At 46.5% G+C, this 143,342-nt stretch overlaps 1 protein-coding gene across 2 annotated transcripts; it reads left to right on the forward strand.

Annotated features, from left to right (window-relative positions):
* Positions 1-8,847: 8,847 nt before the first annotated feature.
* UBE3C (ubiquitin protein ligase E3C) lies at positions 8,848-118,830 on the forward strand. Of its 2 annotated transcripts, XM_069461294.1 has the most exons (23): positions 8,848-9,166; positions 17,756-17,809; positions 20,738-20,812; positions 21,268-21,414; positions 24,395-24,510; positions 30,784-30,941; positions 34,740-34,893; positions 35,327-35,547; positions 36,775-36,926; positions 41,080-41,267; positions 50,530-50,616; positions 57,147-57,304; positions 57,428-57,660; positions 66,800-66,904; positions 69,459-69,546; positions 74,624-74,721; positions 75,805-75,937; positions 82,058-82,305; positions 99,705-99,917; positions 105,923-106,111; positions 106,222-106,288; positions 110,949-111,079; positions 117,770-118,830. In XM_069461294.1, exons 1-23 carry the CDS (start codon positions 9,101-9,103, stop codon positions 117,938-117,940), a joined length of 3,252 nt encoding a protein of 1,083 aa, XP_069317395.1. In that variant the 5' UTR covers positions 8,848-9,100; the 3' UTR covers positions 117,941-118,830. The 2 variants fall into 2 exon arrangements, with proteins under 2 accessions (XP_069317395.1, XP_069317396.1); XM_069461295.1 differs by lacking the exons at positions 8,848-9,166; positions 17,756-17,809; positions 20,738-20,812; ... (2 more) ...; positions 30,784-30,941; positions 34,740-34,893 and having other exon boundaries at positions 35,423-35,476.
* The last annotated feature ends 24,512 nt before the right edge of the window (positions 118,831-143,342 follow it).

The raw sequence follows: 143,342 nt of genomic DNA on the forward strand, positions 1-143,342 counted from the left end.
TTTTTGAGGGGGTTCAGAAACTTTTTTAAAATACTTAAATTGAAATTATAGATATTTAAGGTGTATAGCATGATTTTTTAATATACAGTGAACTGATTATTAGAGTCAAGCTGATTAATAATAGCACATCTATCTCTTCACATAGTTATTAATACTTTTTTGTATGCATGTGGCGAGGACACTTAAGGTCTATACTCTCTTGGCAAATTTCATGCATACAATACAGGATTATTAGTGATAATTTTCATGCCGTACAACAGGTCTGCAGAACCTACTCATCCTGCATAACTGAAACTTTGTACCCTGTGACCGACACCTCCCCATTCCCCGCCCCACCTCCCAGCCCCTGGCAACCACCATCTACTCTCTGCTCTTACGAGTTCAACATTTTTAGATTCCACATTTGACTAAGATCGTGCAGTATTTGTCTTCTGTGTCTGGCTTATTTCACTGAGCATAATGTCCTCCAGGTTTCTCTAGTTTATGTTGTCACCAGTGACAAGATTTCTTTCTTTGTAAAGGCCGAATAGTATTCCAGTGTGTGCCACAATTTCTTCCTTCCTTCATCCAGCAGTAGACACTTAGGTTGCTTCCACAACTGGACTATCGTGAACAGAGCTGTGACCAGAGCCACAGTGAGCGTGGGAGTGCAGAGATAGCTCCAGCATACTGATTTCATTGCCTTGGGGTATCCACCCTGAACTGGGACTGGCATTTCTATTTTTACTTTTTTGAGGGACCTCCACACTGTTTTCCATAATAGCTGTACTAATTTACAATCCCACCAACAGCGTACAAAGTTTCTTTTCTCCCTATCCTTGTCAACGCTTGTCGTCTTCTGTCTTTTTGATAGTAGCCATTCCAGCAGGAGTGAGGGGGTGTCTCACTGTGGTTTTGATTTGCATTTCCCTGATGACTTGCAACTTTTCATATACTGACTGAGCCATGTCATCCTACAAAAATAACTCCTACCTGTGTGCAAGAATGTTCTTGCAGCAGAAATTATAATAGGAAAAAAAGACATCAGCCTCAATGTCAAACAATAGGGAAATGGGAAAATAATAAATTATGGTGTTATCCATACAATAAGATTCTAAAATTACTACAGTAAATCTCCAAGTACTGTTATGGAAGGATACCTATGCTATATTTTGTTACCAAAAAGGAACAATTTGGGGGGGAAAGGGGGAATATAATCTCATTTAAAAACAGAAAACTTCTGGATGGATAGCATGGCACACAGAACAATGCCCCCCAAGTACGCCCACATCCCAATCCCCGGATGCCGGGACCACGCCACCTCACGTGGCAAAAGGGCCTTGCAGATGTGATTATATTAAGAACCTTGAGGCGGGAGGTGACTCTGGATTTTCCAGTGGACCTGATGTCATCACAGAGGCAGGAGAGCGCATCAGAGAAGGGGGCGTGAGGATGGAAGCAGAGGTCAGGGTGATGTGATTCCGGAAGGGGCCACAAGCCAGGGGGTGCCGGAGTGTCCAGGAGCTGGGAAGGGCCCGGAAACAGCTTCTCCTCTGGCGCCCCCAGAAGGACCCCGCCCAGCCGATACCTTCATCCAGTTCTGCCTGTGACTACATCTTACGTAATCACAGCACAATATCCAAACCAGGACATTGATGTTGGCACAGTGCGTGTTCATAGTTCTAGGTCGTTTTTTACAACAGCTTTATTGAGGTATAACTGACACACAAAGGACTGGACATATTTACTGTGTACAATTTGATGAGTTTGTTCCTTTGAAAACACCCCTGACACCATCATTGCAATGGAGGTAATAGACACACCACCACCTCCCAAAGCAGTCCTGTGTCATTTTGTCACATGCTCATTTCCCTGGAGCCACTACAAGCAAGATGCACAGTGACCCCTCCCCCCCACCGTGGCCCCTTCATGGTCCTCCTCCTCCTCCCCATCCCTAACGCCTCACAGCGCTAATCTATCCTCCACCTCTATGACTTTGTCACTTTGTCATGTAAGTGGAGCCGTGCAGCATGATGTGACCTGATAGATCGGCTTTCCCAGTCAACAGCACGTCCTTGAGAGCCATCCAAGGTGTGTGTGTCAATGGTTTGCTCTCGTTAAAGTTTGTGGAATAGTATTCCACGTGTGGATGTACCACAGTTTAAGGGTCATTCTTTGAAGGGCATTTGGGTTGTCTCCAAATTTGGGCTGTTACAAATGTAGCTGCTGCAGACATTTGTGTACAAACCTATGGACACAAGTTTCCATTACTCTGGGATAAACATACGGGAGTGCAGTTGCCCGGTCCTATGGTAAGTGTATCTTAAGTGTATCTGTAAGTTTTTTATTAAAGAAACTGTCAAACTATTTTCCGGACTGGTTGCACCATTTTACATATCCACAGTCACACACGAGAGGTGGTTTCGCTGCCTCCACCTATTTTTATATCAGCCAGGATTGTTCAAACTGCAAGCTGAGACCAGGTTGTGAAATGCAGTCAGTGGTGTGCAACTAGCTTTAAAAAACAGAAGGCTGGGCGTGGTGACTCACATGTGTAATCCCAGCACTTTGAGAGGCTGAGGTGGGAATGCTTGAGGCCAGAAGTTCGAGACTAGCTGGGGCAACACACCAAGACCCCCTATCTCTACAAAAAAACAGAAAAATTAGTGCAGCGTGGTGGTTCGAGCTTGTAGTCCTAGCTTCTCAGGAGGTTGAGGCGGGAGAAGCGCTTGAGGCCAGGTGCTTGAGGCTGCACTCACACCACTGCTCTCCAGCCTGCGCACCAGAGGGAAGTCCTGTCTCTTAAAAAAAAAGAAGACAATAAAAGAAATCAGTGCATCCCACATGGTAATGATAAATATTAGCTTTAACATTTTGGATTCCCTGATTAAAACATGGGCAAAGGGCCTGAATTTTTCCAAAAAGTCATACAAATAAATGGCCAACAGTATATGAAAAGGTGCTCAGCCCACTGCTCACTGAGCAAATGCACATCAGAACCACAATGAGGCACCACTCGCACCTGTTAAGATGGTTGTTACCTAAAAGGTGAGCAATAGCAAGTGTCGGTGAGGGTGGAGAAAAGGGAAGCTTTGTACACTGTTGGTGGGAATGTAAATTGGTAGTCATCATGGAAAGCAACATGGAGTTTCCTCAAAAATGTAAAAATAGAACTACTGTGTGACTCAGCAGTTCCTCTACTGGTTATGTACGTAAAGGAAATAACAGCAGCTTCTCCCGTGTTTGTTGTAACATTGTTCACAATAGCCAAGATACAGAAACAACTTGTGTCCAGTGGTGAACAAATGGATAAAGAAATTGCGGTGTATGCACACAGTAGTGTATCATCAGCCTTGAAAAAGAAAATTCTTTCATTTGCTACAACATATGGATGAGCCTAGAGGACACTAGGCTAAGGGCAATGAGCCAGACAGAGAAGCACAAGGCTGCCTGGCCTCACTTACATGTGGAATCTAATAAAAGGGAAATCCCACCTGGAGAGAGCGGGCAGAGTGGTGGTTTCCAGAGGCTGGGGTGGCTCAGTGGGGGGCCGCTCGCCAGTGGCACAAACTCGCAGCTGTGTGGGACAAGCCGGCCTGGAGATCTGCCGCTCAGCAGCTCTGCAGTTAGTAATATCGTGTCGGACGCTGAAATTTTGCCAGGAGAGATTGTAGGTGCTCTTACCACACACACAAAAAGAAGAGAATCATGTCACAAGATATACGTGTGTCAAAACATCATGTTGTACACGTTAAAAACGCACAATCCAAACTGATTTATTTATTTTTTCCTAAATTAAAAAGAGACAGGGTCTTGCTCTTGCTCAGGTGAGTCTTGAACTCCTGAGCTCAAGTGATGCTCCCGCCTTGGCCTCCCAGAGTGCTGGGATTACAGGCGTGAGCCACCTTGCCGGCCTCAAAACTGAATTTTTAAAAGTGGTTTCAATTGTGTGTATGACATATATGTATATGCATGTGTGTGAGATACACTTATATATGTATGTGTGGATATGAGCCACACATTTATGTGCAGATGGCCCCTAACTTACGATGACTTAATTCGGGATGTTTGACTTTACCATGGGCTCACTGGACGCTAAGTGCACGTGGACTTGCAGATGGGCTCACTGGGAGTTAAGTGCACGTGGACTTGCAGATGGGCTCACTGGGCGCTAAGTGCACGTGGACTTGCAGATGGGCTCACTGGGAGTTAAGTGCACGTGGACTTGCAGATGGACTCACTGGGAGTTAAGTGCACGTGGACTTGCAGATGGGCTCACTGGGTTAAGTGCACGTGGACTTGCAGATGGGCTCACTGGGAGTTAAGTGCACGTGGACTTGCAGATGGGCTCACTGGGAGTTAAGTGCAGGTGGACTTGCAGATGGGCTCACTGGGAGTTAAGTGCACGTGGACTTGCAGATGGGCTCACTGGGTTAAGTGCACGTGGACTTGCAGATGGGCTCACTGGGAGTTAAGTGCACGTGGACTTGCAGATGGGCTCACTGGGAGTTAAGTGCACGTGGACTTGCAGATGGACTCACTGGGCGCTAAGTGCACGTGGACTTGCAGATGGGCTCACTGGGAGTTAAGTGCACGTGGACTTGCAGATGGGTTCACTGGGAGTTAAGTGCAGGTGGACTTGCAGATGGGCTCACTGGGAGTTAAGTGCACGTGGACTTGCAGATGGGCTCACTGGGAGTTAAGTGCAGGTGGACTTGCAGATGGGCTCACTGGGAGTTAAGTGCACGTGGACTTGCAGATGGGCTCACTGGGAGTTAAGTGCACGTGGACTTGCAGATGGGCTCACTGGGAGTTAAGTGCACGTGGACTTGCAGATGGGCTCACTGGGCGCTAAGTGCACGTGGACTTGCAGATGGGCTCACTGGGAGTTAAGTGCATGTGGACTTGCAGATGGGCTCACTGGGCGCTAAGTGCACGTGGACTTGCAGATGGGCTCACTGGGAGTTAAGTGCATGTGGACTTGCACATGGACTCACTCGGCGCTAAGTGCACGTGGACTTGCAGATGGGCTCACTGGACGCTAAGTGCACGTGGACTTGCAGATGGGCTCACTGGACGCTAAGTGCACGTGGACTTGCAGATGGGCTCACTGGGAGTTAAGTGCACGTGGACTTGCAGATGGGCTCACTGGGCTAAGTGCACGTGGACTTGCAGATGGGCTCACTAGGCGCTAAGTGCACGTGGACTTGCAGATGGGCTCACTGGGAGTTAAGTGCAGGTGGACTTGCAGATGGGCTCACTGGGCGCTAAGTGCACGTGCACTTGCAGGTGGGCTCACTGGGCGCTAAGTGCACGTGGACTTGCAGATGGGCTCACTGGGAGTTAAGTGCACGTGGACTTGCAGATGGGCTCACTGGGAGTTAAGTGCACGTGGACTTGCAGATGGGCTCACTGGGAGTTAAGTGCACGTGGACTTGCAGATGGACTCACTGGGAGTTAAGTGCACGTGGACTTGCAGATGGGCTCACTGGGAGTTAAGTGCACGTGGACTTGCAGATGGGCTCACTGGGAGTTAAGTGCACGTGGACTTGCAGATGGGCTCACTGGGTTAAGTGCACGTGGACTTGCAGATGGACTCACTGGGAGCTAAGTGCACGTGGACTTGCAGATGGGCTCACTGGGAGTTAAGTGCACGTGGACTTGCAGATGGGCTCACTGGGAGTTAAGTGCACGTGGACTTGCAGATGGGCTCACTGGGAGTTAAGTGCACGTGGACTTGCAGATGGGCTCACTGGGAGTTAAGTGCAGGTGGACTTGCAGATGGGCTCACTGGGAGTTAAGTGCACGTGGACTTGCAGATGGGCTCACTGGGTTAAGTGCACGTGGACTTGCAGATGGGCTCACTGGGAGTTAAGTGCACGTGGACTTGCAGATGGGCTCACTGGGAGTTAAGTGCACGTGGACTTGCAGATGGACTCACTGGGAGTTAAGTGCACGTGGACTTGCAGATGGGCTCACTGGGTTAAGTGCACGTGGACTTGCAGATGGGCTCACTGGGAGTTAAGTGCACGTGGACTTGCAGATGGGCTCACTGGGTTAAGTGCACGTGGACTTGCAGATGGGCTCACTGGGTTAAGTGCACGTGGACTTGCAGATGGACTCACTGGGCGCTAAGTGCACGTGGACTTGCAGATGGACTCACTGGGAGTTAAGTGCACGTGGACTTGCAGATGGACTCACTGGGAGTTAAGTGCACGTGGACTTGCAGATGGGCTCACTGGGTTAAGTGCACGTGGACTTGCAGATGGGCTCACTGGGAGTTAAGTGCACGTGGACTTGCAGATGGGCTCACTGGGAGTTAAGTGCACGTGGACTTGCAGATGGGCTCACTGGGTTAAGTGCACGTGGACTTGCAGATGGGCTCACTGGGAGTTAAGTGCACGTGGACTTGCAGATGGGCTCACTGGGAGTTAAGTGCACGTGGACTTGCAGATGGGCTCACTGGGAGTTAAGTGCACGTGGACTTGCAGATGGGCTCACTGGGCGCTAAGTGCACGTGGACTTGCAGATGGACTCACTGGGAGTTAAGTGCACGTGGACTTGCAGATGGACTCACTGGGAGTTAAGTGCACGTGGACTTGCAGATGGGCTCACTGGGAGTTAAGTGCACGTGGACTTGCAGATGGGCTCACTGGGAGTTAAGTGCACGTGGACTTGCAGATGGGCTCACTGGGTTAAGTGCACGTGGACTTGCAGATGGGCTCACTGGGAGTTAAGTGCACGTGGACTTGCAGATGGGCTCACTGGGTTAAGTGCACGTGGACTTGCAGATGGGCTCACTGGGTTAAGTGCACGTGGACTTGCAGATGGACTCACTGGGCGCTAAGTGCACGTGGACTTGCAGATGGACTCACTGGGAGTTAAGTGCACGTGGACTTGCAGATGGACTCACTGGGAGTTAAGTGCACGTGGACTTGCAGATGGGCTCACTGGGTTAAGTGCACGTGGACTTGCAGATGGGCTCACTGGGAGTTAAGTGCACGTGGACTTGCAGATGGGCTCACTGGGAGTTAAGTGCACGTGGACTTGCAGATGGACTCACTCGGCGCTAAGTGCACGTGGACTTGCAGATGGGCTCACTGGGAGTTAAGTGCACGTGGACTTGCAGATGGGCTCACTGGGCGCTAAGTGCACGTGGACTTGCAGATGGGCTCACTGGGAGTTAAGTGCACGTGGACTTGCAGATGGGCTCACTGGGAGTTAAGTGCACGTGGACTTGCAGATGGACTCACTCGGCGCTAAGTGCACGTGGACTTGCAGATGGGCTCACTGGGAGTTAAGTGCACGTGGACTTGCAGATGGGCTCACTGGGCGCTAAGTGCACGTGGACTTGCAGATGGACTCACTGGGAGTTAAGTGCACGTGGACTTGCAGATGGACTCACTCGGCGCTAAGTGCACGTGGACTTGCAGATGGGCTCACTGGGAGTTAAGTGCACGTGGACTTGCAGATGGGCTCACTGGGCGCTAAGTGCACGTGGACTTGCAGATGGACTCACTGGGAGTTAAGTGCACGTGGACTTGCAGATGGACTCACTGGACGCTAAGTGCACGTGGACTTGCAGATGGGCTCACTGGGAGTTAAGTGCACGTGGACTTGCAGATGGACTCACTGGGAGTTAAGTGCACGTGGACTTGCAGATGGACTCACTGGACGCTAAGTGCACGTGGACTTGCAGATGGGCTCACTGGGCGCTAAGTGCACGTGGACTTGCAGATGGGCTCACTGGGAGTTAAGTGCACGTGGACTTGCAGATGGACTCACTGGGCGCTAAGTGCACGTGGACTTGCAGATGGACTCACTGGGAGTTAAGTGCACGTGGACTTGCAGATGGACTCACTGGACGCTAAGTGCACGTGGACTTGCAGATGGGCTCACTGGGCGCTAAGTGCACGTGGACTTGCAGATGGGCTCACTGGGAGTTAAGTGCACGTGGACTTGCAGATGGGCTCACTGGGCGCTAAGTGCACGTGGACTTGCAGGTGGGCTCACTGGGCGCTAAGTGCACGTGGACTTGCAGGTGGGCTCACTGGGCTAAGTGCACGTGGACTTGCAGCACTTTCATCTTACAGCGGGTTTATCAGGACCGGCCCCACCGGCGGTCAAGGGGCATTTGTATATAGCACACATATGTGTATCTGCATGTATGTGCGCAGCTGGTGTGCATGTGTATGTACGCTGTGTGCGTGTGCCGTGCGTGTATGAGGCATTTGTGTATCAGATACACAAATGGGTTGTGTGTGCGGGCCATATATTTACGAATATGTATGATGTGCATAAGATAAACATGTGCATGTATCTGTGCTACGGTAAACATTTACATCTGTGTGACGCGACACATGTAATATGCAGGCTGTACACTCACCGGCGACGCCAGGCCGGTCCTTCCTGGCCGCGGTCCCCGCGGGCGCCTGCGGGAGAAGCGCCGCCACGCCCTGAGCCCTGCCGGCCCCGCCCCCGTCGGTCGCGCCCGGCCCTGGCTCCTCCCCTGGCTCCGGCCCCGCCCCAGGCCTCGCCCCGCCCCGCCCCGCGCCAGCCCTGGCCCCTCCCCAGGCATCGGCCCCGCCCCCGCCCGACCCCTCCCTGGTATCGGCCCCGCCCCCTAGTGGCCCCGCCCGCCTCCTCCGCCCCGCCCCCAGGGGCAGGGGCCCCGGCTCGGCCCCGGCTCGTCCCCTGGCTCCTGCGCGGTTCGCGGGGCCGCGCACGTTGGCGGGGGTGCCGGGAGGAGCGCAGCGCCGTCGCCGGCGGGGGCGCGCCCGCTCGCGGGGCCGCGCACGGCAGCTGCGTCTGGCCGCCATCTTCCTTCCCGAGGCGGCTGCTCCCGGAGCGGGCGTGGGGTTCGCGGCCCGCCGGGCTCTCCTGGCCGCGGCCGCAGCGGTGGGAGGCGTGGATGAGGGGCGGCGAGGCAGGGCCGCCCCTCCGGTGTCGCCGCCCCTTCGCCCCGGGCAGGGCCGGGCGGGCAGAGCGCGGCGCGGCGCGGGCTCGGTCGCCTCCGGCCACCGCCTGGTCGCGCTGCCCCGGGCAGGGCGGGCGCCGAGACGCGAGACCGAGACCGCTCGGCTGGTCGGCCGCGCGCTCCCCGATGGGATAAGCTGTAAAGATGTTCAGCTTTGAAGGGGATTTCAAGACGCGGCCCAAGGTGTCCCTCGGCGGCGCGAGTCGGAAGGTGAGCGCCGCCCGTGCGCTCGGGGCCTCCCGAAGTCGGGGTCGGGGGTCAGAGGTCGGGGCCCAGAGGGTCGGTCAGGGGCGCGGGCGGCTGTTTGGGAACAGCTCTGGAGGGCTCGTGGGAAAGGCCTGGGTGCACTGGCGTCCCCAGTCACAGCGTCTCGCCGCGATTCAGAAGCTGCGGGCGCGCCGCAGGGGAGTGCCTCTCCGGTGTGGGCGGCGCGCCGCTCCGCGGTTTGCACGTTTCGTGCTGCGAACCGCGGACGGCCAGGGTCGGAGCTGCAGGGCTGACTCCAGTGCAGGCAGTGCGCAGCTCCGCACGTTTTCGTGCTGTGAACGGCGCAGGCACCCTTTCTGTGCAGAAGGGGCAAAGGGCAGGGTTTCTTTTCAGAAATGCACTTTCCTTACTTGGTCCCGCATGGCATCAGATAGTGATTCCTTTTAGAATGCTACCTAAAGGGTCGTTTCTGCTACAGAAAGTAAACAGGACGTACTTGTGGATGTCAGTAATCTCTGAAATGGAGGCAGAACGCCTCGTAATTAGTCACGTGTTGGAATCCAAGACCACGAGAATTATTCTTTGCCAGCCTTCCGGAAACGCTGCGGAGACACTCTGGGACTTTGTCTATTATGATCAGTCATGTCATTATTCATATGGTAATAGTTTAGAATAAGGGTGAACAAACTGATGACTCTGTTGTCCCCAGTTCTAGAATATCCAGCTCTCTGTCCCTGATGACTGGCATCTGTTGGTTCAGGGGAATTGCTGATAGATAAGTCATTGAACATCAGTGTGGCGTTGTTCCAGTCCCTCGATTTCCACCCCTTTTCCACTGCTCTGGTCCTGGATCAGATTGGAAATAAAAGTGTGATCCCCACGCTTGGAATCTTTGGAAGTTTAATTGAATTTAATTAGCTGCCTGTTTACTAATAGTTTCTGAAATGTTCTTTAATATGCTTAGCCAAGTCTTTCTTGCTTCTAATTAGTATATTTTGTATATTACACATAACCACTGGGTTGGACATAACCCTGAATGGAGGCTGATGCTCAAGTAGGAGCATACTTTTAAAATTGTGCCACAGGGGTGTATGTGTGGTGGTTTCCGAGGGCAGAGGAAGGGAACCTGGGTAGGGAGTTGAGAGAAGCATGGTGAGAATTTCCAAGCTTTGAAGTTTATGTGATGGTGATTGGTTGTAGGTAGCTTGTGCTGCAGAACTAGGTATTGTGCAGACAGGTCAGGGTTGGCATGGTAGCATTCAGGGGCTTGCGTGTTAATGAAAATTGCTTATGAGATCAAAGGATTTCTACATTTGGAAGGGACTTTAGAGAACCTCAGGGCCAAATCTCCTAGTTTCCAAGTTTGGAAGGTGAGATGCAGAGCTGTTGAGTGCACATTCACCCAGCAAGCTAGTGGCAGGTCACCACGTCAGAAATCCTGTCATTCGTTTCTGTAGGGCTTTCTGGCTTCTGTTGCAGCAGTGTCTGGCAGGCCTGCCATGGTCCTTTTTCACCTGGTGACACATCTCTGCCCTGAGGAAGTGGTTATCTCTCAGAATCTAAAGAGGAGATCACAGCTTTTTAGCTGTGCAAAACAATGCCCCCTTAAAAAAAAAAAAAACACACACAACTTTTTATTGAGGTATAAACTTGTCATACAGTTTCACAAACATTGTGTTCTGTTTTGGGTCCTGTCTCCCAGAAGAGCCTTAGGAGGATGATCCTGGGGCAGGTGAAACTGGGGAGGAGGGGAGTGAGGGAAGCTGGCTAGGGGAGGGAAAAGGGGTCTTCTCAGCTGGAGTCTAGCTTTAGCCCAGTCCCACTGGGAGCATATCAGGGTTGTCCTTAATTAAGGCAAGGGGGCTGCCGGCTGCCCGTGGCTGAGGATAGGAATGGGCAGTGCTAGCCTCTCAGCTGAGGGCCGTTCTCTAGAGGTAGCAGTAAGGAGCCATTAGTAGCTGACTTGCAGCAGCTGGGGAATGGATGGCCTGGCCTGGTGAAGGAATCTGGGTGGGGAACCAACAGTAAGTTCAGCTTGAAGGATTTTCACGTATGGACATACTCATATGTAGATGGAACAGCACTTGTAGCAAAGAAAGAACTTTCCCAGCATTCCAAAGGCTCCCTCTCGTTCTGCCCATTTGGTACAGTCCTGTGTGGCTTAATGACTGGACACCTTGTTGTTAGGTGATGTGAATATCAGAGTACTTCCATAAATCTAGGTGGAATAACCTACTACGCGCCTGGGCTGTGTGGATGGCCTGTTGCTCTTAGTTACAGACATGTTACTCTACTGAGTGCTGTGGGCAGTTATAGCACAGCATTTGCCTAATTAAACATGGAAAAGGTACAGTAAAAAACATGGTGTTATAATCTATGGGATCGTGGGACTGAAAGTTCGGTTCTGGGTGCATGACTCCTCCCCAGAAGTGACTGCTCTTCTGACTCCTATTACCATAGATTAGTTTTACCTGTTACTGAACTTTATGTAAATGGAGTCTTTGTGCCTAGCTTTGCTCAACCTTCTGTCTCAGAGATAGAGTCCTTCCACTTTGTGTAGCATTGGCCCATTGTGTAAGCGCTACACAGTTTGTTTGGTTTTTTTTTTGTGGGTGTTTTATGTGTCTTTTGGTGGACGTAATACTCTCATGTGCTGAGTCATATGTTGTATGTATGTTCAGCTCTGTGTGCACTGCCAAGCACACACTTTCCCGCTTGGCGTGCCAGCTGACACTCCAGCCAGCAGTGTCTGAGGGTGCCCGTGGCTCCACATCCTTGCCAACACTTGGTATTGTTAGTCCTTTTAATTTTGACATTTCTGGTGGGAATGTAGATTCCTTGTGGTTTCAATTTTGTGTGCTGAGAACTAATTGTGTTGAGCACCTACATATGTTTATTTTCCTTAATTCTCTTTGGCTGCCACGTAAATTCTTTCCCTCGTTGAAAAAATAAGTTGTAATGATCTTTTTCTCATGACTTAAATTATTATTTTAAATCTTTCCTTCTTCCTTGAGCTTAGTGGAAAACTGAGTAGTCACTACTTTTTGAATAAATACATCTTTTTCTTTTTTGACTTAAATGAATATATTTGGGTTGTATTATTTGTAAAGACTCTGTAGGAACCATCCATACTTTGAAGGAGTTTAAAATCTTGTTGGGGAGTTAAGACTTAAACAATTAAAAGTTAAATAACAGCAGACAGTGATTACCAAATTCTAGATTTCCCTTGGGCCTGAATCAGGAAGAGTAGAGTTGGTGGCACGTGGTCCCGAAGGATGGGTGTAACTGGGATAGGTGGGAACGGCAAGATGTTCCAGGTGGGCGGCAAGATGTTCCAGGTGGGCGGCAGGGTCTGTGTACACGGAGTGGTATGTGCTGGGTTACACTGATTCTCGCTTTTTAATGTTTCTGAAATCACGATACTTCTTGATGGCATGGTATAGCTTAATTGGCAGCCTGTTTTTCTTTCTTGGTAGTACATAGATTATCTTAAGGATCATTTGGTTGTAAGTACAGAAATTCACTGATACTGGTTTAGTAGGCAAGACAAAATGGAACACAAACAGGTTTCTGAGAGGATATGGGGAAGGTAAAGGTGGGAACAACCATACACCAAGTTAGCCCTCCCAGGATGGTCACTCTCAGTCTTCCTTGAGCCGTGTGGTCACCGCTTCTCTGTCGCCGTCCTTCTCCGCTCTGCAGACTGGCTTCTCCGTTTCACTGGCACTTAATCTCAGCTGTATTTGATTTCCCAGTTTAAGTGTCCAGAGGACTCGATCTCAGTTCTAAATTCTCAGGAGAGAAAATCTGATTGGCCTGGGTCAGGTTTCCACCTTGGGAGCTGAGTCCGAGGAGGGGGTTGGAGTCTTTTGGTACAGATGGAGCAGTCTGGATGTGAGTGGTGGGGAGTGGATTCTCCAAGAGGGGGACGTGTTGGTAGAATGGATGTCCGGGTTCCTGTGGGACTGAGGCAGGATGTCTGACAGGTGGTGGATTGTACACGTGTGAAACTCGGGGAAGGGTCTGGGCTAGAGATGCAGATTTGGGGTTATCGGCAGACAGGTGGCCTAGAACTGAGGGTGCAGTCACCTGACGGAGGGCTTGGAGTTGCTGACAGGGAGGGATTCGTGAGGTACTGCAATACTTAACAGGTGTGTGTGGGGGGAAGTTATGAAAGAACCACACCTTGGGGCAGGAGGAGAGCGGTGTCCAGGGAGTTTCGAGGAGGGTGGAGTGGCCAGCACTGCCAAAGGCGGCAGAGAGGCAGGTGCTGTACGAACAGTCCATTGAATTTGGAACTAGGAAGAATTTGATGACTCGAGAGAGCGCGTAGTCTGCAGGGTGGTTGGAGTTGGGAGTTAAGAGTGTAGCACATTGATGAGTGAAAGGGAGTCAGAGAATAGAACTTTTTTGGAAAGGACCAGAAGATTGGGTGACAACTAATACTGTTAACATTGATGTCACTGGTTGAAGGAACAGCATGGGCAAAGGTGTCTAACCACGGAGAGGTGCTGATCAGCCACAGGTTGTGCCGATTGTGGCTGGGGTGTGCATAGGGGTGGAGATGGTAGCCGAGAAGGCTGGAGAATTCTGGGCTGTCAGAAGCCAGAGCTGGAGGCCGCACCAGGTCATGCTTAGGGAGCTCCGGAGAGCCATTGGAGGATTTTGAGCAGTGAAGTAACGTTGAGCAAACTTAGGTTTTAGAGAGATGAGTGTGGGGCAGTGTGGTGTTGGAGTCCAGATAGGTAAGCCTGGAGGCCGGGAAACCAAGGGAGAGACAGCGAGGGCCTAGAGGAAGGAGCTAGGAAGCCAAATGGAGGGGGTGGGTTCAGGAGATGTTGAGGAGGCTGCACTAACAAGATGCCCTGGTGGTGGGACTGGGCGTGAGGGAGAATATGAAGGGCATGCCATCTGGGGTGCCTGCAGGGGTGTGAGTCATGCCCGGGTTTGGGGGGGCCCAGGGAGTGTGCAGTGGCAGTTGGGAGTGCTGGGTGGAGCTTGGGAATGCATCAGCCTGTCAATAGTTGGCAGTTGGGCTTGTGGAATGAGATGAAATCATCAAGGGGAAGTTTCTGCCTTTGCAAGATGTGTGGGCTCAGGACAAAGCTCGGAGGGACACCAGCATTTACAGAGAAAGCAGAGAATGAGGGACATGTCAAAGACTGTGATGTCACGTGGTGAGTGGAAAGCCAGGCGTGTTCATCACCAGACAGTATTGACTGAGGGGAACGAGCAGGGGCGGAGTGTGAAAAGCGGGGCGTTAGAGGAGCAGCCACACCTACTGCTGAGTTTAAGGTTTCAGTTGCTGTGGCCGTGACTCCTGTGGGATTGACCACAAGGCATTTGTGCTCTAGGTTATCTCAAAGTTGGCGGCTAACTTGTTCTGTTTTCTAACATTAAAATTTTGTTTTATTTTAAAAAGCTGTTATACATGTTCATGGTGTGAACTTTGTGTGATGTGTACATGTTCATCCTTTATTTTTGGACACGTAGGTTCTATTGTGAACAATGTGACAGCCAACAATTTATAACCATTTTTTAGAATATATTGCAGAAGCTGAATTGCTTGGTTAAAGTATGCACATTGTGTCAAGGCTTTTGATACGCTTTGTTCTCTGGAAAAATGTATCCATTCCCTAGTCTAAGCAGTTAAGGGCTATCTTTGCATCTTTGTCTCATTGCCGGGGTTAAGTTGCAGTGAGCTTCAGAGGACACTTTGCTTCAAGGATGTCTGTTTCTCTCCTTGTTTGTCACAGTTAGATATGCTCTGTACTCGGTATTTGTTCTCCTGTAGGGTGTGTTACTTGTGCCTTCAGTTAATCCTGACTTCTCTGAGGCAGAGGTGTTAGTGTTCCCTGGAGGAAGAGGTCCCGAGTCTAAATAATTTAGCAAAACCCATAAAGCTGAAGTGTATGAACTCTGTTCCGTTTATCCTGATCGCATGCTGCCTCTCCAGTGTGTCTGGGGATGTCTGCACATCTCGTGTCTGTCTCCTGCTGTACCTCTGTGTTCCTGTAGCTGCTTGGGAAGTTGAAGCTCTCATCCTGCAGGCACTGAGAAGGTGACTCTAATAGTCCCACGTCTTTTTGGACGAGTTTTCCTTATAATGCAGTTTTAACACTGTAATTTTTTAAAGAAATGTTAGTAAACTCTAGTGTGTATCTTTCTACTGTGAAACCCGTTTACTGCAAAAGATGAAATTGTCAGAAGTATAGTGGGAACTTGAAAAAATGTTGAACCAACTGTGACTTAGTTGTTCATGTTTTCTGGGCTTTGTCACATCTTGTAATGTGAAAGTCATAATTCTTGGTAATGAGAAAGTCATAAAACATAAAATGGTCTAATACGGTCTCATCTTCGTCTTAAACTAAGCAGTATAGCACCTCGTATTCCTTTATTGTGATTGTAAGCAGTTCCTTTTGCTTTGAGGACCCCAGTTTCAGATGGGGCTTTTCACAAGTAAAATTATAAGATTTTTATACAGTTCAGTATTTATTTTTAATTGAAATGTAATGTTCGTTTTTGCTGTGTTTTTTAGAGATACCGTCTATTTATGACAAGTGATACTGTGTTTCCATTTAGTGTAGTGGTAGAAGGTTTCCCCTTGAAGTAAATATATTAAGTAAAAAGGAGCTTTTTGGCAAGACTAATGCAGTAGTTATATTGTATCCTGTGCATTTTATCTAGTAGTTCATGATTTCCTTATGTTTTATTACCGGAGATGCTCACCTGATCATTTGGTTAGTGTCTTCAGGGTTTTTCCACTGTAAATTTACTGCCTTTATCTTGGTAGTGGATAAGTATTTTGAGGAAGATGTTTTGAGACCAGGCAAATCCTGTTTCTCCTCAAACTTGCCCACTAGTTTTAGCACGCGTCAGGAGCTCTTGTCCACGGCATTTATTACCATAGTGCTTGGTGATTGTGTTTTCCATTTTCCTTCTGCCTTTTTTAACTAGATTCTGTAAGGAAGAGATTTTTCCTTTCCCTTGTTCATTTATTTATTCGATTATTTATATAGACATGGAGTCATGGATGTGTGTATTATCCTATGGATTAGAGTTTTTTTAATACTGTCTTCATTGCATAACCCTACTCTAATTATGAGCGAATATTGGGAAAACCCAAGTTGAGGGACAGTGTCCAAGACATGAAAGACACAGACAGAGCAACTGGTATAGATCAGAGAAGATTAAGAAGAAATAGTAACTAAGTGCAGTGTGGGGTCCTGGATAAGATTCTAGAACAGATATAGATTGTGAGTGGGAAAATTGGTGAACTTCTAATTAAGCCTGTAGTTCAGTTAATAATATGTGGTACCAGTGTTAATTTCCTGTTGATAATCATATGTACCTATTTATATAGAGGAAGAGTGGGTAAGACATAAGGGATAAGAGAACTCATACCATTTCTGGCAGCTTTTCTTTACCTAAAATTGGTTTAAAATTGAATGTTTAAGAAGTTAATTTAAAGGATAGTATTAAGTAAATAATGGTGAATCCTTTTATTAATTAAATTCAAAACAACATTTTTCTGCCTTTGGACATGTAGATAAAGGCTTTTTGTTTGAAATTTTCTATAATGGAAAATATTTGGAGGATTTATTTCTTTGGGTTTACATTTTGATGGTGAGAAACCTGATTCTGCGGATTGTGTGTTCACATATCAGTGTATAATTTTAAATTGGTTTACTCTCTGACACTGTTCTGGTGGAGTGTATCTGTTGGGAGATTTAAATTTATTAGTTTTTCTAGTGATTCATGTGCAATGTCTTGGACCTTTTATTTTGGATTAAATTTTAAAAAACAAAATGTTCACACGTTAAAGACTGGAAAAGTTTGGGAATTTTCTTAGCAATCGGATCTCTCTCTTGCTCAGGCTGGTCTCGAACTCCTGGCCTCAAGTGATCCTCCTGCCTCAGCCTCCCAAAGTACTGGGATTACAGGTGTGAGCCACCACATGAGGCCAAGACTGGAATAATTTTGAGGAGAGGAGTCTTTAAGTATTTTTTATTTATTTGAAATTTTCAACTTTCCCTTTTATTCTTTTAATTTCTACAAAGCAAGTAATTTTGTTCAAAATTTAGTTTTACTTACGATGAAAGATTTTTTTTTCATCAAGGAAATTGGTTTTCATTGAAGTTTCTATTGAGATAATTGTGTGCTGGCATGCATCTGTTAGGAATAAAACAGAGAGGTCCCTTGTTCACATTGCCCGGTTTCCCCTGTGAGTAGTAAGTATTTTATGGAATTGGAGTGTGACATCACAACCAGAACATTGACATTAGTACAGTGCACCAGTCTTATTCAGATTTCCCCACTTCTGTTTGTACTCATTTGTGTATGTGAAGGAATCGGATTTTATTCTTAGAAAACTACTGAAATACTAACTTTAATTAGATCTGTGACCTTGGAGTGAGGGACCATTTAACCTGCGCCTCTGGTTTCTCATCTGACTAAGATAGTTTGATTGGATGATCTTTAGAATCATTTAGGGTAAGAACATTCTGTAACTGTTGTATGATAGTGTTTTAAAATTGAAATTATAACCTTTTTTTTTTTTTTTTTACCTCTTTTTTCTCTTTTTGGATTTAGGAAGAAAAGGCTTCTCTTTTACATCGTACTCAGGAAGAAAGAAGAAAGAGAGAGGTAAAAACAGTTTTGTAAAATTCTATAGATAAGCACTGGTTTTAGTTTTTTTATATATGTATATATATTATGTATGACATTGTGTGTGTGTGTGTGTGTGTGTGTATTTAGCTTTAGAAACATTTTTGGATTTTTTAAATTTTGCAGTAAGTCTTTTACTCTGGAACCAGTAGAGAAAAAGATAAACTAAAAAGGCAATTTCCGCAGTGGAGATGGAATATAGGCTTTTGGTTGTCTTACTTGCTTATGATACGGTTTCCAGAAAATCTAGAAAGCCTTAGTGTATAATGTAGATATTTCACCAGGCAAAAGGAGAAAACTCACTGATAAGGCATGTATCTTAACTATTTGTGAAGAAGATAAAAGCAAGGAGCTAATGAAATTCCTTGTTTTATTCTTTATCTTACATCTTTCTGGTGATGATTTCTTAAAATAGTTTTACTTTGTTGATTAGTCAGCAATTGTAGTATCTTACATCCTGCTTTTCTAGAGAGTTTTTATGTTTGCCATGTTAAGGATTCATGCATGCCTTTATCGCACATTTGTGGAGCACTGGTTATGTCCCAGGCACTGTTCTGCTTGCTGGACGTACAGACAGAGCACGTGATGGACGAGCGTCCTGTTCAGTGGCAGAACAGCAGTACTGACCAAGACACTGGGACGGTGATGAGAGCTGCAAAGGCAGTAGGGCGGCATGATAGAAACCGGGAAGGGCTCTCTGAGGAGGTTAGAGTGGAACTAATTCCAGAAGGATGAAAAAGGAGCTGCCTTGTGCAGAAGCTGGAAGAAGAACATTCTTGGTTAAAGGAAGAGCAAATGAAAAGACTTGTAGGCAGGATTTCCCAACCGTGGCACTGTTGACATTTTTGACCAGAGCGTTGTTTGCTGTGGGGGGCTGTCCTGTACAGTGGAGGATGTTTGGCAGCAGCCATGGCCCCCGCCCATAGATGCCAGCATCACTCCCCGCTCTGGTTGCGGCAACCAAAAGTGTCTCCAGAAATTACAAAATGTCCACTGGGTGGTAAACTTTCCTCAATTGAATTACTATTCCACCAAGAAAGGAATTTGTTGGTTGGTGCTTTTTATCTTTTTTTTCTTTTTTCCTTGAGAAAATTCTTAGCTGTTGTCTCTTCCAATAGTGCTTTTACTCCTTTCTCCTCCTCTCCTTGAACTCAAATTGCAAATATATTTGACCTTGGCCTTGTATCCCACATGTCCATATGCGCTTTTCTGGATATTTATCCTTTCAAATATCTGTGCATTAGTTTGCATATTTTTTTCTGGCCTAACTTCTAGTTTACAAACTATCTCTTTAGCATTATCTAATTGTTAAATATATCCATTGAGGGGTTTTTTTTGTTTGTTTGTTTGTTTGTTTTTTGGTTTTTCTTTTTTTTTCCTTTTTTCTTTTTTTCTTTTAAAGAGACAGGGAGGGTCTCCCTGTGTTGCCCAGGCTGGAGTGCAGTGGCACAGTCATAGCTCTCTGCAGCCTCCAACTCCTGCACTCAAGCCATCCTCCCGCCTCGGCCTCCTGCATAGCTAGGACGATAGGCGTGCCCCACCATGCCTGGCTAATTTTTTTATTTTTTGTAGAGATGGGGTCTTACTGTTGCCTAAGCTATGAGCTTTTGATTAAGTGCTCTTAGAATCATTACTTTAGTGAGTAGATTCCAAAACTAGATTAAAGCTCACAGGTTTTCTTGTTGTAACCATTCCAAGCTCAGAAAGTACACTTCCATGACCTGATGGTGTTCTCAAACCCCAGGACTGTGTGGGTGAGTATATGTGTGTCTCGGGTAGTAGACGGCATTCACAGAAGACGGGAAACGATGTAATGTGGTGCGGCAGAGTACAGATTTTAGTGTCACACCTGAGTTGGAATTCTAATTCAAGTACGTCTTTGGGTATTACTTAATCTTTACAGCAATAGCAGTTTCAGCATCTTTAAATCAGAAGTAATGCTCACCTGTAAGATTGTTGTGCAGTTGAATATGAAGTGCCTCTCAGGGCTGGCACATAGTAGGCCTCAAACAGTGGTAGCTGCAGTGTTTAAAATGATGATGATGAAGAAACATATTTTTGCCAGGTCACTGAAAATGTTAAAGAGAATCTCAAGTCAATGGAAATTGGAGTTTTCTTTTAAAACAAGAAAATGATCTTTAAAATGCATGTTTGTGTTGTTTGTATTCTTTTAATATTTAAAACTCTAAGTTTAAAGAAAAGTCACTATGCTGGTAGGATTGTAAAATGGTGTTACCATACCATTTTGGAAAACTGGCAGTTCCTTAAAATGTTAATTCCACTCATAGGTATGTACCCAAGAGAAATGAAAACCTGTGTTCACAAACTTGTATGTGAGTGTTCTTAGCAGCCGTATTCATAACTGCTAAAAGTGGAAACAGCCCAAATGTCCATCAGCAGATGAATGGATAAATATGATGTGATCCATCCATACAATCGAGTATTATTCTCAGCCATAAAAAGGAATGAAGTTCTGACATGTGCTGTAACACGGATGGATCTTGAAAAAAAACACACTAAGTGAAAAAAGCCCAATACAAAAGGCTGCATGTTATATGATTCCATTATGTGGATTGTTGAGAACAGGCAAATCCATAGAGACACAAAGTGGATTAGTGGTTGCTGGGGGCAGGGGGTGAGAGCAGGGAATGCAGGGTGATTGCTAGTGGGTGTAGGGTTTCTGTTTGGGGCTAATGAACTCGTTCTAAAATTAGATAACGGTCATGGTTGTATAACTCTGAATATTCTAAAAATATATTCAGTGGATGGTATACTTTAAAGAATAAATTTTATGGTATATGAATTATATAGCTTTTTTTTTTTTTTTAATAGAAAGTCTTTACTAGCAAAATGTCATTTTCACGGATACTGACCAATTGCTCCCTCTCTCCTCCCTTCATTATTCAGGAAGAAAGGCGAAGATTGAAAAATGCAGTAATTATCCAGTCATTTATTCGAGGCTATAGAGATAGAAAACAGCAAGTAAGTAAGTTTGTTTGTTTTTAAAATGAGAAAGCAGTAGATGGGGCATGCAAGAGTTTACTTTAAATCTGGCCTTGTTACTGTCAGCATACATTTTGTGTGTATTTTTATGTACCTTTTAAGTGAAAGTTAATGTTGATAATAGTATTTTTCATAATAAATAATTTAATACACTAAGATTTATAAATAAGTGAAATTTTAGGTAATTTTTAAATAACAAAATACAGACACGGCCCAAACGACAACCGAAGGTCAGAGCGGAAGGAGGTGGCAGGAGCCTGTCAGTGGGCACCTGGGTCTCTCGTTCTGTGCCAGACTTTCTTTTAAACCTGTTGCCAGTAACTCCAGCAACAGCATGTTCATTGTCAGTTTCCACCGCTCCTAGGGGGACATTCAGCATATATTTAGATGTGAGAATTATGTATCTAAATAACATATTTTTGTTTTGCTTTCAGTATTCCGTCCAAAGAAGTGCATTTGATCGCTGTGCTAGCCTGTCCCAGTCCGGTGGCACTTTTCCCATTGCTAACGGTCCCAACCTTACCCTTTTGGTAAGGCAGCTTCTGTTTTTTTACAGACAGAATGAAGACTCAAAACGTTTGGTGAGTATTAACTACATTTTCACTTGTCCTTGTTTATATATTTTCCAAATTCTTTATTTTTTTTAAGTGGAAATGGTACGTATCTGATGAAGAAATCAGGTAACCCCTCCACTGTGTCTAAGCCTTTGTGAACTACTCCTCAGCCAGTGGTAATAGGTCACCTTTGTGTAATGTGCTTTGCCTGTTAAAACTCAATATACATTTTCAATAGGCTTTTTCATTTTTTATTATGGGAAATTTCACATATAAAAAACAGTGGACTGTGTTGACCGACTTACTGTGTACCCCTGAGCCAGCCTCAGCAGCCACCACATTTGTGTCAGCGTGAAGCATCGGAAATACACATCATCGTGTTCGTCTGCAGTCTGTAAAACATAGGGTCTCTCTTTTTTTTTTTTTTTTTTTTTTGAGACAGAGTCTCACTCTGTTGCCCAGGCTAGAGTGAGTGCTGTGGCGTCAGCCTAGCTCACAGCAACCTCAAACTCCTGAGCTCAAGCGATCCTCCTGTCTCAGCCTCCCGAGTAGCTGGGACTACAGGCATGCGCCACCATGCCCGGCTAATTTTTTCTATATATATTTTTAGCTGTCCATATAATTTCTTTCTATTTTTAGTAGAGGTGGGGTCTCGCTCTTGCTCAGGCTGGTCTCGAACTCCTGAGCTCAAACGATCCGCCCACCTCGGCCTCCCAGAGTGCTAGGATTACAGGCGTGAGCCACCGCGCCCGGCCTCTCATTTTTAAATACCACAAATTTTATAGGCTTTTGCTGTTACCAGTGATGAGGAATAGTGTATGTTAATGGTGGAAAATAAATATAGATGCATAGATGAATAATTTGTTTTAATATAATTTGTTACTACCCATTTTCCCAGGAAATATGAAGAAATTCATACATAATTTTTAGATTAAATATATATCTATTCTTAGAAACTTTTGTTTACCTGTATTTAAAATCGCAAATTGTCTTGCAGTGAAAAGCAAGTCTTGTGTGGCACAGACCACACATAAGAGAAAGATCCTCACGTGAACTAAGTACAGAGGACAGAGGAATGCCTTATTGCTTACCAAATCTGTGACCTTAAAACCCAGCATTTTTGCCTGAGCTGAGCTAGGCTGAAACATGGGGAAAACTTTCTATTAATTAGTTAATGAGGCAGTAAAAGCAGTTTGTTTATTTTAGAGATGGAGTCTCCCTCCATCACCCAGGCTGGAGTGCAGAGGCCTAACCATAGCTCATTGCACCCTCGAACTCCTGGGCTCAAGCAATCTTCCCGCCTCAGCCTCCTGAGTAGCTGAGCTACGGGTGCACACCACCATGCCTGGCTAATTTTTAAAAGTTTTTGTATTGACAGCGTCTGGCTATGTTGTCCAGGCTGGTCTTGAATTCCTGACCTCATGTGCTCCTCCTGCCTTGGCCTCCCAAAGTGCTGGGATTGCAGGTGTGAGCCATCGTGCCTGGCAGCAGTAACAGCAGTTTAATGTGCGCATTCTGCACTTGCCTTGAATGCGGGTGCTTTCCAGGCTTTCCATTTGAAGTTTATGAGAAAAAAAAATTAGAAACGTACAACGGCACATAATCTGGCTTTCTTTCTGGAACAGGCTGTTCCCATCCTCGCATATTCTAATCTTGTAGATCAAAAGGTCACCAAGGAGCACAGACATGCAGGGGCTGCGGGGTGTCAATTGGCATGTCTCTCCAAAGCTCCCATTGCCTTTCGTGTGTGAGGTCGAACCGGTGACCGTTCTGTGTGGTGCGGTTGCACGAGCCTGCTTCAGAAGCCATCAGCGAAAGGCTTGGCGGTGAATGGACACATTTGCCTCTAGGCCTCAAACAGATACAACGCAAATTGGTCATTGCAGCTTCTGAAACCGTAAATAGTATTAAATGTCATCAAACCTGGTTAATATAAAAAGCAAATTTGAGTGTCTATTAAATTTGCAAACAAAGATGTGAGAGCAATAAATTAATCACATAGGGGAAAGTGTCTTCTGCCCCAGGCTTCAAGTTCCCGAATTCCCACTGTGGGAGCATATATGATGCCACTTTTGATAGTTTTTCTAAGGTACTCTCTGTGAAAATAAGCATATACAGCAATTTCTTCCTCACCTCCCTTTTTTTATTTTAAATAAGGTACTCTGCTAAGTCAAATAGTATACTAGGATTATATTTTCTTTCATGTACAATTTGTCTGTAATTATTCTGGAGTTAATAATTGCTTCACTTTTTAGTTGCTTAATTTTCTTGGAATCTTTTTTTTTTTTTTTTGAGACAGGGTCTCACTTTGTTGCCCAGGCTGAACTGCAGTGGCGTCACCACAGCTCACTGCAACTTCAAACTCCTGAATTCATTTGATCCTCCTGCCTCAGCCTCCTGAGTAGCTGGGACTACAGGCATACACCACCATGCCCGGCTAGTTTTGTTTTTTTTTTTTTTCTTTCGTTTCGTTTTTTTTTTTGTTTCTTTTTTTCTTTCGTCTTTTTTTTCTTTCGTTTCGTTTTTTTTTTTTGTTTCGTTTTTTCTTTCCTTTCGTTTTTTTTCCTTTCGTTTTTTTCTTTCGTTTCGTTTTTTTTTTTCTTTCGTTTCGTTTTTTTTTTTTTTTTTTCTTTCTTTCGGTTTTTTTTTTTTTTCTTTCGGGTTTTTTTTTTTTTTTCCTTTCTTTTTTTTTTTAAGAGATGGGGTCTCAGTATGTTGCCCAGGCTGGTCTCAAACTCCTGGCCTCAAGCAATCCTCCTGCCTTGGCCTCTCAAAATGCTAGGATTATAAGCATGAGCCACCACACCCAGACCTGATGTATTATTATTAAGATGGGAAATGCAAATATTGCTAAGTAAAACCTGACTTCAAAGATTTACTTCTTATTGGATTTTGATTAGGTTTGATTAAGTGTGTATTACCACTTAAGGAAATTTGGAATATTGTATAAATTAGCAAACAATTAAATTTTAATGGATTGAGAGTTTTGTGTGTTTTGCTGTTGCAGATATGGCTGTATCAGAACTTAATTAAACACAATGCACTGTTTGTCAAGCAGTTGGATGGATCAGAGAGACTTACGTGCTTATTTCAAATCAAGAGGTTGATGAGCCTGTGTTGCAGGTAAATTCTGTCCTAGTCAGCATCTTATGTATATAATACTCACCAATTTGAATGTCTAGGAGAACACCTTTTGTTTTCATTTTCTGAGACAGTGGCTTTTCCACAAATTTCTTTTAAGACCTTGAAATATTCTGTGTATGACTATTTTCACTCTAGGTGATTCTCGCCAGTGTGACTTAGAAATTAAAACATAGATATAACTATCTTCCAGATGACACTTTCTTTCAAGGATGTCCTGGAATTGTCTTTTGAAATGTGGAATCTCCTGGTTCCTAGTGAATCGAAGGTCATTCATTCTTAGGGTTTCTACCAAAATGCAGTTTGAAAGCCACTTCTTTGGCATATACCTTTCATCAGGCGTTCTTACGTATGAACTCAAAATAAATTACTTCCATAACCTTCTTGGATTCAGTCTACAAAAAAACACACTTAAGTGATGTGAGCTATATTACCTGAATATAACAAACCAAGATAATATCTTTACCAGTTTCTAATAAATTGCTTATGTCTGCACAATAGTAAAATTTTCACGTGATTCTGAGCCTTCAGTACAATTGCAGTTAATTTCCCGGGAGCTGCCTATGATAAAGCATATTTGAGACTGCTGTCGGAACTAGGCCTTACTGACTGAGTGCTCCAAAATACTTACCTGGAGTAAAGATAGAAAAAGAGAACCTGTGAGAGAGAAACAGAATGATCACAAATCTCAAGAATTCATACTTTCCTAAGCTCTTTTATTTCATAGAAAAACTTTTAGTTTTGAAAACACAGTGTATACATTCATTGTATAAAGCCAGGAGTTTGCAAACATGTTTTGTAGACGGCTAAGTAGCAAGTATTTTTAGGGTTTGCGGGCCGCATGTGATCTCTGTTAAATATTCTTGCATTTTTCTTACAACCCTTTAAAATCAATAAATCACTTTTTCACTCAACAGCTATATAAAAACAGACTGAGGGCTGGTTTGGCCCATGGGTTGCAGTTTGTGAACACTTTCTCTAAGGTAACTTTTGAAGGTAGTCACATAGGCAAGTAATTTGAACAGATGATATATCCGAATGGAATTTCTCATTTCTTTTCCAGTTTTTAATTTTGAAAAATTTCAAATACTAGGAAAGTTGAAAAAATACCTTTGGATAGATTCAGAAGTTACCATTTTGCCACATACGCTTTCTTTCTCTACACGTACTGTTTTTCTGAAGCATTGGAAAGTAAGTCGCAGACGTCAGGACACTCACCCGGTTCACCACATGTCGAGGAACAGCACATTCTTACATGACCGCAGGGCTAGTTCCACCCCTGAGAAAATGAGGATTTCTCTAATATCATGTAATATGCACTCCCTATTCGGATATCCTTGTTTGTCTCAAAAATCTGTTTTTGGTTTTAATCATCTTAAGAACCGTTCATTTCATGTATTCCTCTGTGTTCTGCATCTCTGAAATACTGGGAGTTGGGTTTAGGGGAGGGTTTCTCAGCCTCGTCCTGTTGACAGCTTGGAAGAGCTCTGTCTTGGGGCCACCCTGCACGGCAGCAGGCTGATGAGCGCCTCTCACCTGTACCCCTCAGGTGCTGGCCTCGCCCCACTCCCAGCCAGACTCTCCGAACACTGCCAGATGTCACCCCAGAAGCAAAATTGTCCTCAGTTGAGGGCCACTGATACAGAGGCTTGCTTCAATTTAATTTAAACATTTTTAATAAGATTGCTTCCTAGGAGGTAATGCAAAAGTCACGTCATAGCACATCAAGAGACACCTACTGAGGTATATCCCATTGTGAGTGATGCTGAGTTTGGTTATTTGGTTAGGATAGAACCAACTATAGCTCTCTATTATAAAAGTACATTTCTTCTTCGTCTACGGGGTGATACTTGCATATGTGGGTACAGCCTGTCACCAGGGGTTTTAGCATCTGTAGATGATCTGTGCCTGAATCAGTCGTGACATCAGCTGTGGTTTGTGGAATGGTGATTCTCCTAATTCTCCTGCTGCTCCAGTGTTTATTATCTGGCATTCTTTTGTGGAGAAGACCCCTCCGCCCTTTTCCCTTAGTCTCAATAAGGCCTTATGTAGTTTTTAAAACAGAGTGTGTGATAAAGTATTCTTTTTGGTGGTCGTGTTAGGAGAGAGAGCCCTGTAAGTAGCCTCTCTGGGCCAGAAACAGTGTCTCCCGCCTGCAGTCCCTGCCCTGTGTCGTCGTCATTTAACACTAATGTTTGTAAAGGTAAACAGATACTTACCTATTTAAGTAAATTTATTTTGAAAATAAAGATAATTTTGAGAAAGCTCACCAGTATTTACATGACTTGGATTGCTTCTTTCGTGAGCGTCCATTAGGAACATAAGTGTTGGCTCATCAGCTCCTCTGTTTGTTAGAAAGAGCTTGTGGCGTCCCACGAAGTGCTGGGTGTGGTTCTCAGCACTGGAGTGTGGCTGCGAGGAGTCAGGAGGTTCTTGCTCTCCTGAGCTTGTATCCTGTCTGGGAGACCAAGAATAAACGTAAAGAAGTATGAATGTTTTTACACAAAAAAGTAAATGTTAAGTGTTGAGATGAAAAAAAGGAAATTCCTTTTGTGGATTCGGTGGGGGAGTGGCTCTTCTGTGATCGTCTGGTCAGAAAGGCCTTGCGGCCACTTGGAACAAGGGGGGACCTAGGCCAAGCGGTTATCAGCCGGGGCCAGAGTTGGCCTGGCATGGTGGCCGCTGAGAAGGCGCAGATACTCAAGGTCTCATGGGGACGTTCCCTAACGACTTGAGCTGTATGCTGAGCGGGCAGGAAAGCCAAAGGAAAGTTTTGAGCAAAGAGTGACATGACCTGACTTTTTTTCCTTCTCTGTCTCTTTTAAAGTTTCCATTAGGTAAAATTTCAAACATGGAACAGTAGAAAAATGGCATACTAAATGCTCTTTGCTGCCACATGGAGTCAAGAATTTTTAACATTGTTGACCATTGCTAGTATTTTGCTGAATCGTTGCAAAGTAACGTAGTGACACTGCAGTCCCCAAATACTTCCACATCTCTCTCTGAAGAGGAAGGCACTCTCCTACAAACTGTAATACCATTATCACACCCATGCCGTTGCTTAAGAATACATTAGCTGGTACGAGGTGTAAGGCTGGTGGCGGGCACCCCTCCCCTCTCTGATGGAAAAAGAAGCCCACGAGACCTGCCAAGGACAATGCCTGCAGGGCCCAGCTAGGTTAAAGGACGGCCACACCTGGATGGTTACCCTGATAAGAGTCTCGGTTCCTGTAGTCCACACATACCACTGGCCCTTCCTGTTTCTTAATACCTGCCCTAAAACTGCAACAGAAAATTCCTTGCTCTATAAATCTTCCCGCCAAAGAAACCCCTACCCCCAGCCCTAAAAACATATATAAACCCACTCAGACTTCTGGGCGATGCAACTTCTCGGGTGTCTGTCTCTCTGTCTCCCTCCCTCCCTCTCTCCCTCCCCTGGGACCCGAGAACCTCGCCCGGGCCCCTCTCTTGGGACCCATTACCCTCACCCAGGAGCGCCCCAATAAAGCCTCTTTACTTATCCCTTTCAACTCTGCTCGTCTTTCTCTGGCGCCGGCCTATCCAAAACCCTTACACCAAGGGACCAGCAGTCTGCTTTGACGGTCCCAGTACCAGCACCCTTTTCACTCAGAAATGGCTCAGTTTAGTCACTTTGTCTAATACCCAGTTTATTTTCAGATTTTCCCTGTTGTCTTCACGATGTGTTTTGTAGCTGTTTTTCTTTAGTCTTTTTTTTTTTTTTTTTAAGAGTCTGTTTTGACCCCATGTTACCTTTGATGTCTCCTAAATCTTCCATCTAGAAAGCCCCTCCATCCCACACCTCCACTTTGTTTTTACAGCTCCACCGTGGCTGGCGTGTTGACAAGGGCCTGCAGGGAGGGAGGGCAGGGACAGGGATCAGCAAGGGATGGGTAATCCAGCCGGAAGCGGTGGTGGCCGGCACCACGCTAATGGCGGAGGGTGACACAGTTGGTAGCTTCTGGAGAGTGGGCAGGATTTGCTGACACACTGGCTGTGGGGCTTCAGATAAGGAAGAGTTGAGGATGGACACAAGCTGGGTGTGAGCAAGGGGAAGGATGAAGTAGTTTTGAGACTGGGGTGTGCAACACCGGAGGGGGTTGGGTGGATTGTGCGGGAGAGCAAAAGCGGGATCGCTGAAGGAGCTCCGCACAGTAGGAGGCCGTGGGGCGAGGAGGGACCAAGGAGGCAGGAGGAGGACGGGGTCCGAGGTCCTGGAAGGAGAGAGGGGACGTGGCTGGCGTAGATGCTGCCAGCTGGGCGGCCGGTGGGATCAGAGCACTGAGGATGAAATCGGAGAGTTGGTGATATTAGACACTACTTTTCCAAAAGGTAAAATCAGACTCTCAAGTAAACATGTATCAAAGGTTTTTTATTAATTGTTAATTAATGAGGGACCCAGTTAGACATGCAGCTAATTTACATGAGGATCCCCCTTGCCGAGCCTTACATTCTCTCTTTGACAAAAGCCTTTTGCGTTGCCAGGAATAGGAATAGTTTGCATAGCTCAGGATGGGAAACATTTGTATGACTTACGGGTTTTCTACAAGTTAACTTGTGTCTCTACAGAGCTGCAGGGTAGCCTGGTGGGCACAGGGTGGTGTAACCCCGTGGGTGGGCTGGGCGGGACCCTCAGTAACCCCTCTCGATTTTTGCCTCAGTAACGCCGTTGCTGGCCCAAGAGAGCAGTGTTGGGTTTCGAGCATGGGAGGAGGGGGTCATCGGTCACGTGCTGCTGTGCTGCAGAGGGGAGCGGGGAGGTAGAGTCTCTGTAACTTGGAAACACTAGTAGCATGTTTGCTGATGACACGGTGCGAGAGAGAATCTTGATGCTGAAGAGAACAAACGTTGCTTCCAAGAGAGGACAGGCTGTAGCTCCAGGGCTATAGGGTAGGGCCTCAGATGGGGTGAGGGCAGTTTGTGCATATTGTCCAGAGACTGACAACCTGGTTAAAAACTTGGATAAAAGACTGGAGCAGACACGCTTGAAAAGGAGACATCTGAATAGCCAGTAGCCCTTGAAAAGTGCTGGTCGTCATTAGTGATCAGGGGAGTACAAATTCAGACCGCAGTGGACACGCCCACACGGCTAGGTCCTACAGGCTGTCCGTTCCAAGTGTGGAGCAGACGGGGCTCTCACGTACTGCTGTTGTGAGTTTGGTAGTGTCTTACAAAGTTAAAACACGCTGCCACGTGACCCAGCGATTCCACACCCGGGAATTACGCAAGAGAAAGGAGGCCCAGTCCATGCAGAGGCTGGCCCTGAATGCCCGTAACAGCTTCGTTTGTAATGGCAAAAGACTGGCAACGACCCACACACCTGTCACCACGTGCATGTATGACCCAAAGGTGGTGTTTCCGTGCATGGAACACTGCTCAGCAGTACAGAGGACCGGGCTTTGGACACGTGTGGATGGATCTCAGATGCCGAGTGAAAGCGTCTGGGCGCTGGGCCCAGACCATGTAATAACTTCTTACGTGTAAAAAGAGCAGAAAGTGCACCCTGCTCTATACTGACAGCAAACAGGGCTGGGGACGACCGCACAGGTGCACGAGGGGAGTGGCTCGGGAGGGAGTGGGCGGGGACGGCCGGGGAGAGCGGCAGCCATGCTCTGCGTCCTGGTCGTGCTGCCCAGGCTAAGTGGGTGCAGATCAGTGTGCGCAAATGTGTCCCTCTAAAGTTGATTGTAACAAAACACATGTCGGTCTGTAAATAAGACTTTAATTTTGTGACAGCTAAGCCTTCCCTTCTGCCTATAATTCCTGTCATAGGCAGAAGGGAGGCTTTAGTCACAATGACAGATGACTTAGAACCAGACATCTGTCCCTGTCTGTCCTGTGTGGAGGATGCCGTAGGCATGGAGAGGCCTGAAGTCATCTTTGAAGGAGGTGATGTTCACTTAAGAAATTTCTCCCTCAGTTGAATTAGATGTAGTTTCTCTTGGTACCGTCATGGATTATACTTCTCACACTGTTTGTACTCTGATTCTTTGTGTCCGTTTCTCATGTCTGTAAGCCTAGCACCAGCACGGCACGTCATAAGGATCTTGCAGACTGGCTGACGGAACGTTTGATCACTGCCCTGTCTTTGAGATATGCCTATTTTCAGAGATGGTCTAGTACTAGATCAGAGTGGGGTACTTACCATTGTGCCTGAGACTAATTTGGGGAAATTTGGTAACCTTTGCCACATAGTAATTGAGGGAATGCTTTTTTTTTTTTTTTCCATTTTTACAGGTTGCTGCAAAACTGTAATGATGACAGTTTGAATGTTGCACTTCCGATGAGAATGCTTGAGGTATTTTCATCTGAGAATACTTATATGCCTGTTTTACAAGATGCCAGTTACGTGGTGTCAGTAATTGAACAAATTTTGCACTACATGATTCAAAATGGTAAGTAGCAGGTGGGGTAAGAACTGTGGCGTAGCCTTATTACGTGAAGTATGTACAAGCCAGCACGCTTTTTAGAGCTTACCCAGCATCACAACACGTAACAGAAGCACTGTGCACAAGTGCAGGGCGCCCGAGAGAGTCACGGATTCCAGCATCTGTCCTTGGCTCTGCCGACGTCGAAAATTTGGAAACGTACTATTTTCTTTTGCTTGGAAGTGAAGAAAATCAATGTATGCTTTTAGAAATTGTCTCGAGTACAATACTTTAATCCAAGATTTGCATCTGCAGTGAAGCCATCCGTAACAGTAGGAAGGGGTCTTATAACCTCACCATCACCCTGAGTGGATAGGAAAGATAATACCACAAATGCCTGTCTTATTACTCACCGGGTGTGGTGGCTCATGCCTGTTAACCCCAGCACTTTGGGAGGCTGAGGCAGGAAGATCCCTTGAGGTCAAGAGTTCGAGACCCGGGCAACAGATTCTGTCTTAACAAAAAGTAAGAAAATTATCTGGGCATGGTGGGGAGCACCTGTAGTCCCAGATACTTGGGAGGCTGAGGCAGGAGGATCACCTGAGCCCAGGCATTCGAGGCTGCAGTGAGTTATGATTGGGCCACTGCACTCCAGCCTGGTCAGCAGAGTGAGAACCCGCCTCAAAAAAACAGAAAAAGTAAATCTTATTAAATTATTCTTATTAAAAGAATGGTAAATTCTCACATAGGTCAGTAGAGTGGGATATTTAGTTTACTTGAATTTTCTTTTTATAACTCCGTGTTAAAGCTTTTATGCGTTGATACTGTCCTTACAGTGTCTGCGTTCCGTGAGGCCGTGGTCCCCAGCACCAGGGACCGGGTTTCACGGAAGACAGTTTTGGCGGGAGGGCGAGGGTCAGAGCTCTGCGGCCCAGTCCCTGACAGGCCACAGACATAGTAAATTTGAAATTCTACCGAGGACGTTAGTGACACTGTTTGGAGAAAAACTGTGAAATAAATTTTTAAAAAACTTTTGTGATGAAGTGAGTAGTATAAAATCTAAAATAAAAAACTCTCAATCCCAGTATCCTCTCGCAAGTGAAAAGGCAAATACTTCAGGGCTCTGGGACTTCAGAAATATTAGTTAGCATTAAAATATATATATGTGATCAGTCGTAAAGGATCTAAGATGGTTTGGGAAGGGCATACTAACTGATGAAAGTATAAATGGGCTTTTGTTTTTTTTAAATGATTAATAATATAGGTTAAATCTAACTGATTCAGTCTTGTGAATTAAAACTATAAAAGTTAAATTTTTATCCATTCCAACCTGTTCACTTTTTTTAACTACTTTGTTGAAAACTTAGGAAAACTGCTGCATTAATTAAAGGTAAATTGAAATTTGTGGGATTTAATTTTTTAAAAAACAAACTAATGATAATTAGAAGTAATCCGGCCAGGCGCAGCGGCTCAGGCCTGTAATCCTAGCACTCTGGGAGGCTGAGGTGGGAGGATCATTTGAGCTCAGGAGTTTGAGACCAGCCTGAGCAAGAGCGAGACCCCGTCTCTACTAAAAAAAAAAAAAAAAAAGAAAGAAATTAGCTGGACAACTAAAAATATATAGAAAAAATTAGCCGGGCATGGTGGCGCATGCCTGTAATCCCAGTTACCCGAGAGGCTGAGGCAGGAGGATCGCTTGAGCCCAGGAGTTTGAGGTTGCTGTGAGCTAGGCTGACGCCACAGCACTCTAGCCTGGGCAACAGAGTGAGACTCTGTCTCAAAAAAAAAAAAAAAGTAGTAGTAATCCATGTATTAATTGATGTATTATGTATATCAATTTAAGCCTAAGCATTCAATGAGAATTTTTACTTTTCGTGTTTTCTAAAATTATAAGGAAGATAATCCAGAAATACGCATTATTTGAAATTTGAAATGTGTCTAAAAATAGGAAATGCTTGAAAATCTTACACTGAAACGGCTGCTTCTAGCATCTTCTGTGGTATCCCATTTTTCAGTTGTTTTGATAAATTGCTTCCTGATATTATTAGTCTACAAAATGTTGGGATTGTTTTTGGTAATTATAATTTGCCTTTTTATTGTACATTATGTGCTATGAAGCTTTTTAACTCTTGTAACAGCACTTAATGCTCCAGTCACACTGTGTTGTGTGCGTGTCTGTTCAACATGCATGTTATTAATGATGTGATACTTTTTAAAAACAATCTTAACGTATTTTTAAAATTTGTTGTTCATGTCTTTTCAGTTTTATAGGAAAAGAGCTTTCAAGCTTCCATGTTGAGTTTCACTAGCAATGAATGTATACTAGGTTAGAATTGGGGCGGTTACAGCGTAGGTCTAATGAGAGGACTAAGTATTCATTGTTTAGTAATCTTAAGTTCAAAGCTGTGTAGAACTATTTTCCAAAACTATGCCAAGCAAATGGATTGTTTTTAATGTGTCTTACCAAATACGCCTGTAGAATGAGATACTCACAAATAACACATGAACGTTATTCTTACTATTTTATAAAAAGCAAACAAGCATTTCTTAAAAGAATATATGATTTGGATCATTGGTGATAACCAGAGTTTATATTCACCACAGACCTAAAAATCCTATCAAAGTCATAGAAAAGAAAATTTAATAAATGCCATAAAAGTTATTTCTGCTCACATGTAAGTTGCCTTTAAATCAATTAATTTCCTTGCTGACCAGATTGTGGTCTCCAAACTTATCACCTCCTTGAAAAGGAACTTCAGCGTCCCTGGAGAAGAGGCTGAGTGCAGGTCTGGGTCAGGATAGGAGGTTGGAGCGGGGTGGCTCGTCCCATCAGAGAGCAGGGCTCCCGGTGACCTCCAGGGTCCAGAGCCACCTGGTGCTCCGGCCAGGCCCACAGGTGGGATGGTGTGGGGATCAGTGAGGGTAACGGCTGCAGTGCATTGGAAACATCAGTGTGGTTAACTCCATGAGTTCAGCATGATGTGTATTTGTTCTTGTTCTTTTTCTTTTTTCTCTCTTTTTTTTTTTTTTTCGTTTTGAGATAGAGTTTCACTCCCTCACCCAAGCTGGAGTGCAGTGGTGTGATCTTGAACTCTTGGGCTCAAGCAGTCTTCCTGCCTCTGCCTCCCGTAGCTGGGACTATAGGCATGCGCCACCACAGCTGGTCAATTTTTAAAATTTTTTGGAGAGACAGGGTCTCGCTCTGTTGCCTAGGCTGGTTTTGAATTCCTGGCCTCAAGTGATCCTCCTACCTCAGCCTCCCAACTTGGATTACAGGTGTGAGCCACTGTGCCAGCCCTCGACTTGATATTTAAAAAGCCCACAAAACTAATTGAATACTTCAGGGACACTTAGGAGATAAATCCAAAGATCACAATATACAGGCATTATTGGGAATCCTGATTTAAGCAAACTAGCTAAATAAAATTTATAACACGAGATAATTGGAGACTTGAACACCGACTAAATATTTGTGATATTAAGGAATTACTGTTTATTTTAGCTGTGATAATGGTATTTTTCAAAAATAAAGTCCGTTTAAAGATACACTGAAATAATTCTTAGGTTTGCTTCTGTGTGAGTGGGGCACAGGTGAGGCAGGATTGGCTGCTGCCGACTGCTGCAGACGCAAGGCGTGGCCGTGTGGGTTTATTGCCAGTCATGCTGCTTAGCTGTTTAAAGTTGTCCTTAATATTAATAAAATGTTAAAGAATTACCTGAAATTTGGACCTGTAGAGATTTATAAAAAGCATTTAAATGCTGATGAGCTTTTTTCTGTATTATAAGAACAGATACTAAATTGTAAATATGTATTCTTCCTTTTAGGGTATTTTAGGTCTCTCTATTTGTTGATTAACAGCAAGCTTCCATCGAGTATTGAATATTCTGATTTATCTCGAGTTCCTATAGCAAAAATTTTGCTAGAGAATGTTCTAAAACCATTGCACTTTACTTACAACTCCTGTCCGGAAGGTGCAAGGTGAGAATGGAATGCACTTAACTCATTTTGTCATTTCATAAGATCTGTATCTAACAGTAACTTTTACATAGGATGTTATTTTAAATATAGACTCAAATTGAAAGTCAAATTTTTACTCGTATTAGTGTGGATTTAGTTTATAGAAAAATGCCCTGTTTCTGTCTTGCCTGCAACCTAATGTAAATTTGGGATTCTGATAACCTGGTTATCTTCCTGCCATCTGGTAGCTGTCAAAGGCATGATAGAGTTATCTTAATGGAGAAGACATAAAATTAAGTTCACTTTAGGTTGATGTAGGTGATATTAAATGATTAACTTGGTTAATTTAAAATAGTAGATTATTTAGAAGGATATTTTGAAAGGTTATTTTAACCAGTGATTTGATGAACAGTGTGCTTTGATTTTATAAATGGCTTCCATTTTTCTCTTTCAGGCAACAGGTCTTTACGGCCTTCACAGGGGAGTTTCTGGCGGCGCCTTTCACAGATCAGATCTTTCATTTCGTCGTCCCGGCGTTAGCAGACGCACAGACCGTCTTCCCCTACGAGCCCTTCCTGCGGGCACTGTTGTTGGCAGAGCGGAGGTGCTCAGAGAAGAGCCGTGGAGCACCGTGGCTTTTCTATTTTGTTTTAACTGTTGGTGAAAATTATTTGGGTATGAAATACAAAACACATTTTACCTGGACTCATGTGTAGCTTGGATTAGCAGATCAGTCAGCAGCTCACACAGGGGTGCGTGTCACATAAACACGGTCTCTGGGGTGGGCATCTCTTGGAAGAGGGTTTTTGCTGAGGGACTGTGGTCTGGGCAGTGTCCCTGAGGAAGGTTTCCAGATGCAGCAAAAAGTCTGTTTTAGATACATGTTTAAAAGGCCACACAGATGACGAGAGATAACAGAGTTAAATGGGAGAACTCTTCAGGGAGAGTTTCTGTCCACCCACTGGTGTTGCGCTTCCAGTGTGCCTGTTCTAGAATGATAGCGTCTTCCTCTAGTGTATTTTAATACAACATGTGGACATGAAGTATTAGGATAAAGAGATACAAGAGAAAACAAACTTTTTCTTACTCTCACGTTCAACATGGCATGCTTCTGTGACCAGGTATGTGGGGGGTTTTCTCCACACGATGGACATTTGCCAAGTGGACACCAACTAGATACCTTATAATGCAAGTCGGCTCTGATGCTGTCCACCTGGACCTGGGGTCAGATGGCCAATTGCAAGTATGAACAGTAGGTTGTCACATGTATTTCTGACCAGCTAGCAAAAATTGAGGTTCCTGCAACCTCTGCACAGAACTCAGGGACACTTTACTTACATGTGCCAGTTTATTGTAAAGGATCTTACAGGGAACACGTGAACAGCAAGATGACAAAATGCACAGGGCAGTACCTGGGACGGGCCTGGCTGGAGCTTCGCGCCCTCTGGGCACGCCACCTTCCCGGCCCTCCGTGTGTTCAGCAGTCCACAAACTGGTTGAGTCTTATTCAAGAGTTTTACAGAGCTTAGTCCCCAGTGCCCCCAACCCTGGGAGGTTGGTGAGTGGGGCTGAAAGTTCCAGTCCTCTCAGCACTTGGTCTTTCTGGTAACCAGCCCCGTCCTGAGGCCGTCTAGGGGGCCTCGCCTAAGTCACCGCTGGAGCAGACACTCAGATATGATCAAAACTGGCTGGTTGGGAATAACAAAAGACAATCCTTTCTTTTAGGAAATTCCAAGAAATTCTAAAAATGCTCTGTGGCATAAACAGGGACAAAGACCAAATACATTTCATACTATACTGCAGTAAGTTCTGGTCAGAAGGGCCTTGTCGGGTATGAGGCAAAAATGATGCCCGGGTTTTCCGTTTTAACTAAACTATGTCTAAACTGATTGCTGTACGCAGGGGCGCTGTCTGAGGAAGGCCTGCTGGTGTATCTGCGAGTGCTGCAGACCTTCCTTCCTCAGCTGCCGGTGTCGCCGGCCAGCGCCAGCTGTCAGGACTCCGCCAGCGACTCTGAGGAGGAGAGTGAGGAAGCCGAGAAGCCCACGAGCCCCGTAAGCGCTGTGTGCCCTGTCCCTGCGGCTGCTCTCAGGGCAGCTCCGTCTGCCTTCGAGGGCTGGTCTGGCCCTCTGCCCACCCTTACCTGTAGTTACACACGTTGAAGACCTCAACCTGGCGTGTAAAGCATTCAGCCTTGGCCACCACCCTCACCACGCCCTTTTCCTAGTGATTGTGGATACCTTCTTCCACACCTGTGTCTGCTCACCTGCGGGAGTATGTACGGAGACACAGAGTTTTGTGTTTATTTTTATGCAAAACTGGGTCATAATGTATATTAATTTCATTATTACTCAGGAAGTATTTCCTAGAAGTGAAATTATTGTATCAAAGGGTTAAGATCACCCTATCTTGTGAACACTAACACAGAGTAATGTTTTCTCTTAATTTTTGCTAATTTTATAGAGGATAAATACTATGATTAATTTTTAAATTATTTTTAAGTACACTGTCACTTTTTTTTTTTTTTTTTTTTTTTGAGATAAAGTCTTGCTCTGTTGTGGGGGCTGGAGTGCACTGGCACAGTCACAGCTCACTGCAGGCTCAAGCGATCCTCCTGCCTCAGCCTCCCGAGTAGCTGGGACTACAGGTGCACACTACCTTGCCCAGCTAATTTTTGTATTTTTTGTAGAGACAAGGTCTCCCTGTTATTCAGGCTGGTCTTGAACTCTTTTTTTTTTTTTTTTTTTTTTTTTTTTTTTTTTTGAGACAGAGTCTCACTTTGTTGCCCAGGCTAGAGTGAGTGCCGTGGCGTCAGCCTAGCTCACAGCAACCTCAAACTCCTGGGCTCAAGCGATCCTCCTGCCTCAGCCTCCCGAGTAGCTGGGACTACAGGCATGCGCCACTATGCCCTGCTAATTTTTCTATATATATATTTTTAGTTGTCCATATAATTTCTTTCTATTTTTAGTAGAGACGGGGTCTCGCTCTTGCTCAGGCTGGTCTCGAACTCCTGACCTTGAGCGATCCACCCGCCTCGGCCTCCCAGAGTGCTAGGATTACAGGCGTGAGCCACCGCGCCCGGCCGTGGTCTTGAACTCTTGACCTCAAGCAGTCCTCTGCCTCAGCCTCCAAAAGTGCTAGGATTACAGATGTGAGCCATCATGTCTGGCCTGTTATTTTTAAGTTCCCCTTCTCCCTTTTCTTTCTTATTAAGAGTTTACTATGTATTTTCAAGGAATAAAAAGCTTTAAAATTCTATATTCACATACTTAATTTGTGTGTTTTACTCAAGGGATATATCTGCCACTGATTTTTTTTTTCCTCTTAAACACTGGAAATGGCTTTAGGTGTAGTTATAATAGATTGTCAAATATTGTTAAGGAATTTCGTATTAATACTAAATCAAATTAATACTTAGTCTAATACTAAGTAAATTTTCATAGTATGTTTAAGTGAAAGGAGGTATTAGTACAATACCTTCTGGATACAAATAGTTTTGTTAGCATAGAATGAAAACAGTTACAACAATAGGAAAAGGAAAAGCATTACTGCCAAGGTTATGGCCAGGGAGGAGGGTTGATTACAGACGGTGTAACTGAATTCTTTGTGAATGCTGAAACTGTTGCATGTGCTAAAATTCAAAACCATACACCAAAAAGTATGAATTTTGTTGTGTGGTCAGAAAAAGCATGGGGTTCTGTAGATAGAATGTAGATAAAAAATTTTTTTTCTAGAAGAAAGTTAATTTTTTTCTTTCTTTTCCTTTTCTTTCATTCCTCGTTTTTTTTTTTTTTTTTTTTTAAGAGACAAAGTCTTACTCTGTCACCCAGGCTGGAGTGCAGTTTTGCAATCATAGCTCACTGTAGGCTCAAACTCATGGGCTCAAGTGATCCTCCTGCTTCAGCCTCCTGAGTAGCAGGGACTAAAGGTTTGCACCACTATGCCTGGCTGATTTTTAAATTTTTTTGTAGAGATGGAGGTCTTGCTCTTGCTCAGGCTGATCTCAAACTTCTGGCCTCAAGCCGTCTTCCTGCATTAGCCTCCCAAAGTGCTGGGATTACAGGCATGAGCCAACATGCCTGGCCCTATGGAAACCCAATTTTTTTTTTCTTTGAGACAGAATCTCATTCTGTTGCACTGGGTAGACTGTATTGGCATCATCGTAGCTCACTGCAACCTCAAACTCCTGGGCTCAGGTGATTCTCTTGCCTCAGCCTCCTGAGTAGCTGGCACTACAGGTGCATGCCACAATGCCTGGCTAATTTTTCTATGTTTAATAGAGACAGGGTCTCACTCTTGCTCCGGCTGGTCTCGAACTCTTAAGCTCAAGCAGTCCTCCTGTCTTGGCCTCTCAGAGTGCTGGGGTTTCAAGCGTGAGCCACCGTGCCTGTCCTGGAGACCCAATTTTTTAATACTTGATTATGTTCTGGAGAATCTGTGAAATTAAGAAATTTTTTTATATACAATATATTTCCATGCCCATGTGACAGTGAGGCTATTGAGTGTTAGCTAGAGAGATGACAGAAAGTCCTTCCTCGATGTGCAGGTACAGACATGAAAACAATATGAAGACTCGTGAAACAAAAAAGAACGCATAGGTTCTCTTGCTATGGTTACACTTTTAACATTTAAAAAATGGGATCAATTTATTGATTTTATTATTTACATCTATAGAAAATGTCACTCTGTTTTCTTTTTTAATGCATAAGAGTTTCAAGATCTGCTTATAACTGTTTTAATGTTTCTTTTTTATTCTTTTTTCCTATGTCTTGGGTATTCTTCCTTTTGTTTTGTCCATGTTTGAAATGAGAACTAATGACCCCATTGTGAGCCAGATACTAGATACTCCTAGGTTTGTGTCCAAATCATTCTTTATTTCTGGGCTAGGTCTTTTATGTCTATGTTTGTATATTGCCTTTTCTGTCCTATAATACTTTTTTTTTTTTTTTTTTTGGAGACAGAGTCTCACTCTTTTGCCCTGGTTAGAGTGCCGTGGCATCAGCCTAGCTCACAGCAACCTCAAACTCCTGGGCTTAAGCGATCCTTCTGCCTCAGCCTCCTGAGTAGCTGGGACTACAGGCACCTGCCACCATGCCCAGCTAATATTTTTAGTTGTCCAGATAATTTATTTCTGTTTTTTAGTAGAGACGGGGTCTCGCTCTTGCTCAGGCTGGTCTCAAACTCCTGACCTCGAGCGATCCTCCTGCCTCGGCCTCCCAGAGTGCTAGGATTACAGACGTGAGCCATCTCACCCGGCCTATAATACTTAATTATGTAGAACCTAATTTATGTGAGATTTTTCCAGGGTCAACATTCATCCTTTATAAACTCTTTTGTCCTTTATGTTTCTATATAATCTATTCACTTAGCATTTATATATACTGTATTTTAAAATTGTACACTACAAAAATAGTAGTAGTAGTATAATACTCTCTTATTCTAACACAACCTTGTATTAAATGTATCTTAAAGATTCAAATGTGACACATGGAATTTATTACTTTTATCTCTAAAAGTGTTTTATTTGGTAGATTAAATTGCATAAATGTGTCCACGTTTCCAAACAGTATAGTCAGCAATACCCAATGTCATGTATATTCATATTTTTATGTTTATTAATATATATACTTATATATATAGGTATATGTCTTTGGTTAATGCCCCAAATGAGTAATCTGTATAGCTTATCTTAGGTTTTATTCAGTGGATACAATCTTCTGGAGAAATTTAGATGCAAAATTTTAGATTTATTATGTATATCCTTTGATTTTTTTTTTTAATTCTTTAGTATTCCCATTTATTTTGCTTAAACTGTGTTCTCTTAAATAATTTAAGATGGAAATGCCATTAGGTGATAATACAGTTTTACTGTATATGCTATCTTAGTATAGCTCACTCCAAAAAATAAGAAATGATTTTTTTTGAAATGTAAATACTGAAGATACTGTCATATCAGTAGGCAGAGACTGAGTATTCAGCTTCTGCACAGAACTGATGCCTGTGGTGGCTGTGGGTCTGTAGGGGTGTCACGGTACCTCAACAGGTGCGTTAGCAGAGGTGTTGATGAGATCATTGCAACATGGATAATTTTCGATAATGCACGTCTTGTATTTTCACTTGAAGAAAAATGTGGTTCTGTATGTTTGTAGAGAGGAGGCAAGTTCACGTAGAACATTAACTTAGGCTAATTTTTCTGCTGTGTTTTAGGAGGACGGTAGACTATCCATACCATACATAACAGAGGAATGTCTGAAAAAGCTGGATACCAAACAGCAGACCAACACCCTGTTGAACCTGGTGTGGAGGGATTCCGCCAGTGAGGACGTCTTCACCGTGATGGCCTCCATCTGTCACACACTCATGGTGCAGCATCGCATGATGGTGCCCAAAGTCAGGTGAGTCTCCCTGGGGGGTGACAGTACCCAACAGCGACCTAGGCTTGCCTCCCTGCGATTCCCTGTGGTCTTCATTGGGACCAGTTTTGTCTGCTGTTTTCTGATAGAACATGATGTAGAGTATTCTGTCCAAGCATTTCATAGAAAATGAAAGTTTATTTTTCTTTTCTAAACCAACTAACACTGTTTGAGTCCTTTTCCTAGTCCGTGAGGCTCTGAAGTACTTTGTATGTCATGTGTCAGCAAATCAGATTGGCTTCTGTTTGTGCCCTGTCTTAGGAGTGAGAGTGTGGTCACCTAAAGGTTGGACTCACACCTGCATTAGAGAACCAATGTATTACATATCTTTTAGGCTTTATTTCATAGTACCTCTTAATTGGATTGTCCTTGACAGCTTGTTCTTGTAAGTAAGTTTTTGTTCTTCAAAAATTTGAAATAAACTTTTGGTTGGGACAAAACAAAACATACAAGTTTAAAATGTGGCTAATCTGATCTTAGGTAACTGTGACAGTAATCTCAAACGATTTTCTTTCCCTCCATTTTGAGTAATACTTTAGTGGTTTCTCGAGAATTAAATAGAAAAAGATTTAACTGGATGGAGTGCAAAATACAGGTAGTAGTTCCAGTAGGACCCGAGGGACTGAGGTGGCCCCGCGACTGCGGAAAGGGGCTGCCAGTCAGTCTCGGGTGCCGTGCTGGTTCACATCACCCTGCAGAAGTCTCTTTTCTTACGAAATGCCATTCCACAGCATGAGAAGGGGGACTTCTGTGGGTAAGGAAGGTGTTCTTTGAAATGAACTGTCAGTGAGGAGGGCATCACCAGTGGCTGGAATTGCCCTGTAAACACTAATACAGCCAGCTAACGAGGTGCTGTCTTGGCTCACTGGTGTTTATGGCCGTTGGAGGAAGTGAGGCATCAGTGAAATTGTGACTCCTCGATTAGATGATTAGCTCTTTGCAGGCTAATTGCATTAGAGCAGGATGTGAGATCTGAGGATCCTAGCAGCTGAACCAGGGCACTAGCTTTTATTGGAGCACACAGTCCATTGCTTTGGGTAGTGATTACTGGATTTAAATGCCTCTCTGCCCTGGTCCGAGGTTTACTAGTGAGCTGCTCCCAAAAGGTGTTTAATGGGTAAAGGAGCTTTCTGTGAAGGCTTGATTTTATGAGTACAGCGCCTATTTCCTCTAAGAAACTACTCTAGGAATTTTATTTATGGTGTAAATATATTAGGTTTTAAGTATTTAGAAAGAGCAAGTAGTCATACTTTAACTATTTTAGACTTTATACTTTGAATTTGGATTTTTATAAAAAAAAGTATTTAAAAGATGATTAGTATATTCCCAGGCTGATAACTCATTCTTGACTCTTCACTGGTTAATATTAGTCCTTCTAATTTTCAGAGTTGGGATTTGCAATTTTAATTTGCTTGATATTGATTGTCAGCCTATATAAAGGAATATGGAGGCCCTTTTCACACTGATATGGAAACATTTCTAATATAGATGTTTACATGAAAAAAGGAAGACGCAGAACAATGTGTATAATAATCTTTTTGTGTAAGAAGGGTGGGAGAAAGATGTGCATATGTATTTGCGTGAAGAAACTTGGAAGCGTATGTAGGAAATTCATAAAAGTGCTCACTTGTGTGTCCGGGGCCACCAGGGCTGGAAGAGGGCTGGTCTTCTAACTACACTGTTTTTACATCACTTTGAGATTTGGATTAGGTGAATGACTTAATTTTTTCTTAATTAGTTAAGTAATAAATGAGTTGCCAGTTCTTTTTTTGAGAAGAAAATTATATATCTTACTGTTGGACTTGGAAATCTGAATAAAATTTGAATCTTAAGTAATTTTTTTAAGAAAATATATCCCCTATTTTAAAATATGGGTAAGGCTGGACGCAGTGGCTCACACTTGTAATTCTAGCACTTCGGGAGGCCGAGGCGGGAGGATCACTTGAGCCCAGGAGTTTGGGGCTGCAGTGAGCTGTGATTGTGCCTCTGCCCTCGGCCTGGGTGATAGAGCAATAAATATACGTGTAGATGAATATTAACTGACTCTATTGTGAGAGGGGGAAAAATGAAGGCACGGTCCCAATATCCGGGGGACTAAAATGAGAATGTAAGATAGTAAGGACACAGCCTGTTTGAAAGGTTCAGCTTTAACCCTGGCAGACTTGGGATTTTTAGTGGATGCACTGCGTGTGTTGTGGAATGGCTGTGTGATCCTAGCTTGTGGATGTCCACGTTGAGGCGAGCCCGTGGTGGCCCTGCTCGGCCCAGGGGCTGTCCTGCCTTTGTGTGGCGTCTAGCCTTCCTCGTCCTTTTTCTTGATCTCCTTCACCTGTTCCTTTCACAGACACTGTGTCCTCCTGAGTTTTCTTTAACACCTGGGCTCCTCCTCAGTTTCCTTTATGGGTTCCTCTTTTTCTCTGTTTTATTTAGTATTTCTCAAACTTCTTAGACTAATTCTATTCCGCTTTTTAGTTCTTTTCTTCCATTTGATTCTCTGGAGTGATGTCTTTCGTGCAGATGGCGTCAGCTCTGTCCTGCTGACTCACGTTCGTGTCTTTGGCTTAAGTTACTTTCTGGAGCTGCAGACACGTACTCACCTGCTTAGTGGGAGGCGCCCTCCGGTACCTGTCCTCAGACCCGTACGCAGTCTGTGGGTGAGCCAGCGTCGCTCCCAGGAGCCGCCTCTTTCCGTCCCGCCATATTCACTCAGACGGCTGTGCCTGCAGCCTGGAGTCACGGTCCCCTGCGTGGTAGCCACTAGTGATATTTTTGCTTTAAATCAAATGCAAGCACAAACTCTGTCACACAAGCCACATTTCAAGGGCCTCATAGCCATGTGTCCAGTGGCTACCTTATCAGACAGCACCTACTAGAACATGTCTGCCTTCACAGAGCGATCACGGGGACAGTGCTAGGCTTGGATGCATTCTCTCCTCCCTCATTGTGTCACAGCTGTATTCTTTGTCACGTTTTGCTTAAACATCTCCCCGTGAATCCCCTTTGCTTTCAGGAAACAGTTCACATTCCTTAGATTACTGATTCCTGCAGTGTCATTTTGTTATCAAGCGTTTAGTTAACTCTCTGACTTTATTTCCAGCTGCAGAATATTCTTTGCTGCAACCACACTTAATTTTGTGCGTTTTCCTGATCCATCGTCTACTGTTACGCCTCTGGTGCTGCACGCCCCTCTCCTTGTGTGTGTGCTGGTCTCTGTCCAGAGGCTGTCCCTCTCCGCCTGGGACAGAACGTGGGTGGGCTGGCACGTTCTTCTGGGGCTGGGCTCCTCTGCTCCACTGGCAGATCTGAAAGATTCGAAACGGAATTTTAAAGGTAGTGTTTTAAGGATCACACAGGTTGATATAATATTATAATTTGCCTATAGTTTCCATATAAATATATTAAAATATAAGGTATACCAGTTTTATTTCAATACATGCTTAATTTTTCCACCAAAAACTAATAGAATGAGCCACCTTATTTGTGTCTTGTGTTATTTTAAATTATTGTGATTTAGACAGCTGTGTGCCCTGGAAATGCAGTGTTACCTCCCCATATGTCTTAAGAGCACTGTTACATATACGGGGATAATAAGTACTCTTTAGCTCTTGGTTTATAAGTTCATATCTCATACTTCAATAATTTGGGGAAAAATGACTATGCAAATGACTTCAATGGAGAAAAATATAGATTTGTGTTTCATTGTATATGCAGAATTAAATATGTACTGTTCATATATTTATAAATAAGTTTTTATAATCTGGAAAAAATTGAGGATGTACTTGGAGAGAGAAATATATAGATTTATTTCTTTGTCTAGCATTTCATGATTGCTTTTATTTGACATTTTTCAGTATAATCAATAGATTTAATCAGCTATTGATTCTGTTAAAATTTGCATTTTATTTCGGGAAGATCAAATAAAATGGATGAGCTTTTAAACGTTTCAACACAACTGATTCTGTTGAATCTATTTTGAAATTATATGTAGATTATAAACTGATTAGACACAGCAAATTAATAAAGTAGACTAGCTTTAGTCAACTTTAACAATGAAATTTATAGTGAGTTTTGAAACTTCTAAGAATTTTCTAAACATTTGTGAATTATAATTGATTCACAGGAAATATGAGTAAACTTGGCAGAAGCACATACCATAGCTATTTTAAATCCCTCCCACATTTTAAAAGTTTTAACAATAGTGTTAAGAGATATGAGCTGGGGCCGGGCGCGGTGGCTCACGCCTGTAATCCTAGCACTTTGGGAGGCCGAGGCGGGTGGATCGCTCGAGGTCAGGAGTTCGAGACCAGCCTGAGCAAGAGTGAGACCCCGTCTCTACTAAAAATAGAAAGAAATTATATGGACAACTAAAATATATATATACAAAAAAATTAGCCAGGCATGGTGGCTCATGCCTGTAGTCCCAGCTACTCGGGAGGCTGAGGCAGGAGGATCGCTTAAGCCTAGGAGTTTGAGGTTGCTGTGAGCTAGACTGACACCACGGCACTCACTTTAGCCCGGGCAACAAAGTGAGACTCTGTCTCAAAAAAAAAAAAAAAAAAAAAAAGAGATATGAGCTGGGCGCGGTGGCTCACATCTGTAACCCTACCACTCTGGGAGGCTGGGGTGAGAAGATCACTTGAGGTCAGGAGTCCGAGACCAGCCGGAGCTAGAGTGAGACCCCGTTTCTACTAAATAGAAAAAATTAGCTGGGCAACTAAAAATAGAAACAAAAAATTAGCCTGGCATGGTGATGAGTGCCTGTAGTCCCAGCTACTGGGGAGGCTGAGGCAGGAGGATCGCTTGAGCCCAGGACTTTGAGGTTTCTGTGAGCTAGGCTGATGCCACGGCACTCGGTGTAGCCGGGGCAGCAAAGCAAGACTCTGTCTCTAGGAAAAAGAACAGTGTAAAGAAATAGCAAGCTAAGGGAATGGCAAAGAAGGCATTCGAGGTAATGAATGCTGCTCGCCCCCGTTTTAATTTGAACTGTAGTATAAGGGAGAGTAAAAGGGGAACTGTCTGTTTAAACTAGTTACGGTTTTAGTACTCGAATGTTAATTTAACACAACTGTATGTCTAAAGCTTATCTTCTATTCTTAGCTCCTGATTTTCAAAGAAAAATTTTTTAGCAGCTTGCCTCGAGATGAAATATGTCTTATAAAGTTTTTATTATCATTAAAGAAATTTGGAAATTATTTTTAATCTTGCATTATCTCAGAGGTGAATAGTTACATATCTATTTTAATATTGATTTTGCCAGTAAAGTGATACTTTTAGCAGAAAAACACAAAGTATTGCATTTGCACTTGTGTGCTGAAAGAGTTGACTGGGTCATTGGGTGTCTTGTGATGTTTCTCTTACCTGTGACACCGTTGCTTACAGAGGGCGTCTCAGGTGGTACCGTGGGTGGTGGCCTTGAGTGCCTTGCGTATGCGCTGGTGTCTTCCATAACGATCTCTTCAATAACCCAGCAGTTCCCGTGGAGAGCTGGCCTGAGTTCGTGACCTGGTTGAAAATGTTGCTCTTTGCTAATTAACTCGTAAGGTCGTTACAACTAAATAAAGCTTAGAGGGTAATATTTAATCTACCCCGCTATATGAGAAAAGATTATGTCACTTCTTTGCCTTTTATTAATAGAGTCCCAAACTAAATAACCTTCAGTAATCTATTTTTAGAAGTTTAATTTGTTTTATTGTTCCTTATTGAGTGACTAATGTTGTAAGGATAATTATTTCAAAGTTAGCTTCACATACAACCTTGGAAATGTGTAGCCATAAGAATGGTGTTTCCGAAATATTTATGTATTGACGTGGAAAGATGTTAATTATAATCTTAGTGGAAAACTCTGTTATAAGAGAATGTGTGTGAAGAACCCATTTTATATATATACACACACACACACACACACACACACACACAGACAAAATATCCAGATGGATTTATAGCAAGACATTAACTCTGATTATTTCTGGGAAGATGACATCAACGTTCTTTTTGTCTTGTTTTGTTTTTGTTTGTTTTTAGAAAAAAAGAGCAAAAAACACGCCTATTGAAAATATGCAAAATTATACTAGATAATACTCTTTTTTTGAGACAGAGTGTCCCTCTGTTGCCCAGCCTAGGGGGCAGTAGCATCATCATAGCTCACTGCAATCTCAAACTCCTGGGCTCAAACGATCCTCCTGCCTCATCCTCCCAAGTAGCTGGGACTACAGGCACTCACCACGACTCCCGGCTAATTTTTCTGTGTTTGACAGAGATGGGGTTTTGCTCTTGCTCAGGATGGTCTTAAACTCCTGAACTCAAGCAGTCCTCCCGCCTCAGCCTCCCAGAGTGCAAGGATTACAGGCGTCAGCCACTGTGCCTGGCCGAGATAATACATTTTTAATGAAGAACTCGATTTCTTTATGGAAAAGAAATAAAACAAGCAACCATTATCTTCTATGATAATATTCTTCCATGTTGAAGGTTCATGGCTTTCATGGCTTTTTCTTATGGTTTGCATACCCTTCTTAGCACATAAAACTCCACAAAGACAAGAAAAAATGTTAGTGCTCTTTATTTATGTATTAGGCATATGCTAAACATTTATCTCAGAGATGAGGGGTGTATTATTATTTTTGAATGTAGCTCTATTGTTTACAATGGTATAGTCTTTTTTGAAGTGAATTTTAAGTGGAAGTTTGCTTGAGCACTAATAATAGAGAGAAAGCATACTTAATTACATGGTCTCCTTTAACTTACTGTGTTGCTGCTATTAAATATTTTTTTCCTTATTCCAATAGGATTTTTTTTCTTAATTTTCAATGTAATTTTGAGACTCACTGAGTGAAGCTTTTCTATGAAATTAAAATAGTGTTGTCACAATTTCATGATTGTCATGGGATGTTCCTGTGACAAACGTCACACATACTTTCAGAAAATCATAATCATAATACTTTTTTTCCTGCCCCCCCCGTCCCCTCCTTTCCTTCCCTCCCTTCCACCTGCCACTTGTCCCCTCAAAATACTTTTGAGCTGGGAAAGACCTTAAAACTGATGTAGCCCAACCTCTTCATTTTGTGACACAAACAGATTGCTTTTAGCCTGCATGACATGGAAGCGTGGTTGTAAACTGATCTAATAGAGTCTTTCTAGCCTAAGATTTCATGATTCTAGGTAAATTCCGCATGCTCTTTCGTGCTTTTACTATTTTTCTCAGTGATTGTGCCCTTAGTGCCATCGGGACATCTCAGAATGTACCACACTAAAATAAGAATGGAGTTCTTTTTAAAAACCAGACTCCACAGTTCACATTTTATCCTCAGAAATTGCTGATACAGAGCAATGCATCTGGTATTTTGAATTAAATACAGGAAATTACTCAGTCAGATTTGAGATTTTGTATTGAAATGTGCCTTATTTCTCTAAGCACTGTTATTTCTCTTCTACTGTGGTCATTTAAATGAACATACTTGCAAAATTCAGCCTATTAAAGTATGCTCACTACAGTGCAGTATCAGCAATAAATAAATTCACAGAGTTGTGGGTACACACGACATAGTGTTTTATTTAGTCAGATGATCAGGTGGTGCCGTTTGTCCTGACAGGAAAGGGAAGACCCTGGGGGCCGGGTCCTCTAGGGCTGGTGCTGCCTCGCGGGGCAGAGAGCCCACTGTGACGCGGAAGCCTTGCTCTGCCACCGGCAGCCTTCCGCTTGGGCCACATGTGGCGTCTCTGCCCACTGTCCTTGTGACGTACAGCAGTGGGACCAGATGATGTCCGCGGCCCCCTGAGACTTGAAAGTGCAGTGATTCTGTGTTAAATTTAGCTTCCCACAAGAAGGATGTAAGACTGGATATGTTGGGATCTAAAAGTATGGAATTCTGCTCTTTTAATGTCTTTGAGTTTTTCGTTCCAGGATTATACCTATTTTTTTTTTTTCTTCTTCTTCTTTTTGAGACAGGGTCTTATTCTGTCCCCGGGACTGGAGTGCAGTGGCATCATCATAGCTCACTGCAACCTCCAACTCCTGGGCTCAAGTGATCCTCCTGAGTAGCTGGGACTACAGGTGCAGGCCACTGTGCCTGGCTAATTTTTCTGTTTTTCGTAGCAACAGGGTCTCACTCTTGGTCAGGCTGGTCTCAAGCTCCTGACCTCAAGCGATTCTCCCCCCTTGGCCTCCCAAAGTGCTAGGATTACAGCTGTGAGCCACCACGCCTGATCCCAACTTTGTTTTTGTTTTTCTTCTTTCTTATTCTTCTAGAATGTTTCTAGTAAGATCACATTCCTTTCTTAAAATCATGTTTTCCTACCATCCTAAGCCTTTAAAAAAAAAGAAAACAAGACAAATCTGATTTAGTTTCACCCCTTCTTTCCATAGCTCTTTGGTCTTTTTAATCAATTTGATATTATAAAGGAAGAGTTTTAAGGACCTTTAAAACATAGTTTTAGAGTTAAATCATTTTTGAGATGTTGACTTTTTTGTGTTTATTTCAAGAAATGTGACTTACAGTCATTAAGTATTTTAGAAATTTTAAATGTATATTACTAACAGTAATGTATTAATATTGCACAGAATTAATGTACCGTGGCATGTTGCTGTGATGTGCAGTCAGAAGGGGAGCAGCCTCAGCTGTGTCTTTTGGGCGGGTCTCCTGGCCACGTCCCGGGCTCGCCTGGCTCCACGCGGCGCCTGCTGCGTCCGGGAGCCTGCTGCGTCCGGGAGCCGGCGCGAGGCTGCACCCCGGTGTCCTCATCAGGTGGCTGCTGTGGGAGGCGGCTTTCGTGGTGTTAGCGTAGGTTTTTTCTAAACTGTACATTTATCTCCAGTGTATAGCTTGTTCTTTTTTTTTTTTTTTTGAGACAGAGTCTTGCTCTGTTGCCCAGGCTAGAAGTGAGTGCCGTGGCGTCAGCCTAGCTCACAGCAACCTCAAACTCCTGAGCTCAAGCAATCCTCCTGCCTCAGCCTCTTGAGTAGCTGGGACTACAGTCATGCGCCACCATGCCCAGCTCATTTTTTCTATATTTTTAGCTGTCCATATCATTTCTTTCTATTTTTAGTAGAGATGGGGTCTCGCTCTTGCTCAGGCTGGTCTCGAACTCCTGAGCTCAAACGATCCGCCCACCTCGGCCTCCCAGAGTGCTAGGATTACAGGCGTGAGCCACCGCGCCCGGCCATAGCTTGTTCTTTTTTTAAAAGAAATGTATTGAGTGAATAATTGCTCACTTTGCTTATTCTTCCTTATTTTCCCCCGTTCCTTTTTAGGCTCCTCTACAGTTTAGCCTTCAATGCCCGGTTCCTGAGACACCTGTGGTTTCTGATATCTTCCATGACAACGCGCATGATCACAGGGTATGTAACACGATCACAGGCTGAGCTCCAGGGCACAGGCAGTGGCTGCCCAGTCGGGGATGCCGCACGCAGGTGTTCTTAAGTCCTTCTGCTAAACTCATTTCGTATTGGAAGACAAGTTCTGGATGCTCTCGATTTCACAAAAGGAAAACTTGGTGCCTAATTTTATACTTATTTATCCATATGTTATTTACCAGAGACTTGGAAATTTCTTTGCTCCATATGACTTTAATGTTTTTTTTTTTTACCCTAGGCACCCATCAGAGGAGATTTAATATTCTTTTGACAGTGAAAATATAGACTTAAAGCAAATTTAACATCTTTACAAACATTAAAACAATGTAGAAGTTGGTTTTTAGAACTTTTGTTGAAATAATTTGATTTTTCATATATAAATATGTAACTTGAAAGCCTCTTTAATATTTATATATATTTAATTGAATGCATAAGAAGAAATAATCATATTTGAAATTCTTCCTGGCAGACTGACTTAGCCCTTCACCATGTTGTTGGATTTTTCCTTCATGAGAAGTCTAGCCAGTCTCTCTGTACTGTGATACAAAAAGATGAGGTGTGTAACTCAGTTAACTGGAGATTAAACTTAGTGCAATGGTCCTCAACCTTTTTGGCACGAGGGACTAGTTTCACGGAAGACAGTTTTTCCATAGACATGAGGGCGTCATGGTTTCAGGATGATGCAAGCGCATGACATTTACTGTGCAGTCAGACCTCTCTGCTAATGACAATCTGTGTTTGCAGCTGCTCCCCAGCACTAGCATCACTACCTGAGCTCCACCCCAGATCATCAGGCATTGGATTCTCATAAGGAGCCGCAACCCAGATCCCTCGCACACACAGTTCACAGTAGGGTTCGTGCTCCTGTGAGAATCTAATGCTGCGGCTGATCTGACAGGAGGCGGAGCTCAGGCGGTGATGACAGCCATGGGGAGTGGCTGTAAATACAGATGGAGCTTCACTGGCTTACCTGCCGCTCGCCTCCTGCCGTGCGCCCGAGCTCCTCACAGACTGAGAGAATGCAGCCAGCTCATCCTGTAAAGGAAAGGCAAGTCTCAGTTGTAGGGCAAGAGTGTGGAAGGAAAGGGTGGGTTTTGTTCTTCTTAGGAACAAGAAGTTGGAAGAAAGAATTTTTGGCAGGTTGAGGGTAGGTGTCCAGAATTTAAATATGTATTCACCTGCCGTCTAATCTGCTCTGTACCGTGTAAGGTGGTGCTGAAAAATCTTGTGTTCAGATTTCTGGATTTGGGGCTTTTTAATGCAGTATATAGAGCAAGAGATACATTTTAGAACCTTTTAATTGGCTACGGTTGGCCTCTTTATGAATGGAACTGGTGTTCAACCATCTGTACAAAACTGTTGTTACTAATGGAAATGTCAATTATGAATAGCATTACTTTGAATTACTTTCCTGTGTTTTCATTTAATCGTAATGAATCTTAGTGAGTAAAGGGGGTTTTTGGCCATGCGACTGTGTCTGGTGAAACATGTGATTGTTAAGAGATCCTCTTGCATCAACAGTGAGTGGCACAAGCAGGGATGAGAGACCCCTGGAATAACATAATGCCTAGAAAAACTCTTTTCTGGCCTTTCATTTGCAAACTAAAATACAAGGTTTTCGGTCTGTTTTGTGTTGTGGTGGTTTTGGTGCACATCAGTCATGTCTCACTGCCAACCTTATCTTTCATGAATGACAGGTTTTCTTAGGGCAAAAGGAGATTGGGGAACATCAGGACAGGAGATTACCACTTGCCTTCAGTGTCCCAGCCTAGCAGCAGTGGTACTTTCATATTATTGCCTGATAATTGCTTATTTGTTTCTGATATTTATCTTTTGGTGAGGAAATGGAATTGTGGTGTATGAAAGAAAAAATGAGATACTGTTAATTATTATCACTTTATAAGTTGATAAAATTATACAAGTTTTTAGATAGTTTCTTTTTTATTTTTTATTTATTTTTTTCTATTTTTAGTAGAAATGGGGTCTTGCTCTTGCTCAAGCTAATCTTGAACTCCTGACCTCAAGTGATCCTCCCCCGTCGGCCTCTCAGAGTGCTGGGATTACAGGCGTGAGCCACCACCTGACCTTTTACTTGTTAAGACCTCCAGAAACTGACAGGGTATTAATACGTTCTTAATACATATTAATGGGGTTGTGTCCTGACAAACCCATCGTAAGTTGAAGATCCCCTGACTTAGTACACCTGATACTGAAGCATCACAGCTTAGTCCAGCCAAGCTGATCCGTGCTCAGAACACTTACGTTAGCCTTAGTTGGGCAAAATCTTCAAATACAAAGCCCATTTTTTGATAAAGTGCTGAATATCTCATAATTTATTGAATACTGTACCGAAAGTGAAAAACAGAATGGTTTTATGGGTACTCAGAGTATCAGTTTCTATTGAATGTTTATCTCGTTGAAAATCCCAGGTGGAACCATCATGAGTCAGTGACCTTCTGTGTATGTCTCATCACATTTACTATTGGGAATAAAATATAAAATGAAACGCCTGCTTTTCTGAAAATGGCATTCAGTGAAATTTGGAAACACTTCGCAGCAGACTTCATAACTGGGGCTTCACCGTTAGTGTGCAGCGTTGTCCTCAAGGGGGCAGCTGAAGTGCAGACCCTGTTCCTGCCCCGAGACCTGGGTTAGAACCCAGAGTCTGTGCCGTGGTCGGCTCCCCCGGCCGCTGAGAGGCAGCCGGTTCTGGGCAGACCGAGAAGCACCCTTCCTCACTCCACACCTGCAATAAGATTAGGTCATTGAATATGAGATGTCTGATTTCAAATGAAAAGTTTATTATATCTCAAACAAGAAGCAGTACAATTAACCAAAGTTTGCACCTAAACTGGCAACATAGTTTTGCCATCTTAACGGTAGCCTGTTTATGCCAGCAGCGAAGAAGCCTGGAGAGGGAGTGGCTATGAAATCACAAAAGGTATTTTCCACAGCTTGTTGAAAATTGAATATTGTTCCTTGCAAGAAGTGGCCCAAAGCCTGGAAGAAGTGGTAGTCAGTTGGTGCAAGGTCTGGTGAATACAGTGGATGACGGAGAGTTTCCAAGTCCAGCCTCTGTACTTTGAGCAGCGTTGTTTTTTGTGACATGTGGTATTGCAAGAGGATTGGCCTGTCTCTGTTGACCAATCTCAGCTGCTTAATCGCAGACATCCTCATCATTTCAATTGGTTGCAGTAGACATATGCTGTAATAGATTGACCAGGTTTCATGAAGCTGTAGTGGATTTTAGCTTTTTGAGATGAATAGTTGGTTTTGGACTATGTTTTAGCACTTCACCTTTATCCATCTGTTGTGCTGAACACTTGGAATTGTCAAAAAGAATCCATCTTTCATCACAGGTAACAATACTGTATAGAAATGGTTCGCCTTTATGTCATAACAGCAAAGAAAGGCAAGCTTCGAGACAATTCTTTTCTGATGCTGGTTTAATTCATGTGTTACCCATCTATCCAGCTTCTTTACCTTGCCTGTTTGTTTCAAATGGTCCAGTGTTGGAATAGTCACGTCAAACCTTGCTGCTAATTCACACATAGGTTGAGATGGATTCGCTTCCACTACAGCTTTCAATATCCACCTTGGTCTAAGGTCATCCACCTGGCTCATTTTCAAGATTAAAATCACCAGAATGGAACTTGTCAAACCATCGATGTGCTGTGCGTTCATTAGCCACATCCTTCCCAAACATTATGCTGATATTTCTAGCTATCTGCTGCATTGGTTCCACAACAGAACTAATGTTAAAAAATAACATGAATTTTTGACTTATCCATGGTTTCACAAAAATTGCTCTAAAAAATAAAATTGAAAGATAATCATAAGCCAAACTGTGCGTTTGAAAGACACAATAAACATAAAACGAGAAGTGTCAAAGTGAAATGTCAGAGATATCAGCTGTCAAGCTTAGTACTTAAGGAAATCAGACATTCCATACTTAATAACCTAATGCATTTAAAGTATCTCTAGATGGATAGGAGATAATTATTTTTGGAATATCAGACATTTTACAAATAACATTTTTATTCATTTACCTCATTTTCACTATTTGCTGTTGAAATCAGCCAGTGTAGTTTCCTTCTTGCTGAAGATGAAAGAACATACAGCCAGCTGGTTGCTGTTTCCCACTAGGCCTCCCGGTACCAAGACAAAACGTAACAGTGCTTTGCCCAGATATCCACAGTGGATGTTGTTCATTATTTAATCACATAATTCCAGAGTAGTCTATAGTAGTACTCTGTAAACTTTTTGAGGCAAAAATCCGTTCTTAAGTAGAAAACAAGAAGCTCTGTAAGTTGGGGCAGGGAGGAGGGAGGACTCCCACAGACACAGACCGTGAAAACCCTTGTTCTGAGGGTGGAGACAGGTCAGGAACCTGCCTGAGGTTTCACTGATGGTCGGTAATTCAGCCACCTCCCCTGAGTTATGAATCAGTGTCTTTGCCATTACAGTAAATTATGGACTTTTTATCTGCACGTATGTCTTTGGGATTGACCTCTTTTCAGAGGAATATTTGAGTCAGTGTCCATAGCAGAAAGAGTGGTCATCTGAGAACCCAGGACATCTGTTGCTCACTCGTGCCAAGGACTCGTGGCAAATAACTACCCTTCTTGCCAGTCCCAGTTCCTGACGTTAAAGTAAACGTGACTAGTTCCTTTTGCTTATTTCACAGGGGTTTAAACAGAACAAATAAGTTACTGTTGGTTAATTACCCTGTTCTTTTTTTAGGGAAGCTGTGTAAGGATTGTATGCTTCCTGGCATTAACGTGTATAGTTGGTGATAGGAGGAGGAGAATTTTTCAGTACGAGGATTCTTGGCAGGGATGACAGCTGAAGCTGACTCATCACTTTTTTAAAATCAGAAAATACTTTGTCCACATTGCAACTGGTTTACACTACCTACACCATATTCCCCTAAACAGAACATGTTCTTCAGTAATATCTATTATTTTTGTAGTTCTACATTTAGTAGCAAGGGACCTAAAAGGTACCAATCATTTATTTTTACTAATATCAACAAAATAATATGACCTTACATTTTTTCTCTTCTCTATGTCAGCACAGTTTTTACTGAATACCACTGTATATGGCTGGCGTGGTACTAGGCATTGTGGGGAGTAACTCGGGAAATAGGAGGGCCAGGCGCGTGGCTCATGCCTGCAGTCCTAGCATTGTAGGAGGCCAAGGCAAGAGGATCACTTGAGGCCAGGAGTCTGAGACCAGCCTGAGCAACATAGCAAGAGCCCATCTCTACAAAAAATAGGAAAATTGGCTGGATGTGGTGGTGGCGCCTATAGTCCCAGCTACTTAAGAGGCTGAGGCAGGAGGATCCCTTCAGCCCTGGAGTTCGAGGTTGCAGTGAGCTATGATGACACCACTGTACTCTAGTCCCGGTGACAAAGCGGGACCCTCTCTCAAATAAATAATGGAAGTAGGAGAGGGCCCCTGTTCTCATGGGATGGGCAGTGAGAAGCAGCCACTGCGATGCTGTTAAGGCAGCCGTGTACCACATCAACAGCCTTTTTCCGTCATCCAGGCTTTGGCAGTGAGGTAGGACAATTGTACTTTGTTCTTTTTTGTGTATCCCTGCTACGTTTTTATTTTGGATGAATGGCTTTCGTTCATTAATTCGTGAGTCCATTCAACGTAGTGCTAGATACAAAGTATCACAACTGCAAGTATGATCCAGGTGTGTGCAGCTGTGTAGGATGGTGCCCAGAGCATCTTTTTCCCGTGGGAGTGGAGCTGGGGCTGCACTGCCGGCGTCAGTGCCTGCCCTGAGCTGTGCCCTCCGTGAACCGTGCCCCACAGGGACTGGGAAACCCCAGGCAGTCCAGCCCAGCCCACCAGTGCCCGACTACTGATAACTGGTGACCTCCTTTCTGCTTTGCTCTCATACAGAATTTGTGCATCCTGACTGCTGGTCAAAGCTCATCTATTAATGATATATATCATCTATATGATAGTAATATATATAAAATATATATTAATCATGTAGACACTGGGAGCACGGCCAGTGCAGAAAGGGGAAGCATTGTTCCTCGTTTTGCTTCAGGATTGAACTGTTTTTAGCATTTCTTGAACTATTTTGGATGTTCCTAAAAGTACACGGCTGGGTGGGTTTTCCTGAGACCAGAATGATTTGCCTCTTTAAGGTATGTTGAGTTGAGGGAAAGGGGGACGGTTTCCTTACAAAAGCAGGGTACAGTGTGTGTCTTCCGCAGTGGCCTCAGCCTTGGTAGCTTCGTTTATCCAGTCAGTTGCTGTAAGTAGCAGGCACGTTCCTGAAGAGTAATGGGTTGCTGTGCTGTTTTTAAATTAATACATGCTATTTATTAACCTATGTTGTCACAGTCACAGTGACTTTCCCTCTAAGTATTTCAAGTGTTAATGTGATTGTTGTGGGCCCCGATTACATTTGTCTGGTGTCATGTCTTTATCTGTTCCCGAACTAAAACTAATCTTAAAATAACTGTTTTTCCTCCGTTCCCCAACTCAAGGTCCATGGTCCCACTGCTTCAGGTGATATCAAGGGGCTCGCCCATGTCTTTTGAGGATTCCAGTCGAATCATCCCGCTCTTTTACCTTTTTAGCTCCTTGTTTAGTCATTCGCTGATTTCCATACATGATAATGAATTCTTCGGTGATCCCATAGAAGGTGAGAATTTTGAGAAATCAGTTCGTTGCTGTCTACATGGCCTGTCGGTTTTTCTTTTAAGTCTTGCAGTGCGTGAAGAAATGAAAACAGAAACGTGATAGAAAACTGGGTCGTGTTTCTCAGTTGTAGGTCAGAGACGGTCGTCAATGATGCCTTTCACGCTGGAGGAGCTGGTGGTGCTGTCGCGCTGCCTCCGGGACGCCTGCCTGGGCATCATCAAGCTGGCCCACCCCGAGACCAGGCCGGAGGTGCGGGAGGAGTACGCCACGGCCTTCCAGAGCATCGGGGTCACCACCAGCTCCGACGTGCAGCAGTGTATACAGATGGAGCAGAAACGTTGGATTCAGTTATTTAAGGTATGGAGGATGTGTGTTTTAGTGCTTACTGAGGTCCCATAGTATGCAAACGTGTTTTGTCTTGACTCGTTTCAGAAGAATAGGTTTGTTTCCAGCATACATTTTAATTTGCAGAACTTTTTAATTAAAAAAGTGATTTTAGGCCGGGCATGGTGGCTCACACCTGTAATCCTAGCACTCTGGGAGGCCGAGGTGGGCGGATCGTTTGAGCTCAGGAGTTCGAGACCAGCCTGAGCAAGAGTGAGACCCCATCTCTACTAAAAATAGAAAGAAATTATATGGACAGCTAAAATATATATATAGAAAAAATTAGCCGGACATGGTGGTGCATGCCTGTAGTCCCAGCTACTCGGGAGGCTGAGACAGGAGGATCGCTTGAGCCCAGGAGTTTGAGGTTGCTGTGAGCTAGGCTGACTCCACGGCACTCACTCTAGCCTGGGCAACAGAGTGAGACTCTGTCTCAAAAAAAAAAAAAAAAATTAAAAAAAAAAAAAGTGATTTTAATTTAAATTTACCTCATTTTAAAACCTTGTTTTTACATTGTTACATATATCTTTTGTAAATTGCCACAAGTACTTAACTGTGACAAGGTGAAGTATAATTTAAAATTTTTAATGTTTTCATTTAAAATTTCTTACAGATTTTATTTTTCAAATAACTGATTAATAAGGTAGAATAGGTCATTAATTTTAAATGCAAGTTATATGTAAATTATTTTAAAATATCTTCATTTTAAAAGAGAAGTTATGAGTTACTGTGGCTGGAATGTTGGCAGGAAACCACCACCACTGAGAATATAACCACTGGGGTAGAAGAAAAGAAAGGGAAAAGGGTGCTTGACTTCCCATGAAATTTCTGCAGCAAACACATCTAGTCAGCTAAAATTGCTCATTAAAGGAGTGAGAGCAGAAGAAATGCATTTTCCAAATTGGATGCTAGATTTACAGTCCGTTTGATACCAGTGACCTCTCGCACACTAATGTTCAGTTCGAGTCATCAGCTGTCCCTTCGGGTCTTTTATCACTGCTTTTGTCAAGCTATCTATTTAATTGAAAGAAGTTAATTGAATGAAAATGATCAACTAAGCTTGTATTAATATTGCTAATGGAACTTTCTTCTTGGCCATGTTTGGAGAAAGATGTCAAGCTAGACTTTAGGAAGGGCCCATTAATGCTTGCACTTAACCTGATGGGCTAATTAAGGAATGCTTATTCATTCTACAAGTCCGGGAGAGTCTCTAGCCAGCCCATTCTGCCTGATTTTACAACACATTTCACTTATGAGCATGAGCATTAGTAGCAGAGAGAGTAACTGATAATGTTTTGATTGCAGTGAATACAGCACTAATGCATCATTGAATTTATAATTGTGCAGATTGGTGTAATATATGTTTGCACAATTTATTTTAATTACCTATCTCTATATTCCTAAGTAAACTTTAAAGGTCACATGTTAAGCCCTTAATATATCTTTTCTTAGCAATTGATAATTTTGTAACTTTTCTAAGTTAAAAATAAGCTATCTTATTAAAATTTATGATCCCTACGTAAGCTTTTCCTGGGTATGGGTATTATGGTAGCATATGTGTTTTCTTTTCAGTATTTAATTAAACTCTGGGATCTTTGTTAATAAAGGTTTCCATTACATAGGATATCAGGTTGTGTGTACAATATCAGATAATTTCATTGTGTTATAGCACCTATTGAGAGTTTTATAATTTTCATATGACAGGCTTATCTTTAGGACATAGATGTCTCTGAAGTTAATAATGCTGTGTATTTTTCACCCTGGCCCTGCTTTGTTTTGCTTAAGCATTAAATTAAAATCTTGTAGTGAACTCTTTTCTTTAGGCCTCAAAGTGACTCCTTAGCACTTTTATTAGTCACTGAAGGTTTTAACAATTAGGGTGAAAGTTCACTTTTTTTGGTACAGGATTGTTGTAGGTTTGAAATTGAGTTGTTATAAAGACCTCTTGAGTTTGGAATAGAATAATTTGAAGACAATTTTTTGAATGGATTTCTGTTCTTTGACCAAAACAGTCCCCCCAACACCATTTTATCCTACTTGTTATTAAGGTGAGCCCTAAAAATAACAAAAACAAGGCATAGTCTTTTAGCAATCAGCTCCATTCGTTTTTCTTTTAAGAAAATATTAATCATGAAATGGTAAGAACTTACTCCTGAGTGGTTACTATGTTTCAGGTGGTATTCTAAGAGCTTTGCATATATTAATTGATTTAATATTAATACAATAATTCTGTGAGAAAGATACTGTATTTATGCCTATTTTACAAATGATGTCACGTAGCTAGTGGTTGGTAGAGCTAGCTGCTACTCTACATTCCCCTTTGAAAAGTATTAAAATAAAATTTTATCCACATTTTTAATATATCATAGTGCCAAATTGGAGTTGAATAATTCAAGGCAGAATCAACCAAGGAGGGTAAAAGCATTTTGCCAATGATCTCCTACCTTCTGTTGATTTTGACAGAGTTGCAAATGATGAGACCTGACTCCTTCGGCACCAGCCATTTTCATTTCTCAGGCTTTTGATGGTCCTGCCGAGCTCATTTGTGTAAGAGGCTCTGTTGGCTGGTCACAGGACATAGAATTTTAAGTGGATAGAGTCATCTTTCTTTGTCACTGTAAGAATTGAGGTCAGTTTCTAAGCCCTGCATTGACACTGCTAAAACAGTTTATGCATTTATCAAATTTATAAACTCCTCCTGAAGTGTAATTTATAGCTATAATTGCTTTAGCTCTATGAGGAGATAGGAAATTCTGTTTTGATATGTCGTTGTGTGCAGCTACCAAAATTAACAGGAATTCCCTCAGTGGTGCGGCAGGGAGAGAGGAGGCGGCTCTCACGCCTTCCGTCTGGGTATGTGCACACGGGGAGAAAGAGCTGTGTTGGGAGTGAGTTTCACTTTCTTGGTGGTTGATTCGTACTTTTCAATTTCAAAAAAGTTTTTTAAAAAAGTAAAAATTTAAAACAATAGTAATGCCCTAACTAAAACCCTAGCGTGCCATCATCAACTGTCAGCGTTAGCCCAAAGTTGCAGAGTGATACACCCGAATTTTGTTTTTGTAGAGCTCTGCCATATCCTTTTCTGTCTTTGAAGGTTTGAATTTTTTGTTTTTGCTTTTTGACTAAAGTGGACACTTTGAGTAGTAATTTTATAGAGTTTATAAATGGGGTGGAGAATACCATTTTTTAAAATATGCCAGTTTTTAACAAGTGATAACTAAGAGCTGTATAAAACTTGATTAACTTCTGACAGCTGCAGCCAAGAGCGGATACTTCCTGGTGGTGGCAGGCCAGGGGCAGGCAGCCTGCAGCCTGGGGGCCACACGTGGCCCTCCGATCCCCAGTGCAGCCCTTGACCGAAACTGGGCTTCACAAAACAAATCCCTCTGTCAAGACGGTTTGTTCTGTAAAATTTGGATTCATTCAAAAGGCTGTACTCAAGGATCCAGAGGACCACATGTGGCCCCCCGCCCTGCGTGGTCACGGTCTGCTGGGGGTCATGAGGAATTCAGACTGGGTCCCTGTTGTCCCTGTGTAGTGAGGAAGACAAGCACTCAGCTACTCACGCTGAGAGAACAAGCCTGAGGGGCGGCACTGTGGGAGCACGGAGGCCGCAGCGCCAGCTCCAGCATCGTCTCTGCTGTAGGAGGCGGGCGTTGCCTGGGAGGTGACTTTCTTGGAGCTGGTGCATTACAGGTTTTTCTCATATGTCATTTTTATATATTCTTCATCATGAAGTCAAATTTTTAAAGTTTTCTCTTTTGATCTGTTCACCACATTACACATTGACCACACTTAAATACCTGTAAATTATATGCTTTTTATTGAGATTTTAAAGTATTAACTAAGCTATTTGGTTTTACTTATCTGATTTTACATAGACTTTTATATTATAATGTAACTTGGTCTTCCAGTTGCCTTTCAGAACTTTGACTATATGTACTCACTTTTCAGTTGCAATACTGTTTCCAAATATCCGTCATCTGCACTCAGAAATGTCATAATTTAACATTAATAGCCTTAAGTCATTTAATTTAGATATAAATTTATTATTTGATAATATATTTTCTTAAGAAGTGATAATATAGGCAGTGCTTAAGAATATTTCCCCAAGGATAATTACGCAAGATTTTCTTACAATCAGCATAGCCAGTGAACTCTCTAACACACCGTGATCTTGGGAAAATAGTGCATGTTAATTTATAATCCTTAACTTGGACAGATGTCAAGTTGAGTTTTTATAAGGAATTTCTATGTTTCTGTGCAGTTATGTACTTGATCTTTTTAATTTGGGGGTTGAGGGAAACCTGCCTGTAAGTATCGCCTATTTTTAATTCAAATGGTACATGATAGAGCATGTGTAACAATTATATGTGTTTCTAGGTATTCAATTTATTAGTTTCTGAACCTTTAGTCTAAAGTTTTGAGCTAGTGTGCAAGAACATGATATGTGGGACAAGAGTTAACGCACCAAGTGAACATAATCCTGTGTATTTAAGACTTACAACCTACTAGAACTTGTACATTGAGCTAGAGAGAGCCAGTTTTTCTGATGTGTGTTTGCTGTTTTATTTTACTTTCTGCCAGTCACCACCCTGGTTCTCAAGTCTCCATATATCAGAACCGCTAGGAGCAGCTGGGACAGCCGCTGACTGGCTCAGCCTCGGAGGAGTTGACCCGGGCTGTCCTCGGGTGGCCTGTGGGCACTTGCCAAAGCTCCGGGAGTTCTAACCCGAGGCAAAGGGTAGGAGCCACGGGCCTAACTCCACCTGTCAGAATTCACTCTGGGCAGGTTTTTGTAACAGTTGATCTCAATTTGCAAAATTGGGTTCACCTATGACTTTTAGGTGCTGTTTAAAATTCTAGAAGTCTTTCCATTTTGGTAAAGTCTCCTAGAAACCTTGATAAAATTTATTTATTTATTTTTGAGACAGAGTCTCACTCTGTTGCCCAGGCTAGAGTGAGTGCTGTGGTATCAGCCTAGCTCACAGCAACCTCAAACTCCTGGGCTCAAGCAATCCTCCTGCCTCAGCCTCCCAAGTAGCTGGGACTATAGGCATGTGCCACCATGCCTGGCTAATTTTTTATATATATATTTTTTAGTTGTCCAGCTAATTTCTTTCTATTTTTTTAGTAGAGGCAGGGTCTCGCTCTTGCTCAGGCTGGTCTCGAATTTCTGAGCTCAAACGATCCACCCGCCTCGGCCTCCCAGAGTGCTAGGATTACAGGCGTGAGCCACCATTCCCAGCCTTGATAAAATTTTAATTGAAACAAAAACTCTAATGAATTCAACATTGGCTATCTGTTCATCAGTTTAAAATTGTTACTCAGTTTTTCTTACCTTTCATAATCTTTAGTCAATTTATGTAATTTTTTACTGGTTACCTCCACAAACTTTCTGTTTTCGGTACTAAATATTTTCGGAGCGGTTGAGTTGGTGACACTGAAAGTGAATGTGGAGAAAAGGACGTATTTAAAGGTGTTTTCACATCACAGAATGGATCCAGTCAGATTTTCATGGTTTCCTAATATTTATGTTTTTCTTTAAAACTTAGAAGAAAAATAGTTTATATGAAGGAGGAAAAATATTCTTAGTTGATTTTGAGGTATGATTATTTGACATTTCTAAAAACTATTTTTGGAAGTGGTCTAGGGCTAATCATGCCATATTTAGTAAATAAAAATGCAGGTCACCCAGTTAAATTTGAATTTCAGGTAAATCACAATTACTTTAAAAAATGTAATTATGTCCCATGCAATATTTGGGACATACTTTTACTAAAAGCATATTATTTGATGTTTATCTGAAACTCAGATTTAACTAGATGTCCTGTATTTTCTCTGGCGTTCATATCCAGGACTCGTCTTCAAGTTTAACTTAAGATATGCTTTCCCACAGTGACTGCTGTCTGGCATCCCTCCGTGACGTGCCTCCTCAGACTCAAATCGCCTTTTGCCTTCTGCTTTCCTCTCTCTCTCCTTGGCCCTCCCTTTCTCTACTCTTTCCTCCCTTTTTTTTTTTTTTTTTTGGAAGAGGATCAGTGGTACTAGGACATTTTATACGTAATATGTGATTACTTCTTTTTCCACTTTTAAGATATGAAAATATGGGCCGGGCGCGGTGGCTCACGCCTGTAATCCTAGCACTCTGGGAGGCCGAGGTGGGCGGATCGTTTGTGCTCAGGAGTTCGAGACCAGCCTGAGCAAGAGCGAGACCCCACCTCTACTAAAAATAGAAAGAAATTATATGGACAGCTAAAAATATATATTAAAAAAAAAAAATAAGCCGGGCATGGTGGCGCATGCCTGTAGTCCCAGCTACTCGGGGGGCTGAGACAGGAGGATCGCTTGAGCTCAGGAGTTTGAGGTTGCTGTGAGCTAGGCTGACGCCACGGCACTCACTCTAGCCTGGGCAACAGAGTGAGACTCTGTCTCAAAAAAAAAAAAAAAAAAAAAAGATATGAAAATATGAAAGAGGGTGCCCCAAACTGAAACTTTTTAATGTTTAATTTTGCGATAATTTTGAAGAAGAATGTAAATGAGGGCACTAATTGCCTTATACCTAAGTTAATAACTTTGTGACCTGTAGAAAATAAATGTCCTCATAAATAGAGGATGAACAGAGATGAACATCTAAGAGTGGACACAGTTTTGTTTTCTGTGGTTAGGCAGATCTGGTCCTCCCCTCCATGACCTTGACCAAGTTACCCCTTGCCCTCATTAAACCTGAGTTTCCTTGGGAGTGTTAAATTCATGGGGTCCCAATATTTAGTGGGATGATGCAGTTAAATACATGTAAATATTTGTCAGAAAGCATGTCCTTTATTAACTATTGTGTTTATAAAAGGTTAAATTTAGCATGGTAGCTATTTAATCTGGATTTATCTATAGTATCAGGTGGTCATGAAAGTGGAAGGACATTTTCTTCATACAGAAAGATGATACTTCTGTCTCTAGTACTGGAAGAGCGTGTGGTGTGCCTCCCATGGACTACCTGTATTTGTCCCCGATGAGGATAGCACGTGTGATGTTACACAGCTAATTGAGATTTAATCTTTACTTTTGAAGAGTAAAGCTGAGTGACTTTTAAGAATTAAGTGCATTAGGTCAATGACATTATTTCGAGCATGGAGTTAACCAGATAGAACCTAAAACAAGGCTATTGTCTTCTACCTGTGCTGCACAAGAAATCGATAATTATAAAACATTGAATCTACGTAACTTGACCCCTTGAGCAAGCACAGCAGATTCAAGGGTCAAGGCATCACTAACTCCAGATTTACCCTGGCTACTTAAACTACTTCAGAAAGGATGATGATTACTATAGTATTGTGATGGGCTTTTAAATGTCACAAGAGAGATGCCACTTCAAAATTGATAAGAAATGTCCACTAGTTAGAAAGCTGTATTCCGGATCTGCAGGGGTTTTTATTAATGTAGTTTTATTTGCATGGCCAAAGTGCTCAGATATTCCTTTTTTCTGTCCATGGGTAGGTTATTCAGGTGGCGTCCACGTTATAGTGGCCTGAGATAGCAATCCAAGGACCCTTTCTCACCATTTTTCCTCGGGGACACAATTTTTGGTATCCCTGTATGCCAGGATTTGCATTTCTTTAAAAAAGCATTTGTATTTCTATTGTATGTAGATGCTAAATGATGGAATTTTAAAGGGAAATCTAATAACAATTGAGATTGTGTGATCTTGCTTATCTAGTGGGTATATTTAGAAATCGTTGTTCTGATTTTATTATTCCTCTGATTATCCTAATGTATTTTATTTAATTAGAAGCAGAGTGTACATAAACCTGAGTGACTTTTTCGGAAAACACCATCGCAGTCTTCTTGAATTCCCTAGTAGGTTTATGATTGAATCCTGATTGTAGAGGTTTAAAACTTTGGATTTAAAATTTTGGTTTATCTTTGCTTATAAAAGATACATTTCTATTCAATATAGAATTTCAGGTCTTTTTTAAATAGTGCTGTTAGGTCTCTTTAATCGTATATTATAAAATTTACAAATAATTATTGATCCCCCTCAGTCATTGAGTACCTACTCGGTTCCGTGGTAGTTATAATAGTTGGATTCTCTTTGTAAGGAGCCAGAGAGGAACTATAAAATTGCTCATTCAGAAGAAAATGATAATAAAAGACTAAGGTATGATAATGTAGTGAAAATTTTTGTAGGCCAGACCATTTGGGGAATGAGACTACATCTTTGTGGAGTGATGGTGGGAAGTGGACTGAACTCCAGAGGCTTGTTTAAGGGAAATACCGAAATTTGTGTGTGGGGTGAGGGTGGGGAGGATGTGAGGATGATTACTAGATGCTTCCCTTTTCCTGCAGTGCCCTTGGTACAGTGTTTCTCAAAAAAATAAGGCATGCTGTTTTAACTTAGGAAAGTTTTTTTTTTTTTTTTTTTTTTTTTTTGAGACAGAGTCTCACTCTGTTGCCCAGGCTAGAGTGAGTGCCGTGGCGTCAGCCTAGCTCACAGCAACCTCAAACTCCTGAGCTCAAGCGATCCTCCTGTCTCAGCCTCCCGAGTAGCTGGGACTATAGGGATGCGCCACCATGCCCGGCTAATTTTTTCTATATATATTTTTAGCTGTCCATATAATTTCTTTCTATTTTTAGTAGAGATGGGGTCTCCCTCCTGCTCAGGCTGGTCTCGAACTCCTGAGCTCAAACGATCCGCCCACCTCGGCCTCCCAGAGTGCTAGGATTACAGGCGTGAGCCACCGCGCCCGGCCAACTTAGGAAAGTTTTACGAAATTGCACCACATGGAGATGTCTTTCATTGTAGCTCAGCTGAGCTAATAACACTTCCAAATTTGTGTTTCAAAACTTATTCACCATTTCTCTCATAATTAAAGAAAATTCTCCTGTGCATGTGTGTGTTGATTTTCTATACATATTTGTTTGCAGATAACTGCTTTGTGCGCATTCTTATGCTGGCAGAGAAAAACCCTTTTCTGTCCCTGGTTTGGTGGTTTGTAGCCAGATGCGATGCTGGGTCCCACTGCCGTGGGCCGCTCTGGTCAGAGGTGTGCGTGGCTCTGCGCAGCGGCAGTTACTGACCTCGCTCGTGTGACACAGACCTGTTCTCTCCCTGCAGGTGATCACCAACCTAGTGAAAATGTTGAAGTCCAGAGACACAAGGAGAAGTTTTTGTCCTCCAAATCACTGGCTGTCAGAACAAGAAGATATTAAAGCAGATAAGGTGTCAATGAAAAATCTTTTTAATATTTTTTAATTAAAAATATTTTTCAGCTTTTGTCTTTCTGAGGAGAAAAATAATCCTTTAAAACTGTTTGTCTTATTGCTTATTCACTAAGTATTAATGGTAAACCTTAACTGCTAACTCTTTGGTTGCATAGTGGAACATAGCACTAGCATTGACTTACATGCATTCTGAGTTTGTTATTAATCCTAATTTTCCTCTTAAACCTCAAATTATATTGAAGCCTAATGATTCTTTGTTGATGTTGAAAAAGATGTTGCTTCTATTGGTATTAGTAATAAATACACAAGGGCTGTCCGGAAAGTATCCAGCCATTGTTACTGTAACAAGCACGTTACATGGCTGGGTGCTTTCCGGACAGCCCTCGTAGGTTCAATACTTGCAGGAAATAGATCTCCTTAACTCTCCACAGAAGCAGAGACAAATTTGAGTATTACTAAGATCTACATCTAAAACAGATTCAGTAGTACAATATGTTAGAGAAAAATTTAAGTAACATTAACAGGGCATGAAGTGTTTTCATTTTTGTTTTTCAGAAAAGAGTGGATTCATGTCAGAATCTTAGGGCTGGGAGATAGGGAATAGAGGGGTGGAGAAGAAAGCAGATCACAGAAATATTAAAGAGCAAACGTGAGTGCTTAGAACAGTTTCATAAGCATTCCTGTGCCCTCATGAGCTATTTTGTCTTTAAGTATATGGCCTCTAACGCCACTGACCAGCGTCAGCAACTATGTCAGACCCGAGAGCAGCAGACGCTCCAGCCCAGGCAGGGGTTTCCAAACAGCATTTCTCACCGAGAAGCAGCAGTCGCTTGGCACAATGGTTGGTTCTAGGTCTGGGGACCCTACAGGATGGGTGTGGAGCGTCCTGTCACACTAGGGAGCAAGGGAGCCACAAAAGGCTCCTGGGTCGTGTGGCAGGATCCGGAGGCACTGGAAGGCCTACAGCTGGCCACGAGCGGGAGAGGTGACCTCGGTAGAAACAGCTGCAGGTGACTCGAATATCAGGTGTGCTTAAATCTATGATTTAATAATACTAAAAAGAAAACTTCATTGGTCATTTTCGTAGGATGCAAAGGAACCACTTTTTTTTTTTTTTTTTGAGACAGAGTCTCGCTCTGTTGCTCTGGGTAGAGTGCCGTGGCATCATCATAGCTCACAGCAGCCTCAAACTCCTGGGCAAGCAATCCTCTTGCCTCAGCCTCCCAAGTAGCTGGGACTACAAGCACATGCCATGACACCTGGCTAATTTTTCTATTTTTAGTAGAGATGGGGTCACTCTTGCTCAGGCTGATCTAGAACTCCTGACCTCCAGCAATCCTCCCGCCTCAACCTCCCAGAGCGCTAGGATTACAGGCGTGAGCCACCGCGCCCGCCCACCTCATTATTTTGAAAACTGTTTTGACTAAAAGAAGTAATCAAGTATTTAGCCTGCCTTTCCTTTATGAACTGTACCTCAGGCTAACCAGGTGGTTGATGATGTGTGATCTTTCTCGTAGAAGTATTCATGTTAATAATACGTGAAACTAGAATCACCCCATTCTGCAGGCCCTTGTGAAATAGAAGACCTAGGCAGTGCTACTCCAGTTGTGATCCGTGCCCTGGGCCTGCTGGTCTGAGGCTGTGTGAGCGTCCCCCCAGGAGATGAGGCTCTGGTGCGGGAATGTAAATCATTGCACCCCTGCCTTCCTCCAGAAAGTATTGCTATGGGAAAATAGCAGCTGAGCCCAGCAGCTTGTGTAGGGACCCAGTTGTTTATATTTTGGCACGGGTTCTTTATCTCATCGCCCACCTGGAGCAGGGTACACACACCACACTGGGAGTGGCTTTAATCTCGCCTCCTGTGAAAGAGCTCCCCAGCCAGCTAAGAAACATTCCTGCCAAAAAATTAAATCTGAATGTGATGAAACCTCTATATCTAACTGCAAGCTTACAGGAAATGGAGGGATTAGAAGTACATGTTTAACAACCCCATGAGGATGCAATTAGCAAAATCCAGATCATGGGAAATTTTACTGGACAAAAGTTTCTGCTGCTTCATTAAAAATCGGAAGGGGTTAGGCGTGGTGGCTCACACCTGTAATCCCAGCACTTTGGGAGACCAAGGTGGGAGGATCCCTTGAGCCCAGGAGTTAGATGTTGCAGTGAACTATGATGGTGCCACTGTACTCTAGCCCAGGCAATAGAGCAAGACCCTGTTTCAAAATAAATAAAATTTAAAATCAAGTGTGATATATTTTGCTTCATGAAGTAATGACATTATCATGACTTACTATGTCTAGATATTGTACATCATTAAATAAAACAATTAGAGATTTCTTTGGGCTGTATTAGAAAAAGTAGTTAAACTGCAAAAGTACGAAAGTTCAGCCAGCATACAAGAGGGCATGAGAAGGTGGTGTGAAAAGAACATGAAGGTATTAGAGCAAAGAGAGAGTCCAGCCACTAGAAGAAAACATGAAGCACCGATTGTGTTCAGGTGAGACCAGGTAGCAGTTTGTGCAGGAAGTGCTGAACAAGGGTTGCCCCCGCAGGTCACTCAGCTCTACGTGCCCTCGTCCAGACACGTGTGGAGGTTCCGGCGCATGGGGAGGATAGGCCCACTGCAGTCCACCCTGGATGGTGAGTGTCCTAGGATGCAGGCGTGTTGAGGAATGATTTACACACTGTAGAATTCACTCCTTTTAGTGTTCTGTGATTTTTTTTTTTTATAAACAACATCCAGTTGTGTAACCGCCACCAAGATAACAATGTAGAATAGTTTATTACCCCGAAAATTACCTTGAGCTCCTCGGTGGCCAACCCCTCCCCTGGCCCCGGCTCCTGGCAGCCACTGATGCGTGTGGCACCTTCACTTTGCTTTTTGCAGAATGTCTTAAAGGAAACCATGTGGTCCGTGGCTGTGTGTGTGTCTGTGTTCGCCGGGCACGGTACACCTGAGATTCTTGAGATCGGCGGTGCTGTGTGAGTCAAGGGCGGGGTCCCTCTTGCCGCCCGGCTGTGTTCTGTCGAATGGACGACAGCACGGTTTGTCAGGCCGTTCACCAGAGGACATTTGGTTATGTTGTTGGTCCCTGGTGATTAATGCAGCTGGTAAACATCTGTGTGCAGGTTTGTGTGTGCAGTAAGAATCCCAAGTCATTTGGCGATTGTGTGCTCGTGAGAACCTGCAAACTGTTTATGCCCTTTTGCATTCAGACCAGCGTTGAGAGTTCCATGGCCTAGTCAATAGTTGGAATTGTCATTTTTTAAGAAAATTTATTTTAGCCATTTGAAAGGTGTGTAATGATATCTAATTGTGGCTTTAATGTGTATTCCCCAGTTAACTAATGATATTGAGTGTCCTTTCATGTACTTGTTTTTTAATTATTGAGTTTTAAGAGTTTTTAATTTATATTTTAGATATAATGCCTTCATCAGACATGTGATTTGCAAATATTTTATCCTAGTCTGTGACCTGTCTTTTTCTTTTCATATCACAGTAGTGTCTTTTGAGGAGCAGAAGTTTTTAATTTTGATATCCCGTTTGTCATAATTTTTTTTTTTAATGAGTTGTGCTTTGGTGTGATGTCTAAGATACCTTCACTTAATGTAATGGTTTGCTCTTCTCTCCCTAATATTTTTCTTGTTAGCTCCTGCTCACTTGAGGTATGCAAGATGTAATATGTTCTTAAAGTATATTCGTAATTTATGAATTTCAGTCAGCTACCTGAGGCGTGATTTTTTTGTGTGCATTTTGTTCTTCATTCTTAGTTGCTTTTAGTTTCTGGGGTCAGTGAGGGAGAGGGTGCTGCTAGAGTTCAGTCTTTCATTTCTAAGTATTTGGTCATCTGTGTGTGTTTTGGAAATTATCCTGTTTCCACCATAGTAGATGAACCTTGTGAGGTTGGTATTTGCTGTTTCATTTTAGTAAAAACTAGAACATCAGATGTTAGAATCTTATATCGGTTTGCTCAAGGTTTTATAGATGCTTTGTTCATATTTTGATCAGAATTAATTTATCAGCCGTTTCTATTTGACATTTGTACTTCCATGTTAGAATTGTTAAGAGATATAATTTTTGTTTTCCAAAATGTTAAATAATTTTTTTGCAAGAAACAGAACAAAATTTGTGCGAACAAGCACATACTTTGGTGTTTGAATCCAAATCAAGATGTTTAGCGTTTTGTTTTATTTACTAGAATAGCCGTCACCATATGCATTGTGGTCTGTTTATTTTTTGTCACCAAGTAATATCTTCTGTTCTTGCTTCATTGGACAGATTTTATGGTTTAAAATATTGCCCTGTGTGCTCACCCAAAGATTTGCACACACATTTTCTTTAAACATGAATTACTGCCTTGGATAATATTTTTTCCTTGTGGTTTTGTTTTCCAGCAGTAGCCATGCAGTTTGGATGTGTCTAAAGTGTTAGAACGGCTGAGGGGATTTAGGTGAGGTTTAGGAGAAGTGGTAGCTCTTGTGGCCTGACAGTTTCAGCAGCCTAGAGTCCCACGAATTGAAGAATGAATAAATGAATGAAGAGCAGTTATTTTAATTTATTTGGGGTTTTTTTTTTTTCTTCCTTTAATGTTACCTAAAGCATCATGGGGTGTTTTGAGAATGCTTAAATTACCAGACTGGCCCTGCGTATCTGCAGGTTTTGTGGAGTGCCTGCATGTCTTGATTTTGCTGCTGTGACCTCTGTGCAGCTGTGCGGATCTGGGGCACGGCCTGTCCTAGAGCCACTTAGTGAAGATCAGAGACACGCAGCTGTTCTGTTCTTAACTAGTTCCTCATTCATCATATTGTTGGTAGCTCTTATTGTAACTCCTTTGAATTACAATTTATGTAGATAAAGGCGATTTTTTAAACTAAAACTATTTTCATTTATTGTCACGTGATTGCCTAATCGTTCTATAAAACCAAGAAGTAAAAAACATATAGAGTAGATTAAAGTTCCGGGCAGGCCTTCTCTGCCCAAAAACCTACTCTTGAATGACTCATGAATGAAATATCTTGTCTTTCTCTTCAGTGGTCTTTCTTCCCGACCAGAGTTTGTCTTGTCATTCAGACCCTTTCACTGCCACTACGTTCATTTAGATGAATGTGTGAAAACCTCGGCAAACATTGTCTAATTGGCTTAATCCCACTTGAATTGGGGGAGGAGCAGCTTAATTTATAGCACAGGCAGTTGTATTCAGTTGCCTTTTTTTTTTTTTTCCATTTATTCAAATGGAGGAACTTGAATTTCTAAGTCCCTGTGCATTGCTGATTGCCCGTATTTCCTTTTGGAGAGCAAGCCTAGGCCGGCACAGTGGCTCAGGCCTGTAACCCTAGCACTCTGGGAGGCCGAGGTGGGTGTATCTTTTGACCTTAGGAGTTCGAGACCAGCCTGAGCAAGAGCGAGACCCCGTCTCTACTAAAAATAGAAAGAAATTAGCTGAACAACTGAAAATATATATAAAAAATTAGCCGGGCATGCTGGTGCATGCCTGTAGTCCCAGCTACTCGGGAGGCTGAGGCAGGAGGATCGCTTGAGCCCAGGAGTTGGAGGTTGCTGTGAGCTGACACTGCCGCACTCTAGCCCCGGCAACAGAGTAAGACTCTCAAAAAAAAAAAAAAAAAAAAGCAAGCCTAAAAATAAAATTAAATAAATGAGCAAATTTTGTGAATTGGTAGTTTATATGTCCTTTCTATATGCCCTTTTAATTTAAAGGGTATTCAACCCTTATTTGTTGTAGACCATGTTGAGTCTAGTTACTTTGTTTTCTGGGCATAATAATCTCATATGTAATAATTATATAGACATTTTAAGTGTTTTAAGGTACTATAATTATTCAGTTTTTTGAAATCTAATTACACAATAATAAAGCTTTCTCTAAATAATTCAGTATCTTAATTTTGGAGAGATAGTATATTCTATAATTTTGGTCAATGTGTCCTTTTATTCCTTTGTATCGTTTAAAAATTTCTTTGATTCTAAACATTGCTCACAGGCCGCCTCACCTTACACCTCTCTGCTGCTCAGCTCTTCCCCAGTGAGCGCAGTGGTTTACCCACCGTGGCTTCCCGAGCCTGCTGCTCCCCTGGTGTTTGCCACCAAGAACGGGCGGTGACCACGCACCAGTGTCTGCCAGTGGTGGGAGAGTGAGCTGTTAGATTTCGAGAGTTTGCCTAATTCTTATTAAGCTTTATTGTATCCTCAAATACTTAAAAATAGTTCCTGACTTATATTTTCAGTAGCTGATAGTTACAAATTAGTCAGTCATGGCCGGGCGCGGTGGCTCACGCCTGTCATCCTAGCACTCTGGGAGGCCGAGGTGGGTGGATCGTTTGAGCTCAGGAGTTCGAGACCAGCCTGAGCAAGAGCGAGACCCCATCTCTACTAAAAATAGAAAGAAATTATATGGACAGCTAAAAATATATATAGAAAAAATTAGCCGGGCATGGTGGCACATGCCTGTAGTCCCAGCTACTCGGGAGGCTGAGACAGGAGGATCACTTGAGCCCAGGAGTTTGAGGTTGCTGTGAGCTAGGCTGATGCCACGGCACTCACTCTAGCCTGGGCAACAGAGTGAGACTCTGTCTCAAAAAAAAAAAAAAAAAACAAATTAGTCAGTCATTATACAGTGTTTCCTGCTAGTTGAACTTTGTTATATAAACTTTCAACTACCAAAATGAATATATTTTGAATATAATTATTAAATATAATTACGAATATAATTATTAAATACTTATAAGCAGAGCTTATATTTGAAGAACTCCAAACGCAGTGGGTTTTTTGGTTGAGTAATTACAGGGAGGAAAAAAATATTTTCTTTGCTACAGACGTAGTCATGCACTTCTAAATCTTGGGCTAGAAATAACTGGTGAATTATAACACATGTAAGCGCTGGTTTCTTTAGACTCAATTGCTAGTAGAGATTTTACAAGTGATGATAAAACTCCATCTGTTGCTGTGCCTGGCAGTCAGTAGGCACTCGATAAATCTGCATATTCGTTGGATAAATATGCCATAGATTTCAATAAAATGCATTTTATATGTTTTACTTTTCACTTATATGCAGAGTGTAAGAAGGAAATCTTACTAAGAGTCATTTAATAAACACAAAAATCTTCAAGGATTTTCCTCTTCCTTAAAATGGGTTTGAAAAGGCCAAGTAATGATTCATTGGGCCGCCCACAGCTACTCTTGCTGTTGGGCAGAAGAGAGCGAGCGTTTATTAAGGAGATACTGGCCCTGTGTGTGCAGCCCTCTCAAGGCACTGTCTGGCGCACCTACTACCGGCCTGGGGGGCACATGGTCAGTGTGGTAGGAGGCAAAGAACAGGGACGGGGCACTTCCCCACGTCAGACCTGGCTACACTGGGCCCTCACCAGCTGCACTGGCTCCACGCCTGGGGTTTGCTAGACAGCTGGAAAGGTAACTTGGTAGTTGATTGGGAAATCTTTGATATTGGATCAGGGTATGTATTAGGACAGCCACTGGGGACTTCTGTCCTAATCCTGCACTGCACTGGTATGGGTCGCTTGGTCGTGATGGCCTGATTGTATGTTGGGCTGGAGGGGATATGTTCGTGGGACTGGAAATAGATAGGTATGTTAATAGGTTATTTTAGTAGTCTTGAGAATGATTTTGTAAATCCTGACCTTAATAACTGGCAGTGGAAATGGAAAGCACAAATGAACTAATTTAAGTTTATAAAATGTATTGTAGTGGGTTTGGAGTCCCCACCACTGTCGGTGTCGGAGGAAAGACAGCTCGCCATCCTGACAGAACTGCCCTTTGTGGTTCCGTTCGAGGAACGAGTGAAGGTACGCAGTTGCTTGGTCTCCTTATTGCTTAAGTCACCACATGGTTATCACTGTATGGTTATTTATCATGTGAGTATTAAAAAATTAACATGCCAACAGAAAAACCACTAGAGGTGCCTGGTGCCTTGCTAGTTATATACTTTATATTTTTCTCATTAAGTTGTAATAGCTACCAGTGATTTGTAAAACCCAACCGGATAACCTCTTGGTACCAACTGAAAATGTTTCCTTCGTTGTAACTGGTTGAAAGGCCTGTTACATTATAGATTTCTCGTAGTGAGAGTCTAAGGTTCTTTTTCTGTAGTAACTTTTGCATTATTTCTGAAAATACACACTTTGTGAAGATATGCTTCTGTACATGCATGTTAAAGTTACTTATTACAAACACTACTTTATTAAAACAGAAATGCACAGGTGTCTTAATTCTTCACCTGGTGATTTGGACTAAGGTACAAACGTTCCTTACATTTATCTGTTCCCAAATTTAATGTAAAATGTTTTGCTTGCATTCATCAAATATATTTAGGAAATTTCTAACAATTACTCCAGTCTGTTCTCCAGTGACAACTTCAAGAGGGCTGTTTTAGGCCTGTACACACTCTTTATAGGGTGAACAAAAGAAGAGGTTTCTTTTGAAGCTGTTGGTGTTTCTTCATTAGAAAACACAGACACGCATAGTATTGCGTAATTCCTGAGCTCCCTCTGCTGGATTTTGAACATCAATAAAGTACTTGAAATTTGTTACAGAGGTATTCCCGCTATTGTTAGTGTACGGCTTTTGCAAAGCTGTTCTTCCTTCTTCTCTCACCACCTGAGTGTTTATAAAGGGTTTATAAATGTAAATATACTATAGGATGGGATTTTTGAAGTTTATTGTAAAATGGGGGAAAATATTAAATACTTAAATATGATACATATTATATGTATTTATTGATACAATCAAGATTTGATACCTTGGCTATTAAAATTTCAGAATTTATGGGAATACAAAAGTTAAGATTTAATTAGCAGTTTTTCCTTTTTGTTGCTCATAACAACAAGTCCATTGTTTCTAATAACCTTACAACTTCCTCTATTTGTTAGATCTTTCAAAAGTTGATTTATGCAGATAAGCAAGAAGTTCAAGGAGATGGTCCATTTCTGGATGGAATTAATGTCACAATAAGAAGAAATTATATTTATGAAGATGCTTATGACAAACTTTCCCCAGAAAATGGTATACATAATTCTCTGTATGTATGTATTTGGCAGGGGGAGGCTGAGGAATTGTTTTAGAAAATTTTAAAAAAATTAGTGTCCATCACCTTGTTCTATAATGACTTTTTGAAACTGAAATGTAGTATGTCATCTTTGAGAGATGTATATTATGAAATACTATTCCTAAAATTGACAGCTGTTGCAACAGAAGACTTTCTAAATACTGTTTTCTTTTAAAGACAAGAAACTAACTCCTCCCCACCCAGTCGTCTGTCCCTAAAATCTAGTCTATAACCTATAATTCTAAAACTGTTGATGGCAGCCATTTGTAGTCTGTATCTTTTATGTAAATACATATTTATGTAAATACCATAAATTCTAAGCCAAATTAAGTGTACTAAAGTAAATGCCATTACAATCCAAATGTCTTTATCAAAAGATCAGTGTGGGCCGGGCGCGGTGGCTCACGCCTGTAATCCTAGCACTCTGGGAGGCCAAGGTGGGCGGATCGTTTGAGCTCAGGAGTTCGAGACCAGCCTGAGCAAGAGCGAGACCCCATCTCTACTAAAAATAGAAAGAAATTATATGGACAGCTAAAAATATATATAGAAAAAATTAGCCGGGCATGGTGGTGCATGCCTGTAGTCCCAGCTACTCAGGAGGCTGAGACAGGAGGATCCCTTGAGCTCAGGAGTTTGAGGTTGCTGTGAGCTAGGCTGACGCCACGGCACTCACTCTAGCCTGGGCAACAAAGTGAGACTCTGTCTCAAAAAAAAAAAAGATCGGTGTGCTTCAAGGAGAATTGCATGGCAGCAACAATTTGGGTGGCACTTGGGGGCCAGTGACACACGTTTCGTCTCATGTTCATGTGTGATGCTCAGTGTTAACGACTTTATGTTATCTTATGTATTAACCTCTTTAACTTCAGGGTTTATGATACTACATTAAATCAATGTTGATCAGGTCAGTGACAAGTCGAACAAAAAAATAAATAAATAAATCCATGTTGAATTAGCGCAGAGGGGATTAAAAATGAGAGCTTGTACCAAATCTTTGGGAGATGGTAGGTTGTCAGAGGTGAGGTAAAAATTGCCTTTTCTTCAAGGGGAGCAATTTAATTTTCTTTTAGGAAAACAAAACCTCTAGGTTTTAATAATGTTTATTGCTTGGATACAGAGCTGGTCTTGCCATAGTGCGGGAGCAGTGGAGGACAGCCGACATTGGCCATGCCCCTGCCGTATTCCGGGTTTTTGTTGTTCACATAATTTACTCTTGTCATTTAATCTGGGCCACGGCCCTCTGGCACCCGGTATCACGAACTGGACCGAGGTTTAGCTCGAGTCTGAGTGCGGGCTGTGAACTTTTCCACCAGGCCAGGTTTCTCTTGCCTCGTATGTTGTGATTTCAAATGTCACTTGTGAATGAGACGAAATCAGATACTCTGGCTCCTAGTCTGATCATTGAATTGGGAACTGTAGGTACTTTTGAAGCCATAGTTCCCCCTTCCTTGAGATCCCACGGTACTATATAAATCGGTTCTCGTAGTTATTATGTTGTGTTAGTCTATTAGCAGATTTCATGTTTGTCTCTCCCACTTGGCCATGAGGTCAAGCCTGGGATGGAATCATTTATCCTTTGTTCAGTGTACATAGCTGGTGCTCAATAGATGTTTGTTGAATTTGGGATTGAACCCTGGGGGGAAAAACAGATATGATAAGATCTAAAATATGCAAACGACTGGCAGGGTCTTTAGAGAAGAGCAATATGCTCAGTGTTGGGGGCCTCAGGGAGAGGCGGGAGAGGCGGGACTTGAGCGGTGCCTGGGGAAGAGCCGGGTCTGCGGGTGAGGGGACAGCAGGGGCTGGGGCTGTGGGCTGAGCACTTGGTGGCACAGGCTTACTGGGGATCCTGGGGGAGAGGATGTGAGAGAGTTTCAGCTAAAGTAGAATGTGTGCTTTTTTTTTAATCACAGATTTTTTGTTTTGTTTCGTTTGAGACAGTCTTACTCTGTTGCCCAGTTAAGTGCCGTGGCGTCAGCCTAGCTCACAGCAGCCTCAACTTCCTGGGCTCAAGTGATCCTCCTGCCTGAGCCTCCCGAGTAGCTGGGACTACAGGCATGCGCCACCACACCCGGCTAATTTTTCTATTTTTAGGAGAGATGGGGTCTCAACTCTTGATCAGCCTGGTCTTGAACTCCTGGCCTCAAGCGATCCTCTTGCCTTGGCCTCCCTGAATGATAGGATTACAGGCTTGAGCCACCGCAACCAGCCTATCAGTGATTTTAAATTAACTTTAAAACTATTTCATGTAGATGATTTTTAGGATATTACTGTCTAATTACAATAAGCCTGAAATTTCCTAATGAATCCTTAAGCTTTTAAAATTATTCAAAAGCCAGCCATACCCAGCTCTCTACATGCATGGTGATAATTGCATCAAGGTTAAAGGATTTAGACAGGCTGGGCGAGGTGGCTCAGGCCTGTAATCCTAGCACTCTGGGAGGCTGAGGCAGGAGGATTGCTTGAGGTGAGGAGTTGGAGACTGGCCTGAGCAAGAGCGAGACCCCATTTCTACTAAAAACAGAAACAATTAGCTGGGTAAAGTGGTGTGCGCCTATTCGGGAGGCTGAGACGGGAAAGTTGCTTGAGCCCAGGAATTTGAGGTTGCAGTGAGCTGTGATGATGCCACTGCACTGTAGCCAGGGCAACAGAGCAAGACTGCCTCAAAAAAAAAAAAAAAAAAAAAGTAGAAAAATCTTCTCATAATATTTATGTTTATAATGCTGAAAATCTTTACAAATGTTCTTTAGTTCAGGTGTTATTAATAAAAATTTTTAATCCACATGTTGATATTTTATTAGGTGAGTTAGTAGAATTAAACATCATCTCTGAACATTTAATTTACTTATGAGAAAATAGTCTGAAGTGCTTTGTTGACTGATCATTTACATATAATCAGTTAATGTGATTATTCCATATATCATCCAGTCGTTAGAGTAAATCCATCCTTTATGGATGCTCGTTATCTCATTCGTTCTCAGAACGATTTTCTGAAGTGTGGGTGTGAGCCCAATTTTACTAATTAGTCGGTCGAGTGGAGCTTGGAATAGTCGATGACTTGTCTCTGCACTTGGTGCTAAGTGAGCAGAGGGCCCCGCCCAGCCGCACACCTGGAGTCCACAAGCTCCGGCCTCCGCCCCAGCCCGCCTTGTTGCATTGTCTCACCTGCTGACGTCTCCATGTGGAGAATATAGAAATGGTGGTGTTTGCTCCTGGGATTGTTGTAAGGATTACGGAGAGGGTGTGTACGACAGCTGCTACAGGGCCTGACTCCACTGTGAGCTCCTGGTGCCCTTCGCCATCCTGGGCTCTGAGCTGCAGTGTGGTCGGTTCCGAAGAGCCTCACTTCTGTGTGCTTTTCTTGGTTGGTTCGTTGGTTGGTTTTATTTTGTCTCATTTAATGGGCAGAATTAACTGCATTGTTTTCCTGAAGAAGAAATAGCAATAGGATGAAAAGAAATTAATATTTTACTTTCTTTTTTTTTTTTCCCACCAAAACCTTTCTGGATAAGTAGATATTTCTAATTTGCCCGTAGAAAAAAGTAGTGGGAAGATGCCTAGAAGGCTAAATTTAATTCTGAAAACATTACTGTCTGTTGCACATGGCTGTTTACAGAAGTGAGCCTCAAGGAAACACACTCTCAAATGTAGCCGTAGCTGACGGCTGCTTCTGTGCGAGCTCGTTGACCTGGCGGAGACAGCGCCCCAGGCCTCACTGGTGCTGCCCTTGAAGGAGAGGGTTTGGGGGGGCGGGGGGACCCCTGTTGGCGCATTTCCCGCTGACAGCATGTTTGCACAGAATCAGCTGCTGCTAATCCCTGACGATCAGTTTGCAAAATATTGCACATGACAAGTAAATGCTCACATTTCTTTCTTACAATTTGGTATTAAAAGGATATGTATAAAGGTAAGAAATACCCAAATACATTCTTGTGCTGCATCTATAGTTGGCCTATTAGATTTCTTTTGGCATTTTGTCTGTAGCTTGAGATTGACATACTTCGTAATCATATTAATCAAGGTAGATGGGAATGCCGTGTTCGTGGGATTTAATTATTGGTGAGAAACATGTTCTTCATGTAAGTATAGTTAAGTTAAAAAACATAAGAGTATGTTTTAGTTGGAAAAAGCCCAGGCTTTGTAGGCAGTAGACATCTTTAAATTATGTCGCTGCCCATTACGGTATTAACTGTGTCACTTTATAATAAACAACCTTTCCTGTCCTCAGTTTTCTCACTGTGAAGTGGGGATACTTCTTAACCCAGCAGGTTGTTAAAGGATTTGCAGTAATAGACGCGAAGTTCTAGCACAGATTCTAGCTGGGGGAAGTGGTCAGTGACAGCTACTGCTATCCCCTTACACAGCAGAGCGGGCTGCAGCCAGGGGGTCTGGGTTTGTTTATCTGACTCCCAGGGGAGCCTGGCTGGCAGCACAGAGGTGGCGGGCCGGCGAGTCAGCACTGGGTCCCTGCTGGCCGCTCACGGGTGACCCACCTGGTCTGTTCGTTCATCGGCCCTTTCTCGATGAATGAAAGTTGTCACTCCTGTACGTGGTGGCTGCAAACCTCAGTCAATACGACAAATTATATTTGCCCTGTTTGAAAACATGTTATAGAATATTTGTACTCCAGGTACACAACTTCAAAATTACCGACACCTTTGCATAGCAATGTAGAGACAAACAGGATTTCGAGGAAATGGCCTGGAGGCTCTACCCAACATGCCTTCTGCTAAACTCCTTTTCCAGAGTGTCTCTGGAGGTCACTTGTCCCTAGAGATGCTCGGGGTGACTGTGCACACCACATCTGAAAGGCGGAAGCTGCAGAGGCAGACTGTGGAAGTGTGTGAACCCGGGTGCTGTTACTTCCTCACCCGCCCGGCCTTCACGGGCAGCCCTTGCCCCGCTTCTTCCTCCTCCCCTTTCTTGCCCCGTTTTGCAGAGCACCTGTAGCTCATGCTTGGGGGAAGACAAAGGACATTTCACTTACGTTCCCAAATCTGCTCTCTGATCAGCCTGTCCATCAGGGCACGTCTTGCTTGGCCCACCTTGTTTGGACTTTTGATAGAATACCTTTCTTGACTTGTACTGGGGGCTGTATCCTGAAGCCTGTGTTGCAGCTTTGTAGTGTTCGTTGCAAGTGAGTACGGGGACATGTTGTTCCCAGGTAAGAGGACCTATGAGAAATTCTCTCAACCATCAAGAATGGTTGAGTGGCTTTGTTAATTTTTTTCAATTTTTAAATTTATTCTTTGCAGCAAATTTTGTAATAAGTAACTTTACCCTTTCTTCTAGCTACGTATAGCTTTTAAAAGTCGTGTAGTTTCTGGAGTGCTGACCCTCCCCGAGAGTTCCTGTATCGGTGACCCCATGCAGAGAGTCTCTTCGTGTTCACCTAGCCAACATCTTCATTCATTTTTCTTGGTGGTGACAGTCTGGTCCAGTATTATCCTGTGTCCTTAATTCCACTCCCCTCCCCTGCAAGCATTTCACTCTGTCATATCCTTTAGAACATAGGGGATAATTTTATTTTTTCATAAACACTCCTCTTTTCTCTCAGTTCCATTTTCTTTTCCTCTTTTTTTGCTGTGTAACTCTGGGGAAAATATTGGTCAGTCTTATCTTGTCTCTCTCTCTCTTTTTTTTTCTTTCTTTTTTTTTTTTTTTTTGAGACGAAGTCTTGCTTTGTCACCTGGGCTAGAGTGCTGTGGCATCGTCATAGCTCACAGCAACCTCAAACTCCTGGGCTCAAGTGATTCTCTTGCCTCAGCCTCTCAAGTAGCTGGGACTACAGGTGTGCACCACCACGCCCAGCTAATTTTTCTGTTTTCAGTAGAGATGGGGTCTTGCTCTTCCTGAGGCTGGTCTCAAAATCCTGAGCTCAAGTGATTCTCCCACCGTGGCCTCCCAGACTGCTGGGATTACAGGCATGAGCCACCGCGCCCAGCCTGTCTCATTGCTGTTTTGAGGCCTGCGTTGAAACGTCCCTAATATCCCCACTCCCACTCCCAAGACTTCCTGTAGTAACTGTTTATCTTATTGCTTTCTTTTAACATCTTTTCTCCTTCTGTCTTTTTAAACAGAGCCTGATTTGAAAAAGCGGATCCGTGTGCACCTGCTCAATGCCCATGGTCTGGATGAAGCTGGCATTGATGGTGGTGGTATCTTCAGAGAATTTTTAAATGAACTACTGAAATCAGGATTTAACCCCAACCAGGGTTTCTTTAAGACTACTAATGAAGGGCTTCTGTACCCCAACCCGGCTGCTCAGATGCTTGTGGGAGATTCTTTTGCCAGACATTACTACTTCCTAGGCAGAATGCTTGGAAAGGTAAAGTAATCTTTATATAAAAATAGATTTAAGACCAAAAGATGTTGGCATCTTATGTTTCTGTATGGATGTTTGCCACAAAATTTTTTCAGAAATTCAGATGCTAAATGTTTGGAAACCACAGCACTAAGTAGAGATTTTTATGGTTATGAGTGAGTTCTATGGGGTTTCTTTGTTTTTTCTTTTTCCACCCTCTCAACCCAACTTTTCCCAACTCCGGGAAGAACGGGGAAGAGAAGGCCATAAGTTCTATGGTTTGAATGTCCCCTCCAAAACTCATGCTGAAACTGAACCCCCAGTGTGGCAGTACCGAGAGCTGGTGGCTGAGTGGTGATTGAGTCATCATGGGAGGGGAACTGGTGCTTTATAAGAAGAGGAAAAGAGACCTGAGCCAGCAGGTTGACACGCTCAGCCCCTGGCTGTGTGGTGCCCTGTGCTGCCTTGGGACCCTGCAGAGAGTCCCCCCAGTGAGAAGGCTGTCACCAGACAAACCCCACAGCCCTGGACTTCCCAGCCTCCAGAATCCTGGGGAGCAAAGCTCGCTTCTTACAAGTTCCCCAGTTTCAGATACTCTGTTAATGCCATAAGCAACAGGAAATGGACTAAGACAGAAGGTTACTACTTAGTGACTTAGTTTGCCAGGATAGCTGCAACAAATTACCGCAAACTTGGGTGGATTAACCAAACAGAAATTCATTCTCTCACAGTTCTGGAGGCCAGAAATCCAAAACCACGGTGTCAGCAGGGTGGGTTCCTTTCTACAGGATCTCAGAGAGAATCTGTTCCTGCCTCTCATCTTCTGGTCTTGCCAGCAGTCCGTGGCCTTCTTTGGCTTGTAGAGTCGTCACTGCAGTCTCTGCCTCTGTCCTCACATGGCCTCTCCCCGTGTGTCTGTGTCCAGCTGTTCCTCTTCTTGTAAGGACAGCAGTCGCTGGATCTGGGCCCACCCTAGTCCCCCTCATCGTAGCTCGATTGCAGAGACCTGTTTCCAAAGGTCACGTTCACAGAGTAGGAATTGAACTCATCTTTTGAGGGACACAGAGACACCTGCTGTAGTGACACCGAGCCCCGGTGGTAAATGGAATGCATTTTATGCATAAAGCTCAGTATTCAGGGATTATTATTAACCAGCTTTATCATTGTTAATAAGAAATTAGTGTTGCTGTTGTAATTATTTTCTGTAAGAATCATTCAGAGGTATAATTACTTTCAAGTTTGTAATAAAATTCCTTTATCCCATGGTGGTCCTGTTCTCTGAGGTCCACGTTACAGAGTCCTGCCATCACCCACCTCACCCACCTGGAGCAGGATACATGGCGTCGCCCACTTTGATAAGCCGCTCAATTACACATCGGCGCATGCAGAACACATTACACTCTTGTGACTTTTTTTGTTGTTTACGTAGCAGGTTTATTGAAATGTAATTCACGTTACATAAAATTCAGCCTTTAAAGTTTGCAATTCATTGGTTTTTAATATATTCACAGAGTTTTCCAGCTATCACCAATATCTAATTTCATAACCCTAAAAAGGAAACCCCGTGTTCCGTAGCAGACATTCCCCGTTCTGCCTCAGTTCCGCCAGCCTCAGGCCGCCACCAATCTGCTGTCTCTGGGGATTTTATTTTGCTGGACATTTCATATAAATGGAATCCTATACTATGTGGCCTTTTGTGACTGGCTGCTTTGATTCAGTGTAATGTTTTCTGGTTTCATCTACATTGTAGAATGTATCAGAACTTCATTCCTTTTAATGGCTGGATGATATTTCATTGTATGGATATACCATGTTGTGTTCATCTGTTGATCCACTGGTGGACATTTGGATTGTTTCCACCCTTTGGCTGTTGGAAGTGATGTTGCTGTGAACACGCGTGCACGCGGGATGCAAGCGCTGGGCTGCGTGTGAGCTCCGTGTGAGCTCCGTGTCGGTGTCTGCAGCCTTTTATAGTCGCGCCAGCAGTCTGCCCCACATCCTTGCAGACGCTTACTCTGTCTGTCTTTGTCATTGCCATTCTTGGGGGAGAGAATCGATATCTTACTGTGGTTCTGATTTGCATAATAATGTTGAGCCTCCTTGATGTGTTTCATGTCTTCTGTGGAGCAATTTCTAGTCAAGTTTATTGCCCATTTTTTAATTGGATTGTTTGTCTTTTATTAAGTCCTTTATATATTTCAGATTCAGGTCCCTTGTCAGATAAATGATTTGCCGATGTTTTCTCCCTTTTCTGTGGGTTGTCTTTTCACTTTCCTGATGGTGTCTCCTTTGAAGAACAAAAGTGTTAGGCTGGGGACTCTGGGAAAGAATTGTCAACACAAAAATTAGAATAGTTTTAAAGAAAGTTAGTTTATTTTACTTTCCAAGGGGGAAGGGTGTGGCACAGAAGAAAAAAAAAGAAGTGTGACCAAGGCTAAGGGGCTGGGGATTTTTTGGGGGGTAAAGGAAGAAAAATGGGTGACTGTTGCCAGCTGATAGCAGAAAACAGCTGCATGTGTTTTCCCCCTTTTTTTTCTTCCTCTTCTCCGTGAGGCTGGCTTATCTGAGTCCCTGGAATGTGGGCTGGGGAGAGCTGAGCTCACAGCCCTGCTGTCTGCTTGAGAACTCTTCAAGTGCTGTTAAAACTCCTGGAGAACAACGAGTTTTGCTGTTATCTTTCCCTTCAAAGGGGCAATTATGTGCTGTGAGTTTGTTCCTCTTTCTTTCTGTTAGTTTTTCTCCATTAGATAGTTTATTAGCAAGGCCATATGATCAAAAAGTTTTTAATTTTGATAAACTCTGACGTATTTATTTTTTGGTTGACTGTGCTTTTGGTGTCTAAGAAACCATTGCCTAATTTAAGGTCATGAGGATTTACACCTTCTCACAGTTTTGCAGTTTTACCTCTTACATTTAGGTTTTAGGTCCGTTTTGAGTTAATTTTTGTAAGTTTTATGAGATAGACAGACAGCCTGATGTTCTTGGCACTTTTGTTAAAAATTAGTTGGCCATAAATGTGCCAGCTTATTTCTGGACTCTGAATTCTATGCCACGGATCTCTGTGTCTGGCCTTACGCCAGTGCAGTTCTGTCCTGATTACTGTAGCTTTGTAGTAACGCACAGGTGTATGTATTTATTAATAGCAAATGGGTATATGACCCCAGGCCTAACAAATAATTCCCCTTTATTTGTATCTCTTTGAGATGCATTGTGGTAAGACCAGTTATTATTTATTTGTTCAGGTTCCAGATGTTGCTACTTTGATAATGTAGATTTTAAGTGTTCAAGTTTCGTAATGGGTACAAGCTTGACCTCACTATGATAGCGGTGTGTATCTTCATCTGTAGGCTCACCTTGTTGCAGTAACAAACTTCAGATATTGATCTGATGTTAGATTCTTTAGCATAGATTTTAAGCAGATCATTTTCTGGCTTTAGTTTTAACACGTGTAACGCATCTCTCCCGGTGTGGAGCTGTGCGCTGGCTCTGGTGTCAGTCCTGTGAAATAGCGTCTGTCCTTAGTGGCAACCACAGGCTGCTTGTTGAACTCAGCTTCAGCTTCCTCGGGAGGGTGTGAACGTCATAGCTCCTTGCATGAAAATCTTTAAAATGATGTCCTGTAGTTCTTTCTATTGAGGTAAGCCCAAGAACCTTCTAAATTAATAATACATAAAATAAAGGTGAGCCTTTCTTTTGCTTTATTATTTATTTATTGTGGTTTCCACACAATGCAGTAACAGAAGATAGCGTATTATCTGCATGAATTAAAGCTTATTAAAATTGTATATTACTGTTTCTTCCTGAAGGTTTAAATCATCCAGTCTTAATGTAGAAACTGATAGTTATGCAAGCCTAGTGAGAATAAACTCATTTTTTCCATCTATTTATTGGCATACTGCTTATAATTGAAATTATTTCGGAGATCATGTCTCCTTGTACAGTACTGTAGATTCGGGAGGGGTAACAGATTGCTCTTACTCCTCTCCTTTGGAAGATGTATGTATTTTACCAGGTTCTAGGGAGCAGAATGTGTGATCTAAACCTTTCTCTCCCACAAATGAGATTTATGTCAGTTATTTCTCAAAAAACCTGTTTCAAATAATGAAGTTTAAAAAAACTAACAAACTATAGTTATGTGGAGATGCTGGTTAACTTAATTTCATGTACTTAAGACTTTCCTGGCCGGGCGAGGTGGCTCACGCCTGTAATCCTAGCACTCTGGGAGGCCGAGGTGGGCGGATCGTTTGAGCTCAGGAGTTCGAGACCAGCCTGAGCAAGAGCGAGACCCCATCTCTACTAAAAATAGAAAGAAATTATATGGACAGCTAAAAATATATATATAGAAAAAATTAGCCGGGCATGGTGGTGCATGCCTGTAGTCCCAGCTACTCGGGAGGCTGAGACAGGAGGATCGCTTGAGCTCAGGAGTTTGAGGTTGCTGTGAGCTAGGCTAACGCCACGGCACTCACTCTAGCCTGGGCAACAGAGTGAGACTCTGTCTCAAAAAAAAAAAAAAAAAAAAAGACTTTCCTTACGTTATTTTCTGCATGGATATTCCTAAGGGGATACTAGTTTCTAAAACATACGTGATTATCATCTGATTACAAATGGTCAAAGTTTGTACCAACATGTTAAAAATTGTTCAGATCTAAGTAAGTGTAATAGTATGGCACTAATAGTCTGGTACCTGAACATTAATCCTTAAGAGAAAAAGATTGTATATTGATTGATTATGATATTTATTGGGTCATAATGTATTTAAATTTTCTTTAATGCATATGTTAGTGATTGTTTGCTGTGACAAAGTGCAAAGAGGTCTTCAGGAGTGATCCTGCCTGGGAAGAATTACCTCACGTCACTGGTCACTTCTCAATTAAAAGTTCCATTAGCAGATGATTCCTGCTTCTGGTGTGGGTCGTGATTGCATTTTATCGCCTGTAAATCAGGCTCCAGACAGGGACTAAATAAACAGCTCGAGGATGTGGTAATGTCATCCTGGACTTTTTTTATGGATAGAAGCACCTGGTTCCATTTAAGCCAATTAAGCTCAGAATATTTATTGAAGCAAATCCTTTATCATATTTGAATTCTATTGGAAATGGCTTTTTTTCTTGCTTCAGAATATTGATTTAATTGGAACAGAATGCCTATAAATCAGATTATTTGAAAATATTTTGGTCATATATTTGAATTTTTTAATTAACAAATTGTGACTTCAGCATGGTTTATAAGTTTGTATTTCAATAGAATTCAGTGCACTTAATGTATCATAGTATAATACTGGCACTGAACAGCTTTTCAAAAGTTGAGGGAATTTATTTTTCTCTGTTATTAGTGTCATTTTATAAAATGCTCACTGAATTTGCTGAGGCTTTGAAACCGTAGATTGAGGTGAACGCCAGTAATTTGGGTTCCTTCGCCCTCAGGCAGAGTGTGTCTTTCCTAGGATCTTGTTTGGGGGGAGCCCTGCGCTCCTCACAAGGTGGTGTGAGTGAGTGAGTGTCCTCACCTGGCTGCCACCAGACTGCGTGACTCGGGTCTCTAAAGTCTTTTCCTTTGGATGCTGTGGACATGGCAGTCAGCAAAGAGTGGGTCGTGCTGTTCCTGGCACAGGACTTCCAACCAGTCTGAAGACTTCTCTTCTCCGATGGCAGCAGGTTTCATAAGCTGGCTGTCTCTGTTTTCACAGTTGTCCCGCGTAGACAGTTCATTCTGAGTTTGCTCTCGTTGACCTTACACTGTTTTTGGAGGCAGAAAAGGCAGAGATATTAATAATTTACAAATGATCGCTTTATTTGAATTTCACCCCTTCTTAGAGTCTACCTGCTTCTGTAGCAAACCAGCGGTCATGGGTCTTTTCATTTCAGAACAGACCACTCATCGATCTCGAGGTTATCCTTATAAATTAAGGCCGTAGCTCTCTCCCTCTTCCCCCGCCCTCCCGCAAGTGCCTACATTTCCAAAGGATCATAGTTTTCTGTTAATATATACGTTTACTGTATATCTTCAGAATTAACTGTGAAGTGCAAATGGTGTAGACTGTAAAGTGACAGGTGTATTCTTCAATTTGGTGGAGTCCAGGACCTCACTAGTATTCTCACTGTAGTTTTAGCACCCCAGATAATCACAAAAGTGCTTCCTGCCCATGGTTTAAATAGATCTTGCTTACTGTTGAGTTATTACTTCCCATTTATTTTTTATTTATTTGTTTTGGTTTAGTTGTTGCCACAATTCTTAAACATGCCTGGCACCCATGTACGTTCTCTCAGAGATAAACATCTGAAATTCGTGGGGACAATGTGGTCGGTATTACGTTGAGGCCATTTTTCTTTTCTCTAAGCCATGAAAATTAGAAACACGTTCTTGCTGGTCCTGCTTAAAGTCTACTGTTAAATCTCTGCCTGGCCTTTTTTAGTGCAATAAGAACAACAAATATCTAAACATAAAATAGCGTTTGTTTAAATCCTCATTTAGACTTGGTACATGTAACTTCATGAAAAGCAAACCAAATGAAGGTGTGTACTATAAATCTTGTTTCTAAACTTGAAATCAGCTTTGAGGGGCAGCAGTAGGCAGCTGAGCTCCGGCTCTGGAGTAAGGCAGACCAGGTGGGGACTCCTGGTGTCACCTGCAGGCGTGACGTGGTCAGGATTGTGCTTGGTGGATCTCCTTGGCTTGGGAATTGTCAGCACCTGGGACTGGAGCAGGCGCGGAAGGAGGGCGGCCAGACAGGTGTTAGCGTGGTTCAGGTGGGGTAACAATGACGCCTAAGCCCTGGTGACTGATGGTGAGAGGTGGTCGTGTTTGGGGGGATTTGCTAAGGAAGGGGTGTTGGGATGTGCGGGAAAGAGAAGGTGAGGGGACTGTGTGAGTCTGCCCTGAGACTAGAAGGATGGGGGTGCGCTGACTAAGCTGGGGGCGATTCCGGCCGGCGCAGGTGTGGGCAGGGCGATGTCGAGTTCGAAAGGCCTAGAAGACGTGCTTCTGCAGACCGTGGGGCGGCCGCTGGGCACGTGGGCCCGAGTTCAGGGCAAGACCTGGGCTGAGCCATCAGCACCCACGTGGTGCTTGAGGTCCCGAGACTGAATTAGATCCCTGGGGAGGGGGCGGCTAGGGAAGAGGAAGGGCTGAAGAACCAAGCCCCCAGGGCAGTCCAGACTCCAGGTCAGAAAGTGGAGAATTTAGCAATGGAAACTCAGGAACCTTGGTCAGAAAGGTAGGAAGAAAACCAGGAAAGTGTGGTAGCTTGGAAGAAAGTGTTTCAAGGGAAAGGGAATGATGACTATTGTCTGGTGCTACTAATAGTTCAAATAAGATCCGGACTGAGAAGTGGCCGTGTCACCTGGCAGTGTGGACAAGCAGGTTTTGTGGAGCGGTGGAGGCAGAAGCCTCAGCGGACGGGTGGAAAAGGGCATCAGCTGTGCCTGCGGAAGCTGGAGACGGCCACATCCTGTCCTGTCGCTGTAGACCCGTCACAACAGATACTGCACGTGCAGCCAGCAGGGTGACATGAAGGTGTGCGGTGCACGCACAGTCTCACACGGCACTCCGCTCGCACCTCCGTCAAGAGTGTAATACACTGGGAAGTTGACGCGACCTTTTGGGTGAGCAGATCACAACCGCTCGGGGCAGCGTGGCTATGGCAGCACTAACCTAACCCTGAGCGAAGCAGCCACGCAACGGGAGTCCGTTCCGCAGGGTCCCTGCTTGTGTGAGCCCAGAAACAGGCAGAGGCACTTGGCGTGTTGGAAAGCAGCGCGGTGATGCTCGTGGGCGGGCCGGAGGCTGTCTGAGGTGCTGGTGATTTTTGCTCTGTGCACAGTGATTAGCCGTCCGTTTGTGACTGGGCACTGGGCCGCAGTGAACTTCCGTGCAGGGACAGCGAGGAAAGGTCGGGGGGAAGTTCGGGAAGCAGTCATAGCCAGTGTTAGCGGAGCATTGCTATAAAGAAAATTTGAGCAGTCGCTTAAGGGATGTGGGCCTAATAGAGTGTTGTCTTTCCTTTAAAAACGGGAGCAATGACAGCGCGTGTGTGTGCTGCTGGAAGTCGGTGAAGGTGCTGCGGGTGGGAGGGGCCCGTGCCCTGCAAAGCGTGGGCCATGATGCTGTGGCGGGGACACCCCGTGGTCCGGGAAGCAGGGAGAGGTGAGTGTGGGCACAGAGGTGGTTGCTCCTCCCTGCTGGGCGGTGCAGCCAGGGCCAGAGCCGGGAGGGAGGGTCATCGCCCAGGGGCTCGTTACGAATGCAGATTCCGGGGCTCCCACCCAGACCTGCTGAATCTGAGACTGGGGGGGCCCAGCAAGCGGTGCTGTGATAAGCCCTGCAGCGATTGTTCTGCACTGAGAAGTGAGAAATGCTGGATGGGGGTGCCGTGGGATTGCCAGTCGGCCTCGGGCTCCTTTGAGGTCAGTGTCGTAAAGCGAATGAGACCAGCCAGCTTGGTTAGTTGTTTTTCTCCAGACATACTCAGCTGTGTGCGTCTCACTAGGGTGTAGGGTGAAATTTAACCAGGTGGGTTTTTTTTTGCCAGGTGAATATAATAAAGGTAGATTGGCTGCAAGCTGAGCGTGGAAGGGAGTGTTCACAAGAGTCAACCTTTAAATCCAGGCTGTCTAGTGAGGAAATTCATGAACAGAGACCTGAGGGAAAGGGAACAAGGGCCGAAGGAGTTGGGGTGTGGGGGGCAGGCAGGGGTCAGAGTGTAGGGTGCTGAGAATTGACGTGAGTGGGGGCCCAGGTACTGGTAAGGACGGTGGAGCCCGGGACTGAGAGAGTAGGTGGCTCGAGGGACGGCCAGGGTGGCAGCAGGGGGATCCTCACCAGAGGTCGTCACGGCACTGCTGGTGTGTGTTGGACTCTCAGGAGCTGCAGACCTTGGTTAGGGAGGCGGCGACCGCACCCAGGAGCGGTCACGCGTGCTCCAGGCCAGTGCAGGAGATTGAAAGCCAGGGAATTTTAGGAAGGAGGGAAGGGAAGTATGGTCTGCAAGTGCAGTAAGGAACTTGGGGGTCCTGCCTCATTTCTGTGCTCAGCGGTGCCAGTGCGAGAGAGACAGCAGCCTCTAGCGGGGAGAGCTGCTGAGGAATACGGCCCAGACGCCAGGAGACCGTGTGGAAAAGGCCGTGCTAAGTGTCGCGGTTCAGCCAGAAACAGCCCTGTGTCTTAGACACGAAACCAGGAGCACAAGCAACAACAGGAAAAATAAATTAGACTTCATTAAATTTAAAAGCATTTGTGCTTCACAGGACACCACCAAGAAACTGAAAAGATACCACATTGCAAGGGAGAAGATAGTTTGTAAATCACATGTGTATCGGGCTTGTGTCTACAGATACAAAGGACTCTGATAAAAAGATAACCTTTTTTTTTTTTTTTTTTGACAGAGTCTCGCTCTGTCATGCAGGCTGGAGTGCCATAGTGGTGTCATCATAGCTCACAGCAACTTCAAACAACCCTCTTGCCTCAGCCTCCCGAGTAGCTGGGACTAGAGGCGCACACCAGGATGCCTGGCTGGTTTTTCTATTTTTAGTAGAGACAGGGTCTCGCTCTTGCTCAGGCTGGTCTCGAACTCCTGAGCTCAAGCAATCCTCCCACCTCGGCCTCCCAGAGTGCTAGGATTATAGGCATGAGCCACAAAGCCCGGCCCTGAATAGACATTTCTCCAGAAAAAAATGAACAAATGGACAACAAGCACATGAAAAGATGTTCAACGTCATTAGTGATTGGGGAAGTGCTGGTCAAAACCATGAGATGCTGCTTCCTGCCCACTAGAGTGGCTGTGGTCACAGGACGTGGTAGCAGGTGTCGCTGAGAATGTGGGGAGATTGGAACTCCCAGGCATGCCCGCGGGGATGTAAAATGGGGCGACCGCTTTGGAAAGCAGTGTGGCAGTCCCCCAGCCAGTGTGTGTCCAGACACAAACTCGTGCACAAATGCTCTCAGCAGTGTTATCGCAACAGCCGAAAGGGGGGTTCGCAGAGGCCGGTCGCTGACCAGTGGCCAAGCCACGTGCGGTTGGTCCGCACAGGAGCATGTTCGCCCGAGGAGGGAGTGGAGCATGGCATGTGCTGAGCACGGAAGGCCCTGGAAGGCGTCGCGCTGAGCGAAAGAATCCAGACACAAAAGGCCACGTGCTGGGTGATTCCATTGTGTGAGGTGGCCGCAGCGGGAGATCTGCTGAGACAGGAAGTTAGGCTGGGGACGGTGAGTGACCCCCGAGGGCCATGGACTTTCCTTGTGAGGTGCTGGCTGTACAGCTCTGAACGTAACGAGGACCCTCGTTCACTTCCAGTGTGTGAATTGTGAGGTATGTGATGACATCTCAACAGAGCTGTCACCAAAACACTAATGTCACGTTTGTGATGGAGCCAGTGTCAGCAGTCAGAGAAGGAAGCAGTCACCGTAATCGGGGTTCGGGGATGTGATCATTTGAAAGCTAAAAGGAGCTAGAGCGACACACTCAGCACCCAGTGGCAACTAAATCTTCTAGCACCATTGTCAGTATCCTCAGATTGCAAGGCAGGTAGTTTGACAGATTTCTAAAGCCTAATAGTTTATTCTTTTGTGTGGTAAAAAGTAGAATTTTTAAACCCGAAAAAAAAATTTCCTTTTAATTATGGAAAACAGTTATTGGTCGTGTGGAGTCCCTTAAGACTGGACATCAGTATTAAACTCCTAATGTCTTTCAGAAGGAGGGGTGTAACAGCTGGTGTCAGATGCTCAGATGTTTGCTTCTTGCGGATGGAAGTGGGAATGTGGGTTTGTTACTTGGGTGAACCCTTTTGGTCATGAAGATGTAAGTTTTTTATTTTGTGGGAATACTTTGGTGGGCAGGGTTGGGGTTCTCTGTTGGAGCCCGAACTGGGAGCTGTGGAACCAGAAGCCGAGAGGAGTGAAGGATCAACTCCAAGCTGCTCAAAAATATTTCATATCGTGGATTAATTTCTGGGCATCCGGAGAGGAAAACAGGATGGGAGGAGCGATCTTTGCCTCTCCCCTCCTCCCCCAGCATTCCCTGCAGGTCCCCTGAAGGGAAGGGGAGCCTCAGAGTAGGAGCGGGACGTGGGTCTTGCCTTTCTGCAGTGCCGCGGTCTCCAGGAGACAGGCTGGGGTGCAAGGGAGGCCGGGGGCCCTGCTCTCTGGGAACGTCGCAGCCTTTGCGGAGAGGTGCCGGCCTGGTCCTTCAGGGCCGACACTGGCTGCCGAACTCCTCTTCCTTACGGAGCAGAACCGCAGGCTCTGTCCAGACCTGTACTGAATCATGGGCGACGCGTTCGTTTCAACTGGGCTAGCGTGAGAAGCGCCCTCGCGTCCAGCAGTGGTGCTGGGCATTTGGTGTGTCTCGTGAGGCACTCGTGGGACCCGGCCCGTGTGCAGGGAACTCGGTGTCTTCCTGGGTGATGGCCACCAGTGTGAAACACACGGAACACCGTTTCACAGCACAGACTTTTATTTTAGTGTCAAGGTAGCTATGCAGACAAAAGTGTTATGGGAGTTGACAATGTAGAGAGATCTCTGGAATAGGATTCTGAAGAGCAAGGATTTGAAATGAATCTTGACATATATGCATAATCTCACATAACCTGAAAAGTCTGGAAAAGGAATTTTTTTTGCAAACAAATTCATGGACACAGAATTCCAGTAAGTAAAGTGGCCCTGGCATACAGTGGTCACTTAACGTTTGTTAAATGAATGGGTACCATAGGTTGTACTTGGGCTTGAGCATTAAAAATTAGGTGTCTCCTGCCCTGTAGGAGCTTAGAGTTTACATAAGTCACTAGTGGTCCCAGCAAAGGAATATGTTTTTAAATTCCCAGTTATTAATTCTGAAGCACAATTATTAAATAACATATTATTGATGTATATTTTTATTTTACATTTCTTTTTTATTTTTTAAACTGGTTAGTATGATTTGAAATAACTAAAATCATCTGCTTACTCAATTACAATGACTTTAAAGCAAGACATCATCTCTTATATAGTTTTTAGATTAAGTTATAAATGTTCGCTTTAGAGCTGCTGAAGATTGATAGAGATGCATTTGAAAAGCATTATTTTTTTTATTGATTCTTAATGTAGTAAATTACTGAAGTTATTTGGTGGCAAACAGAAATGGCCTGTGATGTGGTTCACATTTATTCTCCTGATAGAGCCACAATTTGCATTAATTGCATTGCGACTGCACTCACTTATATTAAAAGGCTTCTACTATAATTAATCCTTTTTATTTCAAATCATTTTGGCACAATTTCTAGCTATAAACACTCATAAAGGACAGACAGTTGAAAAATCTGCTACAGGTTTTTTCCATATACCTACAGCTATTTTTTCATGACAAGTAGTTATTGATACGCTTCTAGGAACACGTGTGGTGCAGCGGGCTGAGAATTAAGGCCAGTGTGAAAAATGCTAAGTGGATTATTTTACATAAAAAATAGGCAGTTTTTGAAGTTGTATAATTAACCTGTGTTTAGAAAATACCTTGATTTATGCTTACATTTGTTTCTCAGTTGCATACATTATGGAAATTTAATTTATAATCCATTTAGCTGATGCAATCATAGTTTTTAGTGCTATCATTTATTAGTGCTTGTATATTAAATGCTCTGAAGGTTTGAACCTGCCTTATGTAAAAAATTATACCTATGCATTTACGTTTTATGAGTCACAGTGGGATTTCTGTTTAACATTCAGGTAGCCCTGATATATTTAACCAGTTTCACTGGTTTATTGTTACTAATGCAGAAATGGCAAACAATGACCTTATATATTGAACATCAAATGATTTATACTTGCAGTTTACTTTTAAAGTCCACTGTACAAATGAGGGCTTTTCTTCAACACCTGGAATCAATCATGGAGTTCTATGCAGAATGTTCTCCTTGGCTTTGAACTCATCATTCATGTAGAAGTAATGGTATTTACAGGTGATCCAGGTTAATAGTATTAACCATTCTTAACTTTAAGCAAACTGGCTTTTCACAACAACTCTTTATCAGTAGATGGCTCCATGCTAGTTGCCATTTTATTATTCATTGTCTCATTAAGAAGTCTTTTTTTGCCATCTTCTCAAAATTAACTGGGTAATCGTTAGTCTTCAAATCAGAAGTAAAAGCACAATGACCTAACACTGAGGTTTCCGTGGCAAAGAACAGCTGTGGTCTTCGTGGAGGGGAGTGTTGTGCTGTCTGTGGTAATCAGATGTGAGCCCACGCTCCTTACGCAGAGCAGCCTTGGAAAGAGCATTCTTCAAAATGTCTGTTGGCGGTTTTCTACCACAAGAAGCCAGTGGCACTCTAGACCTGTACTTTGGGGAGAACGCCAGCGACTGTTCTCTGCTCTCCTCCAGTCGTGTTGCTGGGCCCGTCTGTCTGTCTGTCTGCTTGTTTATTAGTTAGAGACAGGGTCTTGTTCTGCCACCCAGGCTGGAGTGCAGTGGTGAAATCATAGCTCCCTGCAGCCTCCAACTCCTGGGCTTAAGCGATCCTCCTGCCTCAGCCTCCCATGTAGCTGGGATGACAGGCATGCACCACCACGCTCAGCTAATGTTTTTACTTTTAGTAGAGGTGGGATCTCCCTGTGTTGCTTAGGCTGGTCTTGAACTCCTGGCCTCAAACAGTTCTCCGACTCTGGCCTCCCCAAGGGCTGGGACCATTGGGTGAGTCTTTAAAATGCAGATCTCGAGGAGTATCTTAACATTCTCTGTTTGAGTGTATAAGTTTTAGAATGTTTAAGGATTAGTGATTTTATAGACTTCACATATGAAATAGATGATTAACTGTAATGGTGCTTGAAGCTGTGGCTAAGCGAAGGATTCACTCCCCCGATGAGCAGTTTCTCCTTTCCTGGGAGGTCGTAGAAGCACAGTGCCAGCACTCTGGAGCTGTTCACGCTCCTGTGAATTCACAGATCTGTCCTGTTAACCCCTCAGTGCACCACTGAGTGTGCACGGTGTGGCCCAGGGACAGATGGCCGCTCCGTTTCAAAGATGGTTTCCCGCGTTGACAGTCATGGATGAATGGTTATCCCACAGATGAAGTTTTGTTTTTATTTTGGTGTTTCATGAGTAGCACGGCAGCACTTGAATCTGAACACAGTGGGACAGAAAGGATCTGGGTCTGTCCAGCGCATCTCCTGTAGCCCAGCGCATCGTAGTACTCGTGAGGTGGGGCTGGCTCTGCCTTCACCCGCTCTCCCACGGTGTCCCTCAGTCTCAGGCCGGGTCTCAGCACCACACCTCCAAACGTGAGGAGGGTTCGTGACCGCCTCTGCTGGGGGGGCTTCTTGCTTTAAAACTAGGCCTGGAGTTCTGCACTTACAAGTGAGGGGAGTTCCACCACTTCTGTGACCGGGGAAGATGGGGCGAGAGCATTTCGTAGGATCACTGGAAATGCATCTCTCTCTGTAGATTAGACACATTCTAGCAAGTGCACATTCGGAGAGGAAATTCAGTTTTTCTGTTTGCATCCATTCTTTTACCGTAAGTTATGAAATTGTCCAAATAGACCAAATGGAAATAAGGTAATTAATGTCTTACTACGTGCTTAGCACAGTGCCTGGCACATAGGAAGCATTCAAGATCTTGTAGCAGTTACCTTTATTAGAAAAGTTTTCACACTGAAGACTGTTGAGGTTTCCAAGTCAATTGTCTGTTAGAATAAAACACTAAGAATGTTTTTGAAAAGCTCAACATATTTCTGATTCCTTCTTGCATTTTTTTTTTTTTTTTTTTTTTTGAGACAGAGTCTCACTCTGTTGCCCGGGCTAGAGTGAGTGCCGTGGCGTCAGCCTAGCTCACAGCAACCTCAAACTCCTGGGCTTAAGCGATCCTACTGCCTCAGCCTCCCGAGTAGCTGGGACTACAGGCATGCGCCACCATGCCCGGCTAATTTTTTTTTGTATATATATATTTTAGTTGTCCATATAATTTCTTTCTATTTTTAGTAGAGACGGGGTCTCGCTCTTGCTCAGGCTGGTCTCGAACTCCTGACCTCCAGCGATCCACCCGCCTCGGCCTCCCAGAGTGCTAGGATTACAGGCGTGAGCCACCGCGCCCGGCCCCTTCTTGCATTTTATATCCTTGGCCACTGGAATATTTATGCTGAGTGAAACCTGACTTTATGTCGGTAACCTTTCATAATTTTACCTCCGACCTTTTGGTATGGGATCTCTGGAGATTAATACAGTAATACTCACCAGCACTTGATTGAATCCAGTACCCTTAGTTGTCAGGGAAATGCAAATTAAGGCCACAATGAAATGCCCCATTGCACCAACCAGAAGACTGATAATAGTAATGATTGGTGGCCGGGCGAGGGGGCTCACGCCTATAATCCTAGCACTCTGGGAGGCCGAGGCGGGAGGATTGCTTGAGGACAGGAGTTCGAAACCGGTCTGAGCAAGAACAAGACTCCTATCTCTACTAGAAATAGGAAAAATTATCTGGGCAACTTAAAAAAGTAGAAAAAATTAGCCAGGCATGGTGGTGTGCACCTGTAGTCCCAGCTACTCGGGAGGCTGAGGCAGGAGGATCACTTGAGCCCAGGAGTTTGAGGTTGCTGTGAGCTAGGCTGATGCCATGGCACTCTAGCCAGGGTAACAGAGCAAGACTCTGTCTCAAAAAAAAAAAAAAAAAAAAATACCACATTGCTGGTGGTAATAAAAAGTCATTGCAATTTGGAAAGCAATTTAGGCAGTGGGAATATGAAGTTTCTGTATCTTGATCTTTGTGGTCACTGTGCAATATTATCAAATCAAAAATTTATCAAGCTGTACATGAAGTTGTGTACATTTTACTATATTTAAATTATACTGTGATCTAAATAAATGCAAAAAATAATTATTGACTGAGTGCAGTGGTTCATGCCAGTAATCCTAGCACTTTGAGAGGCTGAAGCAGGAGGATTGCTTGAGGTCAGGAGTCTGAGACCAGCCTGAGCAACATAGTGAGACCCCATCTATATAAAAAAATTTTTTTTTTAACTAGTCAGCTGTGGTGGTGTGCTCCTATTGTCCCAGCTACACTGGAGGCTGAGGCAGAAGGATCACTCGAGTCCAGGGGTTTAAAGTTGCAGTGAGCTGTGACGACACCACTGCACTCTAGCCTGGGTGACATAGCAAGACCTTGTCTCAAAAAAATAGTAGTAATTTTGCAGATAATTATGCTTTAACATTCTTAGATGTAACAGTTACAGTAACTTACAGTAAAGACATCAGTAAAATTTTTGACATGTGAAAATTACATGAAACCCAGGTTGAAGCACAGCTGCCCTCATCTGCTCACATGCTGTGTGTGGCTGCTTTTGTGCTCCAGGGGTAGAGTGGCGTAGCCGCAGGGGCGTCCGGCTGCTACAGCAGACTGAGCTGTGGCCATACAAAGCTGCGTGCAAGTCCTGACACCCTGTTGTACCTATGAATGTGGCCTTATTTGTAAATAGGGTCTTTGCAGATGTAACCAAGTTAAGATGAGGTCAGCTGAAGTAGGGCAAGTCCCAAATCCAATGACTGGTGTCCTTAAAAGAGAAAAAGAAGAGATAGCGGATTCAGACCAGAGAGCAGGGAGCACAGCCACATCAAGAGACAGCATGGAGTGACACAGCCACAAACTACGGAACCCTAGGGATTGCGGGGAGACCCCAGGAACCGGAGGAGACAATGAAGGATCCTCCCCCAGAGCCTGCAGAGGGAGAATGGCCCTGCCAGCACCTTGGTCTTGGACTTCTGGCCAGTAGAACTGTGAGGCAGTAAGTGTGTGTTGTTTTAAATGTCCTAGTTTATGATAATCTGTTAAAGCAGCTTTAGGAAACTTAATAATCCTGCAAATGCTAAAATACTATCTGTCTCTTTATGAAAAACATTTACCAACCTCCATGTCACATGAAGGATTTGGCTCTTTAAAAGTCCCATTTGTTGCTACGTCTCTGTAGTCCCAGCTGTCCCTCCGTAGTCCCAGCTGTCCGGGAGGCTGAGTCGGGAGGATTGCTTGGGCCCGGGGTTCTGGGCCACAGTGTGCCGTGCAGATGAGTCGTCTGCACTGAGCTGGGAGTGTCAGTACGTGGCCACCAGGGAGCCTCCTTGCTGATCAGGAGTGGGATCCCGCCCGAGTAGCTGCTACACTCCAGCCCGGGCGACATAGTGCGACTCCGTCTGTGAACAGAGGAATCCACACTGACGTTGCCAGTCTGTGATTTCACCCCTAAGCAGTCTGTTCGAGGATTTCCGACACGCTGAATGCTCACCCCGTAGCTTGGCGCGTGGTAAATGCTCACTGAGTACTAGCTTCCACTGCCCTCATCACATTATTCTGGAGAAACAGTATCTGCGATCTCACAGTTCTGCTTAATGTTAAATCGAGCGTTTATCTTTGTTTGTGGGAAGCATGAGGAAAGATGTCAGATGCTTATCGTTGTTCTTTGATCTCAAAGGCTCTCTATGAAAACATGCTGGTGGAACTGCCCTTTGCGGGCTTTTTCCTTTCCAAGCTGCTGGGGACTAGCGCGGATGTGGACATCCACCACCTGGCCTCCCTGGACCCCGAGGTCTACAAGAATCTGCTGTTCCTCAAGAGCTACGAAGACGACGTGGAGGAGCTGGGGCTGAACTTCACCGTGGTGAACAACGACCTGGGCGAGGCACAGGTGAGCACGCCCTGCCCCGGCTGAGCACGCGTCAGTGAGGAAGCTAATTCCTCTGTGTGAAAGGACATTTGTTCTACGTTGTTTGAGCTCTTGCATGTTTTAGAAGGAAGTGTGACTGGGAGTTAGAGAGAGGAGTTTGCAGGAGCCTGGAACACGCTGGCCCGGCCTCTGAGCACCGTTCTCAGCCCCTTGGGGTGTGGGCCTGCCCTGGCTCAGAGCGCTGCTCCGGTGGGATCGTCCCGTGGCTGTGACGAGCCTCCTGTCGTGTCTGGTTCCTAGTGCTGGGAGTGGCCAAGCCGGCCCCTCTGGACGGAGCCCGTAGGGGTGGAGGAGCCGTCCTGGCTCCTGCCTTCCGAGGGGCTCCGGCTGCTCCGACACGGGCGTCAGGGCCTCGTGTACCTTGTCCCTCTGGTTGCTCTTGTCATTCATACCCCTCTTTTAAAAAGAACGGCCCATGTTAGAGGTTTGAGCTATTTTCTTAATAGCTTTATTAAGATATAATTCACATAACATAAAATCCACCTTCTTAGAGTGTGCAGTTCAGTGGTTTTTAGTGTGTTCACCAGAGTTGTACGGCCGTCACACTACAGCCAATTTTAGACCATGTTCAGAGAGAAGCCGTGCCCTTAGCAGCCACCCCGCCCCCCCTGGGCCCCCGCCCGCCGCCTCTCCCTCGTTCGCAGTCTGGACGTCTCACGCCAAGGACTCTGACTCTCGCCTTCACTTGCTGCGTGTGTCAGGACTTGGCGTATTCCGTGATACGGATGCACCACCACACGCTCTTTATCAGCTGGTGGAGATTTGAGTTGTTTCCACTTTTTGGCTATTATGAATAATACTGCTACAAACATTCATGTATGACATACTGAAATATTTATTGACGAATTAATAGCATCTGGTATTTGCTTCACATACAGGTTGAGCATCCCTAATCCGAAAGCTGAAATGGTGCATTGAAAATACGTTGACCCACACAGCATAATCCCTAACCCAACCCCTGGGTCGCAAGCACTAACATTTTATCATGGTAACCACACATTGAGCAAGTTTCTATTAATGCAGGTTTTGTTTTTTAAGAAATTGTGGCTGGGCGAGGTGGCTCACGCCTGTAATCCTAGCACTCTGGGAGGCCGAGGTGGGCGGATCGTTTGAGCTCAGGAGTTCGAGACCAGCCTGAGCAAGAGTGAGACCCCATCTCTACTAAAAAAAATAGAAAGAAATTATATGGACAGCTAAAATATATATATAGAAAAAATTAGCCGGGCATGGTGGTGCATGCCTGTAGTCCCAGCTACTTGGGAGGCTGAGACAGGAGGATCGCTTGAGCCCAGGAGTTTGAGGTTGCTGTGAGCTAGGCTGACGCCACGGCACTCACTCTAGCCTGGGCAACAGAGTGAGACTCTGTCTCAAAAAAAAAAAAAAAAGAAATTGTGAGAGCGTACACATTGTAATAAGAGAAGCAGATATACAGGGTGTGCCAAAAGTCAGCATACGTAGGGAAAATGGGAAATTGTAGCCAAATGTACCTTTATTTAAAAAATATTCATTATAAAATTATACAAAATTTGTCGTATTTTCAGTTTCTTTTGAGTATATAGAGGCTAGGCGCAGTGGCTCACACCTGTAATCCCAGCACTTCGGGAGGCCAAGGTGGGAGGATCTCTTGAGGCCAGGAGTTGGATACCAGCCTGGGCAACATAGTGGGACTCAGTCTCTTTTTTAACAAGAGTGTATATCTAGAAGTGGAATTGCTGGTTCATGCTCCATTTCTGTGTTTAACTTTTTAAGGAACCTTCAAACCATCTTTCACAGCAACTGCCATTTTTCGTTCCCTCCTGCGGTACACAGGGTCGATTTCTCCACGTCCTCGGTAGTGACGCTTGCTGCTCTTTACTTTTTCCCTCTGTCTCTTTCTTTCTGTTTTTTTAAAATAGCCATCGTAATGGGTATAAAGTGGTATCTCATTGAGGTATAACTCATTTTAATCATAATATTCTACTGTACTGGGAATTCCTCAGGAAAATAAGAGATTTAGTATCCTTATTGGGGGGCTTCCTCCTTAAGCTGCAGAACTGCTGTATATCAATAGTTTGTACACCAGCGAGATGTCTTCAAAATTAAAAAGCACACACAGGTTTATACATCCTAGTGTCTAAACACTCTGGATATTGTTTTTAAATGGTTGTCTTTTTGGAACTTGAATTTTCAGTCTGTTAGCCTTTAAAGCCACTTTCAGAAACAGGTTCAGATTAAAGCAAGGTCAGATTAAAGGAAGTAATACTGGCTCAGGCCCTTTTGGCATTCCTGAGACTGGCACCAAAGTGTTATGAAATAGGAATGTGAAGTATGGAACCAGATTTCATTGGTTGGTAGTAGCTTGGTGGTTTGTTTGTTTTTTTTGTTTTTTTTGTTTTTTTTTTTTTTGTGAGACAGATCTTGCTCTGCTGCCCAGGCTGGAGTGCAGTGGCATCATCATAGCTCACTGCAGCCTCCAACTCCTGGGCTCAAGCGATCCTCCTGCCTCAGCTTCCCAAAGTGTTAGGATTGCAGGTGTGAGCCACCACACCTGGCCTACTTGCCATTTTTTTCAGCCTCTTCTGCCATTTTTTTCAGCCTCTTCTTCTACACCATAGAACTGGGGTCTCAACCATACAAAATTAAGATGATTTTTGGAGAGTGAGGTTTGTTGTTATTGTAAGGAAACTTTCAACACACGGTGATGCTGCAGGCTAACGTTGCCTTGCACCACCACCTAGTGGCATGATTTTTAAATGGAGTAAAAGCCTCAGGACAAGGCTAGGCGAGGTGGCTCACGCCTGTAATCCTAGCACTCTGAAGGGTGAAGTGGGAGAATCGCTTGAGCTCAGGAGTTTGAGACCAGCCTGAGCAAGAGCGTGACCCCGTCTCTACTTAAAATAGAAAACCTAGCCGCACATGCTGGCACACGCCTGTAGTCCCAGCTACTCAGGAGGCTGAGGCAGAGGGATTGCTTGAGCCCAGGAGTTTGAGGTTGCTGTGAACTAGTATGACACCACTGCACTCCAGCCTGGGCAGCATAGTAAGACTCTGTCTTAAAGGAAAAAAAAAAGAACCTTAGGACAGTGAGTGTTATAATGACCTGTCCAAGGCTTTTGCTAATGGGAGTATTTCCCATTTTTCCTTCCGAAAATAGATGGTAATAGTGGAATGTCACATGTGAAAGCATCCCATTAAAGCACCACTGGTAATTCTGGAATCTGTTAAAAGCAAAAGTGTGACACTAAGATGTTCCAATTATTCATGGAAATTCCTACAGACTTAAGAAATTATAGATAATGCATAAAAATAATTACACGAGGCTGGGTGCAGTGGCTCATGCTTGTAATCCGAAACATTAGCTGGGCATGCTGGCGCACACCTGTAGCCCCAGCTCCTCGGGAGGCTGAGGCAGGAGGATCTTGAGCTCAGGAGTCTGAGACTGCAGTGAGCTGTGATGACGCCACTGCACTCTGGCCCGGGCAACAGAGCGAGACTCTGTCTAAAAAAAATAAAGAATAATTACACTAAAGATCTTAATTAGAAAATTAGGAAATTCGCTGGTAAGGCACCTAATTTGGGGAGTGATCTTAAGGATTTCTGTGGAAGTACATACAAAAAGGTAGTCCTCTCTACAGGCTTACGTTTATGAAATATCATGATTTAAAGATCTATAATACGGAAATACTCCATTATGTTGGCAGGATGTATTAATTACTCTTCCCTTTTAAAATAATGGTGCTGCTCTCAAATTTGTTTTCTTCAGTGTAATCAATTTGGCTGTGTGTTAGTCTAATAACAAACATGAAATTTTATTTTAGACTAATTTACGTATACATCTTTCTTGAGGAAAATGCTAAGGGTTTAAGAAGGACCCACGAATAATCATCTGTTATGCAGAAAGTCGGGGCCTTGAGCCAGGACACCTTGGTGGGAGTCCTGTTGGGCTGCTGTGCCGCGTGGCCTTAGGCAATGCCCAGGCCCCTTCCTGGTCTGGGGGAGGGGAGTGAGTTGCTGGAGGCTTAAATGAGCTCTTGCGGGCAGGTGTCCCTGTGCTGTGGGAGACCTTCAGGGGGGCAGAAGGACGCCTCTTGACACTACTCTTGACACTAGAACGGCTCCAGCTCTCTGCCTGTATTTAAAGGGGATTTTAAATCTGCCCCTCCAACGTGAAATTTTAGCACCTGCACATTTGACGTTCTTTAGACATATACATAGTTGTTTAGGTTTAGCCTGAGAGGATTTTAAATTAAAAGCAGTGTAACCATTTTAAAGTTACTGGAAACGTTGGTTTTGTCTGATCAGACTGGGTCATTGGGAGCCTGGGAAGTTCCTTAACTGATAACTTCCTGGGCCTTTGTCTTCCAAGTCACACAAGTGCATCACCATTTATCACGTGCCTTTAATCCATTTAACGGAAGGGTGGTGTTGAAGTATAACGGCCCCCCGAGGCCGGGCTAACAGATGGACTGTCAGCTGAGTACAGGCAGAGGAATTAAGGTAATGAGCACAGCCCTTAATCAGAGTGAGACGATGATGTGAAAGCCCATCCTTAGACTTGATGGTTCCAAAACTAAGAGAATTAGGAAGAATAATTGAATCGTCATTTAAAATGTGAAATATTAAAAGAAGCAAATCTGACAAATTTAACATTCAAGCTTAAAGCTATATAAAATGAGAACCGGTAAACCTTCAGATACAGGATGACTTAAGTAGAGCTCTTCAGCGGGTTTTGAAATAGCCCTTCTGTAAAGTGGTAAAAAATTGGGGTATAAATGCTGTTGTCCAGAGGCAGAGGGACTGTCTTCGTCACTCTGGGAATACCGAAACCACCGGGAGAGCTGGAGGCTGTGAGAACATGGCGGGTTATTGGCAGTTTCCCATCGTCTGCAGGTGGAGCGTCTCTGTTTCCACCCCCAGACGTTGCCACCTGCCTGGTGGGCGCGTGAGCCTGTTCTAGACTCTTGGTTTCTACTAGCAGTAGCCCCTCTTAGGAATAGGGTCACCCTGGAATGTTTTCATTGATATTTTCTTCATCGATGGCATAAACTATCCTCACCCATCCTCAAGAATGCAGTTGTGTTTTTTTCAAGTACTAGTAAACAGGGAATTTAAAGAGTATACTCTCTTACAAATTATAGGTATGTGCTTATAACGATCTATGATATTTTGCCAGTCAGCTTTATGTATGTGAGTTCACATAATCGCAACAATCCCCAGGTAGACAAAGCAAATATTACCGCTTCATTAATGAGGAAAGAAGCCCAAGGAGCAAAGTGACCAGGGAGGGAGAGGGAACAGAAGCCAGATCTTCGTGTTTCTGTCGCGGTGCTTGTCTCCCTGGCACCCTGGGGACCCTCACAGGAACATGCCCTCACCCTACACTAAACCTGCACATTAGGGGGGTGTGGCTGTGTGCTGATAAAAATTGTTCTTAGTAGCTCTGTTCACATACATAAGGGATTGGCTGATCCCGTATCTCTGATTATTGCCATTATCCTTTAAATCATAATTGAAGTCCTTCACAGTAGTAATAACATTATGGAAATATGAAGATAAGTATATGCTGATTATATTTACAAGTATGAGTAATTGTTCTGTTACAACCTTTATTTCTCCGAAATGAGTCCTTTTTTCTCTTCCGACCTATGTTGGTTGTTTGGTTCATATCTTTACCTTTCTGATGTCTGATGTTTTTAAAATAAAATTGCCATGCTTACATTGCTGCACCATTGCTTAGTATTAATACTTTGGAGAAAGCAGAGGTTGTTAATCTCACAGAGCAAGTTGCTAAGCTCTGGAGAATCCTCTCAGAGGTGTGTCTTTGAATCTCCATGGAATGATGTGTGTGTGTGTGCTGGTGGTGTTATTTTGTATTCAGATTCTTGTTGACAAAGCAATGAATCATGTCTTTTAAAACATTTTTTGCTTTCGTTTTACCCTGTCATCATACTTCGAGATTTTGAGGTCTTTGTGCCTTGTACTCGCAGGTGGTTGAGCTAAAATTTGGCGGGAAAGACATCCCTGTGACCAGTGCCAACCGGATCGCTTACATCCACCTGGTGGCCGACTACAGGCTGAACAAGCAGATCCGCCAGCACTGCCTGGCCTTCAGGCAGGGCCTGGCCAATGTCGTCAACCTCGAGTGGCTCCGAATGTTTGACCAGCAGGAAATTCAGGTGCCTTCCTTACCTGCTGACTCTGGAGGACACAGTTGTTGTAGGAAATGAAAATGGTTTCTTAAAATCTACATCCAATTTTATGATTTGAACTTTTTTTTTTCCCCCAGGTATTAATTTCTGGTGCACAAGTTCCCATCAGTCTAGAGGACCTAAAGTCCTTTACAAACTATTCAGGTAGGTTTTCACTGGTAGTTGTTCTTTCTGAAAATGCTGCAGACGACCATATTTCCAAAGCAGTTTTTCGTATAATGTTCTGTGTGGGTAATTTACATGGTTCAGAATGTGTAGTGAGGGTCACGGTCAGAGTCCTCATTCCGTTCCTGTCTCCGTCTGTCCCGTCTTCCTGCCACTCCCAGCATGAAGGGCGACCGTTCTCAGTGTCGTCGTGTATTCACAAAGAAGTGCAGGCGTAATTCTTTCTTTGGGGGAAGGGGGTTTCACACCGCTTTGCTGAGGGGAACTGGGGACAGAGAGCAAAGAAGGGTGTGGGACGATGAGATCGACGTCTTGGGCTGGGCTGGGGCCTCACCTCCCAGGCCTTGCAGACGTGGAAAAGCCGGGTTTGGTTCTTGCGTCCTTGCTCCGCGCTGCGCTGCGGTGTCTTCTCACGGCTCCAGTGGACGTCTGGCTGCTTCTGGTCTTTCGCTCCCCCCGCCCCCCACACACCCAGGAACAATAGTAAAAGAAAAAAACTGAAAAATGAGGCCTCATCAAAGTGTATGCTTTTTGATTAAACTTAAAACTTTCTACTCTTAAAAAAATGAAAAACAAGCCACATTTGGTGCAAAAATATTTGGAATACATGTATCTGACAAGAAACTTGTATCCGGAATGCATTAAATATTGTAAATACAATAATAAGGAAAAAAATACCCAGTTACAAAAATAGGTAAAAGTCTTAAACAGCCACATCCCAAAAAAGTCGCACAAATGGCCCATAAGCCAGAGAAAGATGCTCAGCGACCTTCGTCATCAGCGCAGGAGAAGGTGCAGCCGTCAAAAGATTGTTCAGGGTTGGAATTGGTGTCTTTTGGGTATTTATACTTTTTTAAAATTTATTTATTTAAACTAACCTCATTATAAATATATGGGAACAATGAAAAGAAAAAGACAGAAGTGACCTGGCGACATGTGCCTGTAGTGCCAGCTACTCGGGAGGCTGAGACGAGATCGCTGGAGCCCGGGAGCTCCGGGCAGCGTTCGGCCATCGCGGTGCCTGCGGGCAGCCGCTGTGCGCCAGCCTCAGCAGCACCGCGCCGGTCTCCAGAGAAATCACCCTCAATTCCAGTGTTCTAAAACGACCACTGTTGTGTTGGTGCCGTTTCTTTAATCATATTGTCTTATTCCAATATTTTCATGCGTTTTGTGGTTATATATAATTTATGCTGTACATTCTGAGGTTTTATGTTTAGCATCAGTAATATTTTCAAGCTGCTATTCTTCTTACGGTTCACATATGAGATTAGATATATCATGATTTATTTAATCTTATAGTGAAAAATTTTGTATGTGTTTCTATGTGTAAATTTTTATTTTTATGGTAGAAGCCCAGAAGTAAAATTACTGTGTTTTTTCCTTTTCGTGGGAGGAGAGGGTGCAGCCGAGGAAAAACTTTTCCTCTACTCTCTTATTTATGTACGTGGAGCCTGTGAATGAAACTGACAAAAAACGTAACAGGAGAAAAGGCATACAAATTACTTGCCTGGGGGCACATGAAAATATTTTCACAGAAAAGTGAAGGCCAGGCGCGGTGGCTCACGCCTGTAACCCTAGCACTCTGAGGGGCTGAGGCAGGAGGATCGCTTGAGCCCAGGAGTTCACAGCCTGAGCAAGAGTGAAACCCCGTCTCTCATAAAATAGAAAAATTAGCTGGGCATGGTGGCACATGCCTGTAGTCCCCGCTGTTCTGGAGGCTGAGGCAGGAAGATCGCTTGAGCCCAGGAGTTTGAGGCTGCTGTGAGTTATGATGACGCCACGGCACTCTAGCCCAGGCAACAGAGTGAAACCCTGTCTCAAGAAAAAGATCAACAGCCTTCATATAAGAGCTAAAACTTTGAAACTTATAGGAGAAAACAGGTAAATCTTTGTGACTTTTGATTTGACAATGGATTCTTAGATATTACACCAAAAACACAAGCAACAAAAGAAAAAAGAATTTAGACTTTTGAATTTAAAAACTTTGGTACATCAAAGGATAACAGTGAAGGCAACCTACGCAATGAGAGAAAATATTTACAGATCACATATCTAGCAGGGGTCTGGTACCTAGAATATATAAAGAACTCTTACAACTTCACAATAAAAAAGTCATCCCAATTCAAAAATGAAGAAAGGACTTGAATAGACATTTCTCCAAAGGTGATACACATGTGTAATACGTGCCAAGAAAGTGCCGAGCCATCACTCATCATTAGGGAAACGCAAATCAAAACCACAGTGAGGTCCCCTTACCACTCGTTAGTGTGTCTGTTATTAAACAAACAGAAAGTAACAAGTATTGGGGAGGATGTGTAGAAATTGGAATGCTTGTTCATTGCTCGTGGGAAGCTAAAATGACATAGCTATCGTGGAAAACAATCTGGTGTTTCCTCAAAAAGCTAAACATAGAGTCACCGTATAGTCCAGTGGTCGTCCCAGGTGTGTGCCCAAAGCGGTTGGCAGCAGGCACCCAACAGAGGTCGGTACGCCCGTGTCCGTAGCAGCGTTACTCACCAGAGCGGAGTGGAGACAACGCAGATGTCCATCGAGGATGCGTGGATGAGTAAGTGTGGTCTATACATACAGTCGAACATTGAGTCTCAGACAGAAGAGCTGTCTGATGGTGGGGACGGGACTGGTGCTGCCTAGACCAGACGGCAGGTGTGCACGGCCGTGACACAGAGTACGCGGCAGGTCAGGAGAGAAGCCCAGGTGCTCTGACTGCAGCCCTCACTGGCACACGCTGACTACGAGAACTTCCCACACAAAAGGCGCCCTGTCTGCAAGGCCCCGGGGACAGTTCGAGAGCAGACGGGAGGCCAGGTCAGACTTTGAGTCGCCGGAAGTTGGGTGACAAGCCACCTGAAAACAAGGCTTAAAACCATTTCGGCCTGTGCGTCCTTGTTAGTATCAAGGGGATTGAGGGATGAAGACAAATCTTATTTGTGGATTCAAAAAAAAGAAGGAATGACGTTTTGATACATGTAACATGGACGAATCTTGGAAACATGATGCTGAGTTAAATGAACCGGCAGGAAAAGGACGGACATTAGTTGGTTCACCTTGACTAGGCGGAGTCGCGGGCACTGAAAGCAGGTTTGTGGCTGCTGGGACCTGGGGGGGGCGGGGGTTGCGCTCTGCAGCCACACGGTTCCCGTCGGAAACCGACGGTGGTAAGGGACGCACAGCAACGTGGGTGTCAATGCCACTGATTCTACACTTAAAAATGGTTTAAATGGTGACTTTTATGTTACATATTTTGCCACAATAAAAAAAGCCCTACCCAGGTTCCTGGTCCCGTTGGATGCTGTGTTTATGTGGAGCATCCCACAAGCACATTCATAGCGACAGCAGGTCTGAGGTGAGAGGGAGCTGTTTGAGGAGGTGGAAATGTTCTAAAATTGTCATGTGCTGATGGCTGCAAAGCAAAATTTGCTAAAAATTATTTTTACACATACGTATGTTTATGTGTGGGGCTCCCTTGCTATAGTGAATCTGTATCGCTGTAAGTTCGGACTCTGTGTGTGAAGGCAAATAATACCTAAGGTCACACTGTCCCCACTATCAAGTCACAAGTTTAAGAAGATGAAATCAATCTTGTCTGTCCTTTGCCAAGAAATTGTCTTGGGTTGTTTGCATTACCCTGTCGGCACTGAAAGTTTATACCTTTAATGATCTTTGCTATTCCAGTAAATAGGTTTAAAATATTATCATACTCATTTTGGTGCCAGTTAATACACTTAAGATATTTTATTGGTGTTATTTCTGTAGTATATTAACAATGAGGGAACAATATATAGCAATTATTTTAGTTTTAGGAAGCACTTAACTAGATTAAAGGCTGTAAGTAGCAGATAGTAAATTTTAGAATAGTTGTCAAATCATACACCAGGATTCGTTGTTAGCCATGGTCTTATTATCAAAAGGATAGTAAGTTAGTATCAGAAGGCGAGATGATAAAATTAGACACTAAAATCACATTGGGAAAATACCTAGCTCTATTAGAAATAAAAATCTCATTGTCTACTACTGTTTTTAGATGTGACCACATGTAAATCCCTTATTTAGAGTCTACACCTCAACAATGGTTTATTTTTAACTACCGGCATAGTTCCTAAAAAACAGACTCCTTTGTGGTATCTTCTGGTGTTTGTCTTGTAGCGACAGACATTCCTTATTCTGGCTTCTGTCTCTTTGATCCTTCTCACGTTTGCCTCTTGTACTTGCCCGTCAGGCGGGGTGGGGGCGGGGAATCTGCCTTTGCAGGTGCAGTCGGCCCTTGGTATCCGCGGTGCCCTACCCGTGAATTTAACCAAGCACAGATTGAAAATACTCGGGAAAATGGATTGTTGTATCTGAACTCTTCTCATTGTTCCCTAAACAACGTGGTATAACAGCCATTTGCATAGCCTTTACGTTGTGTTAGGTATTACAAGTAATCGAGAGGCGATTTGAGATTTAAAATATTAGGAAGACTTGGGTGGGTTATGTGTGAATACTAGACTCTGTATAGAAGGGACTTGAGCGTCCATGGGTGTCGTTGCCCGCAGGGTTCCTGGGACCAGTCTCCACTGCCACCAAGGGAGGACTGTGCCTCATTTCCAACACTGACGAATATCTGCGCATCTCTTCACAGGCGGTTACTCTGCTGACCATCCTGTCATTAAGATCTTCTGGAGAGTTGTGGACGGTTTCACTGATGAGGAAAAGCGCAAATTGCTCAAGTTCGTAACAAGCTGCTCTCGACCGCCGCTCTTGGGGTTTAAGGTAGGCGACTTTCGTGCCATTTGCTCTGCAAACTGAAGTGAAGTAAGAAAGGCAGCAGGACGTCCAGCAGGGTTGAAGGATGTTGTGTTGGGCACGTTGTTTTCAGGGAAATATTTAGGGTGTGCAGTTTTTGTGACATCAAATTTACTATTTTTTACTATGTTTTTATTTTCAGCTAGATTTTTAATCATTAAGTGTTAGTTATTATTTGCTTATCCCAATGCTGGTTTTATTTGTGTTGCTTTTTACTGGGCTCCCGCCCAGCCTGTTCATGCGGTGGTGGCCCGTGGTGGCCGTGGCTGCCTGTGAACAAACCCGCACCTGTGGACTGTGTATCGTGTCACAGGTGAGCGGTGCGGCCCCTTCCTGCTGACCTGGGGCGAGCGCGGCCTGCAGGCGTCGATGCTGCACACTCGGGGGTGGGTCCCCGTCCCAATCGATCGTTCGCTGTGACCCAGCCTCATTTTATCACTTCTGAAAATCAGTTTCAATCTGATATAATTTGGCTTATTTTTAGCACCTGAAATTTCTTGAAAGCCATCTAATGTTTCCTGTGTTCATCGTAAATTAAAATAAAACAGTATTAGTGTTTGCAAGTACACACAATGGTATATAGATATATTGTGGATTAATATCGAGTTAGGTAAGCATTGTACGTGGCTTGTGCTTATGAAACTTAAAAGATACGCATTCACTTTCAACGAATCTTTGATCAGAAAGTTACATTAAATATTTTATATTTCTAATTAAAGTTACTCTTTTAACTTTTTACTTTGAAATTATATTAAACGTATAGAAAACTGAGAATTGGACAAAAACTTAACCCACGTTGACCAGTTATTAACGTTTTGCCACATTCACTTTATTACTCTCTACATATTTCTTTTCTGGGTGGTTTGAGAGTGGATTGAAGACATCGTATCTTTTTATTCCCTAAGTGTTTCAGCATATGTTCCTGAGGATGGGAACATTCCTGGAAATAACCACAATTAAATGATCAAAAGCAAGGAAACGTTACGGTGACAAACAGAATGACGTCATCTACTCCACTGATTGCAGAGTGTGTGCTGGGTGGCCAGCAGCGCAGCGTCACTGGAGAGCTCATTAGAAACGAGCGTTGTCAGGGCTCACTTTGGCAGCACAGACACGGCCCCTGCACACAGATGACACGCAGGTCTGTGGAGCATTCCGTGTTTTCCCTTTTGTTGGGAAAGGGAGCTGCTAGATCAGCTGCGTGACGTCTGTTCACTTACGTTGTTCTTCATTGCCAGCTGCTGCTGGAAGACTTGTAAGTCCCTTTGGCAGTGGTCGGGCACAGTGGCTCACGCCTGTAATCCTGGCACTCTGGGAGGCCAAGGCGGGAGGACTGTTTGAGCTCAGGAGTTCGAGACCAGCCTGAACTGAGCAAGGACGAGATACCCCCTGCCCCCGTCTCTACTAAAAATAGAAAGAAATTATATGGACAGCTAAAAATATAGAGAGAAAAAATAGCCGGGCATGGTGGCACATGCCTGTGGTCCCAGCTACTTGGGAGGCTGAGGCAGAAGGATTGCTCAAACCCAGGAGTTTGAGGTTGCTGTGAGCTAGGCTGTATACCATGGCACTCTAGCCTAGGCAACAGAGCCAGACTCTGTCTCAAAAAATAAATAAATAAAATAAAATAGGAAACATAAAAATGAAAGAAGCCTGACCTCTTACCACAATGAATATACTGAGGGTAAACTCATCTATTAAAAGAGAAAGACTTTCAGGCAGGGTCAAAAAAACTCTACTGTCTGCAAGCGACACACCTAAACAAAGCCATCCAGAAAGACTTAGTGATACTTCTGTCTTAGCGTATAATTCCTGCCCCCCAAAAACAAATAGTTGGATCTACTTTATAATTTTAAGCATGTCTTGTAACCAGATATGAAAATTGGCCCCGAGCGTGTGTTGAAGAGCAGGTGACACCTGAAGGAGCGAGTCTTTGCTGTGTGTCCTCGGGCTGAGGGTGGCGTCTGGACTCTTGCTGTGTGAGGGTGGCAGGAGCGGGAGGCACCCAGGGGAGATGGCCAGTGGCTTGAGCAGTGGAGCCAGTAAACGGTTTTTTGCCATTTAATGATATAAACAGTCATTAAATTAAGTAAATTTTTATTAAAATGTTAATACCATTAGGTCGTCTTATCAGTAACATTTATTACGATAGACAAGGCTTCTAGTACTTCGTTGCAAAGCCATGCCAAGCCTAGCGGTAAGAAGAGCATCTGGTTTCAAGACAGGAAGGTTGCAGGACCTGCTCCCGTCAGAGCAGAGGGGAGATCCAGAATGCTGTTGGCTCCTGGCTAGTTAGTTGATGCCGGTCATGCCAGCGGCAGTGAAAACGAGGAGTTCTGCTGGGAGGAGTAGATCGCAGACATCATTCTGATAGCCAGCGACAGAGCCAGCGAGGAGAAATGACCAGGTGTCCACGAGCCCTCGTACCTTAGCAGCACTGCCAGGCAGCCACGGCACCTGTGTCCTGTGGTTGGGGGAAAGGAGGGTGAGGGACGTACGTGAACTTCTGAAGTCCCTAATAGAGTCATAGTGAAAATGCTCTCGTCCCTGATAACGGTCTCTGTGTAATCCCAGTTGAGTTACTGTACTTCTTTGGAAGCCGTGAGACAGTCTTCCTGATTTGGATGTTTTTGCAAGGATCTGACATGTATGATATGTGACATTTAATTGAGTTTCCCATGATAAATGTTTTTGCGGTTGTCATTTGTTAGACATCAAATTGTAAAAATCATCTTACTGTTTCGGCTTTCCCGTTAGCTCCGCGTGCCTAGTGAGGGGCCGCCAGGGTCGGTTCCCGTGGAGGGGTCTCGCGGTGCAAGCGTGTGCAGAGCAGGCAGGATTTAGTTGTGAAGCTTGTTAGTGCCAGATCATTGGAGAAGAACAACATCTGCTAAAGCTAATTAAAGTTTAATATGTTTAATAAATGTGATTGTTACAGACAAAAAAATCATTAAGGTGCTGTAGAAATTGTTAAGTTACCATCAGGACACATAATAAATTGATGGCTTTTCTCACTCTGAATTAATGCAAATTCCCGTTGTACTGTATTTAATTATGCACAAAATGGTGCCCTTGACTCAGACTTCAGTGAAAAACTTCATTTTTTTACTTTTAAGACTCCAAGTAGGAAATTCAATTAGCATTAGGAAAGAACCACTAAAATGTGGCATTTAACTACAAAATATGTTTCAAGCTTCCCATTTACCCCAAAGCTTTGCCAGCCCTCACTGGCCCCTGCCTTCAGAAATCCTTTTCTGTTTCAAAATTTGATGCTTCCATTTTAGTTTAGTTAAGCATTTGAGAAAATTACTGCCCTCATGTACTCAGAATGCTGAATAATAAATGTAATAAATGTTCTTTCTGGTTCTCCGTTGGTTCCTGTTCTAACATTTTTATGAGAGATTTAAAGCAGCATATAAACTATAACTAGAAAAAAAAACGGTGGTTTTTAGCACGTTATGCCACGTTTTTTTTTTTAAATGAAGTTTATAGTTGAAAGTAGAGAGATCTAGAGGTTGATAGAAGAAGCACAATATAAGACTCTTTGTAGCATCTTGTGGTCTCTCTGTGTGTTTTGCCTCCATCATAAAGATACTGGTGATTAAGTATATGAAAGGGAAAAAAAAAATCTATATTCTTTCCCATCTAACCATTATTGTTCTTATGTTTCCTTCCTTTTATGACTGTGTTTGTATCCGTATCTATACATATGAGTATGTTAATGTAGTCATGCATAGTTTTTAAATATAATTTTAGCTGTATCCTATGTTCAATTTTTTAGGCTGCCTTTTTCAGTCAACATTGCATAAGGATCATTTTTTCCTCGTCTTAAATATTCTTTGAAATACTGTTAATAAATTTCATAATGTCCCATCATATGAATTTACCACATTTTACTTGCTGTTTTTTACTAGTTGTTTACAGCTGTTTCTTCCTTAGGGTGCCGTGAGCATCCTTGTGCAGGAATTACTGTCTGCATCTCTGACCGTCAGGGTGCTGTCCCTGCGCAGAGGTGCCGGGCCTCGGGCAGGGACGTGTAAAACCTCCTGCTGGGGCTGCCTGTCCCTCCCAAAGAGTTATGCTCAGTGATGCCTGGGGTGGGGTTACTCAGGAGGAAGTGTGACTTCCACAGTTGACCTTCGCGCCTGGCGTGAAGTGCGGTTGGTCTGCTAGTCACAGCACCGCGGGAGAACCGCCCGCCAGGTTCTGCACTGGACCCACCGTTTCGAGCTCCAGGCCTCTTTCTCTACACATGTGCAGTGAGGAGTTGAACTAGATAGATCTCTGAAATCCGTGCCAGATAGTAATCCACACCGGCTGGGTGAGCAAGCAGATTAAGGCCAATCTGCACTTCATTTTTTTCCTGTTGGAAGGGAGCACATAAATCACATCTCTTGTATCTCAAATTTGAGGCAAGTAGCTAATGATGTTTGCGTATAGGAGGAAAGTGCAGTCACTGGTTGTTTGTAACTATCAAAGGACTGACACATCCATAGATCTCGTGCCTACGTCTGCATTTATCAATGCCTGACAGTTAGGAGTTTCGGCTGTGGGTGTATTTGCACAGTCGTGGACTTGCGTACACAGTCCTTCATTACTTCATTGTTCCTAGACGCCGAGAAGACCCAGGTGCCCGTCAACACACTGCACTGCACACGTGCAGGGACCACTGCTGCCTGGCGTGTGAGCGAGGCCGCTCCTCACAGGGGAAGTCACAGGCAGGACAGTGTGTATGGTGTGCTAGCATTTTATATTGTAAAAGATAGGGGAAGGGAGAACGTGCTTTCCCGTCTGTGCTTTGAATCTCGGTGTAAGGGTGCTTAAGATGCTGGTATCACTGGTTTTTCATGGCAAGGGGAGGAGGGTGGTGGGTACCTGCCACACAGGGGTGAGAATTTTTACACCGTGCCTTAAAAGATAGCCAGAGTGTCACTATCACATCTAAAAAACAACATCAATTCCGTAATGCCATCAACGCTCAGGTTTCCCTGGTGATCTTTCTTAGGTTCAGGTGTGACGGGCTGCATTCCATGCACTGTGCTCGGCTGTGTGTGTCTTCCGTCCCTGTGGGCGTCCTGCCTCCCTGGGCTTGGCCTTGTCATTTAATTAATGGAAGAGCTGGGTTGCTGCTTTGTGTATCTTATCAGCTGCTAGTTAGGGGTCTCCTAACGTAGCATACGTTTCATGTCCTCGATCAGTGTGCGAGACCTGAGGCCGTGGGTCCCCCTCAGTGCCGGGTGGGTCCTTGTCACTCCTGCACCCCTGGGTTTCAGCCGTCATTCAGCACCTCGGCCTGCGCCATTCTTTAAATGTGGTTACAGAACAGGCATATTCCAGTTATGTCGTTTTATCATTTAGTAGCTGAAATTTTCTATAAAGGAAAACTTCATTTTTTCTCATCAACTATGTGGTTACCCTGAGGAGTAGGTTTTACAGGAAGGCTAGAATACATCTTGATTATTTTTTATTTACCAGTTTTCAGAATCATGAGTAGATTAACTAGCATCTTCCAAAGGCCAACCAATAAGTTTTTTTTCTACCTTTTTTTTTTTTTTCTTTTCTCTTTGTTTTTCTTCTTTTGACTTTTTTTTTTCTTGGAGTAAACTGGTACCAAAACCGGTAAGTTTTGTTTCCTTTATTATCATTGGGAAGTCATGGGCTTTAACATTTGATGTGTTTCAGTCCATTGCAGTTATTCTTTTTCATACCCTAATCGCCACACCTTTGGGCAGGGGGCTCTCCGTCCGGTGTTCTCTTGAGAGTTTTAACCCGACCCAGGTGGTCTGGGTTTGCTTCCTGTGGGCTGGAACAACAGGACGTTGGCACTTGCTGGCACACGTCCTGGCCACCCGGGGCTCAGAGGTTCCCCGGGAGCCCCAGTTCCTGTCACTGAGAAAGGGGACCCAGGAAACCGCAGCCCCAAAACGGGCTCTGCTTGTTGCCGCCCGGCCATCATCGTTTCTGGGCCTTTTCAGTGGACGGAGAAAAGAGAAGAATTGATCACGAGTTCAAGCTCAGGTTTTCTATTCAAATTTAGGTTGATGTGGTTTTATTTCTTTGACTTTATATTAGGGTCTTCTTTTTACCAGAGGTAATCTTGATTCCTGTTAGCTCCTTTGGTTGATCCAGTAAGTTGGAGGATCCTAAAAATTGTAGTTTTATAACATTTAGTTTTATAATGGTTGTATGTAATACTTTGTGAGTTTAGAACAGCAATACCAATAATTTATTATGATAGCATTTCTGAAAACAGTTTAAGAGTCTTTTGTGATTCTAATACACTTGAAATAGTTCCTATATGACTAAGTCACCAATAAATATATGCGTTTATTTCATTTTGCTTTCAATGGCTAGAGATTGCTTTTTTCTCCCATTTTAATTAGATTTATTTTGTTTTTTTGTTGGTTCATATACATAGTTCCTAAGTGAAATCTACAAAATGAGGTTCATTTGAAGAAGTGAACGCACAATATTTGATGTCATTTAGAGCTAAGTTGTCAGTGTAATTTTTTAAAAAGCAAATGTGGTTTTGGGGAAATGACTGCAACAGTTAACTTTTTACTGATCAAAGCAAGGAAAGCGTGTGTGCTTTCTACAATTCTCATAAGCGGTGTTTGTCAAAGCCACTTCCTGTGCGTGCCGCGGGCTGTTTTCCAGGAGCTGTACCCTGCGTTCTGCATCCACAACGGCGGCTCTGACCTCGAGCGGCTCCCCACGGCCAGCACCTGCATGAACCTGCTGAAGCTGCCCGAGTTCTACGACGAGACGCTTCTGCGAAGTAAACTTCTGTACGCCATCGAGTGTGCTGCTGGCTTTGAGCTGAGCTGAGCTCACGCTGACGCGGGATCCGACCCTCTGCAGAGAAACCGAGCGGCCTCCGCCAGCGGCGCCTGCCCAAGCCACGGGGGTGCACGGCCGCCACGGCTCTCCCGGGCCCCTCCCTTCTGGCATTCCTCCCTCCCTCCATCCTGTCAGTGATTTTTATTATGATGTGGTCACTTATTTAGATGGACATTGCTTCTCCAATAACTTAGAATAATAAATGTTATGTGCCATGTGGCTAATTCAGTGATTTTGCCAGGAAGAGCACAGTTTTAGACCAGTGGCAATGGAGTGGAATAACCAAAGACAAAGCTTTGGCTTTGCGATGGGGTCGGGGCTCCGGGGCCACAGCTGCTGCGGTCGGCCTGGGCCGCGGGCGGCAGACGCAGGGTCGGGGCTGAGAGGCAGACGGGGCCTCTGCTGCTCGCGGGGTGGATTGTTTACAAGCCTGATTGTTAATACTGAAGGCGTTTCTTTTTTCTGCTGCCTTTTCCCAAAGTGGTTAGGTCTGGAAAATAGCTGGCGATGGTGATTTTCATCTGCGCTTTCTAAGCCACCTCCCCGCCCTGAGGCCAGCAGTGCTGGTAACCCCCGGTGCCCCCCCGGACCTGGACCTGCGTACGAGGGCTTGGGGGTCACTGTCTGTGGGCGTGAGGGGGCTTCACTCACTGTTCTGTTTCTTTCTCAGCTCTGTGCCTGGAGAGCGTGCGGGGGAGGTAGAGGAGGAGGGTCAGCCCAGCTCCGACCACGTCCGTGTCACCCACAGTACCCGGTGACTTGTGGGAGGACAGACACTGTGGTGTCTGTTAAAGTGGCGGCTGCATCTTTGTCCCAGTGCCTGCCGGGCCGGGCCTCTCCGTCACGCACTCTCCTTCCTCGCCCCTCCTCGCCCCTCCTCGCCCCTCCTCGCCCCTCCTCGCCCCGGCCGCGCCGCGGCCCTCCTGGAGATCCCGGGCGGCTCTCCGTGCTCGGCGCCCTCTGCTCCTGGTGCTGCTTTGACACGAAGACGGGACAGTCCCTGGTGCATGTCGGGGAGGAGGAGCGTGGGGCGATTCTTGTAATGAGGCACTTTATCAAGACCTGACTTGTTGCTGGGTGATTTTAGTCTCTAAGAACAGAAAACGTTCCAGCGCCTCGGCCACGGGAGCAGAGCTGTGCTGATGCTGCGGGTCGGAACCTCGCTGTCTCTCCTGTCTCGGGTTTCGCTGTCACTGGGGCTCTGGGGCTGCCGCAGGTGACCGGCCGTCATTAGCAATACACTTTAAATGTGGGGAACCGAATGACACTTTTAAGACAATGACCATTATCAAAATGAAATGTATAATTTCTGAATTTGAATAACAAATTAAGTGTTTAAATGCTCTTTGTAGTCTTGATATACAGAAATAAAATAATTAGGGTTTGTCTTTGGCTTTATTTTTATTATAGATTGTTTTATGTTGAATGTTCTATATCTTCTTAGTTTGTATATTTTATTACCAATATTTTGGAAATGGAATATCTGGAACTGAAAAGAGATTGGCAGTTACACTTATGTGTGGTTCCGCAACGATTCTGAGCTTATTTATTTATTTGGATGTTCTAATGGCTAAATATTTGCATTAAATGTTTTTTTCCCCCAAGATTGTGTTGGAGTCCTACCCCAGATCACTGTAATCAGTTACATCCTGCTCTAGAAAAACCGCGGCTTCCGAATAGGACCTGGTCGTACCGCAGGTCTGATGGCGTCCGTGGACACAGCAGTGAGGTGGCCGATGCGAGTTCAGAATCCAGTTCCCCGTCGTCTGAACTGGGCGGAGCTGCCGGGTCCTGCTGGCGGCCTCAGCCCCACCGCGCAGTGTCTGACACCGGGGAGGCACAATCCTCGTCACGGGTGGTGTCCCAGGCCTCTCCTCGGGTTTGGCATTAAGTTGAGAAAAATTCCTAGGGGAAGATTCTTTCTTCTTTGTTTTGTTTACTCTTTTCTCCGTTTTCTCCTACTTTTTCTTTCTTCTGGTAATTTTGTGCTCAAAGCTGAAGGTTGAGGTTGGGGGCGGTTACTACGGATACGTCTCACCAGCTGTTGCCTCAGGTGATCGCTTTGCGTCCTGGGCCCACTGAGGCAGCGCTGCCAGCCCACGAGGTCCACGCCGCGGCGTGCGCTTCGGCGCAGCATTTGGAGGCAAGCGGTGCGGTCCCTGCCCGGCACCGAGCCTGCGGCCCGCCCTCCTCACAGCCGTGCTGGGGACAGGGGTCTCCAGCTGTGGGACGGTGGGCACAGCAAGGGCCGTGGCGGGGTTGGTTACTCCTGTGGAAACTTCCCAAGGAGGCGAGAGGTGCCGTGGACCAGACTCGGCTCTTCCGAGTCCACCTGCTCCCGGTCGGAACGCGCTGCAGCCAGCACCGGTGCCGGTGCCGGTGCCGGTGACGCCGCCCTCCCACGTGCGGCGTTGGGGGGAGCTTCCCTGGGACGCTGTCTCGGTGGGAGACACCCGGACTCCCCGGACGGGGCGAGTTGCTGAGCTCTGCGCTTGGGCGCACTGGCGTCAGCTCGGGGCTTTTCCCGGTGCTCGGGTGTTGGCCGGAGTTGGTGACCTAAAGAGGCGACCAGCAGGTGCCGGTGGGAAAACGCACTGACGGCACAGGGCGCTCTGCTTCCAGAAAGTAAGTCTTGCGCTAAGATGATAAGTTTTGCACTATAAAGGCAACATCACTACTTTTTCCTCGCGGACGGAGGCAGAAAACAGCAAACTGTAAACGCTCTTATCTTTTTTTTGTGCGTTTTTCTCCCGTCCATGTTCGTGTTGAAGGGTGCCCTGCGCTTGGTTGCAGAGATGGACTGCCGCGCCGCGCACGCCTCAGCCCCGGCCCACGCCTGGGCGAGGCAAGGTTGCAAAGAGGCAACTTCCATGACATGATTGCTTTATTGGGCAAGTTGTCATAGATACGTGTCGCCCTGGGTAGAGTGCAGTTGTGTCATCACAGCTCGCAGCAGCCTCAAACTCCTGGGCTCAAGGATCCTCCTGCCTCGGCCTCCCGAGTAGCTGGGACTACAGGTGCCACCACGATGCCTGGCAGACTTTTCTAGTTTCAGTAGAGGTGGGGTGTCACTCTTGCTCAGGCTGGTCTTGAACTCCTGAGCTCAGGCAGTCCTGCCCCGGCCTCCCAGAGTGCTGGGATTACAGGCGTGAGCCACCGCACCCGACCTGCCTTTTGCTTTTATTCTGGATGGAGCAGAAAGAAACTCCGACGTACCTGCCTGTGTAGGCAGCAGCTGCTGGGACCCCGAGGACCTCCACTGCTGCTTTGCCCGCTCTGGAGGGTCGGGGCGGCCGAGGCAGGTGGCGGGAGCTCTCCTCCAAACCTCAGAACCAGCGTACAATGGCGATCTCGGCTCGCTACGTTGGGAATGGAAAGAAAGCCTTTCAGAAATCACAGTGCGAGTTAGCGGTCGTTGCAGTTACAAGCTGCTGATGCTGTTCCCTGGCGTTGTCCAAATACCGAGTCACCCAAAGAATTGCACTGGCGGGATCGTCTCTGAGACTTCCTAGCAGTGTGAGGTCTCGCGTCTCCTTGAACTGCCGGGTTGCAGCTGGGAGGCCCCTCCAGGAAGGGAGCGTCACACCCTCAAAGCTCAGGGCAGGTGCGTGACTGACGAGCATCCCTGCCTGGGTGTGGCCGGAAGTTGGGTGGTGCAAGAGATGGGTGCCGTGTGGTGGTCTTCGCTGTCTGCAGCTGCCGTAGCAAATCACCACAGGCTGGGGGTGTGGAACACAGGCGGCGTTTACCCTCTGGGGAGTGTTGGGGGCCAGCAGTCTGCAGTGGAGGTGTCAGAGGGCCACACTCCCTCTGGGGACTCTTGGGAAGGATCCTTGTCTCCTCAGCGTCTGGTGGCTGCTGGCATCGCTTGGTTTGTGGCAGCCTCACCCCAGCCTCTGTCTCCCTGGTCACGTCGCCACCGCCTCTGTCTGTGTCTCATCCTCGGCTTGCTTCAGGCACCTCCTGGGTCACCCGGGATGACCTCGTCTCAAGGTCCCCAGTGACTGCTGCAGGGACCCCGTTTCCAAATCAGGCCTCATTTGCAGCTTCTGGGGGTCAGGATGTGGACCCATCTCTTTGGGGGCCACCACGTTTGTTATTTTAAGAAACGTCCGAAGCGCAGCCAGTGTGGTCCCCGGCCCCTTGGAGCTGGGAAACCAGCTGTCACTGTGGGTGGCCGTGGTCCACACGGACCTGAGCCACCTGTGGTTTGGCTGTCGCTGAGAAGAGGCTGCACCAAACCTCACTGGAGGTGACCGGGCCTCAGGGATGGGGGTTTGTAAGTCCGTGTTGTAAATGTGTCCTAGATAATCCTTCCCGGGTGACTTGGAAAACGGTCTTCAAGAAGTCCTTTTCAGTGCTGAGGGCTTCCAGGGCGGGGGATGCAGGGCATCTTGACGGATGAGCCAGAATTTTTTTCTGGTGTCACAGGAGGTCCCGATGCCCACAGCTCCCGGCCTGCCACCTCCAGCTGCCACTGTGCTACGCAGGGCTCCCTGCAGGGTCAGGGGCTCAGGTCCTACCACACTGCCGGGGCCTGGCACAGCCCCTGGGCTCGGGTTCCAGAGGCCAAGAGCAGCCCAGACGCCGCTCCGGCTGGGTTAGGCACTGGCTTTGTAGGCAGCGTGGCCGTCACAGCTGACCTGCTAACACACACCCTGGGCCACACTTGGTGGTCCCTGCCCCTTCTCCCAGCCCCCAACTACCACGTGACAGAGCCTCCTAATGGAATCCCAGAGGCTTTCTGCCACCTGTCTGTGCCGAGCCATCGCCTTGTGTTTACCTGGATTTGCAGTGAAGTTTCTCCATCCTCTGTCCCTTGCCCAGTGCCAAAGTAGTCCTTGACCCTAAGTCCATGCCACTCCTCTGGGCGGGACCTTCCGGTGCCCCCGAGTCCAGGAGAGCTGAGGCCCTATGTGGTGCTGGCATTGACCTCACCCTCCCCCGTCCTGGGGCCTTTGCCCGTGCTGTCTGCGTGGGCACTCTGGGGGGCTTCCTCCTGTTCTTCAGGCAGGCCTTTGCTCAGTGTCCCCACCCCCTGCTGCAGCCTGTCCGTCTCCAGCATGTGCATCTGTCTCTGTAGCGCTGACCTCGGGCTGATTCGCGATGCATCTCGGTCGTGTATTACTTTCTTTCTCCCCACTCCACTGGAGTATGACTTTCATGAGGACAGAAATTTGTTTAGTAAATAAATTGCTGTTGACCAGGCACCTAGAGTAGGTGTTCAATACTTGTTAAGTGAATGGATTTGCTCTGTGAAGGTTTTGCTAATAAGCAGGATGAATTTTAAGTTAACCCCAAGTTTCAGGTTCTCGGTCAGGTCACTGGGCCCAGATACTGTGCGGGGAGCGAGGAAGGAGTGGGGTGCCGGGAGCAGGTTGTCAGGGCGCTGCCGCCCGGGGCTGTCTCAGTTGCTTGGTAACCACGTCCTGGACAGGGAGCAGGCTCCATCTAGTGGTCAGGAGTGAGCGTCCGCATCCCGACAGGTGACGTTCGGGAAAGCCGTCTGTGCCCTGCTGCCCCCTACAGGCTGCACGCTGTGCAGCTCCACCTGGGATTTCCGTCTGTTCACAGGGTCAGCAGCGTTGTCCTGCTGCGCCGCTTCTTTCCAATGTGGCTAGGAAAGTGATAGGAATGTAAAGCAGTCCTTTCAATAGACGTTTTAAAGTGTAAAATGCGTTGCCTTAGATTCTCTAGTTGCACACAGAGTTGCCGTGTGAACCAGCAGTTCCACTCCCGGGTTTATGCCAGAGAGAACTAAAAACCTGTGTCCACACAAACACTTGCAGGCAGATGTTCGCAGCAGCAGCATTCAGAGGAGCCAAATGATGGGAAACGATGGCCACCCACTGACGAATGAACAAACAAAATGTGGGCCAAGTGCGGCGGCCCTCGCCTGTGATCCCAGCACTCTGGGGGGCTGAGATGGGAGGATGGTCGAGGTCAGGAGTTCGGGACCAGCCTGAGCAAGAGTGAGACGACGTTTCTACTAAAAATAGAAAAATTAGCCAGGTGTAGTGGCTCTCGCCTGTAGTCCCAGCTACTCGGGAGGCTGAGGCAGGAGGATCGCTTGAGCCCAGGAGTTTGAGGTTGCTGTGAGCTAGGCTGACGCCACTGCACTCCAGCCCAGGCAACAGAGCAAGACTCTGCCTCCAAAGAAAAACAACATGTATATACACACCCACACATAGACAAGAAGAGATTCTCGGTATTATTAGTGATCAGGGAAATGCAAATCAAGATTATGAAATACCAAAAAAAAATGAAATTTATAAAAGTATGAAATACTATGTGACTCCCATTCAGTTAACAAAAATTGTCAAATCTTACTGTTAACGAGGATGGGGAGCCTCGGAATCCTGTGTTTTTCCAGTGGGTGCATAAACTGGCAGGACCACTGTGTCCCTCCCCTGAGTGCCGCAGCTCGGAGGTGTGACCCAGGGGAAGCGCTCGCACCGGGACACCAGGAAACAGGAAACGTGGGATTCCTGGCAATACCGTTCCCAAGACAGAGACCTGGCAGCAACCCAGGCGCCCAGCGCCGGGAAGGGCCCAGCACAGCTGCCAACACAGAAGGCCCACTATGCGGAGCAACCTCAGTCACATCAAGTGACAAAGTCCCAAAAGGCTGACGCGATGCCCTTTTTATAAACCTAAAAACAGCTCACATTAAAAACCATAATTTTTGGGGGCGCACGAAGGTGCGATTGGGCTTGTCGGTGAGACGAGGGGTGAGGCAGGGGGCGCGGCCTTGCGTGGGGGTCCGGGGCGGGTGGGGCTGGGCTCCAGGGCAGTCCCCAGGAGAAACGGGGACGAGGCGTGTGGTTAACCGAAGACTGTGCCGATCTCATTCTGTGCCCAGAGAAGGCAGATGGGGGCGGAGAGTGAGGCCACAGCCCTGTCCTCCTCGCTGGTTCTGGGGCACCCGGGGGAGGCCCCCCTGCGGGCAGCCGGCCCCCTCCAGGGCCAGGCGAAGCTCCTGGTTCACAGCAAAGGCCGGAGCTGGAGGTTCTGACAAACATGTGAGGAAGCGGGTTTGTCTAATCTTTGGACAAGTCTGTTTCCTTTTTACTTGTTTCTACTGAGCCTTCCAGCGTGGTCTTGCTCCTGCAGCCGCAGCCCAGGGGCCCCTGCCTTGGGGCTCAGGGGTCCGCCTGCTGGGGTGGCCTCCCGCCCTGCTGCCCGCACCCCCACCCTCTCTTCCTGCTCAGGGGCCTGGGATCCCCGAGGGGCTGCGCGGCCTCGTCCTGTCCTGCAGCAGACGCAGGCAGACCACGAGTGGCCGGTGCATGTGGGACAGGCCTTCCTGCCCTCTGGCTGGGCTGGGGGACAAGGGTGAGGCCTGGACCCCCCCAGCGGCCCCACCCCCCGCACCCTGGGACCCCCGTCCTCTGAGAATGAAGGCCCTTCCACCGTCGGGACCACCGTTCAGGACAGACAGACCCCTGACCCATCTTTGGCATGGGGATATGTCTGAGAGTGGCACGTCAGACACCCCTGGAAGGACCCACGGGGGTGACGACAGTCTACTCAGAATGTGCTCGTCTCTCCAGTGCAGTGAGCAGTCACCGCTGCCCACTCAGGGAGAAGGGGGTGTCCCGCGGGAGACGAGTGTTTGGGGTCGCACTGGGGGCAGGCCGGGTGGGCGCGGCGGCAGACAGTGCGCGCGAGGCCGGCAGGCCCCGGCCGGGTGCGACTGTGCGAGGACGGGCGCGTGGGCCCTTCCGACACCGCGCGGCCCCTGCAGCCTGGACCAGACCCACCTGGACAGGGGGCTCCGCCCCTCTAGAAGGGAAGGTCGAATTTGCGGAGGGCTGAGCCGGGCTCCGGTTCTCCGACACCGGACACCGAGTGTGAGGAGCCAGGCTGGGCTGGCGGCTGCCGCCTCCCTCTCTGGCGGGTGGGCGGTTGTCCTGTCTGTCCCCAGCCCTGGGCAGGCGGAGGGGCCAGGGCCGCCAGCTGGGGTGACGGGGTCTCTGCGAGGGTGAGAGGCTGTGTCCTAGTGGAGCTGCGTGTGTTCGGTCCCCGTGTAGTTTTCATGGCTGCTGTGAGAAATGACCACAGACTGGGCGGCTTAAACCACAGGAATGTGTCCTGTTCCCGTCCTGGAGGTCAGCGTCGGCGTCAGTGTCACCGGCCCTGCGGGGACCTTCCTCGCTGGCCCAGCCTCAGCTTCTCTGGTGAGACACTGGCGATGGCGTCGGGCCCTCCGGGACCCTGAACCCCAAACACCTGGCCAGCCGAGGTGACAGCCGCAGGTGCCGGGGTCAGGCCCACACACCCCTTAAATCATTGTTATCAGTTGCTACGCTGCGTTGTTGAGGGTTTTAATTTTTAAAATCTTTTTATTTTACACCACTTGCCCTCTCTGGGCCTCAGTTTCCCGGTTAAAAAGTGGAACTTTGGACAAGCGGGTCAAAGGCTCTTCCCAAGCGAACCCCTCCCCCCCACCCCTCCTACAGGGACGTGATTGTTCCAGCTGCTGCCTCTGTTGGACCCGTGTTCTGTGTGTGTTGTGTACGTTAGACCCGTGCTCTGCGTGCATGTTGTGTACGTTAGACCCGTGTTCTGCGTGCGTGTTGTGTGCATTAGACCCGTGCTCTGCGTGCGTGCTGTGTGCGTTAGACCCGTGCTCTGCGTGCGTGCTGTGTACGTTAGACCCGTGTTCTGCGTGCGTGTTGTGTACGTTAGACCCGTGTTCTGCGTGCGTGTTGTGTACGTTAGACCCGTGTTCTGCGTGCGTGTTGTGTACGTTAGACCCGTGCTCTGCGTGCGTGTTGTGTACGTTAGACCCGTGCTCTGCGTGCGTGTTGTGTGCGTTAGACCCGTGCTCTGCGTGCGTGTTGTGTGCGTTAGACCCGTGCTCTGCGTGCGTGTTGTGTGCGTTAGACCCGTGTTCTGCGTGCGTGTTGTGTGCGTTAGACCCGTGCTCTGCGTGCGTGTTGTGTGCGTTAGACCCGTGTTCTGCGTGCGTGTTGTGTGCGTTAGACCCGTGTTCTGTGTGCGTGTTGTGTGCGTTAGACCCGTGTTCTGCGTGCGTGTTGTGTGCGTTAGACCCGTGTTCTGTGTGTGTTGTGTACGTTAGACCCGTGTTCTGCGTGCGTGTTGTGTACGTTAGACCCGTGTTCTGTGTGTGTTGTGTACGTTAGACCCGTGTTCTGTGTGTGTTGTGTACGTTAGACCCGTGTTCTGCGTGCATGTTGTGTGCGTTGGACCCGTGCTCTGCGTGCGTGTTGTGTGCGTTGGACCCGTGCTCTGCGTGCGTGTTGTGTGCGTTGGACCCGTGCTCTGTGTGCGTGTTGTGTACGTTGGACCCGTGTTCTGTGTGCGTGTTGTGTATGTACACAGCGAAGGGTTTCTCGAGCCTTGTTGTGGGAAACCCTCCGCGCCTTCGCCGGCTGCCCCGCGGCACAGGGACAGGCACAGGGACGCGCAGGTGCCTGGCGAGGCCTGAGTCCCACACCAGCAGGGGGGTTGGGTGTGTGCGCAGCCCCCGCGGCGGGGAGGTGCTGACCCTACAACCTCTCCTTCCCATCCGAAACTCTGACCCAGCCGGCGCCTGCGTAGACGCGGAAGCCTCTTCTCCCAGAGGCAGCGTCAGAGCCCAGAGACGGCCCAGAGCTTCCCACCCGGCCCAGAGCTTCCCACCCGGCGTCGGGGGGACGCCCCGCGCTCGGCTCTGCAGCCGCGAGGGCTGCTCTCCTCCCGGGGGCGCTCGGCGCTCACGTCCTTCCAGGGCCAAAGACCGCGGACCCCACAGATGGCGACAGCGCGCACCGCCGGTTTCCATCCGCCGCCTGTGTCTGCGCCTTAATCCACCGCGCTGGCCGGTCCGTTTCCTATTTGTCCATTTGTGCAATAAATATTTACTGAGAGCGAATCCTGTCCCGCCCCAAGCGGAGCCCGGACCTGGGGACAGCGTGGTGTGGGCTTCATTCGGAGAGTACTGGGGAGCTACAGAGGGCTCAAGGGGGGTGAGGCTTTCCAGGAGCAGGTTTGCATGTCCAGCAGTGGGTTGGGAGAGACCGGAGAGGAGAGGAGCACGCGGGAGGTGAGCACAGCCAGGGTGGTGGCCATCCAGGGCTGCGCGCCGCGTGTCCGGGGGGGACTCAGGGAGCCCCCCGACAGCTCGGGCAGACGGGCAAACCAGGGCCGCGGGCGCCCACTGCTCCCAGGGGAATTCAAAGCGCCCCAGACGTGAGAGCCACGCAGCACCAGCCCCGCACGGGCGGCCAGCTCGGCACAGCCAGTCCAGCCGCGCCCGCCTGGCTCACTCGGCCCGCCCGGGCCTGCGCCCAGCTCTGAGGGACTTGGGAACCACAAGGACATTTCCAGCCTGGCCGCCCTGCTGGGGGGAGGGGGCAGCTCTAAGGCCCCAGAGACGGTCCCAGCGCGGAGAGTGCCCGCGCCTGAGTCCACCTCCTAGAGGGAGCGTCCCAGGGCCTTGGGCACCCACAGCGCTGTGTGCTGTGTGCTGCGTGTGCTGTGTGTGCTGTGTGTGCTGTGTGTGCTGTGTACTGTGTGTGCTGCGTGTGCTCTGTGTGCTGTGTACTGCGTGTGCTGTGTGTGCTGTGTGCTGTGTGCTGTGTGTGCTGTGTGTGCTGTGTGTGCTGCGTGTGCTGTGTGTGCTGCGTGTACTGCGTGTGCAGTGTGTGCTGTGTGCTGTGTGCTGTGTGCTGCGTGTGCTGTGTGTGCTGCGTGTGCTGTGTGCTCTGTGTACTGTGTGTGCTCTGTGTGCTGCGTGTGCTGTGTGTGCTGTGTGCTGTGTGTACTGTGTGTGCTCTGTGTGCTGTGTGTGCTGTGTGTGCTGTGTGCTGTGTGCTGTGTGTGCTGCGTGTGCTGTGTGTGCTGTGTGCTGTGTGTGCTGTGTGTACTGCGTGTGCTGCGTGTGCTGTGTGCTCTGTGTGCTCTGTGTAGTGCATGTGCTGCGTGTGCTGTGTGTACTATGTGTGCTATGTACTGTGTGTGCTGTGTGCTGTGTGCTGCGTGTGCTGTGTGCTGTGTGTGCTGCATGTGCTGCGTGTGCTGTGTGCTCTGTGTGCTCTGTGTAGTGCATGTGCTGCGTGTGCTGTGTGTACTATGTGTGCTATGTACTGTGTGTGCTGTGTGCTGTGTGTGCTGCATGTGCTGTGTGCTGTGTGTGCTGCATGTGCTGTGTGCTGTGTGCTGCGTGTGCTGTGTGCTGCATGTGCTGTGTGTGCTGTGTGTACTGTGTGTGCAGTGTGTGCTGTGTGCTCTGTGTGCTGTGTACTCTCTGTGTTGTATGTACTGCGTGTGCAGTGTGTGCTGTGTGCTGTGTACTGTGTGTGCTCCGTGTGCTGTGTACTGCATGTGTTGTGTGTGCTGTGTATACTGTGTGTGCAGTGTGTGCTGTGTGCTCTGTGTGCTGTGTACTCTCTGTGTTGTATGTACTGTGTGTGCTGTGTGTACTATGTGTGTTGTGTACTGTGTGTGCTGTGGACACCGGAGCAGGCAGCGGGAGAGACCCACAGCACCCCGGGAGCACAGCGTAAAGAATGGAGGGGTCCTTGTGACTCAGTCCCCATCCCCCACCCCTCCTGCCTGTCTCCCCTGAACCCGGGGACTCTCAGACACGTGACCATTGGTGGTCATGGGCAGGCGGCCCTCACACAGGCGGGTGGGACTGCGGAGCACGTCTGATCCCTCAGTGAACTTAAGACGTAGTTTGGGTGATTTACATTTTTGAGACCGTGGCCCATGCTGCGTGCGCCGCGGTCTGTGCAAAGGGGGAGAAGCATGTCGCTGCCCACCTGTGCCGTGGGCTGCAGCTTCCAGGGCCACAGGCCGGCCACGTTCCCCAGGGGCCAATTGAGGGGTTCGGCAGTCGGGAGCAGCCGGTGGGCTGAGGCTTCTGGGGCCAGCGTGGGTGGGGTCACCCCGGTAAACGGCAGCGCGTCTCAGATGTGACTTTCAGGTAAACAGTGAATAAGAGCTGTTAGCACAAGCGTGTCCCAGAGTCACACCTTGCAGGGCGTCCTGTGTCTCATCTGACAGCCCTGGGTCCCCAAAGGTGCCCAAAGACACACCAGCTGTCCCGCCGCCCGCCGCAGAAGCAGCCTGAGCCCGGGAAGGGAGCTCGGTTGCTGCCCGCGGGCCGGCCTGGGGCCTGCAGCAGGCGGCAGAGGGTGGGAAGCACAGGAGGCGGCTCCTGACCCACAGCTCTTTCCTCTCGGGGACAGTTGGCCGTCCCAGGCGTCTTCTGGGTCATGCCAGGGCCTGGAAGTCAAGACTGGCTCCTGGCAGGACAGGACCCTGCTGGGCAGAGCGGTCGGCAGACAGCAGATGTCATCTGGCCCCAGAGACCGAGACCCTAAGACAGCCCCAAGTGCGGAGGACAAAGGTCAGCACAGAGTGGCCTGGGGACAGAGACAGCTCTTCCCTGTGTCCCTGGCTGGCCCCCGTGGGCTGGAGGTGAGGATGCAGTGAGGACAGCTAGGGAAGGTTTGCTGTGGCTGGGAGGCGGGCACGGCGTGACAGGGAAATGCAGGACCCTGGGGGCAGGTGGGAGTCAGGAGCCCTCCCTGTGGGGGAACCACACCCTGCCCCGGGCCAGAGGCACTGGCTACCGCAGGTTGGGGGGATCCCAGGAGTGTGTTTTGAACGTGCTGAGGTTGCGGTTCTTCCCGGACTGCCAGGATGCGGCTGAGCCGTGGGGTGCACAGCCTGGGGTTCGGGTCCTGACCGGGAGCCCTGGGGTCCGGCCCATCCCAGAGGGGGCTGCAGGAGGCCGAGGCTGCAGCACGGACTTCAGAGGGTCCCACCTGCTGCCCCCAGACACGCGGGGCCGTCAGGAAATGGCCCTGGCCAATGGGTGCTGCCCACTGAGGGCACAGAAGGGGTCACCGCGGTGTGTGCCAAGGGTTTGCTGCCGCTGGAGTCGCCAGGGAAGAACCTGGCTGTGTAGCCAGGCAGAGCCGAGATGTCCCCACCTGGTCCCCTCCCTCCCGACACACAACTGTTGGGTGAGCCACTCTGTTTCTCTGTCCCCATGTCCCCACAGGGGCAGCGGGCACAGGGCTAGCAGTTGGGCGCCTTCAACCAAGAGAGGAGCAGCTGCCCAGGGTGCAAGGCCGAGGCCTTCAGGGACAGTGGGGTGCTCAGCGTGCCTTGGACCCAGGAGGGAGGACCACCCAGCCCGAGGTGAGCCTCGCGGCCCGGGAGGCACCGCAGGGTAAGAGCTCAGCCCTCGGTGGGCGCCAGCCCTGGGGCCGTGCTCCGCCGCGTGCTGGGAGGAAGAAACCTCTGCTCTCCCACCAGGGCTTGGGACAGGCCTGGGGAGAAGAGAAAACGCCCCACAGTCTGCAAGGCCCCCCTGGAGCAGGTCGCTCCACCGCCTTTGGCCTCCGAGAGACTCTCGCAGAGATAAATAGCGCGTCTGTCCGCAGATGGGCAAGATGGAGGTCAGAGGTCGGCGCCAGGCCCCCACAGGCCCCGGCGGCCTCCGCCACCCGCACACAAAGGGCTGTGCGCCGGCTGGCGGCTCAGAGCCCTGTCCTGGGCTTCCTGGACCCCAGGCCTTTGGGGGCTGAGGGTTAGCGGGGCCGAGAGCACCCTGGGCCCCAGGAAGAGGGGCAGGCAGGGAAGGGCAGCTCCTGGGGGCTGGATGGAAAAGCCCCTGCAGGTTCTAGAACACTCCGCCCAGGGGCACGGCCACACTGGGAAGGGGGCTGGTGAGGTGAGCTGTGCAGTTAGAACCTGCCGGTCCCTTTGAGTGTTCCTCTGTGTGTCCCTCTGTGGGCCACACCGAAGGCCCAGGGTTGGCATGACGGGAGGGGCAGGCAGACAGCACAGCCTGGACCGGGAGATCGAGCGAATCCATGCTCTGAGTTTGGCCTCCCCGTGCCTCAGTTTCCCCACTGTAAAACGGAGGTGGCGTACCCACCGTGCAGGCTCCTTGCAAGGATTCAGGACAGTGATTCTAGAAGCCGCCCGCGGCAGCTCACCCTAAGCAGCAGCTGCGTGGCTGGGAAGGGACTCAGAGCATCCATGCACCCGCCGTGGCTCCCCTGGCTGCCCCTCTGCCCCCCGGAGCTGGGCCTGACTGGGGGTGACTCACCTGGAGGCTCCTCCTGGCGCCGCCGCCCGGTGTGAGTCAGGGCCGGTGCGGCCGGGTGGAGCCTCACTCTGTGACCTCATGGCATCGTCTCTCACGGCTTCCACAGCGTCTGCAGCGCCCCTGGCCGTGGCCGGGACTCGCGGGGCGGCGCCCAGAGCTGACCACAGAGCTGACTGGAGAACGAGGCCGGGAGCACCGCCCTCCCCCGCACGGGACCCCCGGCCTGCCCTACGCCTGCCCGGCCTCCCCTGCCTGCCCGGCCAGGGAGCCCCCCCTCCTCCCGCCTGCGTCCCGGGGCTGCCCAGGCCACGGTGGAGAACGCAGCTGCCATGTCCACGCCACCGACAACCGCCTTCTGACCCGGTGACCTGTTCACCTGTTCTCGGGTCGGCCCCACCTGCGGATGCTCCTGCCTGGCGGGGCCGTCCTCGTCACCTGCACCCCAGGCCCCGCCGGCCCAGGCACATCTGCGGGAGGAGTGAGGGGCCTGAGGCAGCCGCAGCGGGTGGCAGACAGGCAGCGGTGGAGACCCGGCCTGGGGTCCCAGGTGGGCTGGCCGTGGTAGCGCGGAGCAGGCTGACCCTTCTGGAATCTCAGCTTCTGGCAGGTCATCTCCGGGATCCGGGAGTGAGAAACCAGAATTCTCTGGAGTTATCAGAAATCCCCCAAATCATAAGTCCGTCTGTGTTTTCCTCCAACACTTAACTTTCCTGTGTTTGCATAATATTGACTGACCGCAATGAGAATAAATCATCTCCCTGTGAGAGGGTCACGCTCAAAGTCTCTGCTTAAAAAGATGCGAGAATAAGTGCGTGGCCCACTGTGCTCTGACACAGATTCTCTTTCTTAAAGTACTTTCCACATTTTTCAAGCTCTTTATTCGTCATGTGTGGAGATCTAGAAAGTTTTGTTTAATAAGGATATTAAGGCCAGCGGCGTTTCCGAGAATCCGTAGCCTGTGGCGACGCTCAAACCCGGAAAACTCGGCAGACGTGCTGAGCGGCCGCGGTGGTTGGATCCCCCGGCAACGGCCCACCTGGGTGCTCCCGGGGCCTGTGGTGTCCTGGAACACCCAGGGCCCCCCACGGTGTCCAGTGCAGCCGCCGTGGGTGCCGTCTGCAGGGACAGGGACGGCCGTGAGCAGCAGGTGACAGTGTCTCCCCACTCGCCCCGCCCTGTCCCGGACACGCCGGCCCCACGCCCGCCACTTCCTGCGCCAGCTTTTGACCCGACGCCAGGGGACCCTCAGCCAGCAGTATCGTCGTGTTGGCTGTAAAATTCTGATTCTTGCAGGAGAATTATAATCCTTTTTCCATTTTACCAACTCCTCAGCTGATTTTCTTGGGATTCAGAAAATCGTATGTATTTCCTGGGACATGCTGAGGAGGAAGTTCTGCAGGGAAACGCATCTTGGAGACCCGCCGAGCCGGGGGTGACGAGCGGCCACAGGGCCTGGCGGGCAGCCACGCCGAGTGGGAGGACAGTGAGCTCAGGCTCCGTGGGCACCGGGAGTGGCCACTCTCGGGCGGGTCGCGAGGACAGCAGAGCCCAGATAAGCTGTGCGACCAGGTCCCTCCCAGCCCAGAGACCCATTTAATCGATATTGACTGCACAACCTGATCAGAGCCTAAAGTTTTGTTTACATGTTCATATTTTTATGGGAACGTTTATTCTCACTTTGGGGGCAATGCTTTGGCTTACATTTTGAAGTCGCCAGCAAGGCACAAGAATCTGCCAGGCACCGAGTTTAGTAGAAGCCCCTCCGCAGCACGTAAACAAAGTTTTGTATGAAGAGGGGTGTCCAGTTCTGAGAGCCTGGAGCCCCCTGGTCTGCAGGCGGTTTCTCTGGGTGGGGGCTCGAGGGATGGACTGACGGGGGGCTTGTCCTCCAGAGACGCGGCTGTGCGCGTGGGAGGCCGTGGCCGTGACTTGCTTTCCCGACACGCCTTGCTCTACACTCCATCATAGGAACAGCTGGCCGGCCCTGCAGGCCTCGGGGCGACCCCATCCAAGCCCACCGCTGACAGCCTGGGAGACAGAGTCCCTCGAAGCCAGCTTCCACCGCCGGAGTCCAAGCGGGTCGGCCACCTGGAGCCCCCTGGGTCGGCCACCTGGAGCCCCCTGGGTCGGCCACCTGGAGCCCCCTGGGTTCGCCACCTGGAGCCCCCTGGGTCCCACATTCTTCTTCTTGTCTTCGTGAAGGGCCTGCTGTGCGGGGTCCACTGGCCGTGGCACGACCGTGGTGCAGGAGCTTGCTCAGTGCCCTGGAGGTCATATCCTGTCCCAGACCCGACCGTTCCCCAGACGGACGCCGGCGTTCGCCTGCCCGCCCAGCCGGCTGGGGAGAAAGATGGACACACGCCACAGGGCACACAGAGGGCAGACGGTGGGTCCCTGGCCACAAGGCTGCCACTGCACAGGGCGTGGGGAAAGCATGAAAGTAGTGTCCCCGAGGGTGAGCACAAACCCCTGGAAGGAGCAATCCGCAGGCAGAACCAATGATTGCAGGGGGGGCCTTCCTGTCCACCCCCCTGCTGCCCTGCCCAAGGGCTCCTCACCACCAGGTGTTGCTCTGGGAACCCGGTGGCTGTGCCATGCCCCACCCAGACCGGCTCTCCCAGAAATGCCCGGCTCCTCCCGCTCCATGGACCTGCCTTTTCCCTGAATGGGCCCTTCTGTCTGGATGAGATGGCAGCGTCAGCTTTTTCGCGCTAGCGTGTAAATGACTGAATGACTGGGAGCCTGTCCCGGGGCAGAGGCGGAATCAGCGCACACTGGATCCCCAGGAGGACTCTCCCGGGCTCGGGGGTGTGTGGGAGCTATTCTCAGGGGTGGTGTCGAGTGGAGGCAGCGCCAGCTCCCGCCCTGCCCAGGGGCGGTGGCTCGTGGCTGGGGAAGGGCCGAGGAGGGGGCTTGCTCAGGTTAGGCCTGTGAGGGAAGGCCAGGGCCGGGGCAGGGAGGGAGCCCCCGGGAGGGCAGGCAGACAGGTTTGCCGGGCGCCAGGAGGCTCTGACGCTGCTGCTATGGTGCCGGCCTTGACACACGGCTGCCGGAAAAGGCTTCCGTTCCCAGCTGTCGCCTCCTCCGTGTCTGGAAACTGCACCACTGTCACCCTCGGAGTCCAGGAACCGGAGCGCCCGGGGAAAATGCAAATGTGTTCTCCGGAGGAATGGCAGGAGCCAAGCTGGCCGGTTCCCCTGGCCACCGGCTGCCGGGAGGGCGCGGCCCAAGGACGCAGGAAGCCTCGGAGCAGAGGGGGCCGGCGGGTCATGGGAACAGAGAAGTGGAGGTTGTGCCAGGCACCTGCCCAGCTGGTGGCCAATGCCCGACGTGTCACCTGTGGACAGGGCTGCTGTGTCCTGTCACCTGGGCCAGAGCGCATCAGTGTTGTCATAGCTCACAGCGGCCTCAGACTCCTGGGCTCAGGCTATCCTCCTGCCTCAGCCTCCCGAGTAGCTGGGACTACAGGCATGCACCACCATGCCCGGCTAATTTTTCTTTTTCTTTTTTTGTAGAGACAGGTTCTGTGTCACCCAGGCTGGTCGTGAGCTCCTGGGCTCAAGCCGCCCTCCCACCTGGGATCACAGGCGTGAGCCCCGCACACAGCCCGGTCCTTTCAGTCCTTTCGCTGGTGGAGGTTGTTGATTACCGCATCGCTCTCGGCAGGGCGCCGCCAGTAACCCACGTGAAGGGCGTTCCCGCGTGCGGGTTCCCTTCTCCATCTCCCCACGGCAAGCTCTGAATTCCCCAGAGATTTCAGGCGAAGTTTCTGCTCAGCCAAAAAACACGGACGCATATTCCAGCAGAAATCCCCTAGGGCTTTGCCGAGAACGTCCCAGGTAATTTCCGCCACACGCCTCTCCCTGGCTGGGCACCTACTTCAGCGAGAAACTCCCTGGTTATGTAACGTCCCTGGCATCGAACCTGCCGGGACGTCTTGCTCAGAGGCTGAGGAGGAATTGCCCGTCGGGGGCACCTCCCGGCAAGCACAGCCCAGGACGGGCCATCGGTCACAGCCGAGGTCTCCGGGCCCCAGGCCCACCACGAAACGCCCCGTGGTCTTGCAGAGCGTTTGCAGCGTCAGCCCCGTGACACTGATAGACACAGCGCGGGATGGCCGTCCTGCGAGTATCAGAACCACATCTAACATCAAAATCTATCCTGGCCTCTCAAGTAGTAAATAATTATAATCTGGTTACTTATTGAAGGAAACATTCCGAGACACCCCAAAATCTCTGTAAATTCAGTAACATTTTAAATGAGTTTATATTTCATTAATTAAAGCAGCCTATGCGTTTCATCTCACTCACTTGTAGGCCACACATTGTTCATCCACGAAGTCTGCGAGCCTGAGAATGAGCCGGGGGTCTGCAGGGCCAGGAGCCCGCCGTGCTGCTGTGGGCGGTGGGAGGCAGCCTCGGGGCGGACGGCAGGACCTGGGGGTGCACGCGAGCATCACACTGGCTGTCGGGGGCTGTGTCGTGTCCCCCGGAAAGATCCGTGGAAGCCCCGTGAATGTGAGCCGGTCGGGAAATACTGCGAATGTGACCAGTTGAGATGCGTCCTGCCGCCCTGGGGTGGACCCCAAATCCAGTGGCTGATGCTGGGGAGAGGAGAATTTAAAAAGAGGGAAACTCAGACGCAGACCCGCAGGGAGGACGCCAAGTGACAACAGAGCCATGAGTGCCACCGGCCCGACACAGAGGGCTCTGGAAGGAACAGAGCTGCTGGCACTTTGGCTTCAGCCTCTCAGCCTCCAGAACTGGGAGGAACAAACCTCCGCCGTGATGCGCTGCGGCCGCCCCAGGACGCTCACGCTGGCGTGGGCTGCTGCGTCTGTGTTGCAGTCAGCGGGGTCCCGTGTGGCTGTGAGAATTACACGGACCCCACGTGGCCTTTGTCCGGTTTCCTGCAAAATGACAGTGTCACATCACAAACAGGACACGACGTGGACACAGCCCACCCACTGCTCTCAGGCCTCCTCAGCTCCACTGGCTCTTGTGTTTGTGTGGTGTGTGTGGTGTGTGACGCATTATCTGTGGTGTGTGTGTCTGTGTCTGTGTGTGGTGTTTGTGTCTGTGTCTGTGTCTGTCTGTGTGGCTGTGGTGTGTGTGGTGTCTGTGGTGTCTGTGGTGTGGGTGTCTGTGTCTGTGTCTGTGTGTGGTGTGTGGTGTGTGTGTGCGCGGTATGGAGGCGCGCGCGTGTGTGTGTGTGTTGTGTGTGTGTCTGTGTGTGTGTGGTGTGTGTGTGGTGTCTGTGGTGTGTGTGTGCGGTGTGGGGGCATGTGTGTGTGTGTGTGTGAGTGTGTCTGTGGTGTGTGTGTGTCTGTGTCTGTGTGTGGTGTTTGTGTCTGTGGTGTCTGTGGTGTGTGTCTGTGTCTGTCTGTGTGGCTGTGGTGTGTGTGGTGTCTGTGGTGTCTGTGGTGTGGGTGTCTGTGTCTGTGTGTGTGTGTGGTGTGTGGTGTGTGTGTGCACGGTATGGAGGCGCGTGTGTGTGTGTGTGTGTGTTGTGTGTATGTCTGTGTGTGTGGTGTGTGTGTGTGGTGTCTGTGTCTGTGTGTCTGTGGTGTGTGTGTGCGGTGTGGGGGCGTGTGTGTGTGGTGTGTGTGTGTGTCTGTGGTGTGTGTCTGTGTGTGTGTGTGTGTGTGTGCGCGCGCGTGCAGTGTGGGGGCATGTGTGTGTGGTGTGTGAGTGTGTCTGTGGTGTGTGTGTGTCTGTGTGTGTGTGTGTGTGTGTCTGTGTGTGTGTGGAGTCACGGCGTGTGCAGCCGCTGGGACTGGCTTTTCACTCGGCGGACTGGAGACCGCGTGTGGCAGGTGTGAACAGTTCGCTTCTCTGCACTGCCGGGCGGCGTCCCGCTGCGTGGACGTCCCCGTCGGATGGACCCTCACCTGGCGGGGACACCTGAGCGGATCCCAGGCTGGGCCCTGAGTAAAGCTGCCACGAGCAGCTTCATGCGCACGGTTTGCGCTGCTGTCGGCCGTGTGCCCAGGAGGGTTTGGTTTTTTAACTCACCCGGTGTCTCAGTATTTGGTGGGCATGTCTTTTTTAGATAAATAAGAAATCACTCAGGGCAGGTGGTGGCTCACGCCTGTAATCCCAGCACTCTGGGAGGCTGAGGCAGGAGGATCGCTTGAGCTTAGGAGTTAGAGACCAGCCTGAGCAAGAGTGAGACCCCGTCTCTACTAAAAATAGAAAAATGAGCCGGGCATGGTGGCGCATGCCTGTAGTCCCAGCTACTCGAGAGGCTGAGGCAGGAGGATCGCTTGAGCCCAGGAGTTTGAGGTTGCTGTGAGCGAGGCTGACGCCACGGCACTCTAGCCTGGGCAACAGAGTGAGACTCTGTCTCAAAAAAAAAGAAAAGAAATTACTGAGATTCAACAGGTCTCTGGGTTGCTTGTGGGAAGTTAAACAACCATAGGGTAAACATTAAGAGATATAACCAACTGGTGATTCAGATCACTGAGCTAAGTTAAACCACAGCTGCGTACACCGTGGGGTCGGAGACAGGACGTGTGAACTCTGTGCAGCGTAGGGTCTCAGAGCTGGTGTGTCGGGCCCCAGGGCTGCCAGAACGGGGTCCGCAGACGGGGCTTAGACAACAGGGATTCATCCTCTCACGGTTCTGGAGACTAGAAGGCCCAGGCCAAGGTGTCTGTTGCCGGGCTGGTTCCCGAGGCCTCGCTCCTGGGCGTGCAGACGCCATCTCCTGCCTGTGTCCTCACAGGGTCGTCCCTCTGTGTGTGTCTGCGTCCTCATCTCCTCGTCCTATCAGGACAGCAGTCAGACTGGGTCAGGGCCCACCCAGTGACCCCATTTTGCCTCAGTGACCTCTTTGCAGACCCACCTCCAAGGCCAGCCTCAGACTGAGGTCCTGGAAGCTGGGCTTGGATGTAGGAATGTGGAGGACACGACTCAGCCCAGCACAGGGCCTCGGGGCGTTCAGAGATCTTTGCCTTAACAGAAGGGAGCCCAGGAGCAGCGTGGCCAGCGCCGACCCGGCCCCTCCAAGGAAGGGCTGCTGGGGCCGCCGTCCCAGCCTGGGGAGCAAACCACGCGGTTCTGGAAACAAAGCAAACTGAAGAACCACGACCACAAAACCACACACTGTGTTTGCTTGGGGTTGTGTTTGCCACGGAACGCGGATTGCTGACGTGGCCTCCGGGCACGGGACACCAGGAAGTGGGTGCCCTCGGCGGGCAGGGACTGTCACCGTGCCCACAGCGAGGCTCGAGGCCTGGCTCACACGTCCTGAGCGGTTTTCCTTGTTCCTCTGTTTGGGGTGTTTTGTTTTCTGTGTTTGCTTTGGTTTTTATTTTCAGTTGTAAAAATATGTACCTATATCACTCTGGGAGGCCGAGGCAGGAGGATCCTTTGAGCTCAGGAGTTCGAGACCAGCCTGAGCAAGAGCGAGACCCCATCTCTACTAAAAATAGGAAGAAATTATATGGACAGCTAAAAATATACATAGAAAAAATTAGCCGGGCATGGTGGCGCATGCCTGTAGTCCCAGCTGCCTGGGAGGCTGAGGCAGGAGGATCGCTTGAGCCCAGGAGTCTGAGGTTGCTGTGAGCTAGGCTGACGCCATGGCACTCTAGCCCCAGCAACAGAGTGAGACTCTGTCTCAAAAAAAAAAATATGTTCCTGTGACAGATACAATTCACACTGTCAGGCCCCTCAGCTCCACTGAGCTACAGGTCTGTGCACGTGGGAACCGCGTGTGTGCCCCGCAGCCGGCTCTTTCCGCGTAGTACCACGTCACGGACAGGCTCCCAGGTCAGCACACAGCGACCCGCCCATCCGAGCGGCTGTGCGGGTTCCGCCATACGGCGCTGGCGTCGCCCCTGTCGCCCCTTCCTGAGCCGTGGGTGCGCAGGGGGACTGCAGCCTTCGCTGCTCCAGCAACTGCGGCGAGCGCCCGGCACATGCAGAACCTGTGTGGCTTTGTCACTTATGCAAATGAGCTCTGTCACTTGTGCAAATGGGGCTGAAGAATCAGTTCCTGTTAGTGGAACTGCTGGGTCAAAGGTGATGCGTATTTTTCTCTGAGTATCGATTAAATAATGCATCTTACACTGACATGTGTTACTGATTTCAAATATACGTGGGTACTGCTGGGTCTAATAAAATTTAAATTAGTTTAAAAGAAAAATAAGGAAAAGAAAGATTGATTCCCTTTACACGAATCGTGCAACACAGGCGGAAAAACAGAGAGGGAAAGTGGCTGAATGGGAAGCGACTGCTCGTGGTGCCGGGTCCCTTCTGTGCAGTGACAGTGCCATGGGACTGGGTGGCCGTGGGAGCCACACAGCTCAGGGAACTGGCCCAGACCCGAATCAAAACCGAATCACAGGCCGGGCCACGTTGGCTCACGGCTGTAATCCCAGCACTTTGGGAGGCTGAGGTGTGAGGATTGGCTGAGGTCAGGAGTTCAAGACCAGCCTGAGCAAGAGGGAGACACCCCCTGCCCCAACTCTACAAAAAGTAGAAAACTTATCCAGGTGTGGTGGCGCAGGCCTGTCGTCCCAGCTACTGGGGAGGCCGAGGCAGGAGGATCGCTTGGGCCCAGGAGCTGGAAGTTGCAGTGAGCTGTGGTGAGGCCACAGCACTCCAGCCTGGGCGACAGAGAGTCTGTCTCAAAAAAAAAAAGTTCAAAATCATAGAAACGGAGAGTAGAGAGGTGGTTACCAAGGGCCGAGGGGAGCGGGGGGACCAGTGTCCGGTGGGTGGAGTCTCGGGGTCGCAGGGTGAGGTCGTTCAGGAGACGGGCAGTGCAGCAATGTCACAGGCAGACTGCGCCACCGAGCTGCTCGCGGGACATGCTCAGTGCCGAGCGGTAGGCGTGGGCAGACAGCAGGGCGTGTGCGTCAGACCCGGCGGCCGTGCGGCTTGGTGTGACAGTGACATGACAGCTGCTTTCATTTTTATATTTCTGTGTATTTGGATTTTAAAGATTATTACAGGAAAAAGGACACTTTACTCCTTAGAAATGAGAATGGTACGCGGTGTTTCTAAAGGCCCTCGGGAAGACGGTGCAGGCAGGCGGTGGGACGAGCGTGAGGACAGGAGCGTGACGGCGTGGCTGCGTGGAGACTAGCGCGGCGGGAGCTAGTGACTCGTCCCACAGCTTGTTTCATGACTTGCTGTAAAGTCTGTGTTACTCAAGGTTTGGAACTTTCTTCCCATCATACTTGGGTTCTAGTCACGTTTCAGGTTTGTTGAATGAAACCCAGGGGGCCGCTGGGCTGCGCCCTGCACGAGCCGCACGGGCCAAACCGAACAATGGGATCACACTCCAGGGGCCGCGTCATCAAACCCAGCTTCGAAATGGGCCAGTTTCCAAAACACGGAGACGCACAGCAGCCAACCAGAAGGCCAGGTCACCCGAGCCGTGGGACGCGAAGTCCCCTCTGCGTCAGCCCTGCGGGAAAGGTGACTCGGAAACGCCCGGGCGGTTTTTGTTCCCTTCAGCCCTTTCTGCCTGGAAAGCCGCCCGGCCCGCTCAGCGCACGGGAGAAGCTTTTCCAGATTTTTAGGTGAGATGCTGCCCGATTCATGAATCACTAATAAAAACCAAATAGATCTTTAAACTACATTTGCCAAAATTTTGTTTTTTAACAGATCGAACCAAATGGAACTGCCAACATTTGGCAGTGTTTCATCCGAAAGATGGCAACCTTGACAGATTTTTACCAACATTTGATAGTTTTGACCTCATAAAACCAATGTCACGTGGTTTAGCAGGCCTGGTTTTTATGGCAATCTCACGTCTGAGTCTGTGTCGGACGGTGGGGCCGTTTCCGGTGGCGGAGCGGGTGGCGGAGGAAGAACCACGGTGGGACGGAAGGTGGCGGCCGCCAGCGCTGGCCGGCGCGGTGGACAGGTACGTCTCGCTCGTCCCTGCTGCGGAAGGAACAGAGGTTTCAGAGCAGAAAGCCAAGCTGGAAACCAGACTGCGTTTGGGTCTCGGCCCAGTGTAAGAGGTTCTTTCTGCCCCTCCCATCTGCACACAAAGGGGCTTTCCGACTTGCTCTGTGGTCCCCACGAGGGGCTGCCGCTTCTGGTCTGCGGGAGCGAGTTGGTGGCACGGACACTTTACTGCTTGAGGTGTGTTTTGAATAATTTTAATTTTTGGAAATGATTCCAAGGAGCCCCAGGGTTGCTCCCCCGGGGCCGCGGCAGAGGCGTCTCTGGGGGCTCTGCCTGGGGGGCGCCCGGGGCTGCCCGAGCTCTGACCGTGGAGGCTGTGTGGGCACTTTCGTGCCCGACATGCGTTACTGAACTGCAGAGAATTGAAGTCACATTTGCCCTCATTTATGCTTTTTATATTAAAGTTGCCGAAGAAAGAAAAGAAAATCTCTCCTGGAGCATCTGGGAGCTGCGGTGTCCCCCTAGCTCGGTCTCACTGGGATTCGTGAGCACCAAGAAGAAAACTCACCTCGAGTCCTTTATCAGGGTCAGAATCTCCTTGGGTTGGGGCAGATGCCAGGACAGCGGTCCCCAGCGTTTTTGGCACAGGGGCCGTGTCCATGGAAGACGATTTTCCACAGACCGGGAGGTTTCAGGAAGATTCAAGCACGTGACATTTATTGTGCACTTCTGTTGTTATTACGTTGTGATATATAATGAAACAATTACACGAGTCACCATAGGCTGGGGACCCCTCTGCTAGGGACCACCGCAGGTGGAGTCATTTCTCCTGTGCCTGACCTTCCCAAGGACACCCTGCGGTTTCCGCCTGTCCACCCCCAGCAGCACCGGCCCCTACCCCGCCCTCTGCAGCCAGAGGCCTGGGACAGTGGCCACCCTGTCCAAGCCGCCCTGTGACTGTGGTGCCCAGACACTGACCTCAGCCCTGACCCCGGCCTGAGCCCCCTGCACCCATTCGGGCTGACCCCCCCCCCCGCCCCCCGTGTGGGTGGAGTCCCCGGCGCTGCCCACGGAGGCCCCTGGCCTGGCCTGGTCCTGCCGAGGCCGCGGCTCCCTCAGCCACAGACGACCTCTCTGGCACCGAGGGACGCTGTGGAGTGGAGCGAAACTGAACACGCCTATTGCCATGGGGTCCCTGCTGATCTGCAGCCCCCCTGGAGGCCAGCCTTGTGTGACGCTGTCCCCATGGTCCTTCTCATGCCGCCCTGAGCGGGCCCACGGCCCACACAGAGGGCAGGGCAGGGCCAGCCCTGAAGTAAGTACCTTAGCACAGCCGCACTCGGGAAAGAGAGGAATGTATTTTTCAGGACAAGGAATAGTCAGACGTAGAAATTTTGGCTTCGATGGCCTGAACCCGAGGGGCACAGCCAGAGCCTCCCTGGCT

Source organism: Eulemur rufifrons, chromosome 29, assembly GCF_041146395.1.
Source record: "Eulemur rufifrons isolate Redbay chromosome 29, OSU_ERuf_1, whole genome shotgun sequence".
NCBI classification, from domain to species: Eukaryota; Metazoa; Chordata; class Mammalia; order Primates; family Lemuridae; genus Eulemur; species Eulemur rufifrons.

Coding starts and splice junctions, on each gene's coding strand:
- UBE3C (XM_069461294.1), top strand. CDS start 9,101: ATGTTCAGCTTTGAAGGGGATTTCAAGACGCGGCCCAAGGTGTCCCTC. Junction 30,942..34,739: donor GCACTACATGATTCAAAATG/GTAAGTAGCAGG, acceptor TCTTCCTTTTAG/GGTATTTTAGGTCTCTCTAT. Junction 50,617..57,146: donor ACAACGCGCATGATCACAGG/GTATGTAACACG, acceptor CCCCAACTCAAG/GTCCATGGTCCCACTGCTTC.